Source organism: Cibotium barometz, chromosome 28, assembly GCF_041138505.1.
Source record: "Cibotium barometz isolate CiBa-2024 chromosome 28, ASM4113850v1, whole genome shotgun sequence".
Taxonomy (NCBI): Eukaryota; Viridiplantae; Streptophyta; class Polypodiopsida; order Cyatheales; family Cibotiaceae; genus Cibotium; species Cibotium barometz.
Window position 1 is genome coordinate 30,748,625 of NC_141073.1, and position 144,179 is coordinate 30,892,803.

At 42.8% G+C, this 144,179-nt stretch overlaps 1 protein-coding gene across 6 annotated transcripts; it reads left to right on the forward strand.

Annotated features, from left to right (window-relative positions):
• The first annotated feature begins 34,063 nt into the window (after positions 1-34,063).
• Positions 34,064-96,669, forward strand: LOC147622741 (octanoyltransferase LIP2p2, chloroplastic-like). 6 transcript variants are annotated; one of them, XM_086822365.1, is made up of 5 exons: positions 42,765-42,899; positions 43,025-43,147; positions 94,484-94,748; positions 94,904-95,054; positions 95,171-96,669. In XM_086822365.1, the coding sequence occupies exons 1-5, from the start codon at positions 42,775-42,777 to the stop codon at positions 95,512-95,514; spliced, it is 1,008 nt and encodes a 335-aa protein (XP_086678491.1). In that variant the 5' UTR covers positions 42,765-42,774; the 3' UTR covers positions 95,515-96,669. The 6 variants fall into 6 exon arrangements, with proteins under 6 accessions (XP_086678495.1, XP_086678493.1, XP_086678497.1 ...); XM_086822369.1 differs by lacking the exons at positions 42,765-42,899; positions 43,025-43,147 and adding an exon at positions 34,064-34,131; XM_086822367.1 differs by lacking the exons at positions 42,765-42,899; positions 43,025-43,147 and adding an exon at positions 41,983-42,235.
• The last annotated feature ends 47,510 nt before the right edge of the window (positions 96,670-144,179 follow it).

A 144,179-nucleotide genomic window follows, 5' to 3' on the forward strand; every position in this document is an offset into this window, starting at 1 on the left:
TTTGAGAAAGTACGTGGAAATAAAAAATGGGAAGATGAGGAAATGACAACATTGTATGCAAACGTAACATGGGATTTAATGCCTTGCCTAAGGAAAAGAAAGCAGTATGTAAGTGGGTGTATAAGGTCAAGCATAACTCAGATGGATTGAGTAAGTATAAGGCAAGATTAGTTGCTAGGTCATGTGCAGACTTGTGGCATTGATAATGAGAAGATATCCAGCCCAATTGCAAGAATGGCAGCCGTGAGAGCTATCAATTGCTATAGTTTGTAGCACATTAGATGGATGTTTACATGGGGATTTGTAAGAAAAAGTATACATGATGCAACCACAAGGTTGTGATGCATACCTTGATGTTGTTACACAAATCCTTTTATGGCTTAAAGCATGGTCAAATAAGATGGAGAGGAATCATATTGCTAGTCTTTTTTACTTTATGTGAAGAGGGATCATACTGTTAGTCTTTTTCACTTTATGTGGATGACTTGATTATCATTGGTGGTAGTAATGTTGACATACAGGATGTTGTTACCATATTATAGTAGTGATGTGTGTGAACACACTTAGGACCGCCGGGGCACTTTTTCCCTCACTAGGAGGTTTTTTCCCCCGTGCATTGTATATACGCCCATTATCTTCTAGGGCTTGTTATCTTTCATTTTTTGGCACTCATAATACACTACTGTGTTGTGCTCAAGCTTACTCATCTTCTTGAAGTTGTGTGTGCATTCCTGCAACCCTAATTCCAACAATTGGTATCAGAGCAAGCTTCCTCCTCCCGGGCAGCATCACCGGCACCTGCCGCTTCATCTCCTCCGATTGCGACGAGGTTTCACGAGCGTCTGCAGGTTAGTATATGCCGTGGGTAAGCCCGTAGGGCTTGGTCGTTTCAGAATTTTGATCTGAAGTCATTTCGCCCTCCGTTTTTGCATTCCAAGTACTGCGCAGGCAAAATCGTCCTACTGTGCAGATTTTCTGTCAAGATTAAAATCTGCAGGACAGGTGCCCATTCGTCTGTTTTGGGCTGTGCTACATAGCACAGGTCGATTTTATACAGGTTTACCTCTTACAGACAGCATTTACATCTAGTAGTACAGTCATTGGCCATGGCTGACAACAATGATGTATTCCGCATGTTGGCTGCTGAGGATAAGTTGGATGGCACCAACTATCCATTGTGGGCATATATGATGCGACATGTATTGGTAGCAAAGGGGTTATGGAACATTGTGCAGGGTATTGATGCACGTCCTATTGTGGCTGGGAATGCTGCAAATACATCAGAAACAGGTACTGTTGATGATGGTGCAGGCACAAGTGCTGTAGCAGCTGTTCGAGAACCACCACTTTCAGCAGAGCAGATTCGTTGGGATGGTAGAGATGCGCAGGCTCATGCCTTGATTGCGCTGTCTGTCAAACGTACCATTATCCCACATATTCGCTCCTGCAGGACTTCTAAGGATGCTTGGGATGTACTTGCCACATTGTATCAGGCAAGAAATGAGGCTCGTGTTGCTTATCTCCGAAAACAGTTGGAGAGTGAGCATATGAACGAAGGTGATTCTATGGATAGCTTTTTGACAAAGATCAAGGATTTCAAAGAGCAGCTCATTTCTGCAGATGAAATCCTGTCAGACAGTTCACTTGTGCAGACTGTTTTGAATGGTCTACCAGATTCTTATCAGGGTTTTGCTTCCACTCTTCGCTTGATGATGAAAGGCAATCCCAATGCCTTATCATTTGAGGAGTTAGTTTCTGTTTTGCTGCAAGAAGACCAGTCAAGGCAAAACAGGAATATTATGCGTGTCGCAGATCAAGCTTTCGTTGCTAGTCAGAGAAGCGGGAAAGGTAAAGCTGGCTTTTCTTCTAGTAAGCAGAAATCTGCAAATGCTGCGCAACCAAAGAAGGAAGACAAAGATGAGAAGAAGGGTGACAAACAGAAGACATTTTGCAAGTACTGTAAGGGAAATGATCATGTCATCAAAGCGTGTCCTAAGCTGGCTGCGAAAGAGGCTAAGAAGAAAGAGGCTGGTATGGCTGTTGCAGATGCCTCTCCTTCTAACAATGAATCTGCTAATGTTGTGCTAGATACAAAATGGGCATTCAATGCGCAGTGCAGTTATGACCCATCTTTGCATGACACATGTATGTCTGCAGTAGATTCAGATGTATGGTACTTTGACAGTGGTGCCACTAAGCATATCACCTCGCAGCGCAGTTTATTCACTTTCCTTGAGTCTGCTCCCACAGGGAATACTGTCACTTGTGCCAATAACTCCTCTTATCCCGTTGAAGGAGTTGGACAGATTGTGCTGAATGTTGCAAATGGCAACACCTTTACACTTTTTGATGCATTGTATGTGCCAGGGATCAAAAAGAATCTGCTGTCAGTCTCTGCATTTGCCAAAACAGGTTTGGTTGTAAAATTTGTGGATGACAGATGTACTGTTCATGATCTCTCTTGTGGTGACATCATTGTAGCATCTGGTTCACTATGTCGAGGGCTGTATAAGCTCAATATGGATGGCAAATGTGTAGAGGATTCAGCATGTGCTATTATGGATACGCAGGCTATTTCAGATGCAAAACTGTGGCATGCACGTTTTGGTCATCTGAATTTTGCAAGTTTGCTGCGCCTGCAGAAATCTGAAATGGTGTCTTCTTTGCCTAAGCTTGAGGCACCTGTCAAGCATGTTTGTGAGGGCTGCATATTGGGTAAAATGCAGCGTGCTTCCTTTCCCAAAGATGGATCAGTGAGAGCTGAACGCAGATTGCAGCTTGTTCACAGTGATGTTTGTGGTCCCATGCAAACTCCATCATTTGGAAACTACCTTTACTTCGTGACTTTCATTGATGATTTTACCAGGCATGCATGGGTATATCCTTTGAAGGCAAAGTCCGAAGTGTTTTTGTGCTTCAAACAGTTTTTGGTTATGGCTGAAAATGTGTCAGAAAGTAAGATGGGCACCCTCCGTTCAGATCGAGGGGGGGAGTATATGTCTTCAGAATTTAATGCATTTCTGGCTGAGCGTGGGATAAAACACCAATGTACAGTGCCGTATACACCACAGCAAAATGGTGTGGCTGAGAGAAAAAACAGGTCTCTCATGGAAATGGCAAGATGTATGGTTAAGAGTCAAAGTCTACCACATGGTTTTTGGCTTGAGGCTGTCATGTGTGCCACTTATGTACTAAACAGGTGTCCCACCAAAGCATTACAGGTTGTCACTCCATATGAGGCTTGGCATAGCCGCAAGCCATCTGTTGGCCATTTACGTGTTTTTGGTTGCCTGGCATATGCATTAGTGCCTGTGCAACATCGCAGAAAATTGGATGACAAAGCTGTCAAATGTATTTTTGTTGGATATAGTGCTGAGAGCAAAGGCTATCGTTTGTATCATCCACAGACAAAGCGCATTTTGGTTAGCCGTGATGTTGTATTTGTGGAAGATGCAGTTCAGCCCTTGGTTTCATGTACTAAGGAGACAGATATCAGCTCACGTGATGTCTATGATACATTGTTGCCTCTTTTCAGTGGTGCACAGTCAAGTGCAATACCTCATGAGGCAGTTTTTCAGCCTATGCAGGTTTTAAATGATAGCACAGATCAGCCTATATCTGATGCAGATGTGCATGATGCACTTGAGGATGAGAGACAAGAGATTGAGGGCTCTAGGAACATGCCTAGATGGCTGGTGCAGACTTTGCGTGACAGCAAGTTGGATGCCCCTTTGTCTAGTCGCACTCGTTCTGGCTCTCATGGTGCCTCTTATGCGTCAGATTGTTATGCATTGGCTGTTTCTAGTATGTGCGATGAAAGTGAGCCTGTTTCATTTGATGAGGCACAAAGTTCAGAAAATTGGATGGCTGCTATGCAAGCAGAATACGATGCTATTATGAAGAATGGTACATGGTCTTTATGTGACTTGCCCCCTGGCAAGAAGGCCATTGGCACTAAGTGGGTATACAAATTGAAGCGTAAGCCTGATGGCACAGTGGATCGCCATAAGGCTAGGCTTGTTGCAAAAGGTTATGCTCAAGAGAAGGGCATTGATTTTGATGAGACTTTTGCTCCCACATGTCGTATGACCACTGTTCGTAGCATCTGTGCATTAGCAGCTCATAATGGTTGGAATGTACATCAGCTGGACATAAAGACTGCGTTCTTAAATGGAGATTTGCATGAGGAGGTGTATGTATCGCAGCCTCGTGGTTTTGTTCAAAGAGGGCAGGAAAACAAAGTGTGCAGGTTAAAAAAGGCTTTATATGGTTTAAAGCAAGCTCCACGAGCTTGGTATGAAAAAATACATGCATATTTGACTGCACATGGGTTTCAGAATAGTCCAACAGAAAGCACTTTGTATGCTAAACGTGTGGATGGTGTACATCTAATCATTGCTCTCTATGTCGATGACATGCTGCTCACAGGACCAAATGAGAGTCATATTGCTGATTTTAAGGCTGATTTAAATGCCTCTTTTGAGATGTCAGATTTGGGGCATTTGCATCATTATTTGGGGATACAATTTAAGCAGTGTGATGGAGGTATTGCTTTGTGTCAGACAAAGTATATTGAAACATTGTTGCGGAGATTTGGCCTTGAAGACTGCAAGCCTATTGCTACTCCAATGGAGACAGGTTTGAAGTTGAGTCTTCATGATGCTGGAGATCACTTTGATGTCACACTCTATCAGACAGCTGTTGGTTGCCTCATTTATGTATGCATTACGAGGCCAGACATTCAGTTTGCAGTCTCACAGGTGAGCAGATTTATGCATAGCCCAGGCATTAAGCATTGGCAGGCAGTGAAGCGTATCTTTCGCTATTTGAGTGGTACTCGGCATCTTGGGTTGTTTTATCCCAAGGGGGGATCATTGCCGCCAGATTTACATGCTTTTTCAGATTCTGACTGGGCTGGTTGTTATGACACACGCGTGTCCACGAGTGGTTTTTGCTTCATGCTTGGAAGCTCATGCATATCATGGTTGAGCAAGAAGCAGCCTACTGTGGCCACTTCTAGTTGTGAAGCTGAGTACAGGGCAGCTTTCACAGCTACGGTTGAGTGTGTGTGGCTCAGACGCCTCATGGCTGATTTGGGTGTTGGGCAGCCATCTGCCACCACCATCTTCACTGACAGTCAGAGCGCATTGGCAGTTGCGCGGAACCCAGTGTTCCATGCTCGTACGAAGCACATTGAGGTGCACTACCATTATGTCAGGGAGAGACTCTCTGCAGGAGAGATCAGTTTGGCTTATGTGCCAACACAGGATAACCTTGCAGACCTTTTCACAAAGGCTCTGCCTCGTGAGAAGTTCGAAGCTTTTCGCAAAGCTTTGGGCTTACTCCCTTTTGTGGATTCGTCCACATAGCTAGACACTTCCCTATACATGAGTGCTAGCTCTTGTTCACCGCATCACTCCAGGGGGGATTTGTTACCATATTATAGTAGTGATGTGTGTGAACACACTTAGGACCGCCGGGGCACTTTTTCCCTCACTAGGAGGTTTTTTCCCCCGTGCATTGTATATACGCCCATTATCTTCTAGGGCTTGTTATCTTTCATTTTTTGGCACTCATAATACACTACTGTGTTGTGCTCAAGCTTACTCATCTTCTTGAAGTTGTGTGTGCATTCCTGCAACCCTAATTCCAACAGATGTCAGGATGCTTTTGAAGCAAAAGTTTAAGATAAAGGATCTGGGTGAGCTATAATATTTCTTGGGTATAGAGGTGGTGAGATCACCTCATGGAATTTTATTGTTTTACAAAGGCAGTATGTGTTGTCCAAGAATGGTATGATGAGCCTATATCCGTGCCATTGGAGCAGAATACAAAGCTTTTTGTGTTATAAATACTTATTAGATTTTGGAGAATACAAAGCTTTTTGTAGATAGAGGTTAGCTTTTGGAGGATCCTCCTGTGTATAGGCACATAGTGGTGGGTAGCTTGATACATGTTAGCTTTTGGAGAATCCCCCTATGCATAGTCACATAGTGGGTTAAAAGATGCAGGGGAGAAGAGAGCTTGAGCTCTTGCATGCACACACACACTCACAAAAACCCAAGAAGAAAACAAACAAGGTGAGAGGCTAAAAATTCTTCTTCTTTTTCACACAACAAAAGAGGTCTACAAAGAAGATAAAGTGACTAACACACATAATAGAGTATATACAAGTGGTCCATAATGTGAACATGCTAAGAGGAGTGGGTAGATGTGGACTAGTTGGTGTAGTCTAGCTGTAGAATCTCCAGCGAAGATATATCTGTGCCAGCTACCAAATCCGCCAGTGATATAAATGTCAAACAGTCATGCAGGCACCTTGTGCATGTCAGCTCATGTTGAGCTTGACATCTCAAGACTCCTCCTTAAGCTCAACTCCAGCTCATGAACTCCAAGCATATCTCAAAATTTGCAGAGCTTCTCAGCTCCCATGGCCTTCATGATGATGTCAGCAACCTGATCCTATGTGCTGATGTAGGCCAAGTTGATGTCGATTGCCAAGACTCTCTCCCTGATGAAGTGGTAATGCACCTCAATGTGTTTCGTCCGTGCATGAAAAACTGGATTCCTGGCCAACTGTATACTGCTAAGATTGCCACAATATATGACAACCTTTCTCTCCACTTGCAACCCCAAATTAGCAAAGTAGCTTACGTAACCAAGCTACCTCACATGCTGCCATTGCAACTCCTCTATACTCTACCTCTGTACTCGATAAGGCAACTGTGGGTTGCTTCTTGCTGCTCCATGTCACAACAGCACTCCCCAATGAAAACATAAATCCACTAGTAGATCTCCTATCTGAGATGCTACCTGCCCAATCTGCATCTGTGTACCCATATAGCTCCAATGGTACACCCGCTAACATAAAACAATGTATAATCAACAGTGGCCCTCAAATACCAAAGCATGCGTCACACACTGTCAAGATGTGGTTTGCGTGAAATATGCATAAACTGGCTCTCTAAGCCAACAGTGTAACTCAAATCTGGCCTGTTGATCGTGACATAGATCAAACTCCCCACAATCTTCCTATACATAGTGGGATCCTCTAACACATAACCTACATCCGCACTAAGCTTGCCATTTTGATCTAATGGCACCGCGATTGGCTTACAATCAGCCATCTCATACTTGGATAACATGTCCAATGCATACGTCTTTGTGTGACAGCCAAATACTCTCAGGTGTGCGAATGACCTTAATTCCCAAAAAGTAACGCAGATCTCCCAAATCCTTCATCTCAAACTTCAATTTGAGAAGACTTTTCACATGCTCAATCTCATCCAAGTTGTCACCCCCAACAATAAGATCATCTACATATATGGTGATGATCACAATACCCTTATCACTCTTGTGGACATATAAAGAGTGATCTGCATCTGCCATATGAAAACCAATAGTGAGACAAGATACTCAGCAATCTTGTCATGCCATGCTCGTGGAGCTTGCTTCACACAAGGCCTTATAAAGCTTACACACATACTCTGGGTGACCTGTATCCTCAAAACCTGGTGGCTGATCCATATACACCTCTTCTTGCAAGTCACCATGCAAGAATGCATTTTTTTAAATCCATCTGATGTAAAAACCAACCTTTAGTTGTAGCCACCGTAATCATAACTCTCACAGTTGCCATCTTTGCAACTCGGGCAAATGTCTCCTCATAATCAATCCCATGTGTGCACATATCCCTTGGCTACTAATCATAACTCTCACAGTTGCCATCTTTGCAACTCGGGCAAATGTCTCCTCATAATCAATCCCATGTGTGCACATATCCCTTGGCTACCAATCTAGCCTTGTACTTGCTTATGCTACCATCACTGTTATGTTTTACCTTATACACCCACTTACAGCCAATAGCTTTCTTGCCTTCAGGCAATGGTACCAAATCCCAAGTCTCATTTCCATACAATGCATCCATCTCCTCATCCATAGCTTTCTCCCAACACACATTTCCAATAGCCTCATCAAAACATGTGGGTTCTACAACCTGCACAACTTTTGCCATATAAGCATAGTGATGTGACACATAACCATTATAAGTCAACCTCTACACAGGGTTTTTGACTCTTCCAAATCTTCGTAACTTTGCATTCATAGGCTTCCATAGCCTTCTTACACCAGGTGTCCTCATTGCTGGAATCCCAAGCTCCTCTCATCAAGGCTCCAAGCTACTAAAATCTCCATCAACAAGAGAATGCCCTACAGAAATATCAGGCGTACCAAGGGGCTCAACCACTTTCTCTTTGCCTTTATGTGATGTACCAACTACATTTTTAGGACTGATATTATGACGCAGCCTGCCACTCCATGGTCTATCAACAGAACCAATGGATGAGGACTCTCCTAGTCCACTCAATAACTGTGATTGCTGACTTGCATTATGTGCAACCACATTTTCACTTACATCAGTTCCTAGAAGCATCTTTTTTAGCAGTATACCTACTACTCATCTCATCAAACAACTTCCATGCTTACCCTCAATTCACGTGTAGCAGGATTATAACATCTATATCCCTTTTGCTCAAGGGAATACCCAATAAACACACATTTTTCTGCCTTTGGGTCCAGCTTGGTGCCCAACTCATCTGGCACATGCACATATGTAATACATTCAAAAACTTTCAAGTGAGATAAATCAGGTTTCTTGCCAATAAACTTTCAAGTGAGATAAATCAGGTTTCTTGCCAATAAACTTCTCCTCTGGCATTACATCATGTATGGCTGCAGTAGGAGTCCTATTCATGATATAAACTTCTGTAGACACAGCCTCAACCCAATAGCTATGTGGCATATTCTTCTCTACCATCAATACTCGTGCTATCTCTGCAATGTGCCTATTTTTTTGCTTAGCTACTCCATTTTGCTGTGGAGTGTATCTGCATGTAAATTGTCACTGAATGCTATTCTTTTGCAAGAATTCAGAGAACTCATTGGAGAAGTATTATCCCCCTCCATCTGACCTTAGGCACTTCACATGATTTCCTATCTGTTTTTCATCCATAACTTTGAAATTCTGAAAATGAGTGAACACTTCATTCTTCTCCTTCATGAAGTACACCCACACTTTCCTCGTGTGGTCACATCAATGAATGTTACGTAGTACCTGCAGCCGCCCATAGACATAGTCTTCGCAGGATCCCATACATCTAAATGCACAACATCTAGCACATTCCTTCTCACATTTCTGTTATGTGGAAACACATGTTTTGTTTGCTTTCCAAATTGACATGCTTCACAAACTTTTTGCATACCTTTAACTTTAAACTTAGGCATCCCTGTCGTCACAATTTGTTTAGTCTACGTAGACTTCATTCTTTGCACATTTACATGCCAAATGTCTATATCTGCAATAACTCCTAAACCATTTGCAAACATTGCAGCACTCACTTCATTCATATTCACATTCAATATAAACATTCTGCCCACTCTGTTGCCTTTTGCAACCAACCTGCACTTATCTTTGAAGTCTTCTACATAACAGCCAATCAGGGTTAAACCGAACCTGCAAACCCTGCTCAATCATCTGGCCAACAGAAACCAAATTCTTTATAATGTTCAGAACATGAAGTACATCTACAAGGTACTTCACTTTACCACCCTGCATAGACAATGGCACATCTGCAACATAGGCAATCGGATGAGCAGTGTCATCCCCTGTTTCGACAAAACCTGGTCTTTCAAGACTCTTCATTTCTTGAACTACTCACCATGACTTGTCATGTGGTTTGAAGCACCTGAATCAACATACCATACATCATCCTTACATTCTACTACATCATTTCCACACACCATTAACCACACGTTGCATAACAAACCTCTCATTATCCTCATTTATCTCTACTAGAGGATGCATAGTTGTTTTGCTCCACTTTTCCATTTCGCATGTCACTCTGTTTCTTATAAAAATCTGCCTGCACATGTCTAGGCTTAGGGAAGAGGGTAGTAATGTGTCTTGGTAGCTGCATTCAATGGTTCTTCCACTGGTATGTTGTTGTTGTGAATCCTGGGACTATTGCCACTGTTGACCATAATTCTGATTACCTGTTCGGCCACCACCACCTTGGCCACGTCCACGACCTCTACCTGAACTTGTGTAGAAGGCCTGCTACTCTGAAGAACGGTTTTAATTTTGTGAAGATTGTTGATCTTCACCCAAGTTCTTCTCTTTAATGATCAACATTGACACCAAATCTATGAAGTTGGGAATGTTCTCTCGAGTCTAAATCGACATCTTGAACGCCTTGTATTGTGGCACGAGACCACGTAGACACACTTCCACCTTATCATCATCATCCATAGAAACACTAATTGATGCAAGAAGGGACTCCATGATGTTCTTGATCTTCAAAGCATAATCATATCACGAACATATTCTTCTTCTCCACAGTATGACGCTCATTCTTCAACTGAATCTTTCGTACCTTGGTGTTGGTTTCATACAGCTTCACCAAGGTGTCCCATGCCTCCTTAGGTGACTTGGCATCCTGTATATACCCAATCAAAGTGTCTTGTATGCTAATAGAAAGCCAATACATAACTTTCCTTGCTCCTTGATTCCAATCCTTGAACTTTTTTATATCTACAGAGCAGTTGGATTAATCTCCAGTATCTCCGGTGCCTCCTCATGTTCACCTTTGTAGTCCCAGTAACCTTTTCCCATCAGGAAATTTGTCAATCTAAACCTCCAAGCATGGAAGTTGTTCTTGTCAAGCTTCTTTACAACAATCTAGTTTATTCCATCATTCGACATCTTTTCTGCAACACAAATTTACCCAAAATAGCACTCTTGTTTAACCTACACAAACTGTTGTATTCTCTGCAACGGTACTATATTGCACCCAAACTGTCACAAACAGTGACCTTACTTTGCATACATACACCCAATGGCAACTTTGAGACCTCTTTGCAGTACACATAGTGTCTGCACAACCAATTGTCCTTCTTGCAGTACCAAAAACAGAGTTCTGCAGAGAATCAAGACTTACTCGTTAGTGTTTGTGAACACTTACGAACTGAAAAAAACGGAGGTCCAGATGCGCCTAAAATGTGTTTTTGGCTCAAAAATGTAGTCCAACAGACAGTATAGTTTCCCTGTAGCTCTCCTCCCATGAAGAAAGCTCCTCAATCAGAGTTCGTTTGTTGGTGCCTCCCAAAGAGCTCCCGACAAGGGTGTAGTAGTCAACACAAAGGGGGAAGAGTAGATGAAACTCTTATCCTTGTATGGCTTCTTGTGTTTTTCTTGCTTGTCGCTCATTCCTTAATATGAACCAGACTCTGATACCATGAAAAGATGCAGGGGAGAAGAGAGCTTGAGCTCTTGCAAAACAAGCACACACACACTCACACAAGCCCAAGAAGAGAACACACAAGGTGAAAGGCTGAAAATTCTTCTTCTTCTTCACATAACAAAAGAGGTCTACAAAGAAGATAAAGTGACTAACACACATAATAGAGTATATACAAGTGGTCCATAATGTGAACATGCTAAGAGGAGTGGGTAGATGTGGACTAGTCGATGGAGTCCACCTGTAGAATCTTTGGTGAAGATATGTTGATGCCAGCTACCAAACTCGCCAGTGATATAAATGTTGAATGGTCATGCAAGCGCCTCATGAGTGTCAGCTCATATTGAGCTTTACATCTCAATAGTGGGTACCTTGATACAAGTTAGCTTTTGGAGAATCCCATCCCCCTGTGTATAGACACATAGTGGGTAGCTTGATCTATATGACTATTACTAGGGCAGACTTGAGCCATTCTATTGGACTTGTGATTTTATGTACACCCTGGGAAGCCATACTTAGATGTGGCTAGATGGATTCTTAGGTATATAAAGTCCACAGTTGATTATGTACTTTTCTATGAGGCTGGCATAGAGATACAACTACATGGGTACACAAATGCTAATTGGGCTAGTAGTATCCCTCACAGACAAGAGATCTACCAATGGCTTTATGTTTTCTTTTAGGAATGTTGTTGTTGTGAGTTAGAGTAGTAAGAAACAGCCTTGTTGAGTATAGAAGCAGAGTATAGGGGTGAGTTGGAGCAGTAAGAAACAGCCTTGTTGAGTATAGAAGCAGAGTATAGGGGTGAGTTGGAGCAGTAAGAAACACCCTTGTTGAGTACAGAGGTAGAGTATAGGGGTGAGTCAGAGCAGAAGAAACTCCCTTGTCGAGTACAGAGGCAGAGTACAGGGGTGCCGCTATGGCATTTTGTGAGGTAGCTTGGTTTTACATGCTACTTGATGATATGGGTGAAATCATATAAATAGGGCCATTGTCATTTATGATGACAACATGAGTAGCATATAGCTAGCCAATAACCTAGTAAACCATGTTAGGACAAAGCAACTTAAGGTGCATTATCACTTTATGAGGAAGAGCAAGTGATATAGATCTGGTATATGTCAACACAGAGGATTAAACGATTGACATCTTCATGAAGGCATTAGGTATAGAGTAGAGAAATAAGGGATCCTATGAGATCTAGAAGACTTATAAGAAAGTCAAACCCTAATAACATATTTTTGTAATGAATTGAAGGTTCTCTTTTTGGAATATATACATATATTTGACATAAGCTACTTTAAGTGATAATTTTCAATAGTTCCTTTTCTCTAAGAATGTGTGTTCATTTTCAAACCATGGCCCAAAAGCAAGCCCTTATTTTGGAGTAGCAAGACACACAGATGTGGCATTCTAGCATTTGGTTGATCCTCATGTAGCCATCCTAGTACATCATAGCATGTAGAGATCTCTACTTCTCGAACATCCACCTACATACCCTTGTATTGTTTCACTAGTGGGATTTCGATGAGAGAAAGTATATTATACATGTCAACTTAGGTTTTTGATGCTATGCCATCAACCTAAAGATTTCCATGATTATGGAAAATTTTGACTTAGTAAAAGAATACATGATCTCCATCCATCGCAAATTAATCACTTAGCAGACTATATTACAAGGTTGAACCATGCCAGTTTATTTCTCCCGGTGGTAACTATTTTCTCCTTGTTGGCAGATCATACATATCATGGCTCAGTAAAAGCCTATTGTGGCCACCTTTATGAGGTTGAATACATGGCAACATTTACAGCGATAGTTGAATGTATATATCTCAAACGCTTATTTAGTAGGTTTACGTGTGGGATAACACCACTCCTATCTACACTCACAGTCAGATCTTAATGTAGTTTTTATTATGAGGAATCCAAATTTTCTTGCTCGCACAAAGCATATTGAGGTGTATTATCATTATGTCAGGGAAAGGTTCCATGTTGGAGAGATCGATATGGTGCATGTGTCTACATAGGACAATGTGGTAGATCTATTTTACAAAGGCTCTTCCCGAGAGAGAAGTTTGAAGGCTTCTCTATCTACAAGGATATAGGATTACCTCCATTTGGGTATTGATTTGATATTCCCTACATACGTTCACACCATTCACTCCAGGGGTTCCGTTACACATGTTTTGTATACCTCATGATCATTCTAGTGTGAAGAAACTCTTATACACACAGGTCCTTTTTACCTTCTTGTTGGGAAGGGTTTTTTCCCATATGACCACTCTCTTAGGTGGTGGTGCTTGATTACCCCAGAGCATTGTAATAAGATATTAATCTATTTTTTCTTAAATTAACTCCATATAATCATGAGCCGATAGAGACACCTTTACAAACCTATTGAGGAACCCCTCGATAATTATGTTAAGGAAGCCCTTCACAAGGTGTAATTTGGTCCCTTCAAAGGTGAAGGAAGAAACACTAGAGAATTGGCCAGTCGAGTCATGGATTGAATCCATAGAAGAATATTTTGAAAGGTTTCTTCCTTCAAAGGTGAAGGAAGAAACATGGGAGAATCGGTGGAGTCATGGATTAAATCCATGGAAGAATATTTTAATGTTGCCAACTACAATGACATAAGTAGGATGGAACTTGCTTGCTTAAAGATTATCGGTGTAGCGCCCACACTAGGTGTGGAAGAGTTATTAGGAATCCAGTCGGCTTGATCCTAACCAATTAAAGTGGGATATTATCAAGCTATATCTTTACCAAATGTTCTATCCTTTGGGATTTCATATGAAGATAAGATGAATGAGTCCTTGGAGTTGACTCTATAGGGCAGGACTGTTGGGTTGAGGGGGGCTGGGCTTACATGCACACACACACACACACACACATTGAGACACATGGGAGTAAGAGAGCTGGAATAGTTCTTCTGGACAAGAGATATGAGAAGTGAAAAGAAACTCTTAAACTTAAGTCAAATGTCACTTTGCTTTAATTTAAGATAATAAAAAAAACATCATATCTATCCATAAAATTCCTTTAGTCAAAGGTTTAGTTGAGAACCAAATAGCTTAATAAAGTGGGATAAGTAGGGATAATCAAGCTTTGATCGTGCAGTGGGCACTCTTGTGACAATCAACAGTCTATAAAAGCATGTAAGGAAGATGATAAGCCTTTTCCATAGAAGAGACCCAATGTTTCTTTTTATTAAGGCTGTGCATAAATTTTCTCAAGTGGAAAACCCCAAACTGAATATCCAGCCAAGTATTACCCAAGCAAATTAAGCATCCCATAGACTGCTGATATAAAGAGGCATCAAATGGTTCCAACATTCTCTAGAGAAAATATGAATCTCGTTTTTATAGGTGTAGAAATAACCTTGAAAGATTCAATAACTGAAACATCTAAAGTAGTTATCCAATGTACTTGGAGTGATGCATGGTAAGACCCCCCCCACTGATACAACTATATGCTATGATGAGATAATAGTGTTAAAAAAGCCTAGAGATTGGTCACATTAAATGAGCATTGCAAGTCAACCTTGAGCGTTGCAATTTTCTCCTTATTAGGACCTGTCAAATGCATGCCATCCATATAAAGTATGAGAATAATCAAATCCTCGCCAACTTTGCGAACATAAAGCATACTCTCTATCAAACCATTGCTGAAATCAAGAGCAATTAAGTGAGCATGAATGAATTTTATGGTACCATGTCCGTGGTGGTACCTATTTCATACCATACAAAGCCTAACTCAAACAGCATACCTTTCGCTCTGAACCCTTTTGAACAAAACTCAAAGGTTGGGTGATATAAAGTTCTTTCTATAGATCCCCATTTAGAAAAGCTATATTGACATCTAACTGATGCACTTTTGCTAATCAAAGTGTGCTGCTTATACAATGACACATTGTATGCTAGTCATACATGAAGTGTGCACAAAGGCTTCTTCATAGTCAATCCCTTGCTTTTGTGCATACCCCTTTGCGCGACTAGCCTGACCTTGTATGATCATGCTACCGTTTGATTTATGTTTAAGCTTGTAAACCCACTTAGTGCCTATGGCACACAAGCAAGTCACATAACTCTCAAGTGCCATTTTTATGAATGGAATTGATGTTATATGGCAGCCATCCAATGCTCACTTTTTGAAGCATCTTTTCAAAAGAAATAGGCTCCTCATTACATGTTGCAGCTACTTATGAGTGTCTGATAAAAAAAATCTATGCGTGGAAAAGCGAGTAGCTAATCTTGTTCTACGGGTAGAGGATCAAACAATTTTTCATGTCACAAAGTATCTAACAAACATTTTGGGGTTGCTTTTGGCTCATCAACATCTTCTCGATCAATGGGCTAAAACTCAAGCTAATGATTTTGGGGGCGCTTGAGCCTCAACTGATTCACATGGCCAGAATTCGGTGCACCACTTTGGAACAAAGGTAACAAAGACTCAAACACATACTATGGACTATGATTTGCATTCCAACAAGGGCTATGCTAATTATTCAACGAATACCACATCTTGAATGATGATTATCTTACCCATTCATAGGTTGATACAAATGGTGCCCTTTTCTTTCGAGACTATATCCCACAAATATACATTTCATGGCCTTGTCCTAAAGCTTGTGTTGGTGTTATGATGGCACAAGATCATATGCTAAATAACCAAACATATGCATATGATCCACCACCACTAGCTTCCTTCCATTACAAGCCTCATAGGAATTACGGGGTGTTCAAAGCTTTGGTAGTGTATCTTTTCAAAACATAAGCTACACACATGATTGCCTCCATCCAAAGTTTTAAGGTAGACTCTTGCCTTTAACCATACAATGTGATCTGTTCTTGTCTTTGACCACACCATTTTGTTGAGGTGTGTATGGCATAGTACATAAGTGTATAATACACCTCTCTTTCAAGAATGCATTGAACTCATCCCTCAATCTGTGCGAAGCATTGGAAGCCCTCAATCTGTGCGAAGCGTTGGAATCTTATGACCACACTAAAATTTTCAGCTATGGCCAAGAAAACTTTAAAGCATGAAAAGAACTCTAATTTGTTCTTCAATGGATACAATCAAGTGTGGCATGTAACATCATCAATGAAGGTACAAAATAAAGATACACACACATGTTTGATAGGCACTTTGAGTCACGCACCATGTCATGACTTTTGAGGTAAAGTAAATTGTTGAAGTTTAGATGACTAAAACACACATGCCACAACTCTATGTTGGTCATAACTACAATGTCAACTACTAAAGCATCTTTTGATACACTCCTCTCATAGATATCAAGCTTATATAATCCATGGAATAATGCACCAGTAATGACAATGATATCCCCGATGATCATCCATTGGGTATCTATCACCCATAAATTGGACAACAAAACTTACTTGTGTAATCATCAAAACGAAAATGAGGTAACGACATCTCCATTCATTGTAGCACAAGCAAAATTTGACCAATATTTTTTGGTGGCATCATATGAAGCACTATTGGCACACATGACATTGCCCCCTTAGGTGCATCCCATAAAGAGATAAACAACCCTTGATTGATGCACTCCTCTCATAGACATCTAGCTTATATAAGCCATGGCATAATGTACCAATAATTACAATGATATCTACTACGATCATGCAATATGTATTTGTCATCCACCCATAAATTGAACAACAAAACTTGCTCATGCAATCTTCAAAACCAAAATGAGGTAACATCCTCGAGAGAAGCAACATCTTCATTCATTGTAATAAGCAAAATTTCACCAATGTCTTTGCTGGCATATGAGGCATTATTAGCACATTTTAAACTACTACTGCCACAAAGACATCCACAACATTGATGTTGGCCACCTTACCATCTTCAACAATTTTGGTTGAAGTCGCTGGAAATGCCAGATTTCATTGGAATTTGCTTATATTGTATTATTTTACATGTGTGATTACCACTTATCTATTAAAAGCACACCATGGGATCTTAGGTGGAGAGTCCTAGTTATGGAATAGGTGTTTGCACAAGCTAGAGTGGCCGATTGAGCCCTAGGACCTAATTTTTAACTTTGGCTACCCAAGAGTGTATACCCTAGAAGCCGCACATAAAATGTGAAATGTAACTCTCACCACTCATTCTCATATGCATAATCTAAGTGAGTGTTGTTTTCCTCTCCTCCCTTGTTTATCTCTTGTGTGCTCCATTGTGTGAGTGAATGAGAGAGAGAGAGTGAGGGTTCGACTTCTATTAGAGTGCGGTGATAGTGGTGACGGAGTGAAGCTCTCAGGTGTTCGTGCACCAATGACATTACCTACCTACCTACGAGAATCCCAGGCGACTTACATACACAAGGTGAGTGACACACACCAACCGCGCATTTGTGTGCTAGGCTAGAACTTGCTGGTTTTTCAGTTGAGCTATTATGCTCCTGAGTGCGGAAGGGCAAAGCCCCATGATATGTAGTTGCACCCTTACACCCTTCCCATGGTGCTAGGGCCACCCATACGTGACACCACTGCTGCCAGGGAATAGTCCCACTGCATAGTCATAGAGCATTTCAAATGCATGTAAATGGTTTTATTTTATGAGATTTCTATTTTCGGTTCAAGAATGAAGTAAGAAAGAAATCCCCAACAAATGGTATATTTTGTTGCATTATGGTCACTTTCTCTTACAATTTCTTGTTACTTTTTATTGCAATTTCTTATTAGCTTAAGGGATTATTGTTTAGCTTTTGCTTCTTCTAAATTGGGACGTATTTTAGTTTTTGCAATTTCTACGATTTTTGTTACAATTTCTATTTAGCTTAGGGAATGAATGTTTTTTATTTGGGGTCTTTTAATTTTTGGAGGGAAAAAACAAATTAGGGTAGATTTACAAATCAGATTAATTTCTATATTTTACCCCCCTTTTTGTGTTTTTGCATTAGTACTAATAATATATATTAATTAAGCTTAATCCCTATGTAATTTGGGCCACTAGTTGTTGTTAGCCCTTAAATGGCTAGCCACATTTAATGTGGGCAAGCTGGGTAGTTGTGGTGAAAGTGAAAACCAAAAATGTAAAAAGTAAAAAGTAAGATTTTGTAAGAAATGTTGAAAAGGAAAAGAAGTTGCCCCGATAGCCTGATGAGAGAAAAATTAAGGTCATCTTAGAATTACTCCCACCAATAACAAACTACAAGGGAGTCCCAAGATTCATGGGCCATGTTAGCTACTACTATTGGTTTATTCTTTTATATGCAAAGATATCTCATCCTTTGTATAAGTTATTGATTGTTTTTGTATGGACTAATGAGTGGTGGCAACAACAAGCTTACGACATGCTAAAGTAAGCTTTGGCAAGTGCTCCAATCTTGCAAGCTAGGAAATCATCTTTCATGTGCACATTGATGCCTCAAACTTATTAATTAGATACATCCTAGCCCAACTAGGAGAACACAAGATGGACAATCGGGAAAGGTTGAAAATGAGCGTGAAGAGGTAGAAATGGTTTATGTTATAAAGAAATTTTGGCATTACTTTCTTGCTAACAAATTTGTATTTTATGCCAATCTTGTATCTTGTGAACAAACCATGTTCCACAGGAAGAATCACCAGGTGGTTGTTGATTCTTCTTGAATTTGACTTTGCAGTGGTTGTAAGGTCAAGCAAGAAATGTGTTATGGTGGCTAATCATTTATCTCGCAACCCTAATGGTGAAGCACCAACAAGAGTTGATGATGATCTACTAGATGCTACACTATTCAAGGTAGAGGCTATTCCACGGTGGAGCGAGAAAATCGTTAACCTTTTAGCTAATGGTTTTTTAGAAGGAAAAGAGTTACGAAAGGATCTAACAAGGAAGTTGCTAAAAGAGAGCAAACCTTACCAACTTATTGCCAGAACTCTTAATAGAAGAGCTAAGGATGACATTGTTAGATGCTACCCTTCAGAGGATGAATATCTCATGATCTTAGGATAGGCACATCACGGGGTAGTAGGTGGACATTTTACGACAAAAATCACAGCCAAGAAAATACTCCACTCAGGGAACTATATATAGCCAATGCTTTTCAAGTACTGTGCATTATTGTTAGCAATCACAAGAGATTAACCATGGAGCTATAGAGAATGAAATCCATGGTTGTGGAGTGTGAAGAAGAGAGAGAAGAGAAATCCTGAGCACACAAGAAAAAGCAAGTTGGGCAAATACAAGGTGAATGTATTATGAATGAGATGATAGAACCACCAAGTACAATACCCTTTTATAGGCATCAAACCCTATTTTTATAGGCATCAAACCCTATTTTTTGACTCTAACCAAAAGGTTGTTCACACCTAGAGTGTTCAAATTGGCTATAGACCTAATGAACAAATGCCCATATCCCTAATGCCACATAGTATTTTGGTGTATTTCTAACACCCTTCCTCAACAAAATATCCATGGCTACTATGATGTCAATGATAGCTCTAGTTATTGCTTACAATGTTATTTACGACCATCCAGGTGCTTGTAGGTCTTCTCATTGTGGTTTACAATGCTAGCTCTACCTTACTGTTTACAATGCTTTTTATGATGCCCATCCAAGTTTCTATAGGTCTTACTCATGGTGGTTTACAATTCCAATCAATGATGATAGATGTTAAACATCTAGTTATAATTACATTTCACTTAGGATAGAGGGGTGACCACAGGTGAGTTGGCCCTTGGTAGGTCTAGGAAGCCACCTATGCCTTTTATAACATCAAAGCTTTTTAATAATCCCAAAAAGTCTAAAAGATTCAAATTTTGGGGGATGACCTAGGCAGACAAGCCTTGACTCAACATAAAAGAGAATTTAGAAATAAAAGGAGAACCCCCCCTGTATGCGATGAAGATCTTCTTGATGTAGCTCATAATGTCGATGTTGCTCTGATCTTCTTTATATCAATTTAGATCTTAATATTTAGATCTTAATGTAGATGTAGCCCTTGGTATTCTTCATTCTTGATTTCATTGTGTAATGAAATCCATGTAGGCAAAGATGGATCATATTCTTAATGTGTTCATAAAGCCTAACATGAGGATGATGCATATCCCTTTTAGATGATAATGTGTTAAATATGCTTAAGGGGGTCTTAGCCTTATCAATGGCCAGTGTCTTGACTTTTTACAATTGATTTATGAGCATGATAGATGAGTTACATGAAGTATTCAAGCTAAAAAATCTCATTATCCCAAACAATGCCAATACATATTTATACCCAGTTTTGGATTAACAAACTGACCACTTAAATCAAGGGGAAATTTTGTTTTGATGCTTTACAAAGTTTTAGCAACACTTGAATGTGAGATATAAACCATTAATGGTCTTAAAAACCTCAGAACAAAGAATCCTTACGTGCTTCTCATGACAAACAAGTCGCCAAGGAAAGGGCCGCTCAAAAGAAGATACAAGCCCAAGAGGAGGCAAGAGAAATATGGGCAAAACTTCAACATCGAGAATTAAACCTTAGACCTCCTACAAAAGCTTATGTTGGAGAGGTAATCGTTGACAACATGGATGATCACATTCCACCTCTCAAAACACCCATTAAATTACCTAGCTCCTATGGTACAGTGTTCTATAATGCTATGCTACTTGACATGGGTGATAGTCACAATCTACACTCCTTTGCTACATGGAATCAGTTGGGTAAAACTCAACTTGAAAAGTCTAACATGAGGATATAGGGTATAAGTGCCAAAAATACCAAAGGACTTGGTTTTCTTAAGACTATCATCTATGTTGATAGCAGGCAATAGGTTAGTAACTTTTTGGTCATGCTACGAACATGTCATTCTTGGACAAACCTAGATGATAGCGGCTCAATGCAAAGCACTCCATGAATAGTGCCTCCACATCAAATGTGTTAGACCACTAGAAAGCATTTGAATGTTGCAAGGAAAAAGCCTCAACATCGACACAATCCAATGTCATTCCCTCCACATCAACATCCAAACCACTTTACCACCATAAGGTTTTTCATCTTCAAGCTCCACATCCGCATCTACGTCTATAAAGAACCAACTATCAGCAAGGCATCAAAAAGAAAAGCATGAACCTACCCTCAAGTGGGTCTTGATGAGTGGGTCCCTAAAGCTTCTTCACCAGCTCTCACTCACCAACCCACTGTCAAAAAACATAGGAGGCAGTGCAAAAAAATATCAATCCAAACCACATGTTACCTCTCAATGGATTCCAACCCATGTTCTTTAAACTGAAGGCTACTATGAGGATAACACCTGGATTTGGGTGCTAAAGGAAGCAAACAACCATAACTTCATAAAAAAAAGTAACATCTACAGGCTAGCCCTCAATCTTGTCCACTCACAATGCCAAAATTGACAAAGGGAAGAGCCAAATAAAAAACAAAATCAAACCTTCCTCACCAATACATCTTAGGAAGGGGAAGCTAGGCCAAACCTTGAGCTTCAACAAAACATCTACAAGTGCCTCAATATCAAGCTAGGATCCATCTACACAAATACCTGTAGAAAGGACTACTAACCAACAAGTTCTTACACCAACGTTACCAACTTTCCAAGAACTTGAGAGTCTAATCCGTGCCTATGAAAGTCCCTTGCCACCATCGTTAATCCTCGACTGCCAACTACCATCAAAAGTGGGCTAGGACTCCCACATGGAAAAAAGCTGGAAAGGATGGCTACACAAAAGGTGTACACAAGTCTCTGTGAAGTTTGGGGAGACACAAAGGGAGACATTTCTATTAACTTTTATATATGTGTCCCCTAGAATCTTTACTCCTTGACAATTCTTCATGCTCATATGTGAAGGAAGCTTGTTGAAAAATGCTCAGACCATAAAATATAGAGTTGTACATCTATGCATACTTATAGGAAATATACACACAAACTAACCCACAAAGCAAACATTAAAAAAAAAAAGAGATGAGAAAGGAGCCTAAAAACGAACAATTACAAAGAGAATGTTTAACCCTTGGAGAATCAACTTTTTCGAGGATATTTGAATGTTGCCTTTTTAGGTCTTGAGAAATGAATTTCTCTTGGTGTGCGACACCAATGTACCCATTTTGGATGCTAGTAGTATAGAATGATACTTTCAAGGGGAGTTAAGTATTCCTTACTTCCAAACCCACTCACGATATTTTTATGCATCCTTGGGTGAGGTTTATTGTGAGAGTGCATTTGTTGACCTATTTTGTTTACAATTCCACCCCCTTGAACCATGTCACTGCTGTGAGCATCACATGCTCCGACTGTGTCCTACCTTTGTTGGGTAGTGTAGAACCTACTTTAGAAGGTATGGGACTGGACTTCTTCAATTCCTTGTAGGAGTGACCCCACAACAGCATCATGATCAGAATGTTCTCTATTTAGTTGTGGACCCCATCAAGTGAGGATTGTCCAAGAGCAAGAGGTAGAACAATGGATGATGGAATGTTACAATGCCTTAGCCCCATCACTCTATGAGATTTTATTGCCATGTACTTGTTTGTTTTGGGCCATTTAGGTTGATAGTTTCCAAGGGGATAGACGTTCAGCTCACTTGTCTATCATCCAAATGCCATTCTATAGTGAGGATACCTTAAAACCTCTACCAAGTTGTAAACCACACTTGTTAACATCATTTTTAAACGTGGTTATGCTTCTTGTAATTCATTATTATGTAACCTTGCTAAGCGCTTCATGTAAAAGATATATGGGATGACCGAGCTTATGACTTGTGTAATGCCGGTCTCACAGGAAGAAGCCTAGGTATACATAGAGCTAAGAAATCAAATTTGGGCCCCTAATTGTTAAATGGGTGGCCGACCATTGTAAAAAGAGATCTCATGTATATAAGTGACTTATGAAATATGAAAAGGGAAAATCCCATTATCACAATTGAGTTTTTTCTTCTCTCTCACTCTCTTGTGGCTATGGTGGTGTGCTTGTGTTTGTTGATGCATGCTCGCTTGATTGTGGTTGTGTGCATGTAGGTGATGGTTCTTGTCTTGCTTTCTCTTCTCCCTCTTCTTGTCTTCTTCTTGAGATGACTCTTGCACACACAAAGGCATGGAGTAGAGGTTGAGCTCTCCATAGCTCCCTTTGTCCTTGCTCCTTCCCTAGATTGTGAAAGCTTCATTTGAGTGACACATGTGGAGGTGGAGTGAGCCCCTAGCGGCCTTGCATCAGAGAGTGAACCCTCATTAGGGTTGGCTGTTTGCTAGTCTTGCATAGTTTTCCTTCTCTTCTTCTCTCCCTCTCTTGTGCAAGGTAGCATGTTGATTTGTGTTAACATCTTTGGCGCCGCTGCTGGGAATGGGCATCTAGCTTAGGGTCATCTATACTCTATCACTTGCTAGAGTCATTACATAGCCCAATTGGAATGCAAATCCACCGGTAGTTGTATGTTTGGTTGTTTGTTTGATTTTTTTCCCTCAATAATGGAGTTCAATGGAGAATGAGGAGCTTGGTCGTCTTCAAGCAAAAGCGAGAGACACAAGTAAGTGCCTAATTGTGCTCTTGAAGTTCATGAATTTTTGTTTCCTTTAACATTTATTAAAACTTGCATAAGTAGCTTAATCTCTTAATTAGTCTTAGGTAAATAGGTTTTGTTAAGAATTCTAGGTACCATTGGGTATCTTGAGGTTAGCTCAAGCCACTCACAAAAAGACAACACAAAAAAATCATCAAGAAAAAACCCAAAATCTCAGGAGGAGGTTTGGCGTATTTTTTGGCTCTGATTGTCTTTTGAGAAGCATACGGTTGTTCACTTCTCAGAGACATGGCTATTCCTTAATTGGCCACGTTCGTTCCTTCCTTCTGGGTAAATATTTTCAAAAAGGCTTCATAAACATGAGCAATGTGCATTCAAAGAGTATAATTTGAATTTATAAAAGGGCATAAAGAGCATTGAGAAGAGGGGTACAGCTGTACACTCACGAGAATCTTAGGGGGTGCCTATCAAAAGACACATCATCCCTGCACATTTAGGAGATCTACCTGACCTAGCAAGCATACGCCTATTCCTTCATAAGAGAACACACATACCATTTTCCCAACCACGTCTGTGCCTTCCTCAAAGCATACGTCCGTGCCTTCCATAAGTGAACGCCCATTCCTTGCTTAGAGTACACCCACTCCTTTGCTCAGTGAATGCCCGTTCATTCTAGAAGGGAACGCCCATTCTTTAACCAGTGTACGATCGTACCTTCATAAAAAATTAAAATAAAATAATAAATAATAAACCAAGGTCACCTGTTTAGAGGGGGATTCAACACTTCCACTTCCCACATTCATGCACTTATGCTCAGGGAAATTGGTGTGAAACAACCCTCTATTCAATCAATGACGTCAACCCTTTTGATGCTCCCTCACTTGTAAGATCAAACCCTTTGGTCAACACAGCATGTGGAGCTAAACGGTGTTAGTCTTTGACAGCACCAGTGAGAGTGAGGAGCATCTTAGCATGAGACGCACTGCCCTTGACCTTAAGACAGGCGGATTGGTGGCCCAGTGCATGAACAAACCACCTACCTTAGAGCAAGACCTAGAGTCCCCCACGCATTCACAAAGAAGCCTTGCTCTTCAAGACTCAGAAACTTTATCCTAGGAAATGCACAATCAGACGGTCCACATTCTAGGGACAGAGTCGTGGAATGCCAGCCTAAAAGAGAGCCCACACTGCTCACTAGACCATAAATTGGAAATAGGACAAAGTGAAAGTAACCCAACCTAGACTAATCCACCAGTCTGGGGGACCATGCCAACCCTACTAGAATGATCGACTCATACCAACACTATAGGCCTATGCCTGACCTAGTTTAGGAGCCCTCTCTCTAAGGTCTAGAAACATCCTACCAAAGAGAGAGAGCCTACCCTGCACAATCCCATCAACCCGCCACACCAATGTACCAAACAATAGTACCCGCTTTGCACGGGATATACCATGGATACCAAATGGGACCCTATGAAGCGCTCAAAGTAGGATACTCACACCAAGGAACCTGATGGAGCCCAATCGAACAACTGCACAATGTAAAGCAGAAGGATGGGGAATCCATCTGGGACTACATCAACCAGGTGAGATACCTCCACTCCCGCTGATGTGACAGAGACAAGATCTCTGATGAAGGGTTGATTGGAAGGTTCCTCACGGGCCTTGAAGATGTACCCTTGCACAACTCCTTATATGCTCTAGCCCACACCTCCTTTGAGCAATGCTGCATGAGTGATATGGACTTTGAGGATAATTTCAAGGGAACTCACTCCTCCCGAGAATTGCATGAGGGAACATCCGAGGCATCCTTCAAAACTATTAGCACAAGATTTGAAGGGAAAGGTAAAGAGTCCTCCTCAGCATAGTAGGGAAAGGTAAAGAGTCCTCCTCAGCATAGCAAGTTGAGCAATTGGCTATAGCCTTGATGTAGTAAATGACCCAACATTGGAGAACAAGCCGCATATTGCCAAAGATGGGGCAATCATGAAACCACAAATTGTTACCATCAAAGAGCTTCTCAAGCGTGAGCCCTACCCCAAGCCTTGCTAGCAAACCGTAGACAACCGCTAGCTCTGGTAGCACTAGCACTGCATAATTCACCTTAACTAGGGCTAAAGTGGCCTAGAGAGGAATTCTTAGGGTACCCGAAGTTCCCTTACCACCCCTTGTACTACCACCATAGCCCCTACTACCTCGAATCACCCCTTTTTGTCCAGCTAACCTTGACTGAAATCTTTGAAGAGGGTGATGAGGGGGGAAACTGCTGAAGGGACTACCTTTAAGCTCTTAGAATCAAATAGTCCACCCTCCTAGATCCTAAGCCACTATGTGATGATGTACCCCGTGTACCTAGCAACCTCAACTCCGCGGGGGGCCAAGACTTGAATAACATGGCCAAACGACCACCCATGCAATGATATCACTGTGTAGGACCTCACCAAGTAGCTGAGTGTCCGGTCAAAAAAGGGATGGCTAGTACTCCTGTGAGTACCTCTACCTTAACTCCCTTATGCACAAGGTGCAGAATAGACCATATTCACAAGGATTGTCCTCTAAGAACTAGCACAATGGGGAAAACATATGAAGCTAATCCTAGCACAAGTACTAATTTGCTAAGTGTATGAGATGTCTTCATCCATACGATCCCTCTTAATGCACTTACTAGAATGTAAAGTAGAAGAAGGGAGGCAACTCACGTTGCTACAGCAGCTGGAGGTGTCGACCTCACAAAATCAGGGATACCTCGGACATGAAAAAGTTCTATCCCAAAAGGAAGTCTCGAAGAACAAGCATGCATGACAAGGCGCTTGCAAAAGAAGAAGGCCACGAAGATAGGCAAGGGGGATAGCCGTGTGGTCATAAAGAGTGGGTTTAAAGACAAAACAACCACCAATGAGTTGACGTGCTTGTTTTAAGGGGAGAAAGTACTACCTTCAGGCCCTCTCATTAGAGGACAAATAGACCCCAAACAGCTGCCCTGAAAGTTAGTCAAATATCCTAACCCCATTGAAGAGAAAAGAAAAGGCTAAAGGAGAATCAAGAGTTGGTTAGGGACTGTCAAGCTCAATTGGAAGATGAGCCCCAAACAACATACCTTGAAGCATTTCCCTGGATCTCTAGCATAAGATCGATCGAGGAAGCTCAGGAACATAACAGGGTTTCCCATGACTAAGTGTCCTCTGAGAGGCCTCCTCGAGTGGCAGCAACACCAATAGCTGTCAATAGCCCCCACCAAGGAAAATTGGTTGGGGATTATCTCAAAAACCTAAGAGAAAAAAAACAAACACAGAAGTCCAAGTTTTGATACCCTACACCCGCAGCAAGAGCCTACACATGGACAAGGGTGATCCAGCTCAAAAAACAGCATCTGTTCCTAGGGACATTGTAGGTCCCTCCTTCTTCCTATCTTCTCAAATCCAAATCCCCATTGACACCTTACTCCAAGGTAGCCCAAGCTTATGGAAAGATTTGAAGGATTGGATGGAAGGACACCTAGGAGTAGGAATGTAAGAGCCCAGAGAGGTAGAAAGCTCTAATGAGGTAGATGAGGATGAATTCATAGAGCCACGTGGAATCACTGGTGTCCACTGTTCAAGTCAACAAACTAGGGAAATACTTCAAAGGAGATGAACTCAACGTAGCACTACCCACCATAACCTTCGATGGCCTGCAGGTCATCGCCATCCTAGATAAGGGAGTGGGAGTAAGCATTGTTACTAAACAATACTCGAAGAAATGGGGAGCACCTGCCATGGATGACATGGCTTTACTAGTGAAACTTGCTGATGGAGCCACCGCAAGGCCCATAGACCTCCCAAGGGATTTGAAGATCAAGATCCTTGAGACCAACTTTTGACACACCTTCGTGGTGATGAACTTTGGCCAATAACCTATTTCGTATGATTGCATCCTAGGACGTACCTTCATGAGTGAGACCAAAATGATCCATGATTGGGATACGGATCATATTTATATCCGAAAGAAAGATCAAACCATAAAGGTCAACCTGCACACTTAGAAAGTCCATCCCATGACTGGCCAACCCTTTGCAAAGGATTTGGTAACAACAACCCGATCCACCGTAGTCCACTTATGCCAAACGTGCCATAAGATGATCGAGGGATAGCGAGGAATTTGCACCTCTCCCCCAAGTACTTCAGAACCTTCAAGATAGCCGATCATTTTGTACAATATGCAGCATCGGCCCAAAGAACCCATGATGGAGAGCCAACGACCTCTTATGATGGTCCAACCAAAGTTAAAGAAGTTAACCTGACAAGCCCAGGTGAGGATGCAAGACCCATCTACATCAGGGAAGAACTCTCAACTGAAGAAGAAAAAGACCTAGTCACTCTCCTCATAGAATTTCAAGGTTTCTTTGCATCATGGAAGTACACAGACATAAAGAGTGTACCTCCGGAAGTGGTCAAACATACCATTCCCATGGTAGAGGGAGTGAGACCAATAAAGCAAAGGGCATACCCCAAATACTCCCAAATAGTCCAAGGGGGTAGAAAGACTTATAGATAACGGATTCATCTATGAAATAGAGCACACAGAATGGGTTTCACCCATAGTGATAGTTCCCAAAAAGAATGAAAAAGTGCAAGTGTGCGTCAACCTAAAAAAGTCAATGCCGGCTACAATACAAGATCACTATCCATTACCCTTCACGAAGCATGTGTGTAGACCTCAAAAAGGTCCATGTTGCTACAGTACACGATCACTATCCATTACCCTTCACGGAGCATGTACTCGAGAGGGTTGCAGGAGAGGAAGCCTACAACTTCCTTGATGGAATCTCTAGATACAAGTGTTGATTGACCCTAAGGATCAACTTAAAACAACCTTTGTGATGACTGAATGGGGCACGTTTGTATACCGTGTGATGCCATTTAGGCCAACCAACACCCCAAGAACTTTCCAATGCCTAATGTGCACGGCCTATAAGGAATATCTTCGAAAATTCCTTGAAGTCTTCATGGATGACCTCTGTGTCAACTCTACTTGGAAAGCACACTTATAGTGTTTATTGAAAGTGCTAGATAGATGCCAACTCTACCGCATCTCTCTCAATCCTCTTAGATGCCAGCATAAAGTAATCTTGGGACACATTGTCTCAGAAAAAGGAATCTCCAAAGACGACAGTAAGGTGCAACTCATTCTTGAGTTGCCACCACTGACCAATTTCAAAGGAGTCTAGCACTTCCTGGGACATGTTGGATATTATCAACATTTCATCTTCTTGTATGCCGACATTGCTTGTCCCCCTCTATGGACTTCTAATCATTTTTTAATGGACAGAGGAGTTTGGTACTGAAGCCGTCTTGCCGATGGAGTTCTTCGTACCCAACTTAAGAATTGCAGTGTATGAGAAACTCACATGCAATGTCTTAGGTTGTTGCCTTTTAAAACTTGAAAGGCTTGATGAAACACGCCTTTGAGCCGTGTACAGTATGATAGTGGAAAAGCTAAGGTGTAAATAGTGGGTTGACAATAACGACCAACTTAAAGACAAGGAAATGAGTGAGGGCGATATGGTCCTCCTTTACAACATGCAAAACCACAGAAAGAAACTCAAATTCAGAGGCTTCGAATCTTTCTTGGTAACTGAAATAACCCCGCAAGGCTTAGTGCGCATCGAAACACTCGACGACATCCAGATGGCAAGATATTTCAATGGTAGCAAGCTAAAACACTACTATGACCCACTCACTAAAACCACATTACAGGCCATTCATGCCAAAAAAATAGCAGAAGAAACAGGATGAAGAAATGAAAGAAATGGCCCAAGGCGAAGCAAAAGAGCAGGAGGCAAAACTTAGGGGAAAAAAACATCATAATAAACATGGCCCAAGTAGTGGACCTCAAAGAAGAGGATTGGGAGGTGAAACCCACATGGTTGTGGTTAGGAATGACCACCTCAATGAGTTTCACACGAAAATTGGCTCTCCTTGATATAGGAGCTAATCAAAATCTGATGTCTTATGACACATGGCACTTCCTTGGAAGGCCACCATTATGAACACCCTGGCCATGGGTCACTACTGTTGCCTCATAACAATCGGTCCAATGTTTAGGCACACTCACAACTCTATTTCACATTAGCAATAACCACTTGGAAGGGACGTTTTATGTGATACCTATAGGAACAATAAACCAAGAGATCCTTCTAGAATGTGGATGGGACACAACCGGTGTCAAATTGATTGGGATATAAGGATGGCAACAACCCTGCAATTGTTACAGTCATGATAGATAAAGAACCCTTGTCATTCAATCATCCACCCCAATCGATCATTCCCTTCCACTAACCACCATCACTCTGCTCTCCGACTAGCACATAACCATGCCACCTAAAAAGGGTCCCCTCCCAATTACCTCACCAAACCTAGGACACCAAGCTCTACAGAGCTACAGAAAGCACTACCACTACTAACCCCACTAACAAGACTAACCCACCCCAAGATAACTTTTTCCCACATCAAAGAACCCACTACCACTACTAACCCCACTAACAAGACTAACCCACCCCAAGTACAACTTTGGCCTTGGGGCACACAATGCAAGAACCCTCACACCTGGGTGCCCAAGAAACTCCTAGCAGCCCAAGGCTATTATGCGAGTGCTACAACTATGTGGATTCCCCAAAGATCCACTTCCCAAACTCATGCCCTAGAAAAGACAACTCCTTGTACCTCTCACCAGCCTCTAATTCAATAGCGCCACAAGCCCACAAGATACAGGAGAACCACAGGTGCAAACCTTGCACGAGGTCAAACCATCATTGCCAACAACCTCAGCTTCGCCCTGCAACTACCTACAAGTGGATCCCTAAGCCTCTCCTACAAGCTCAACACTTCTATGAAGGAAATCGGCAAATTTGGGTCCCATGAAAACTGAGGTATACCTTTCCTACTCCCATGATTTCGCAATCACAAAAGTTTCAATGGAAGCCCAAGATAGCCTCCATTGATACCACTACTATTACTGTGCGGGAAAAGGGGAAAGCAAAACTTCAAGAGGATGCCATGCCCATACAATGTACCTTCAAATTTGGCTACTCCACCACCCCTTATTATTCGACACCCCCGCACCCCCGCTCAACCCCTTCCTTCTCCAACTCCAACAACTTCCTCCCATGAAGCTTCCAAGCTCCCGAAAGAGCTACCAACCTCGCCAAAACCTAATTGGAGCCACCTTCTCACTCTAGCAAACTGGGCAGGGAGTCAGTACAAAACCCGGAATAGTCAGCTACTGTACTACACCAAACCTTGCTTCAGGGCAATCACTGATCCCACCATGGTGGCCCACCTAGAAGAGATAGGGCTCGGTGGCTTTCCCACTCTACAACCCTAAATTGTCTGTACTTCACCAAAACTTATGATGCAAACTTGGCTATAGGGTAGGTACTTGACAACAAGGGCCACCCCTAGACAATCCACCTTAGTCTGGACCTCATTTGAGAGGTGCTTCATCTCCAATGCATGGAGCTACCTTACGTCTACCTCACCAACGTGCTGTGCCACAATACCTACTAAGGGCCCACCACCAAGGACGGGGTGGAATGGCAAAACATTTCCTAATAAAAGCTTATTATGCTAGCCTATGCCCTCTCCTTTCTCCTCACCACCCGCTTGTTGGATTGACCGCAAAACAGGTGCCACCTATCCACCCTTGCTCGTGTACATCAAGGGGTGCATGTTAACAGGGAAGAATATATCCACTAAGAGCTCCACGTATTCTATACACCAACCCCTAGGGAAAACTCCCGGCCGCCTCTCTCCTCACTAAAGTATTATACCACGTCGTAGGCTAGCTGAAACTCCCTTGACATGTTCAACTCCAGGGTGTTGCCCCTATTCCCACACTTCTGCAAGCACCTCGACCCTCTCCAACCTCTCCACCCCCCAAACACCATCACCCCAATACCCAAGAATAGGAGCCTACCCACCACCAAGCTATTGTGCTGCTAGGCCTGAGACCAACCTCAAAGAGGACTAAAAAAACGCAAGAAGAGGAGGAGCTATGGTGCACCACTTTGTTTTTTGAGCAAAACCTTTATGAAACCCCCCTCCTCATGTCTCCTCTCTGCCCCCTCTCTTTTTCAAAGCAAGTCCTTCCTCCCTTGCCTCCTTCCAATGGAATACTGTAGACACACTACGTTGGGTGCATGCAGGCCACTTCCATTCCCAGGCGGCCTACTCTAAAGGCATTTGCTCCACCCATGATGCGGTCCTAGATTTTGCACAGGGATTTTCTAGCCTCGCCCGGGAGCTAATGACATCAATGACCAACTACATGCAGCAGCTAGAGTAGGTCACAGCCACACAACAACAGATGCTTATTGCCAAGGCCAACCAGAGCAGACCCAGGAAATGCTCCATGAGGCTACACTTGCCAACCAACACCTCCAAGCGGCTTTGGAAGACTGCGAGGCAACCCTCGCCACCCTCAATGAGCTCTAACACCAACTATAGGCTGCCCAAGAGGCTGAGTAATGTGCCCACCAAGCTCTCGCCCTTGCCCAAACAGAAGCCCACCAACTCCAGCAGTAGAAAGTTGTTCGCATGGAGGACAAAGGCAACTACATCTACCTGTCCTTTAGCCAATACAGGGAAGTAGCCGAGAACACCATGCACCAGAAGGACTTGAAGCTACAAGCCACCGAGGCCCAAGCCACTGAGGCCCGAGCATATGTTGCATCACAATCACTTTAGTCTCATCACCTTGTTTGATTGATGATGCATAGTTGCCTTGCTGTAACTTTTCAGTTTTAATATCATTTTTCTTTTTATAGTAGCAATAATTTTCCATGTGCCTTGGTTTATCATAGTAATAGCACTCTACTATTTGCATTCTGATTTCTTTATCAACCGCCTCGGTCTCTCTATCTCCCCCTGCCTCTAGAGTGGCCTCTTCGTCCACCTGTTTGTACATTTGATTTTTGTTGCTGCCGATGATTCATGTTTCCAAAGCGACTCTCTACATCTACCTGTATCTAAGTTGAAGGCGTTCTCATTTGAATGTCTATAGGCTGAATGGATTCTCTTCTCATGGATGAGAAGAGAAATCAATTCCTAAAAATTGGGAAAGTTCTCTTGAACTCCACTGGAGGGCTAAAAAACTCGTTATATTCCTTGCCAAGACCATTCAAGGTCAACGAAACCATATCATCATCTATTGGTGATCTAATAGAAGCAAGGGAATTTACAAGCCCTTTAACTTTCACCGAGTAATCATCTATACTCAGTTTTCCTTTGGTCACATTCTGCACCTCTTGCTTTAGCTGCATCTTTCAAGCTTGAGTGTTTATGTTGTGTATCTTCACTAAGGTGTCCCAAGCCTCCTTAGGCATTTGTGTATTCTGTATATACACGATCATAGAGTGTATCACACTAACAAACTCTATGAGTATAGCACTTTTTTGGATCTTCATGTCATGCTTTATTTGCCTGCTGAGGAGTGGGATTTTCTTCACCAATCTCTAGCTTCTTTTTATCACCTATGATGAACTCCCAATATCCTTTTCCAATAAAGAAATTGGTCATTCTAAACTTCTATGCTTGGAAGTTATTCTTGTCTAGATTTTAACTCACAATATGGGATAGAATATCAGACATGATTACCTACAGTAGTAACATACTGAATGGTGCTTTCTAAAAACTTTTGCATTTGCTGCAAACTTGTAATATCCAACACTCCAATACTATAAACCTATTACATATCAACTATATGTGACTAGTCACATAAGTATTTGTGACTAGTCACATAAGTATTTGTCCCACCACTAATACCTATAACACTTTATTTCTCTGTAAATACTATCTTGTAACTAAATTTCTGTTACTGCAATGTCAACCCTCATTCGAGACTTCTATAGCATCAATGCCATCCAGTGGCAAACATCAATTCATTTGGTTGTTGACATTAAAAATGCTAATATTGTATGTTTTACGTGTGTGATAGTCGCTTATCTATAAAAGACATGCCATGGCATTAATTATGGAGATTATATGCTTAGATTAAGTGTTTGAACAAGCCTAGACAGCCTTGGATAGCCATGGATCTATATGTATGGCCAGCCAAGGTGTGAATGCTTGGGGCCACCACAATGGTCAACTTGCATTCTCACCATTCATTCTCTTATGCATACTCAATAGAGTGATCTTCTTCTTCACTCTCTTGCTGTCTTGTGTCTTGCTTGCCTATTTCTATTTGAGCTCTTGTATACTCATTGCATATGTGTGTGAGAGAGTGAGGAGGGTCGAGCTACGTTTGGAGTGCGAAGGCGGCGAAAGAGTGGAGCTCTCAGGTGCTCCTGCAGTGGCACAACCTACAAGGACCCCAAGCACAAGTATTCATGAGGTGAGTGACACACCCTACCCCTGCATTTGTGAGCTAGGTCATGAAACATTGGCTTCTTGGTTGAATATTTTATGCTCCCGAGTGTGGCTGGGCAAAGCCCCACGACATTGGTTTGTTCCTACACTCTGTCTATGGTGCAAGGGCTTTCCATAAGTGGTGCCGTTGCCAGGGAATAGCCCCACCACATAGCCACAATGCATCTTGAATTCTTGTGTGTAGTTCATTTTTATGAAAATTCTATTTTTCTCAAGAAATGAACATAAGAAAAATCTAAAAATTTATCTATTTTGTTGCATTATTTATGTTTCTTGTTGCATTTTGTTGTTATAATTGCAAATCTATGTTTAGTTTTGGTCGATTTCTATAAAAACTGTGTTTTTCAACTCTGCATTTCACGTTTTTTACATTTTTAAATTTTTGAGAATGAAAAACAGTAAATTGGACATGAAATTTAATTAATCTAGGTAAACAGACCTCAAAATCAATTTTTGGGCATAGAGTTTATGCCGATTTGGACTCCTTACATGGAGAAATTGGGATTGGAACAAAAATTCAGGGAAGATTAGCAAGGCAAATTAAATTTTATGTTTTGTAGGTTTTTTACATTTTTGCATTAGTGTAATTTAACAGATTAAGTTAGCTTAATCCCCTTATAATTTAGACCACTAGGTGTTAAATTTGATTGGCTGGCTGCATTTAATGTGTGCAAGCTTTCAAGCCAGTAGTCAAAAAAGTCCAAAAGCGTGTAAATATTTATTTTCAAGTAAGTTTTAAGTGACTGGATGCATTTAATGCGTGTAGGACTAAGGCAAAGATTTCAAGAATGCTCTTGTCTGGCGGTAAATGTAAACCGTAAACCAAAAACTTAAAAAGTTAGAAAAAGTAAAAAATAATAAATAATACAAAAAGAGAAAGTATAAGGGAAAAGGTAAAAGGTCCGGGGGGGAAAAAATATAAATTTTTCAAAAAGTGCACGCATATGTTTGCCTAGTATATATTTTAGGCCGTTTTGCGATTGTGTGGTGTAACATATGTAACACCCCAAAAATTTACATTTTTCCATAGCTAAGAAGCTTTCTTAACTGTGGGAGCTAGTGCCTGTAGTGCTTGATTGACCTAAAAAAAGTAAACTATTTTTGTCTCAAACGGGTTAAGAAATACCAAAAACATGTTTTGGAAAAACTTTGGATAATCCTAAAATTTTTCCTATATACATAAACGAAAAATTAAAAAAAATCTCAAACTTGTTCAAGGTATATGTAGGACTTTTAAACACCTCATATTCACTTGCACCTACAATCTGGGTGTGCATTAGAGGCATATTTAGATGATAGCGCATCTATCAAGGTAGGTGCGTACTACCTACACTAGGCTCAAGACCTTCGGTCGGAACCCAATTTAGCATTGTACAAGGACTTTCACTAGGGGCCAGTGATACTTCGTATGATTTCCAATCAATGGAAGGATCCCCAATCCCAAGAAGTCAGAACCCTAACCAGGCCGCCTCACCACTCAGGCCAAGTACTAGTCTTTTTGATCACGTAGCTGGCTACCTCAGACGTTCAGCCTCAACCGCTACCTTTGAACCAAATTTTACTACATACAAACCACATGATGAAGGAGTTTAGGTAAACTCCAGAGTGACACCTAGTGTACTCTCATCGTTTACAAGCAGAGAGCGTTCACGTTGATATCCCTATCCATTGTACAAGGACTTTCACTAGGGGCCAGTGATACTTCGTATGATTTCCAATCAATGGAAGGATCCCCAATCCCAAGAAGTCAGAACCCTAACCAGGCCGCCTCACCACTCAGGCCAAGTACTAGTCTTTTTGATCACGTAGCTGGCTACCTCAGACGTTCAGCCTCAACCGCTACCTTTGAACCAAATTTTACTACATACAAACCACATGATGAAGGAGTTTAGGTAAACTCCAGAGTGACACCTAGTGTACTCTCATCGTTTACAAGCAGAGAGCGTTCACGTTGATATCCCTATCCATATAGCTCCTGTTACACCTATTGCAATTGTGACCATCGAACCACCCCCATGCACAAGTGTTTATGCATGCTGATGGTAGAACATTAGAAGAAGTGCAGGCAGTAGATTAGAGCCACTAATCTAGGCTGCTAGAGAAAAGGAAAAAGAGACTTTGTAGGACTACACAAGTATTGCCCGATAGCCTCAACACAAGCAATAACATTGTGTTTACCTTAAGGAAAGAGCTAGGCTTGCAAACCTTGGATCATCGTTCTCTTATAGATGATTAGGAGTATGACACATCAATAGAGACTCTTGTAGATTTCAAGAGTATGATTAGGAGTATAACGAGAGCAATGATAGGATCAGGGGGATCTAATGTTGGCATTCTCATGCAGTGCCACGTGTTGCACCTCCACCTGCTCCTATCATTGCTCTCGTTATACTAGCACACCAGCTCTATCCACATAGACCCACTTGCTTTTGCACGAAGAGGTTAGCAAAGAGCATAGTGCCTATTGTGACAGCTGGTGGTCGAGTATGGAGTATAACAAGAGCAATGATAGGATCAGGGGGAGCTAATGTTGGCATTCTCATGCGGTGCCACGTGTTGCACCTCCACCTGCTCCTATCATTGCTCTCGTTATACTAGGACACTAGCTCTATCCACATAGACCCACTATCCACGCTAGCTCTATCCACACTAGCTCTATCCACATAGACCCACTTGCTTTTGCACAGGTCCTCGGAAGAGGTTAGCAAAGAGCATAGTGCCTATTGTGACAGCTGGTGGTCGAGTATGGAAAGGCTGCCTAGATAGCCAAGGTAACTAATAAATTCACTGGAGATGGTGATCCTAGGAGACATTTGGAGGTATTTGATCAAGTGTGTGAGGCATTAGGATAACAAAATTAGATTTCCAAGACCAATGCCTTTAGTCTAACATCAGACGGTAAGGCTCGAGATCGGTATAAAACTCTCAAGGTCGAAGAATTCTTGAAATTCACTGCTCTTAGGAAATTGTTCTTGAAGCAATTTGTGCATGAAGGAGTCTTATAGGGTGTAGCTTCACAGCTACACAAAGCCGAGAGAGAGAAGAAGAGTTAATTAGAGATTTCATTAGCAGTCTCAAGCATTTGAACTCTCATTGCCTTCCATATGAATGCTATTCTAATAATCAACCACTAGTAGATTCATCCATGGGCTTAAACATGAAGTGATCTATAATGGCTTAGTCATTAGAGGGATTACTACATGGGATGAAGTCACAAAAAATTCCATCCAACTAGAAGGTAATATGATGATCAAGGGAGCCAAAGCATCGGATTCTAAATCTGTTGCATTCGGAGTCACATGACATAGCACTTCTGTAACCTAATATACCATGCTAGGACAGCACATTAAGGTGCATTATCACTTTATGAGAGAGAAGGTCCCAAGAGCAAGTGATGTAGCCTGGTATATGTCAACACAAAGCAACAAGGGCTGACATCTTCATGAAGGCATTGGGCACATAGAAGCTCCATAGATTTAGGAGTTTACTCAGAGTGTAGTGTGTGGAGTTGATCTTGAGGGGGAGTGTTAAGATATTAAGCTCAACAAGTGCTACAAACATTGATGACATGCTTGGGTGATAGCATCTGCACTTATGCCACAAGCACGGTTCGTGATGAGATTATGGTTTATATGTTGCCAATGTGCATGACAGGCTATGTACTAGCCACTCTGAAGCACTAGAGTTATGGCTCAGTCATAGCACTAACTCCTGTAGTTGGGTTCATACATCAATAGTAATATGAAAGGTGTGTGTCTAGGTCTGTTGGCCGCCCTAGCCTTGTTGAGGAGCAACATGAGTAATTGAGCTAGGGTGGGGCCACCACACTAACAAGACCCTATAAAGCCTTGGCAATAAGGAAATTTTTTACTATGAAACTTTAGAGGGAGTAATTTGACCCATCTAACTTCTCTTCTTTTAAAATAATACCAAACAAATCATTGGATGAGTTGGTGGCCATACCTTGAATCTAGGAAAGAGAGATGTTGAAAATAGCTTGAAATGAAGTCACCAAATGCTGATGAGACTAATCTATCAGTCTACTATTAAAAATCTATATTTGAATTGGACAATTAAAGTCTACAGTTGAATTGGTCAATCGGATGATTGAAGTACACAATTGAATCTAAAGATTGAAGTTCGTAGTTGAATTGGACGATTGAAGTAGTGCAGTTGAATAGGACAATTGTTGAAGTGCAGTTGAATTTGACGATTGAAGTCTAGGATCGGACGATTGAAGTAGTGCAGTTGAACAGGACGATTGTTGAAGTGCAGTTGAATTTGACGATTGAAGTCTAGGATCGGATTGTTCGATTTACAAGAGAATCGATCAATTGAAGCCCTAGATCGAATAATTGTAGCAAGAGAATCATGCGATCAAAGAAGTAGAATCACTCGATCGAAGGAGTCAAATCCCTTGATCGAAGAAGTTAAATCACCGATTGAAAAAGTTGGTTGATCAAAAGATTGCATCGAATGGTAAAAAAAGAGCAATTGAAGAAGTTGGATTGCTGATTGAACTAAACCTAAATTGTACAATTGAGTTGTGCCTAAATCCCACGATTTATGCAGTTGAATTGGTTGCCAATTGTAAAAGTGAGATCGCCCATCAAATTGGACTTGGTCGGCGAATGTTGCAAAGATTGGATCGTGGATCGAATTGGTGCAAGAATCGGGTGATTGTAATCTTGGTGATTGCAAAAGTTGGATCTAGTGATTGAATTGGACCTGGTTGGTGATTGTAAACGTTATCTACCCACGTGTTGAGCTCTAGTGAAGCAGTGATGTGTGATTTGACAGAGCTGATGATGGATGACAAAAAATGCTATAGTAACTGAGATTAATAGACGGCATTGGACAAAGGTGGACATTGATGAGTGACGAATGAAGACAGTTAACCTTGAACTTGTAACTATTGGAGATGAGCTGACACTGTAGCAAGTTGGACCTTTTGACACTATTTCAGATGGAGAAATGTAGGGAGGTTGCACACAAGTGAGTATGACCCTGACAGAGAAGGTAAGCAATTGTGAAACAAAAGCTGCAACAAGGCAAGATGCTTGTTGTAGCTGTCAGAGGTAGGACAATACATCAGGAGGAGAAATAAGAAAAGATGATTCACGAGTTAACTATGACCACTATTGAAAATGCCACATCCAAGAAGAAAACCTCCAAGTGTTGGAGATATGGAAACCTACTTTGATTTACCATTGTTAGCTCAGAATGGAGCTGAACTCACATACACACATAACACCCAATGAACAAAACACAAGGGTGTATAGTGTGAAAGAGAATGGCTAGCTCAAAGGGGAGAGATATAAAGCTTTGTAAAAGTACAAAGGAGAAAGTACGTAGCAACCCTAAACAATGGATGAGGTTGTTTATATTCTAGCTAACCCTAAGGTGTTCATTCACACTTGGATATCCATAGGAAAAACCTAGTGGGATGAAAGTGCCCATGGCATCAGTACATGGCCCCACTATAGTAATACCATAAATTTCTAACAGATATGAGAATCATGCACAATCCAAATTTTTTTGTAGGTTGCGCAAAGCCTGTGAAGAAACACTCAAGATCGAGTGGAGGAAAAGGAGATAAGGAGATAAAGGCTCACAACCACACAAAACACAAGGAGAGAAGCTCACAAATATACAAGAAAGAATCTTGCTTATTAGTTGCTCAAGATTACAACTATGCTCATCTCCATACAAAATGAGACATATATATGCCTTTATGTAGGCATGGTCACCTAGGGTTAGGGTTTGCACTCTCTACTTACACCCTTGTTCACATGCCAAGCTTATTTTCTAACACCCCCTCTCAATGCTATCCATGTCAATGCTCATGGCATAGACTGGGTGGCATTGGCTTACATGGCAAGATTCCCCCCCCCCCCCCCAATCTATGAGTGGAATTCCTTTATAACATAGGCTTACAAGGATGTTTTTGGTGATATGTGTTTAGAGGAGACTCTCGAATGATATGTGTTTAGAGGAGACTCTTGGATGGAGGCTCGGAGGCATAATTGGCCTCTTGGCCTGTAGAGGGAGATGAATTTGGACACTTAGAAGTGTGCCCACTTTGCTTACACTTGTTACATTTCATTTTGTTGGGCTATTTGATCCAACAATTATTTGCATGATGCCCTTTTTTGTTACAATGAGAGCACCTCAAAACTTGAGTGGCTACAAGTTCTTGATGTGTAGAGGCTGAGGAGAAATCTCTAGATTGGTTATCTCCCTTGGGTTGATTATCTTCATCAAGGCAAGTCTGGATGACTCCTTCAAAGGTGGGGTTGGGTATATCCCTGATTAAGACGAGATTAGTGATTAATCTAATAAGATAATGTAGGCATGGATACTCAAAAACTAGCAATTTCTCATTATGCCAATGCCTCAATTTATAGGTTTTACATCCTCAAGATGCCAAGCATCTAATCCCAATGATTTCTCCTTGATTTGTGTCACCTCCCCTACATCTGGGGGCACCTTTTCCTAGAATCTTTCCACACCCCTATATTCACTCATGCTACCCTTGATTCTCTCATCTGTAGATTCCTCTCACCTTTTCACTGCTACCTACTCAATTACAGACTCCCTTTTTTATAGCCTCTTGCTAAGGGCTTGTTCCCGCACACACCCATTCACTTGCATATTTCAACATAGGCCCTCTTGCAAAAATCCAGATTTTTTTACAGAGTGAAAACTTTACCTTACAGCTTGTGTTTTTCTCGACGTAGGAAGTATGCATGATCTTGGGTTTCTCACCAATCTTTTCTCCTTTTTCTCACAAAACACATAACCTTATCTTCTCCTCAACCTAGAAAACCCTGCTCATTGCTCACCACAACACTACTCATTTTCTTGCTCACCACAACATTACTTAGAAGCTAAGGCACCTCTTACTATCTGCTCTCACTCTCACACAGAATAGATAGGAACATGAGCTAAGGAGTAATCTAATCTCAATTCTCAACTCTCTCTCTCTCTCTCTCTCTCTCTCTCTCTCACACACACACACACACACACACACACACACACACACACACACACACACACACACACACACAAAAACAAAGAGTTAAAAAAAAGTAGAAAACTAGAGAACTTGTTCAGCACAAAGGGGGATTGTGTCCATTTATTATAAGATAATGTGTTATATACAACTAGCCCTTATTCATACTTGGGCACCCAAAACTCCTAAGATAACTAATTGAGTTTGGGTATGGTGTCAGATTTCTCATAAATTGAGTTTGAGTGTGGTGCCGGATTTCTTATAAACGTTTCAAGTTTTATAGTGCCTTTTCATGACATTTATTCTTCACTCTCAGTGTACGATGATGGAGAGCATCTAGTTAACTTGAAATGGGTTTAACAAGTACCCCAAACATTTTGAAAAAATATCACAAAGTTGGTCTTGTAGAATCAAATGTTCCACAAAGTTACTCTCATGGAATAAATGATGCTCATATGGTTTTATTTAAAGCTTAAGTACATAGTATATGTTTCCATTATATATGTGAACTAGTACTAGCACTAGCCGCTACTTGATGCTTTGTTCTTTTCATCCGAGTCCTTGGTCATGGCAGGGTGCATTGACAAGCTTGTTCTTCAGAATATCCTTAGATCTTTGCCACATCAATATGAGATGACTTTGTTTCTTAACTATTAATGTATGCGATTGAAAATTTTATTTACAGTACACGCTCTAGCGTTTTAGTAGTCTTGCTCTACTTTAACTAAATTTTATTTACAGTACACGCTCTAGCGTTTTAGTAGTCCTGCTCTACTTTAACTAAATTTCGTTTCATGATAGCTTAGACTACGAACATACAGACTCTCTACGGGAGGTAAAATCGCAAATATTGATGCCTTGTTGTTGGATAAGTTTTTTAAAAAAATTCTAAAGTATTATTTTTCTATGTTGTAATTTCATACTTGCGCTTGATGCGCTTTACTTGTCGGTACCCTATCATGCAAAGAGAACCTTGGATGCGTCCATTTCGCATCGTGGGGCATCTTTCTTCGGTATTCTTCTTTATATAAATGCAAAAATTATAAATGGATAGGTGTGAGATCCTTACCCCTCAACAGATGCAAAAATTCTTCTTTGTGTAAATGCAAAATTATCAATGGACAGGTGGTGTGAGATCCCCACCCCTCAACATTTGACAGTGGGGCAAGAGCGCAAGTGCTTGTGAAGTTGGCATGAGTCAATGTGAAAAATTTAGGCAAGGAGATGTGTGTAAAACCTGGTAGATGGGACAAGTCAATCCAAGAAAGGCACTTGCATAAGGGAGAAAAGGCTCTAAAAAGAGCAAAATCGCCTCCCTAACAGTGGTACCAAAAATGTTATGGCCCGTTTTAGCTCTCTCTAGACAAACAAGTAGCAATGATTGTGGGGAACTTGCCTTGCTTCCAAGCCCCAGTATCTTGAAGCCATCTAAGTTTGACCACTAGTTATAAGCTCCTCTCCTTCAAACTCTCTCTTTCTCTCTGTGTCACCTCACTTTAAACCAAACCACCTCACAAAGGAAGCTGCTTCACCTCGCTCTAAACCAAACCACCTCACAAAGGAAGCCATCTAAGTTTGACCAATTCTTAGCTAATGTGTAAACCAAACCACCTCACTCTAAAGGACCATGGTCGTGTGAACACTATTGTGAGGCCGCTCATATATGCTGGTGGGTGTCCGGACGGAGCGTGCCCATCAAAAAATGAAAATCCTGTGTGGTATATATACTTGTATGTATGGCTTTGGTGGGTTCTTGAGTGTTGAACACAGAGAGGGAGAGGGAGAGAGAGAGAGAGAGAGACATGCTTCTTTCCCTTGAAGCCGTAGCATTTCACACAGAAAGGCGCTCGCCGCTAGACTCGTGTTCATACCCGTGTTTTGGGCGGACAAAACCCACGAGTTGTTACTATTTGACGACCCCTTCAGCAGGCCACCTAGGTATCCGTGCGACAATCACCAAGCGCAGGTGCCAATAATTATTTGAAATTTTTACTTCATTGATCATTTATTTTCAATAAATCTCCATTTTTTCCTAACCTCCTTGAATCCCCATATTTTAGCACATTCTATTTATTGTTAGTATGGTTTTTTTTTTGGGTGTGACGTGGGAAAACTATCCAAGGGGACTTGGTGCCTTGAGGGTATGCTAGCTCGCCCCGCATATAATGCATCTATATGGGGAGGAGGTGCAAGGAGAGGGGTGCATATGCCCTATGAACTATCTTTTTGTTGTAATAATTCTTTCTATTTGCTATGATCCTTAGTGCTAGCCTTCATTATGGCTGAGTTTGCCTTGTATCTCTGGAGCTCTGACAGAAACTCGGTGCATAGACCTTTGTATGAATGTATGCTCTTATGTGTGTGTGTGTGCGCGTGAGGGGTGTGTGTGGGAGCATATATTGATACCAAGTTCTCCACCCACTATTGGGCATTGATGACGTTAGTGGGGATGACGTAGTATTCAGTCCATACTATGTACGATGGAGTTGATGGTTTATTGTCTTGTGGATGACTACCATGAGGTTATAAATTGCACATTCTTATAAGGTGAATTTGGGCATGTTCTTGGATTTATCTTTATGTTGTATTAGCGGACATGCGAATTTCACCTTGTGAAGTTCTCGTCCAAGTTGCAGCCAATTGATGTTGTGTTAATTATTTCTATCTTTAGTGGTGTGTATGTCCTATCAACTATCTTTTTGTTGTAATAATTCTTTAGTGCTAGCCTTCATTATGACTGAGTCTGCCTTGTATCTCCGGAGCTCTGACAGAAACTCAGTGCATAGACCTTTGTATGAATGTATGCTCTCACGTGTGTGTGTGTGTGTGTGTGTGTGCATGAGGGGTGTGTGTGTGGGAGCATATATTGATACGAAGTTCTACACCCACTATTGGACACTGATGACGCTAGTGGGGATGTCGTAGTATCCAGTCCATACTATGCATAATGGAGTTGATGGTGTATTGTCTTGTGGATGACTACCATGAGGTTATAAATTGCACATTCTTATAATCTAGGTATATATATCCAACATTTGAGCTCGAGAGTGAAATATTGAATGAATGTTAAATAATGTATGAAGGCACAATGGCCATGCTTATATATATCTCATGTAGAGCAGTCGACGAGTGGCATTGGAGGACAAATGTCCATGATTGATAAAAATGCCTAAAATAAGCTATAAAAATAGTGAAATAATAGGAAAACAATCCCTAAAAATATCATATAAATATTTGAATAAAAAGGGAATAAAATGGAGTAAAAGAGAGCTGGAGATGACATGTCCAACACCTCCTCTCAGCTCCAGCACGGGGTCTGACTCCCATACAGGTAAGGAGCTGATCAATAGTATCTCGAGGAAGAGATTTGGTGAAAAGATCAGCAATGTTGTCATGAGAAGAACAATACTCCAGTGTGATGATGCCAGTGTAATGATGCTGTCAACGACCAGCTCACGAACAAAGTGAAAGTGGATCTCAATATGTTTGGTCCTACCATGGAAGGATGAAGTTCGAGCCAACACCAAGGCACTCTGGCTGTTCGTAAGAATACGGATCGGAGAATCCGAGAGTACATCAAGATTGCACAACATGTGGAACAACCATAATAACTCACAACAGGTATCCAGATAAGCACGGTACTCAGCCTCAGTAGAAGATAATGAAACTGTATTTTGCTTCTTGGATCTCCAGGAAATAAGACCAGAACCAAGAGTGAAACAATAACCAGAAGTGGATCGTCGAGTATCCTGATCACCTGTCCAATCAGCATCAGAGTATTCAACAAGCTCCGTTTCTCCTTTGAAAGAGAGACCATAGTCCAAGGTACCAGATAAGTATCGGAGAACCCTCAAAGCGGTCTGCTAATGAACATGTCAAGGAGCGGAAGAAAATTGACACTGTAAGAAATATCGGGCCTGGTGTAAGTCAAATAAAACAAGCCTTTGGTATTGTGTACTGTCCTCGAAGAGGGGAGAGGGATCATCACGGGAGAGCTTGGAGTTAGGATCCATTGAACAAGAAATTGGACGGCATTCGGTCATCCCAAATGTCTCCAGGAGCTGTTGCAAATATCTGTTCTAGCTAAGAAATACTTGAAAGAGTGCACAAAACGGAAGCAAAATAAGCACTACAGAGTGTGCTGATTTGAGATGTAAGAGAGAGAGAGAGAGAGAGAGAGAGAGAGAGAGAGAGAGAGAGAGAGAGAGAGAGAGAGATGAAGCAACAAAGTTGAATATACTGCAATGAAAACAATCCCGAGCAAGAGACATAAAAGGTCTCATTAGTGAGGGATACAAAAGATGACCAAACTATTGAAAAGTGAGAGGCTAACCCACATATATATAGGTCATGAGGGCTGGCCGACTGGAACAAAAGAGGTGGCCGACTGGACAAATAGCAGCTGGCTGACTGGAAGTACATCACCCTACCTGGGGAAAAATACCAGGAAAAATGGGGAAAATAGGGGTGGCCAGCCCACAACCAAGGGCCATAAAAGGGATCAAATGTGGACATAATACATGGGTAGAATATGGGGATGAATATGCTAACATCCCTCTCAGCACCACATGCTGAACAACCTCCGAGAAGCCGAAGATGAGGAACCAAGGAAGCTTGAGAAACCGGCTTGGTGAACAAATCTGTTGCTTTCTTTACTGAAGGAAAATAGTCTAAACACAAATCTCCAGCAAGAACCCATTCACGAACATAGTGATATGGAAGCTCAGCATGTTTCATACGAGCATGAAACACAAGGTTCTTGGCGATGGCGATGTAACTTTGATTGTCACACCAAAGAAGAGTAGATCCGGTAGGACGAAAGCAAAGTTCTCTCGATATAAGGTTGGGTGTTCACATATTTAAACATTGGCTAGACATTTGCTTTAATGTGGGTGTTCACATACTTAAACATTGGCTAGACATTTGCTTTAATGTGGGTGTCCAACATTATTAAAGTTTAATGATAATAATGTAACAAGTATTGCATGAAGAAATTCCTTTTTCCCACACGTGGATGGTTGGTGGGAGAGTGATTGATGGAAAGTACTCGCCTGGAAGCTGTACCCGCCTCTGTCTACCAGCTTCCTTTGTCTACCAGCTTGTACCCACCTCTGTCTAGCACCATGTACCCGACTGTACTTGTTGTACCAGCCTGTACTTGATTGTATCTGATTGTATCTGTTGTACCAGCCTATACTTGATTGTATCCGATTGTGCCTACTGTACCAACATGTATTGTCATGGCCCTGTGAAAATGGAACAGCACAAGTGTGGGCATGGTGATTGCAGAGGCAGAATATTGAATGATTCACATGGGGGGTGTCCGGACAGAGTTTAAGATGTGTGGACATCCGTAGGTGTGAAGGGGGGGAACTAGAACATTAAACTTTTAATGTTTATAAAAGTTGCCCCTAGGCCTTAGTGGCCCTAGGAAACTTTTAAAGTTTGGGGCCCTAGGGATTATTTTGGGGAGGAGGGCCACTCCACTTTTGGAGTGTGTGTTTCTCTCTCCTCTCTCTCTCTCTTCCCTTCTGGGAGTCGTGGAGCAAAAGTGGGCTCTCATGCGTGGAAAAGCTGAGGAAACTCTGGTCGACTGCTGATTAGGGCTGTTGCTGCTGTTTTCTGTGAGCTGTGTGCTGGAGCAGGCCGTACAACAGTTGTACAGTGCTGTACGAACAGAAGGTACTGCTGTGGACAGAGAGGCGCAGAGCTGTGGGACAGAGACAGGCGGCTGCGACTGCTGAATCCAGGCTGTACAGGCTGTACGACTGCAAGTACAGTCCTGTACTTTCTGCAGGTACACTGTACGGCCAGTTCTGGGGCAAGTACAGGAGCTGGGCAACACTATTGCAGACAGCACAGGCGACCAACAGCAAATTCAGCAGGCGGCTACTTCTGGTTTTCTGCAGAAACAGCCCGTACCGTCAAGTACAAGCAAGTACAATCAAGTACATACAAGTACAGTGCTGTTTTTCAGATCTGTACTTTCAAAGACAGCATAGAAGTGAACACAAGGAGGAGGGTACAGACAAGTACAAACACGTGTGAAGCAGGGTTGTGGAAACAAGTGCCTGCAAGTACAGATTGGTACTGTTGCTTCCTCCAGTGCTGTTTCACGAGCTGAATTTGGTAAGCTCCGTTTCTGTTCATCTATCTCTCTTTCTACAGCTTGATGTCTGTTACAGATATGAGTTATCTGGCCCCTTGTGAGAGGAGGGGTATGGCAGATTGACAAGGGTTGAGACAGAGTTTGGACAACATATGTATGTATGAGCTGAGATGTTGTATCATGCACTTGAGTTATGCCAGATGTATGCCCATGGCTGCCCTGCTTAGTGGTCTTGGCTGATCAGAGGGAGGCACAGTGTGTTATTTGGAGACACAGATCTGTGTGCATAGATCCTCTGTGCTAAGAGGTATTGTGGGCCGTCAAATTGGACATACAGGTGTAATCTCTTGGCTGATTTTTGTTGTACTCAGCCATTCATATTATTTTAATTGAATAAAGAAATACCGCAAGGGGCGCCAAGCTTTGGGGCCAACAGGTGTCGCTTTGTTTTCAGATTTGGGCACTCTAGCTCCAATCTGTTTTGTTTTCGCATCTAGACTACAAGTGGACGGGTGAGTGCTAGTCTACCGCACTCTGGTTTCTAACAGAGGCCGGTTTCAAGGTTCCGTTGCCGGGACCAATCATCAACTTTCTGAAGGGGGTGAGCTCGTGGTTGCTTTGAAGAAAGCCATCGTTGAAAATTCAGCAAACATGTCTGATACAGAGGATGAGTACTTCTATCATGAAGAAGAAGAGCAAGAGACTTCTCCTGAGAGAGATGTATCTGAGGATATTTTTGCAGGAGAACAGGCTACAGATGTTGAGCCTTATGAGGATGTAACACAGCCAGAAGATGTGCATGGTAAAGAGGATGATGATGCTCGGTTCAAAGATCGCTTGGCTAGTGTTATGGATACTTTTATGCAGCTCACACAGAGTGAGAGATTTGCTGAATTTATGAGATCTCGCACAGAGCCCCGCACAGAGCCCGAGAAAAAGAAGAAGAAGGTTCGTTCAAAGAATCTTTCTCAGGGTCATAGTGGTGCCATCCCACAGGAACCATCTTTTGGCCAGTTTCCGAATATGCAGCATGCTTATGGTGCAAACGCTCAGAGTTCCTTCTATGGACAGCCACCTATTCCTCAGCAGAATATGCATCCAGGTTATTTTGGTGGTGGTTCGGTGTTCCAATCCATGACTGGGGGTTATCCTCAGGGAGGCATGGGTATGTATGGGCCTTTTGGAGCCAATTTTTAGCCTGGCATGCAAGGGAATATGTATGGTGGTATGAAGTCCGGTATGCAAGGAAATATGTTTGGAGGCATGCAACCTGGGATGCAAGGCAATATGTTTGGTGGTATGCAGCCAGGTATGCATAATGGAATGTTTGGAAACATGGCTGGAATGTATGGTATGCCTGGTGTGGGAATGGGAAATGTTGACCCAATAATGGGTATGAATGTTGGGGGTAGCAATCTTGCAAAACCAGTTCCATATGATAATCTAACGCCTATGGGAAAGGCGAAGGATTACAAGGAAGGGGGAGCTGCACAGTGAAGTTTGACACATTCAGTGGGGCCAAGGATAAACTTAAAGCACTTACCTTTTTACAGCGGTTTGATGCTGCTTTTTCTGGTGGGAATTACACAGAGTCCTCTAAGGTGAGGAAAGCTGCCACTTTTCTCAAGGGCAATGCTTTGCAGTGGTGGTCTACTCTTCTTTTGCAGGGCATAGCACCCACTACATGGGTCCAATTCAAACAGGTTTTCTCTTCCGTATGGCTCACATCTACATTTGAGGTGGATGTTATGACCGCATGGCACAAGCTGGATGCTTCAAAGTGTGATAGTTTCGAGGATTATAACAAGAAGTTTTGGGAAGCATTACTCCCAGTGACTTCTTACCGTGCCGTGCCATTATCTGAGCAGGTAGAGAAGTATTGTTGTGGGCTGCCCAAAGAGGTACGAGATTATTGTATAAAGACAAGAGTAACGAACATGTCACAGATGATTGAAAATGCTATGACAGCTAATGCGTTACTCACAGGTGGTTCATCTGGGTTTAAAGGCAGTAAGAAATTGGGCAAGAAAGCTGAAAAATTTGGGCATGCTTCTCGTGATGCTAAAGGGTCTTCAGAGACAAAGTATAAGAAGTTGCCAATGCCCAAGAGGACTTCTGAGGAAAGACAGGCTTCGAGAGATGCTCAAAAGTGTTTTTACTGTACTGAAGAGGGGCATATGTCATTCAATTGTCCCAAAAGAAAGTCCCAAAAGGACTCTGACAATAAAGGAGAGCCCAAGCGGAGCTAAATCTTATCGGAGCTGTTTAATCTTGGCAAGATGTGAGCCATTGATCAATAAATCATCAACATATAAGACAATCAAGCAGAGTAAAGCATCTTGAGCAAAGACGTAGAGATTGTTGTCTGCAAAGCATCTCTGGAATCCAAGGGAAAGAAAGAATGCATTGATCTTATCATACTACGCCTTGGGTGCCTGTTTTAAACCATAAAGGACATTGTGTAATGTGAACACCTTACCCTCATGTCTGGGAACCTAAAAATCTTGAGGTTGTTCAACATACACCTCCTCATGTAAGTCACCATTAAGAAAGGCAGACTTGACATCCATTTGGTAAACCAGCCAATGCTCATGAGTACAAAGAGCAAGAACCGTCCGGATGGTGGTGTATCCGGCTGTAGGAGCAAAAGTTTCCTCATAATCCACACCCTCAATCTAAGAGTATCCCTTCGCAACCAATTTGGCTTTGTGTTTGTCTAGAGATCCATCTGCATGAAACGCATGAAACTTGGTCTTAAAGACCCACTCGACCCCAATAACGTGTCGATGCAGAGGCCGGTCCACAAGCTCCCATGTACGATGCCTCTCAATGGAATCAATCTCGGCCTCCATGGCTTCTCGCCACTCACGAAGAGCAAGAGCCTCTTTAGCTATAGTAGGCTCATATGATTGTATCACTGTACTCATTAGGGTGAGGTTACAAGAATAACAAAGTTGCTGTAATCTCCATGCCCGTGTCAAAGATTGTGCTGAAGAATTAGCAAGGTGATGAAGTTCCATATTGGAGATGAGAATCATGAACAGTGGTTTCCAGCCATCGTGGAATCTTGGGGGCAATCCTCTGTTGCACAGGCGCAAGAGGAGGAGGAGAAGCCGGGGAAGGAGGGGGTGGAGAGGCAAGGGGTAAAGAAGTTGATGGTGGAGTTGGGGTGGCCGAGGAAGAAGAAGGGACCTCGATGGTAAGATTGGGATGAGAGTGAGAATTATCTGATGAGGGTTCAACAAAGTGAACATGTGAGCAATCACCAAGGATCGTGACTCCGGATCCCATAATCTGTAAGCTTTGGAATGAGAGCTATATCTAAGGAATTTGCACTTCCTAGACTTGGGATCAAATTTGGATCTGTCAGAATTAGGGATATGAACATAGGCATCACAACGAAAAACCCTAAAATAAGAGACGAAAGGTTTTTGTCCAGTAAAAGCTTCCTCTGGAGTCATATGAGAAACCGCCTTTGTAGGAGAATGGTTGATGATTGAAACAGAAGTGCTCACCGGTTCTTCCCAGAAAGAGGGAGGAAGGTCAGAAGAAGAAAGCATGGTATGGGCCATCTCTTGAACAGTCCTGTTCTTGCGTTCAACCACACCATTTTGCTGAGGAGCATGAGGTGTGGAAAATTGACGGCTTATATCTTTTTGTGAGCGAAAATTATGGAAGGCTTTAAGATGAATTCTCTCTATTGTCGGAATAGACTCGTCGGACCTTTTGTGTGGTCCTAGTCTCGACCAAAGTCACCCACGCTTGGAATTGCAGGAAAGCTTGAGATTTTTTTGCCAAGAGATAAACCCAAACTTGGTGTGAGTAATCATCAATAATGAGCATAAAGTCCCTAGCTCCTCCTTGGGTAAGAGTCTGCATGGGGCCGCATAGGTCCATATGAATGAGCTCCAAAATATGAGGAGCCCGATGAGAAGCCTCGCGAGGAAAGACATCTTGGTGTTGCTTGCCATGAAGACAAGCCACACAAGTGGAGTGGGAGGGTTTCAGTGGTGGAAGACACTTGACCATCTACTGAGAAGCTGCAGAGAAGTATAATTCAGATGCTCGTAGCGAGCATGCTACAAATCCGTATCCACATGAGCTACCAAGTTATGATAGCTGTGAAGAAGTTGAAGCAGATGAGATTGGGACTCATTCAAAGAGCCTCCTAAGTCCTTCAACCGATAAAGACCACCTTCTTGGATACCTGTGGCAACAATCTGCAAGGTGCTGGTGTCGATGATCTCAAGGATGAAACTGTCGAAGTAGACACCATATCCTTTCTTTGCAATCCGAAAAATTGAGAGGAGATTGTTGGAGAGCTTGGGAACATGAAGCACATCCCAAATGGGAGAAGGCTAGCCTGGGGAAGAGTTAAGTCGCACATTACCAACCAAAGAGGCCTCCAAGTTGGAAGCATCACCAATGGACACCGTTGAAGAGTTGGGACGAATGTCATGAAGAATGGTCTTCTCAGGAGTCATGTGAGTAGTACACCCACTATCAACCACCTGTGAGGTGGAAGGAACAGGAGAGTGAGAGGGAAGCCCCTCAATACCGGTGAAGACAGTCTCCTTGGTGGAAGTAAGCTATGTGTGAATGTATGCATATGTGTTACCTTCACCCAAGGGGCTGTAGCAAAGGCTGATGCTATGCAATGCTGAAAACTGGTTCAAGACTGAAAAACGCAAGGCTGATGGATGTGCTGAAAATGCAAGGCTGAGGGAACCCTGATGCTGGCCGGCTGGATCTGCTGCGTTTTGATGATATGCTCCTAGATGACCAAGTGTTAGTGCTCCAGAATGCTAATGGCTGAAACGCTTGGTATTGGATTATGGAATGGTGCAAATGAATGCTATTTATACTAATCATGGGTTGGTTGGTTGGCTCCCTAGGACTACACGACTTGTTCATGCTAAATAATGATATTTAAATGCTGTAAAATATGAAAAAATGCTAGATAAATGCTAATAAATATCCTAAAAATACCAGATGCTATTTCAAGGTTTCTGCAATGGTCTATGTGCAATGGATGAATGATATGCAATATGCAAAGCTTTCTAATGCAAACCCTAAGGTTTCTATTGACTCTACATGCATGAATGATTCTCTCCAAGTGGGTTAAGGAACTTGACTGACTCACTGTCTCACTATGGTTGAGGAATGACCTACGTAGCTCGTGCCTGACATATCCTAGATTGAGGATTACAATGGGGTCACGATGTACGACAAATATCATCCGAAAGGGTACTAATACTATACAATGTTGCACTGATGATGATGAGTCATCTTGTCACCAGAGTGCATGTGACATTGATATTCAAAGAAGCCGTGCAAACATTGTGGGAAAAACAACCACAATGATGTTACATGCACCAAGGTTGATTGTGATAACACGCAATAGGGCCTTCTTTTTATACCTTTACGTGGTGAGAATATGTAGCATCAACTTTAGAGAATAGGGAGAGAGTAGAGAATGTAGAATGTAGAAGACGACACCGGATTGGGTCCCCCTCCCCCCCCCTCTGCAAGCAGGAGTATTTGGTTATATTATTCTTTGGAGAAATGCTGTACAATGCTGAGTACAAATGATATGGATGCTCAACGCAAGGACGAGGAGGCCCAAACGTCAACGGAGTATCTAGTTATCCCGAGGCTCTGTTGAAGACTCTCCTTGGCCACTGATGCAAGTCCAAATGACTGAAGGACTGCACATATGCTGGCTGAGATGTAGAGTAACTTCTTTGTTACTTGGAGATAAGCACAACTGCTGAGCGCTGATTTTTACTCCTGAATATCTCAATATGCTTTGGGGAAATAAGGCCATGCTTTTTATACGCCCGCAAACAGCAGTCGGCTGCCTCTAGGAGGCTGTCAGCTGAAGCATACAGTCCCACGACTGAGAAAAGCCCAGTTGGCTGCTGAAAGTACCCTCACGACTGTGAAAAGCCAGTCGGGCAGCATTAAATGCTGGTCGGGTACTTCACCTCCAATCGGTTGGCTCATTAAATGCTCACCACTACCCATATGCACAGTCGGCTGCCCACAATACCTGGTCGGGTGTTGCTGCCCGACTGCGAGGCAAGGCCTTGGCTGCCTTTGCAAGGCTAGCCAAGCTGGGGCTGCCTTGGGGCTGGCCTTAGGGCTGGCCTTGGGGCTGGCCTTAGGGCTGGCCCCCTACTATGTGGATGCACCTACAATGCTCTACATGCATCTAAAGCTAAGGCTGACACATACATGATCCTGAATGATGCTTTCTCGAAGTGGGTTTAGAGGATTGACAAATGACTGACCTCTAAAGCCTAGAGATTGACCTACGTAGCTCGTGTCTAATTGTCCCTGGACTAAGGGCTCACAATGGGGTCACGGTGTACGCCAAATAATCCTAGAAAAGGTTCTACTTTTGTACAAATGTTGCACTGAAGATCACTGTGTAACCCGGTGCAGGGTGCACATGACAACTGAAAAGTACTGCTATCATAAAAAAGCAAATGCCAACATAATTGAGAAAGAGCTTTCCACAGAGGAAGCAAACTATTGTGATGATGAATAGGATTTTGTTTGTGTTGTTTTCAGTTGTGTTGTGTGTTGTGAATCTGTGACGTGAACCGAACTGTACTCTACCCTTTGGATCCTATAACTGGTGTGTGAAAGTAGGGCCATGTGATTTATCCTTGACTAGGAAAAGTGGCATGAGAAACCATGAGCCTAGATTTATCTTGGACACAATATGATGTAATCCCTTGAGAGGGGGATTGTTGGGAATCAAGGTCTTACGTGTGCATGTGAACCATGTCTTAAGAGGGGTCACTTATGTGTTTGTGTATGTGTGTGTGAACCACCTCTTAGAGCTGTCACAATAATATCTAGATATTGTGTGCGTGACATAAGTGATATCTAGATATTGTATTCTTAGACGCTGTATGTCTAGAATGAATCTTCCCAAATTGGGTATGAAAGAATGTATATCCAATCAAGGGATTATAATGTTTCGGTTTGCAAGAGAACGCTCACTGAAGCTCCCGCTATCCCCCCCTGCTCGCGCTACCTGCACACCCCTTTCCCCCTTCCCTCCCTCGCGCCCTCTACCTGCCGCCTGCCCTCGCCTATGCCCCCCCCCTTCGCCTGGCCATCTTGCGCTGAAGCGCCCCCTTCTCCTTGCCTTCGCGCCCACCCTCCCCTCTTCAGTGCTCCGTCCCCCCCTTCGCCAGCTCTCTCATTCCCCCTGCCCCTCCTTCGCGCTGCTTCCGCCCTCCCCCTAGGGGTTTTTTCTTCGCCGCCTTACACCTCCCTCCCCGTCTTTGTGGTTTTTTCTGCCCCCTGGGGGTTTTTTCCATTTTTTACCTTCCGCCTTCCCCCTCCGCCCTTCGTGTGCAGCTCGGTTCTTGTAGGTCTCTCCGCATTCGCTCCGCCTTCGCCATAGCTTCAGACTCTGATGGAGGCTCCTCCCGCTCCACCTCAGAGCGACTCCTCCGCAGTCCCCTCGCCCGCCCTTGAGGATACCCCCATCAGGCTTTCTCTTTCGCCAGAAGAGGAAGCGAGCCTCGCCGCAGAGGTGGAACGCCTCCAGGCACATTCCACCATCTGCCGTATAGTCGGCACTCGCAGAGGGGAGATCCGGGATCTTCTCCAGGCCCGCCTGCTTACAGATGTGGACAAGATCCTGGACGTTCAGCTACTGGGCCGTGGACACTACCAGATCGAGTTCGAGACAGCCCAGAGCGTGGCCCAGGTCCTTGCCATGAGTCCCCTTGACATCAGGGGCGCTCGGGCATTCTTCAGACCTTGGCAGCATGGCTTTGACCCAGCAGCGGCCGAGCAGGGAGAGCGCCTTTTCCATGTTACAGTTTGCTTCCCTGGACTCCGTCTCGCGAGTACCTTCCGCTCCTTTCGAGGCTAGGAGCACTGGTGGGCTCGGTGCTCGAGACTGGCCCCACAGCAGCTTCAGTGGTGGCTAGAGCAGCTGGGCTACCTTCGGTCAGAGTTTTGGTTCCTGACATCTCCTCCCTTCCGAAGGTCATTCAGTTACCTAGGATAGGGGGGGGGATGGATTGATCAGAGAGTGGAGTTCTCGGGGCTCCCGAACCAGTGCTTTATTTGCAAGCAGGTCGGCCACCTGGCCAAGGCCTGTCCTCGCAGGAGACCCCGACCTTCACCGCAGCAGCAGGCCCCTGGCTCGGCAGGCAGCCTCCGGGACACCTGCTCAGCCCACAGAGACCTTGGAGTGGCAGCTTGGACAGGGGCGCCGTCGAGGGAGACAGCCACAGCAGCACGCCCAGAGACTGATGCAGCAGCAGCCACAGTCTCAGCATCACTGGGTTCCCGTGAGGAACAGCTTTGCTCCCCTCCAGGAGGAGACCCCAGCGCCGACTGAGGACCAGGAGATGCCAGCACCCCCTCCTTCGCCCCCCCCCGCCTCGCTTCCACCTTCGCCTCCTCCCGTCCCCGCTCCGGTTTCGGCAGCGGCTCCTTCTCCACCCCCTCCTCCCCCCCCCCCGCCCGCCTCAGCTCCCCGGGAGGCCCTGGAGGCTGGCAGTCCCCTGGCGCTCACCTGCAGTCCGGAGGGCCCTGAGCACCGACCTTGCTCGAGCATCGCAGAGGAGACTTACCATGCCGATTCGGGCTTCACGGATATCATCTATCTGTAGTCGGCTGAGTCGTCTCGGCACTAGATAGCGCTCGGAGGCTTTTGATTACTCCTTCACACGGCTTTTTGGAGCAGAGGGCCCCCATGAGCCAGCACCCATCAGAGTGCATGTAGTGATACCTCCGGCCCGCGGGGAGGAGGCACTTGATTTAGCAGTGGCCTTCTCGTTCCCTCTCTATGGCCCATGCGACCGAGAGTGGACTCTGGAGCTCGCTCTTAGCACTTTGAAGACTCAGGCAGTTGAGTTTTCTCACCATGTGAGCGATCTGGAGGTGACAGATGTGATAGGCCGACTATGGGAGTTGGCTCATTTTTTCTTGGATCCCGGGAGTGTGGATGCCTCAGGGATTCGTCATTTGGTCGTTCGCATAGTGGCAAACTTAGCACGCGACCCTGGATATGTATGCATACACGAGGTTGCTCTGTCTGAGCGGGAGGCAGTCGCCATGGGACACAGCCCCACTGGCGCCTGATCCGTGATTCTTGCAGCACACCGGGTGGGCAGATTCGTAGCCGCTTGGATGGGGACTATTCTCCATCCAAGCCGCTAGCGAAGGCCCGCCGTACGGCTGAGACAGCATCCACCTCAGCAGGTCACCCATGAGGATCATCTCATGGAATGTACAGGGCCTTGGCGGAGCACATTATATATGTTATCGTGGTTGCTTGAGGCAGGAGCTTCAGAGATGCCTGGTTGGGGGCATATTGATATTTTGATGATGTAGGAGCACCACTTGGGTGAGAGCAGGATCCGGAGATATGGGTCGGTGATGCCTGGTAGATGGGACACCTTTTGGTCTGCAGGGTTTGGCCCTTTGGGTGGGCAAGGAGGAGTATGCATGGTCATTGCGGATGTATGGCAGCAGGCCATTGTGGATCGCGGGATCATTGTGCCTGGTAGAGCACAGTATGTCATTCTGAGGACGCATGATGAGCTCTTTGGCGTGCTCAATGTCTATGCGCCCAACCATGCTAGTGCCAGAGCAGAGTTCTGGACCCAGGTTACGGATGCATTGCCAGAGGCCGCACATTGGTGTGTCGGGGGAGACTTCAACATGCTTGAGGACCCGGCCGATAGGGTGGGGGGCAGTCATGTTACAGTGCACGGCACGGAGCTTGCAGCTTGGGAGCGATTTTGCATGTCACTGAGGATCACTGATGCATGGCAGCATGGAGCCTTCTCCCGCTCTCAGGACAGTCTTAGTTTCTCTCAGTCGGATCGTCGACAGGGAGGGACTAATCTATCACGGATTGATCGCTTCTATGTGGGCGACAGGTTAAGGGAGCGAGGGGGCTCCGTTGGCATTCTCACTGGCACCTCTTTTTCAGACCATGTGCCAGTTATTTTGACACTTGAGGAGAGGACACGGGAGACCAGCTTGCAGTTGAGGATCCCAGAGAGGGTTCTTACAGATCCCAGTCTCGCCGAGGACATTGAGAGGATATGGCATGATAGTCAGAGCTTCGACCAGGATGCAGCAGGCCAGTGTGCCCGGGGACTCATCGAGCTTAGCTCTTTTCTGCACGCTGCAGCCTTGACACGTCTGGGAGAGACTCGCGAACGGGAGCATCGGCTGAGACGCAGCCTTGCTTCGCTTCAGCGCCTTCAGGAGCAGCTGCGTGCATGTGAGTGGGTGGCGTCCCGCTGAGCCAGGCACGCCAGGAGGTTAGAGAGACAGAGGAGCAGAGACATGAGTTTTACTATCGTCGTCGCCAGGCCTCTCAGTGGACGCAGCTTGGTGATAGAGTGACTGGGGAGTTTTTTGAGATTACTGGACCCCGCCATGCTCGAGTAGGAGTCCGCCAGCTTGGGAGGCCGGACGGATCGGTAGCTACTGAGCCCGAGGAGATCAGAGCCATTGCCACTGGGTTCTATAGAGACCTGCTTTCAGCGGAGCCAGCCACTGAGGAGTTGCCCAGGGGAGGACGGATTGACGCCTGCTTTTTTATGTGCTATTGGGACCTTTTGGGGCCAGGCCTCCGCAGGGGCTTTCAGTATGTTTTGGACACTGGGGTGATGCCACAGAGCTTTTCAGAGGGCTTGATCTTTCTTATCCCCAAGGGGGAGGGAGTATCAGATGATATTCGGCATTGGAGACCTATTCCGATCCTCAATACTGTCTACAAGGTCTTAGCAAAGGCCTTGAGTTTGAGGATCCAGCCCTTCCTGGGGGAGTTGATTCATGCTACCCAGACAGGATTCTGCGTAGTATCCTTGATAACATTTTCACCTTCTGGGAGGCGACGGCCCGAGCTAGATTTCTTGGTGAGGACTTGGTCGTGATGCCTTCTCGGTTTTGAGAAGGCATACGATAGAGTCGATTGGGGTTTCTTAGAGAGCACTATGCTTCGCCTGGGCTTTGAGCCAGGTTGGATTCGAGGGGTGGCGGCTCTGTATTCCACAGCTTGTAGCCAGGTGCTGATTGCAGGAGGACGGGGGCCGAGTTTTGAGCTGACCAGATCAGTCCGTCTCAGGGGTGTCCTCTCGCCCCGTTTCTTTTTCTCTTCTTTGTTGAGGCTATGAGCATGTATCTGACGGCAGAGGAGGTTGGTTTGAGAGGACTCTAGCTCCCAGTCCGGGGGGAGGACCTGCTCGATGCTGAGTTTGCTGATGACACGGGCTTATTTTTGCATGGCCAGGAGGCCAATCTTCATCGAGCAGAGCAGTCGCTCCAGGTTTTTAGTGCAGCTTCGGGAGTCTTGATCAATTGGCGCAAGACAGTGGCCTTTTGGATCAATAGCGCTCCCACTTCGGCATGGAGCCCAGACCCGGGTTTTAGATGGATTCCTCCTGGCACAGCAGTGCGATATTTGGGATGCCAGATTGGACTAGATTTGTCACCTGAGCAGCAGATTGCCCCGCTTCTTCTGAGCATTCGGAAGAAGCTTTTGTATTGGAGTACAGCTCGGCTATCCTTGGCTGGGAGGGTGGTGGTGGCAAATCAGGTGCTTTTAGCGACCATGTGGTACATTACGTCTTGCTGGATCTTCTGGAGCTCTTGCATCAGCCAGGTACAGAGGTTGATTAGGAACTTTCTTTGGTCTGGGCGGGATGGTCAGCCAGCCCGGGCAAAGGTTGCTTGGGCAGTTATTACACTTCCGCTGGCCCAGGGAGGCTTGGGCATTATAGATCCAGTTGATCAGAGTAGAGCCTTATTGGGGAAGCTTATTGTTCGGGGGTTGCTTCCAGGCGCTGAGCCTTGGAAAGAGCTTCTTTTGTAGCGGCTGCGGGCTCGGGCTCCCCCAGCAGGGGGCACTTGGGCACCAGAGATACGATGGATCTTCATAGAGATGAGGAGGACAGTCCTCAGTAGAGGATGGGAGGACAGATTTGCCTTGAGTATCCTGAGAGCTTGGGAGTTGCTGAGACTGGGGCTCTCTCAGAGACCTCCTTCTTGTGTTGAGGAGCGGGCCAGACAGCCGCTCATCTGGAGCCCAGCGGTTCGCACAGAGCAGGGTCATATGCTGGGTTCTCGGCCTCGTCTAGCTTGGGGACCATTGGCGGCAGGCCCAGCACGTAGTTTTGGAGATTGGCAGGCCTTCTGCAACCTCCCAGAGGAGATCCAGGTGGAGAGGCTGAGTCACTTCAGAGGGGGGTTGATTATGAGGGATGACATTCAGGAGGCACTCACAGAGGAGTGGTTCACGCCTCTCGAGCTAGTGGCCCCACGGTGGATGGGAGCCTTTACACAGTTGGAGATCCTGATTGCTGTTAGAGCTTGCACTGAGGAGGGCAGATGCCTCTACTATGAGATCCAGGATGAGGGCAGACTTCAGAGAGTGGAGGTGGAGTCGCCTTTGGTTGCAGAGTGCATCTTTCAAAGGATACGGGTAGTGGCCGCGGAAGTGGCATATTGACCCAGACCCTGCAGATGTGCTCCCTGATTGGCGCATATGGGCATATGCAACGCACCCCTTGGCCCGGCTCCAGTGGGACCCTGGTGAGTATGAGTGGCATGATCCTTATGCATCCCTTGAGGCCACAGAGATCACCTTTTTCCAGTATACTGTTCGGTTGGGGCGACATATTTTGACGGCGAGGAGGATGGTCTCTCCAGCTGCATCGGGGCACTGGCGGCTACAGGGACTCTCACAGGAGTTCTTGGAGGATTTTTGGACCCGGCTCTGGGCTAGTTGACAGGCACGCAGGATCTCGACTTTCCAGTGGTTGGTCACCCACAGGGACTCAGCAGTTGGCACCTGGCTTGTCTACATCGGCCTGCGCCTATGGGACTGCCCTCAGGCGCAGCAGATTTGGCTGCGGATGCTGCGCATTCTGGCCCCCCTCTCTCCAGAGGGTATGTATACGTGGGGTGCCGCTGCTTGGTGGACTTCGTCAGGGCCTGCTATGGGCTATGAGACGGAGCAGGACAGCCAGGCCATCAGATTCATTAAGAGCCAGCCTCGCCTTGTTCCTTCACCGGATTTCTCGTCCGCCAGCTGGACACAGGAGAGGGATCTACGATGGGAGCTCCTCAGCAGCCTCACCATCTGGTTCACCTGGAGGGCCTGGTGTTTCAGGGCCTTTGAGGGGAGACTGGAGCCACCAGCAGAGACTGTTCGGGGGATTTGGCAGGAGTTGATCCACACCCTGCGAGGACAGTATGACCGCATCCGGATGAGGCAATCTTGCGGTGCCAGGCTTTTCACACCACTTGGTGCAGCGGCCCCTTCTATACCCTACACGCGGGGTCCCCTCGTTGGCACTAGAGGCCACCTGTTTGGCTTTTCCCCCCTCCTATTGTATGATATAGCCCCTCAGTTCTTTGTACTCATACTTGTACTTTTCAGCACCTAGGGAGAGTCTCCCTGGTTGCCTTGTTTTGTTCTCTGCTCTGTTTTCTTATGAGCAAGAGAGGATCTTTTGTAGCCCTACGGGCGTTTTTTATATAACTAATGAAAGGATCTTTTCTTGGAACAAAAAAAATAAAAAATGTTTCGGTTTGCTATACACCAGGTTGTGCCAGGTGTTAGGAGTAGGTCGATCATCACAATATTTACATTTATCTTTAGTAAACTGCAAAGGATAAGAGGCAAACTATGTAAGTTTATTTTTGGAATCACAAATGTCATAATAGATCTCTTAAGATTTCACCACATGAATAGGCAATTATTTGTGCTTATGTAGGCATGCAAAGCTCGTTTTGGAAACATGAATAGAAGTTTGGGCTTTCTATTTTGCTATTCCTAATTCCATTTGTCTTGTCATATTTTGTTTTCATAATGTTTGTCATTTAAACTTTCTACACACATGGCTATAGTGGCACAAATGCTCATTGTAAATGCTCCTATCCTATAGACTATAGTGATATGTAGAGAACACACACACACACACACACACACACACACACACATGTATATATGTGTGTGTGTGTGTGTGTGTGTGTGTGTGTGTGTGTGTATATGTGTGTATATATGTATATATATATGTATGTGTATATATATATGTATGTATGTATGTATGTATGTATGTATGTATTTGTATGTATATATATATATATGTACGTACGTACGTACGTACGTACATACATACATACATACATACATATATATATATATACACACACACACACACACACACACACAACTTTTTTTTTGGTAATATCCAGTGCAGTATATTTATATGCTCATAAATTTACAAGATGGGAAGTCTCCGAAATGGAGAGTATCCCAAATGTCAGAAACATAAAGAGAAAAGCTCTAAGCAAGAAGCATCCATATCACCCTCATGGCAGGCATCATATAAGGATTGCCGTAATGAGGCTCGGAAGGATTCATATGACTGGTGATTCTGCCGATCCAAGTATGCCAAATTATGCTCACTTCAAATTGTCCAAAGAGCCCAATATCTCACCCAAGAGAGAAATAGTGAGTATTGGGACAAGGACCGCATAAATCTACCAAAAAGCCAGAAATGTTTCCCAAATCTGTGACTCGGGAAACGGAGCCGAAGAAAATATGAAATTCTCCTGAGGAGGATCCTGGAACAAGGGCAGTGCCAAAGCAGATGAAGAACAGTCTCTGAGGGAGCCTGACATCTTAGACATGTGAAACAAGAACAAAAAGAAGGGAAAATGTCACTACTGCCATAAGCCTGGACACTACATCAGTGAATGTAGGAAAAGGATTGCAAAAGAGAAAAAGAAAGAAGCAGGCAATGCAGTAGCAGACTCTTCGGATGACAAAGCACAGCAATCAGCTAATGTAATCCAGGAAGAGTACACTTTTTTGGTCACATGCACTAGTGACATACCAAGTGCTTCAGACACTGATATGTCTTGCATTGCATCTGACAGACAGAATGCATCATGGTATTTTGATAGTGGTGCTTCGAGCCACATCACTTCATGCAAAGATGTATTTCAGCACTTGGTTTATGCTTCAAATGGCCGCACTGTATCATGTGCAGATCATACCACATATCCAGTAAAGGGAATTGGTAATGTCATACTTATTGCAGCCAATGGTGCCAATATATGTATGAAAAATGTATTGTATGTTCCAGGAATAAAGAAAAATCTGCTCTCCGTCTCAGCCATAAACGACCAAGGTTTAAAGGTTGAATTTGAAGATGGGAAGTGTTTGGTGAAAGACCCATCAAAGGGTTATGAAATAGTCACTTCTGGAACACGATACAAAGGCTTGTATAAGCTGGACAGCTATGACAAGTGCACTTATGATGCAAATACAGTGGCTGCCCACACTCCTGCTATGCATGATGCAGAGCTATGGCATGCTCGTTTTGGGCATGTAAATTTTCAGAGTTTGATGCTTTTGCAGAAGCATCATATGGTTGATAATATGCCGCCTCTTGAGTCTCCACCAAGACATGTATGTGAGGGGTGTATTTTGGGAAAGATGCAACGAAAACCATTCCCCAAAGATGGAGCTGTTAGAGCTGAAAGTAAATTACAGCTCATACATAGTGATGTATGTGGTCCAATGCGGACACCATCCATAGGGGGGCATCTTTACTTTGTCACATTCATTGATGACTACTCCAGGTTTGCTTGGGCTTACCCTTTGAAAGCAAAAGCAAATGTGTTTACATGCTTTTGACACTTTGTAGCAATGGCTGAAAATATATGTGCATGTAAAGTCCAAACACTCCGCTCAGATAGAGGTGGAGAATACATGTCAAATGCATTCAAGGATTATATGCTTCAAAAGGGCATCAAACACCAATGTACTGTGCCTTATACACCGCAGCAGAATGGTGTAGCTGAAAGGAAAAATAGATCTCTCATGGAGATGGCAAGATGCATGGTGAAAGCATAAAAGTTGCCTCACAAATTTTGGATGGAAGCTATAATGTGTGCAACTCATGTGTTGAACAGGTGTCCAACAGGTGTCCAACAAAAGCTTTGAAAACCATAACACCATTTGAGGCTTGGTATAGCCGAAAGCCAACAGTGGATTATATGCGTACATTTGGGTGTTTGGCATATGCACATGTGCCAGAACAACTCGGAACAAAGCTAGATGACAAAGCAATTAAATGCATTTTTGTGGGCTACAGCAATGAAAGCAAAGGATACCGTCTTTATAATCCAACTACACGAAGGATTTTTGTCAGTAGAGATGTGGTATTTGCTGAAAATTCAGAACAGCCCATGTACAGCTTGTATAAAAGCAATGATACAGGCTTACAGGACATGTTTGATGGACTTTTACCCATTGCAATTAGGGGGGATTCAGATCAGCCAGCCCCTACACAAGAAAACCACATGTAGAACATGTGGACCAGCCAGCCATTCAGCCCCCTTCTATGGAAGAAGTGGAAGATCTTGTCAGGGAAGAGCAAACAGCCATAGATACAGCCAAGTCAGTGCCAAGATGGTTGCTGAAAACTTTGCAAGAAAGCAAACTTGCAGCTCCACTCACAGGTAGAACAAGGGCTAGTTCCAGCCATGCTTTGTGAATGTACATCGTGGGGAGTCTGCATTCGCAATGGGTGGTCTCTTTGATTCAGAAGAGCCTTCTTCTTATGAAGAAGCACATGAGAATGAGCATTGGTTGCAAGCTATGCAAGCTGAAATTTCTTCTATCATAAAGAATAATACATGGGATCTTGTGGAATTGCCTAAAGGCAAGCATGTAATTGGCACAAAGTGGGTGTACAAAGTCAAAAGAAAGTCTGATGGTACTATTGACAGGTACAAAGCAAGACTTGTGGCTAAAGGCTACTCCCAAAAAAAAGGAATAGATTATGAAGAGACTTTTGCTCCTACTTCGAGAATGACCACAATAAGATCTGTGATTGCATTGGCTGCCCATAAAGGATGGAAAGTGCATCGATTGGATATCAAAATTGCATTCTTAAATGGGGATTTACAGGAGGAAGTATATGTGAATCAGCCCATTGGTTTTGTAGTTCCTGGTGAGGAACATAAAGTATGCAGGTTGCACAAAGCATTGTATGGGTTAAAGCAAGCTCCAAGAGCTTGGTATGATAAGATACATGCTCATCTAACCAGCCAAGGTTATGAGAATAGTCCAGCTGAAAGCACATTGTATGTGAAGAAAACCGATGCCGATATTCTCATAGTCATCTTGTATGTAGATGACATGCTTATTACAGGTACAAGCAAAGCATAAATTTCAGATTTCAAAGCTGATTTGAAAGCTGAATTTGATATGTCAGATTTGGGGCCTTTACACTACTATCTCGGCATACAGTTTATGCATACAGATGATGGCATTGTTATGCAGCAAACTAAGTACATAAAATGTTTGCTAAAAAGGTTTCACATGGATGAATGTAAGCCCATTTCTACTCCGGTAGAACCAGGTGTACGGCTTACTATGCATGATATTGGAGAGCCTTTTGAGGCCGGCATTTACAGCCAGGCAGTGGGATGCCTCATTTACTTGTGTAACACGAGGCCAGACATATCTTTTGGAGTGTCTTTGTTGAGCAAATTCATGCACAGCCCAAGCACACAGCATTGGCAAGCAGTCAAACGCATTTTTCGTTATCTTAAGGGTACCCTCGATCTTGGTTTGTTCTATCCCAGGGGGGGCAGCTTGCAGCTTTATGCATACAGTGATTCAAATTGGGCTGGTGATTATGATACCAGGCAATCCACCAGTGGGAATTGTTTTTTTCTTGGCAGCTCATGCATATCTTGGTTGAGTAAAAAGCAAACCACTGTTGCTACATCTACTTGTGAGGCTGAGTACAGGGCAGTCTTTACAGCTACAGTAGATTGTGTATGGTTGAGGAGACTATTGGCTGATCTTCGTGAGTGTCAGCAAACACCCACCACCATTCTCACTGATAGCCAGAGTGCTATGGCCGTGGCACGAAATCCAGTATTTCATACACGTACCAAGCACATAGAGATTCATTATCACTATGTCAGAGCGAGGCTACATGCAGGGGAGATCAGTTTATCTTATTGCCCTACACAGGATAATGTTGCAGATCTATTCACAAAAGCTTTACCTCGAGAAAAGTTTGAAGCTTTCCGCAAAGCTTTGGGCTTACTCTCATACAGAGAGTGATCTGCTACCTTGTACAGGTTCACACTTCCACTACAGGGGGGGATTTGTAGGCATATGCTCACTTATGGTAGTGCTATGTGTGAACAGGGCTTAACCAAGGGCACTTTTTCCCATGTGGTTTTTCCCCTTGGACATCAAGTGTGAAAGGACACTCTAACATATAATATTTTGTACTTCTATATTATATGGATGTGGCACACATGCAAGGGTTGACTTGCATTTTGTGGATACCACACTTTTGGCTCTCTCTCTCTCTCTCTCTCTCATTTCTGTGTGTGAGCTTCTCTACCTTGCACCTAACCCTAATGTGCAGGTTTGTGTGTGTGAGTGTGTGAGTCCAACACCCAACATGTCTAACTGATCGACCCAATATCCATGACCGAGACAGATGGCCCCCAAGAATGCACTGAGCAGTAGAGCGAGAATAAAGCCAGTAAACAGCATTTGCCATCTTGGGACCAAAGCCCAACTTTGTCATGATCTGAGAGATGAAATCCCATTGAACATTGTCAAATGCCTTAGCAATATCCACTTGCAATATAAGCACATCTTGATGTGAATACTTAGCATATTCAATTGCAGTCAAGGCATTGGATATATTGTCATGGATTTGTCTTCGCGGCACAAACCCATACTGATGAGGATGAAGTCCTGCATGCAGTATCCTGTGAAGCCTATGTACAATCATTTTGGCAATAAGTTTGTAAAGTACAGGCATCAAAGTAATAGGCCTCCAATCTGATATATGATCACACAGATGTTTTTTGGGGACAAGCTTGACTATGCCATGCTTCCAAGAGTGCGGCAACTGATTTTCTTGCCAGGCCACATTGATCATTCGCAAAAGGACCTCTTTCAAATCATCCCAAAAAGAAATATAAAATTCCACCGTAAGGCCATCCTAGCCAGGGGACTTGTATTTGCTGAGGTGGAACAATGCATTATCAAGTTCTGTGTCAGTAAAAGGCCTCTCCACAAGGTAAGAGCATCATCCATTTGAACTATTCCAGAAACATATTGAAGAAATTCAGTCCTGGCATCAGTCACTTGATTTGATGGGGAATCAGGAGCAGAAAACAATTTCTGGAAATAATTGTGGCATTCGTCTTGGAGATCAGAGAAAGAGTGAGTCCAAGAGCCATCCAGTTTCCTAACCCTTAGACATGAATTTTTATTTCGAGTAGCATGCAAGCCCTGGAAAAAGGATTTTGAAGAGCAGCCCTTATCCATGAGGGGCTTCATTCTTGCCCTAATCTGCCATTTGTGCAATTTCCTCTGATCATTAACAGTAAGTTTAAATTGTGCATGTGAAAGGGAATCCTTTTCTGAATGAGAGAGTGGCCTTGACTGAGAAAATTCAGTCAACTGTTGTGCTGTCCTTTTTGCCCATTTAACCTCATTTCTCCATTCTGTCATATACCATTTGCCATACTCCCTAATGACATTCTGCATACGAGAGACGAAGCTGTCCCAAGCATAATTCATGTTCTCCTGGGCATGAACTGGCAAAGGATGAATGGCAAATCTGATCATTTGCTGAAAGTTGTGATGTTGGAAATAAGCCCGATTAACATGCAATAATCTACTGGAGAGAAATGGCAAATCATCCAGAGGCATGCCAAGCTGCAAATTCATCCACAATGGAGCATGATCTGACAAGCCCAATGAGAAATCTATAAGGAGATGAGGGCTAAAATCTATAAGGAGATGAGGGCTAAAATCTGCAAATTGTTGTGGATAAAACAAATACCATCTGTCAAGTCTTGCCCAATACGTAGTAAGTGCATTATGATGAAAAGTATATCCAGGGACTGACCCTTGGAGAAGTACCCATAAATCTTCAGCCTGCACAGAAAGAAGCATGTCATCCCATTTCTGCCTTTCCAATGATAGCATATGAGATCGTGAAGTGGTATTATCTCTAGGCAGAGGGGAATTATTAAAATCCCCACAGATGAATGCATTGGATCTCCATGGATATCTGCATAAAGAATCCCACAAAGAAGCCCTCATGGCAGAGGTCTGGGAGGCATAGACTGATGCAAACTCAAAAATATCACCATTGACATTGCATTGTATGACTATCCATCTGCCACTACTGTCATTGAATACACACACACACACACACATGCACACGCACACACACAAACATACATATATGGAAATATACATACATACATACATACGTACATATATATATATATATATATATATATATATATATATATATATATATATATATATATATATATATATATATATATATATATATATATGTACGTATGTACGTATGTATGTATACACTACAACATACACGTCAAATACCGACGCAAATACCGAGGAAAATACAAAGAGGTGAAAAAATGATGAGCGTTGGTATGCACATCGGTATAAGCCTTGGTATAGACACGTCGGTACAAGCGTCGATAATAACATATAGCAACCGAGGCTTATCCCGACGGTAATACCGAGGGCATATACCGAGGGTTATACAAAGGCATATATCGACGTTTTTACAGAGAAATTTTTTCTGATACAGAATGGTTCATGTAGCCAAGAAACTGTTGCATGAACCATTCTGCATCAAAAGAGAGTACTTCAACAACTGTACTCTATAGCATACTAGAAATGGATGCTAATGTAAAGAGATAAAGAGATAAAATGTCAAAACAACAACGTTTTTCACAAATGGATGTCCATGTAGAGAGACAAAACATAAAAACAACAAGCATTTATGTTCAAAATAACATTTAAAGATACAGTTTAAGTTCGTAACCATGTCCATGTAGAGAGACAAAACATTAAAACAACAAGCATTTTTGTTCAAAGCTGAATTTAAAGATACAGTTTAAGTTTGTAACCATGAAAACAAAATTAGTCAAAAAATTGACAGGAAAGAAAAAACATGTATAAATATACGACTATATACATTGTGCCATATATCAAAGAGCCCTATATATGGCAATGCTCAAACATAGGGTCCTAGAGTCCTAAAAAAAAACCTGCAAAACAAGAAGACACACACCAAAATCTTCTCAAGACTTGTATAATCATGTCAACAAATTTATTACATTAAATGTTAAGGATAGAAAAAAAACTTACCTAGTCTCTGAGGTTCTCCGATTGAATGGGAGTCCCAACAATCTCAAGTCGCTCGAACAAAGCTTGCGTACCATATTTATATGCATCTCTCTCCTCTAAAGGTTGTATCTCTCGCCTTGTCACAGCCACCTATCAATGCCAAAAGTTAAATTAGAACATGTCAAACCCATTAAAATAGGTAAATATAGACTTTTAGTATGCCATAAAGTACTTACAAACTCCTCTTGTAGGGTATCGTAACCGCCGCTACGAAGATGCAATAACCCTACGCTCTCGTTTTTTGCCCTTGCTGCGCCTCTTTGTGGTTGAAATTTGTCAGGGTTATCCCGCCTCTCCTGCTGTATCCGCCTCCACTCCTCTGCATCGAGCCAGGCAGGTTTTGCCTTCCCTTCCTTTTTTGCATCTCTGACCTCTGACCTCTTGTGGGACATGCACATCGCCATCTAGTCCATGATCCAAACATTGCTCACCTTTTCACCTCTAGGAGTGAATTCCTTGTGGATCTTCTCGATAATGTAGTTTTTTTTGTCCTTGTCGAGCTTGTCCCAAGGACTCAGTATTTGATGACTAAACTGGACACTACACAACTGTCGAATGCGTGCTTCTATTTCATTGCCTGCAGCATCCATTTGCATTATACCATTGCGGAATGTGTACCTTTGGTATCTCTCTCTCTCACCATGGAGGACATTGAGGATATCCGCCATCGACCGATGAGAGACATCTTTGGATAGTGATGTGTATGATGCTTGCCTTTGTTGCTGGAGTTTTCCTCCTAGATGTTATCCATTAGGAGTTCGTGGTACCGTACTTTTCCTCATAGTTGTTTCAGTTTCAGTTAGTTGTTTAGTTGTTTTTAGCTTTCCTTACACAGACATTGTATCAGATCCACCAATTGTTGTAACCTTTTTGGTCTCATAGGTCATTTTGGCCTTTTGAAGATGTTAATATATCATTTCATTTCATTTTCATTTCTCTCTCTCTCTCTCTCTCTCTCTCTCTCGTGTGCTATTGCCTTCGCGGGTCCTTGCTGCCACACACGCTTTTATTTTGTGAGATGGACACCTAGTGTCCCGGGGGTACATGCAGCCCAAAGTTTCTTCTAGTAGTTGGGCGTGATTTGGAAGGTTCATGATTCTCATCGGGCAAGCTAATCTTCACACTTTTTAAAGAGTGTGGTGTCCGCATTTTGTGAACCCAACCTAAGTTCTCCCTTGTTTTTCCTAAGCAAACTAACAAGGTAAACATGCTGTTTGGATACCTTCATAAAATAAAAGAGAAGAATGTATTTTGAATTCATGATGAAATTCTAAAATTCTTAGTGTGTACATTTTTTTATTGTCTTTATCTTTTCTATTTTTCACATACAAATGACCATGCTACTTAATTTAAACAAGCATAAATTATTAATTATATTTCAATTTTTTAAAAAAGTTTGACCTTTGTCACCCATCCCCACTCCCACCATCATCAACATGACCCTTGAAGAGGAGCAAAGGAGGAAGACCCGGGCCTTACATGTACGAGTGTCCGGTCTAAAAGACCGTGATGATGCGGAAGGGGAAACCAAGGAGCTCTTCTCTATGATGGGCATTGAAGCCACGCACACAAAGGCATGGAGAGTGGGAAAGAAGAGGGAAGGTAGTGGCGAATCTTCTTCTAAGGAGAGAGCACTTATCATTCGTTTCCCCTCCATGGAAGCGAAGAAGGACTTCTTGAAGAGACGTCCTACACTCAAGCAAACGGGAATATTTCTTGGAGATGACCTCACACTCTCGCAACTTGCCCACATGAAAGAAGTTATGCCCGAGATAAGGGCAGCCCGAGAGAAAGGGAAAGTGGCCTTCTATAGAGATGGTAGAGTGGTGATTATGGAGAGGCGCTCTTCATGACGGCGCGAGACCTATGGGACTACACTCAAAGTTGCTACTTGGAATTGTAATGGATCTCTACGCCTTGATGTAGGGGCTTTTGAGGATAGTTTCACTGGGAGGGACATCATCTTCTACTGTGAGACGCATCAGGCTCCTGGACAGTCCATGCCACATGTTAGTGGATACCGATGGGAGACAGCTTGTAGACAGGAGACTCGTTCAGAGCATAGAGGACGGGGCTCAGGAGGAGTGGCAGTATTGTTTAGAGAGGAGCTACAGCCACTGATACATATAGTCCGCAGAGATGAGCAGGCTAGGTACATGTGGGTTAGACTGAGGGCAGAGACCGGCAGATATCTCTACATTGCTATATGCTATTTTGCTCCTAGTATATCAGTGTATGCATCACCTAGCGGGCAGTCTCCCTTTTCTATTTTGGATGATGACATTTGGGAGTTCTCCAGGGATGGTGACATCATTCTCTTGGGGGACTTCAATGCCAGGACTGCCCATAGCCAGACAGTATTTTATGATACCTCAGAGGAGATGTTGAGGGAGCTTGATGTTAGGGATATGGGCCTATCTAGACTCTCACAGGATGAGGAACATACAGTGTATGGGCGGTATTTGATAGACATGGGGACTGCACATGGATGGCCATCCTGAATGGCCTACAGAGATTCCCGACATCGGGCGGTTTCACTAGCTTTCCACATCGGCATGGTGCTAGTACAGTGGACTATGTTATGGCTCAGCCCAGTCTCATTTCCTCTTTTCAGGATTTTATGGTAGGCACTAGGCCGGTTGGAATAGCAGTGGATCATGCTATCTTGTCCTTCACTCTCACATTTCAGTTCAGCACCGCTCCATTGGGACAGGTCTCCACACACACTCGTTATACCTTTACGAGAGAGACTGACACCGTATACACGGATGAGATATACAGACGCCTATGTGCCGAGGAGCCGGGACGGCCATTAGATGAGCTCACTCAGATATTGATAGAGACGCTTCATGCTGCAGCATCAGAGGCATATCCCCATAGTCAGCCTATACAGAGACGATCTGGGAACATGCCCCAGAACAGTTGGTATGATGAGGAGTGCAGAGAGATGAGGATCAGATTACAGAGAGAGGTGCTCATGGGTGTTACCACTCACAGACAGTCACGGATTACCTTCCGGCACCTAGTGCGACGGAAGAAGAGGGCTTATCTTGCTCAGTTAGAGAGGGATTTGTACCAGTTGTTTATGAGTCAGGACTCAGGCGAGGCATGGAGACTATTCCATGAGCATTCACCATCACCAGCCATTACCTCCACAGAGATTTGGGGTGAGTATGCAGCATCCCTGTACACAGCACCAGGACAGCCGCCCCTGCCAAACCCATCGGAGCCATGCCCAGAGATGTGTGCTTTCTTTACTGCTGAGATGGTAAGGAAAGCTATTGACAGGATGAGGACTGGGAGAGCATATGATCATGATGGTTTGGTAGCAGAGCACTTTATTCATGCCAGAGATATGCTTGCAGAGCTTATTGCTATGATGTTTAACCGAGCCATGTGTGAGGGTTTTCCTGAGACTTGGAATATGTCCACGATTGTGCCTATCTTCAAGTCAGGGGATCCTATGCTTCCTGGGAATTATCGTACCATCATGATTGGTCACACATTGGCTAGATTATATGCATCTATTCTTGAGCAGGAGTTGAGTAGATGGGCAGAGAGAGAGGGCATACGTGCATCAGGGCAGGCAGGGTTCAGGAGAGGTTTCTCCACTCTTGACCATATCTTGACACTCAGAGCTATTATTGAGGAGGGCAGATTATATGGCAGGAGGATTTACTGTTGCTTTGTGGATTTCCGCAAAGCTTTTGACACGGTACCGAGAGCCAGACTGATGCGCAGACTACAGGAGATGGGAGTGCCCACAGAGCTGATTTGGGGAATCATGGCTTTATACAGGACAGTTGTGGGGCAGGTACGTACTACCCAGGGTGTATCTGAGATGGTTCACTCCACTATTGGGGTGAAACAGGGCTGCCCCCTTTTCCCCACCTTATTTGGGATGTATGTGGATGAGGTTTCGGACTACGTAGAGCGGGAGGGTGACAGAGGAGCACAGCTAGCAGGGACATGGATTCCGCTGTTATTGTATGCTGATGATATTGTGCTGATCTCAGATTCTCCAGAGGGGATGCAGCGTCATTTGGATGCATTGCACATGTTTGCAGAGGACAGTGGATTGTCTGTTAACCTTGGTAAAACCAAGGTGATGGTGTTTAACACCACAGCACAGTGGGTTAGGAGGTCAATGCCCACCTTTACATATGGTCAGGAGACAGTGGAGTATACAGATGCATATACTTACCTTGGTGTGGTTTTTAGTGGCCCACTATTTTCCTTGAGGAGAGCAGCGGAGACCAGATTGACCAGAGCTTATGCAGCATTGGGGAGACTAGAGAGGATGTGTTCGCAGGTTCAGTTTCAGGAACCTCGAACAAAGCTCTGGCTCTTTGACACTTTGGTCACTTCAGCCATGCTGTATGGAGTGGAGATATGGGGACCCTCAGTGGATCACCACAGCCGAGCTGGTAGCACTGATGGATGGAGACGTATGGAGAGGTCCTTGGTTTCTATGATTTCCCGGATGATTAGGGCCAAGGCCTCCGTACCACATGATATTATCCGTGCAGAGATGGCTGCCCCCCCATTGGTAGTAGAGGCACTCACTCGATCAGTCTCCTTTATACATAGCACTTGGGCTCTCCCTAGAGACAGATATGCTCGCTTAGCCCTGGAGTCTTCACGACAGTTGGCATCACAGGGAGACGGATCATGTTGGTATGCACAGATGACAGCTTGGTTCCAACTGCATGGCTTTAGTATGGACAGGCTACCTCCATTTCAGTACTCCCTGGATGCACCCTCCCTCTCTCTCACACGGGCAGAGATTACCAGACTTATCAGGCAAGACTTGACTCAGCTGGACACTAGGAGGACATGGATACAGCCGACACACGAGCTTGGTACGAAGATGGCTTTCTATAGAGATCATCTTCTCCAGCTCACGGAGGATGGGTTTGTGATTAGACCCAGCTACATGGATACTCATCTTTCTCATGGGGTACGGTGTGCTATTGGTCAGATGCGCACATCCTCACACCAGCTAGAGATTGAGACTGGCAGATTCAGAGGAGTACCAGCTGAGGCCAGGATTTGTCAGCTGTGCCAGATGGAGCCAGAGACAGAGTTACATTACATATGTCACTGTCCGGTATATTATGAGATACGAGGCCGTTTTCACTGCCTGTTCAGAGAGGGTTTTGGACCACTTTCTAGAGTCATGAGATACCAAGATCAGAGATGCCTCGGATTGTACTTGCTAGAGCTGCGTAGACATAGAGAGGGTCTCCTGAGAGGGAGGGGATCAGAGAGGGAGAGACACCTACAGAGGCAGATTACAGACTTCTTTCGACCAGAGATTGAGCAGTTAGGTCAGCAGGCATTGCAGCTAGCCCCAGAGTACAGCCGCACCAGAGGTACACTGATTGATCGGGCTATAGAGCTGGGGCGGTCCAGGCGCCCCAAGATGAGAGGTCCATCTCGACACCGGCAGAGACTACAACAGAGGATCAGGACCATACTAGCACGGCATGGGAGACGTCCAGTCAGAGTACTCACCATGGAGGACATTGAGGATATCCGCCATCGACCGATGAGAGACATCTTTGGATAGTGATGTGTATGATGCTTACCTTTGTTGCTGGAGTTTTCCTCCCACATGTTATCCATTAGGAGCTCCTGGTACCGTACTTTTCCTCATAGTTGTTTCAGTTTCAGTTAGTTGTTTAATTGTTTTTAGCTTTCCTTACACAGACATTGTATCAGATCCACCAATTGTTGTAACCTTTTTGGTCTCATAGGTCATTTTGGCCTTTTGAAGACGTTAATATATCATTTCTCTCTCTCTCTCTCTCTCACACACACACACACACACAAACATAGATTTTTTCTAATGCAGAGGCAGAGAGAGAGAGAGAGAGAGAGAGAGAGAGAGAGAGAGAGAGAGTTTATATAACAAGTGTCAGCCAATTGTCATGAGCAACAAGGTACCTCCCTCTAAAGGTCAATTTTTTTTTGTCATTTATTCAAGATTGTGATTTTTGTGTGTGTGCACGCCTCTCTCTCTCTGCACACACACACACACACACATATTTGTATATAATACACATCTATATATATATATATATATATATATATATATACATATATATACATATATGTATATATATACATATATATACATATATGTACATATATACATATATGTACATATATACATATATGTACATATATACATATATGTACATATATGTATATATATACATATATATACATATATGTATAAGAACCATTGTAGGTCACAGACTTATTGAACAGTTAGGTCTCTAATGGACATCCTTGGATATTTATATGGTGGTAAATTATCTTCTTTTCAAAATATGTAGTGCAATATGAATGGAATATCTTGCGATTATCTATACTAATTGGAAAAATTAATTAATCCATTAGTTTGTTTTCCACATGTAAGGGTGAAGAGTTAGAGAGAGTGAAAATCCACAAGTTAGGGTGAAGAGTTAGAGAGAGTGGAAAGAAAAGGATCTTCTCCTTTTTTAAAAAAACTTGGCTAAGCTCGCCTAATTTATACGGTGGGGGCCATTATCTATACCAAATTGAAATAAATAATTAAATCCATTAATTTGTTCTCCCATCCACTTGGGTAAAAAGTTAGAGGACTGGAAAAGGGAATGGTTAGGGGGTGGGAGAAGGTTTACACTTTTTTTTATCTTTTTTCATGGGCTTACCCCTACTTTATTAGGTGGGGAGCCATTATCTATACCCGTTATCTTTTTTATCTACGAAGGGAATATCTTGCGATTACGCTTTGATTTGATGTAAAGGACTATTTTGGAATTCCTTCACAGGGCAATTGATGATCGATTGGGTTCAAGATTCGAAAGGCTCACTGCATAGTGAAATGGATGATTGGGTATATAATCATTTTAAAGTAAAACTGCACATGGTTATACTCAGCATGGACATCTAAGATGTAAAAGGAACAACCATTGGAAGCAATGACATTCACATGTGCTATGATTGAACAACTTTTACCTAGACGCTTGATAGTTGAGAAAGCCATATCTATAAATTTTGGTAAAGCTTTACGTTGAATCAAATTCATGTCAATGCCGTGTAGCACCCTAGATATCTCTCCAACGACTATTGGTCAACCAAAGTTTCAGTTTTGTAGAAAAAAGGGCATGCTCATGAGAATCTATGTATATATCATCGGGACAGTAGTCTAGTGGATTTTGGCGTCTCGTTTGTACCCAAGGTTACGGGTTCGAGCGTCGTTGGCTACACCAGATAATATTTCAAAGTTCACGTCTTCTAAAAAAAAAAGAATAGATATATATATATATATATATATAGAGAGAGAGAGAGAGAGAGAGAGAGAGAGAGAGAGAGAGAGAGAGAGAGAGAGAGAGAGAGAGAGAATGAAATGAAATGAAATGTTATATTAACGTCTTCAAAAGGCCATAATGACCTATGAGACCAAAAGTTACATCATGGTGGATCTGATACAATGTCTGGATAAAAAAAACCCAGAAAATGAAAAATAAAGATGATACTACTGGCACCTAGAAAATGAAACTGGAACTGGAATATAGTGAGGGGAGGGTACGCTATGGAGGTGAGTGGAATATAGTGAGGGGATACAATATCATGTGGGACGGAGGGGTACACTATGGAGGTGCCTCCATCTCATAATATGTGCCGCATCGGACACTGGCGGATCTCCTCAATATCCTCTGTGGTCAACACCCTGACTGGGTGTCCGGCATGCCTCGCAAGAATAATCCGAATCTGCCGCTGCAACCTCCGTCTATGCTGGGATGCCCTCCTCCGTAGTCGTGGGTGTCTGAACCACCCAAGCTCAGTCGCACGATCAATCAGTGTACCCCTGGTGTGGGCGGTATCCATGTCCTGCTGCTGCTGTGGTCCATCTGGCGCAGTGATGGCTGGACTAAAGAAATCTGTAATGTGCCTCTGAGTCTGGCTCTCTGTGCGCCTAAGCAGGCTATCTCTATGTCTCCGCAGCTCCAGCAAGAACAATCCCAAACACCTCTGGTCCTGGTACCCCATGACTCTGGAAAGTGGTCCAAAACCCCCTCTGAATAAACAGTGGAAACGACCACGTATCTCATAGTATGCAGTACAATGGCATATATAATGCAGCTCTGTCTCTGGCTCCCCATGGCATACTCGGCATATCCTGGCCTCAGCTGGTATACCTCTATATCGGCCAATCTCAATCTCAAGCTGGTGTGAGGATGTGCGAATCTGACCAATAGCGCATCGACTGCATGAGACAAGTGTACATCCATGTAACTGGGTCTGATCACAAAACCATCTGCTGTGAGCTGAAGAAAATGCTCTCTATAGAAAGCCATCTTCGTGCCCAGCTCCTCAGTCGGCTGTATCCATGTCCTCCTAATGTCCAGCTGAACTAAATCCTGACGGATGAGTCTGGTAATCTCTGTCCGTGTGAGAGTGAGAGAGGGTGCCTCCAGAGAATACTGGAAGGGAGGCAATCTGTCCATGCTAAAACCATGTGCCTGGAACCAAGATGTCATCTGTCCATACCAACAAGCCGTGTCTCCCTGCAAAGCTAACTGTCAGGAGGACTCCAGGGCGAGGCGTGCATATCTGTCTCGGGGGAGATCCCACAAGCTATGTATGTAGGAGACTGATCTCGTAAGAGCCTCAATCACCAGAGGGGCAGCCGCCAGCTCTGCTCGAATAATCTCATGAGGTACCACGACCTTGGCTCTAATAATCCTAGCAATCATAGATACCAAAGGCCTCTCCATACCTCTCCACCCGCCTGCGCTGTGATGGCCCACTGAAGGTCCCCATATCTGCACTCCATAAAGCATAGCTGATGTCACTAGAGTGTCAAAAAGCCAAAGTTTCGTTCGAGGTTTCTGAAACTGAACCTGCGAACACATCCTCTCCAAACCACCCAGGGCTGCATGTGCTCTAGTCAATCTAGTCTCTGCTGCTCTCCTCATCGAAAACACTGGCCCACTGAATACTACCCCAAGATATGTATATGCATCTGTATACTCCACAATCTCTTGCCCATATGTAAATGTGGAAGCTGATCGCCTAACCCACTGTGGCGTGGTGTTAAAGACCATAACCTTGGTTTTGCCAAGGTTGACAGACAATCCACTATCATGTGCAAACTCATGTAAAGCATCCAGATGACGCTGCATACCCTCAGGGGAGTCAGAGATCAACACAATATCATCAGCATATAACAATAGTGGGATCCATGTACCTGCTAGCTGGGCTCCTCTGTCCCCCAATCTCTCAATGTAGTCAGAAGCCTCATCCACATACATACCAAATAGTGAAGGAGATAACGGGCAACCTTGCTTCACTCCTATAGTGGAGTGAACCAAAGTAGAGACCCCCTCTGGGGTGCGTACCTGTCCTGCAACTGATCTATATAAAGCCATAATCCCCCATATGAGCTCTGTGGGTACCCCCATCTCCTGTAATCGCCTCATCAATCTGGCTCTGGGTACTGTATCAAATGCTTTGCGGAAGTCCACAAAGCTACAATAAATCCGTCGCCCATGCGACCTGCCCTCCTCAATAATGGCCCGTAGAGTCAAGATGTGGTCAAGAGTAGAGAAACCTCTCCTGAACCCTGCCTGTCCCTCTGCTCGAATGCCAACTCTCTCTGCCCATCTACTCAACTGCTGCTCAAGAATGGATGCATACAATCGTGCTAGTGTGTGACCAATCATAATAGTGCGATAATTACCTGGCTCCATAGGGTCCCCTGACTTGAAGATAGGCACGATGGTGGACCTACTCCAAGTCTCGGGTAAGCCTTCGCACATAGCACGATTGAACATCACTGCTAGAAGCTCTGCCAGCATGTCTCTCGCATGAATAAAGTGCTCAGCGACCAATCCATCATGATCATATGCTCTCCCAGTCTTCATCCTATCAATGGCCTTCCTTACCATCTCTGCGGTAAAGAAAGTACATGTCTGTGGGCATGGTGCTGGCGGGTCAGGAAAAGGTGTCTGTCCAGGAACTGTATATAGAGATGCTGCATAACTACCCCAGACCTCTGTAGAAGTGATGGCCAAAGCAGGGGAGGACTCATGAAACAGACGCCAAGCCTCCCTCGAATCCTGGCTCAAGAACAGCTGGTATAATTCCTGCTCTAGCTGAGCAAGGAAGGCCCGCTTCTTCCTTCGCACAAGGCGTCGCAAGGCAATACGTGACTGTCGGTGAGTAGTGACTCCCAAAGCAACCTCCCGCTGCAGTCGGGCTCTGGTCTCTCTGCACTCCTCGTCATACCAACTGTTCTGGGGCATACATCTAGAACGCTGTCTCTGTCCAGGCTGAGTATGTGGATATGCCTCTCTCGCTGCATCATGTAAAGTCTCTGTCAGTATATGGGTCAACTCCTCCAAAGGTCTCCCTGGCTCCTCTGTGTACAGACGTCTATAAATCCCATCTGTGTAGACAGCATCAGTCTCTGAGGTAAAAGTATATCGAGTGTGATCTGCCCCACGTGTCCTCTGAGCTGTGGTAAAGTGAAAAGAGATAGTCAATGTCAACAATGCATGATCCACTACTACCCCAATGGGCCGAGATCCAACTGTGAAGTCCTCAATGCATGAAACAAAGCTGGGCATAGCCATAACATAATCCACTGTGCTAGCACCATGTCTATGTGGAAAGCAAGTAAATCCAGCTGACGGAAACCTCTGCAAGCCATTAAGTATGGCCAACCCATGTGCAGTCCCCATATCTACCAAATATCTCCCATACTCTGTGCACTCCACATCCTGTGAGCGTCTGTCTAATCCCATATCCAGAGTGTCCAGCTCTCTCAGCATCTCCTCCGAGGTATCATAAAAGGCTGTCTGGCGGTTGCCCGTCCGGGCATTAAAGTCCCCTAACAAGATGATGTCTCCATCCCTAGAGAACTCCCATATGTCATCATCTAGCACAGAGAAAGGAGATTGCCCTCTAGGTGCTGCATATGTCGATGTACTAGGAGCAAAATAGCATATGGCAATATACAGGAATCTGCCTGTGTCGGCCCTCAGTCTCACCCACATATATCTGGCCTGATCATCTCTCCGAACGATGTGTAGAAGCGGTTGCAGCTCCTCCCTGAAAAGAACTGCCACCCCTCCTGATCCTCTACTACTGTGTACCGATCTCGTCCCTACTCTGCAAGCTGTCTCCCATCTGTATCCTGTCACCTGTGGCATCATCTGACCAGGGGCCTGGTGAGTCTCGGAGTAGAAGACTATATCTCTATCTCTAAAGCTGTCCTCAAAGGCACCTACATCAAGTCTGAGGGATCCATTGCAGTTCCAGGCTGCCAGCTTTAATTTGGTCCCATAGGTCTCGCACCGTCATGTAGAGCGTCGCTCCACGATGACCACCCTCCCTTCTCTATAAAATGCTATCTTTCCCTTTTCTCTTGCCGCTCTAATCTCTGGCAGAACTTCCTTCATATGTGCAAGCTGTGAAAGAGTAAGATCATCACCAAGAAAAATGCCTGTATTCTTTAAAGTGGGTCGTCTCTTCAAGAACTCCTTCTTTGCCTCAATAGAGGGGAAGCGAAGTATGAGAGCTCTTTCCTTTGATGTTTCCCCGTTGCCTCCGCTTTTTTTGCCCACTCTCCAGGCCTTTGCGTGGGCCGGACTGTCAATCCCCATCAACACCATAAGCTCTTTTACCTCCTCTTCAACTTTATCCCCGTCTTTAAGGCCGGTAATCCTCACATGCAAAGCACGTGTACGTCTTCGTTGTTCCTCTTCCAAAGTCATGTTGATGATTGTAGGTGTAGGGGTTGTTATCTCCTTACCTTTACCCTTCTTGGCGACCTCTATCCACTTCTCCGCTTCATCCATCTTCTTTTGCGTCTTGGTGATGACTTCCACCCATGAGGAAGTCTTTGCCTCGTTTTGCTTCTCTTCTTCCTTAATTGCCCGTACTTGTTCCTTGATAACCTTGAGCTCTTCTATCATGGATGGCTGAATTTCACCTTCTTCAAGTCCACCATTTGCCTTGGCCTCTGCAAGCTCCCTCTGAAGAGCTGAAATTACGCCTTTGAGCGTGTTGACTTCCCCGTGAAGGTCTTTGACTTCCGCTATGAGGTCCTCCTTCTCCTCTTTCCACCGCTTACCCTCATTGAATACCATTTGGAGAAAGTTGGCTTTCTCCTTCCACCATCCCTCCATCTCTGCCTTCCATTCCTTCATTTCCTTTTCCACATTTGTTATCCTCTTGTTTGTGACCATAAAGGTCGCCTTCGTCGGGTTGCGCAAGGGGGAAGCCATGGAAGAACCGAGAGAGAGAGAGAGTTATGCTGCTGCCTTGGGGGCCTGAGCAAGGGTGGGTGGGAAAACGCGGAGACGGGCCACAAACAGCCTAACGGGTAGATAGACTGGCCATTGCCAGCAGAACTGTGCGGCGTACAGAACAGCAGGCGGGAGGGGGAAGCGAAGCAGGCGGCGTTGACAGGGCGGCGGAAACGAGCCGGGCGAACAGCAGGTGGCGGCGGCGAGCAGGGGGGACAGCATGCGGGAGGGAAGGCGGCGGAAGCGAGCAGGGCGAACAGCAGGCGGCGTTGACAGGAGCAGGGCGGCGGCGGCGGCGAGCAGGGCGAGAGAGAGAGAGAGAGAGAGATGGGGGGCGCAGGCAGGCAGCGGGAGAGAGGGGAGACGGGCCACAAACAGCCTAACGGATAGATAGACTGGCCATTGCCAGCAGAACTGTGCGGCGTACAGAACAGCAGGCGGGAGGGGGAAGCGAAGCAGGCGGCGTTGACAGGGCGGCGGAAACGAGCCGGGCGAACAGCAGGTGGCGGCGGCGAGCAGGGGGGACAGCATGCGGGAGGGAAGGCGGCGGAAGCGAGCAGGGCGAACAGCAGGCGGCGTTGACAGGAGCAGGGCGGCGGCGGCGGCGAGCAGGGCGAGAGAGAGAGAGAGAGAGAGAGATGGGGGGCGCAGGCAGGCAGCGGGAGAGAGAGAGAGGGAGAGAGAGACTTTTTTTTGATTCTCTTTTCCTTTGTTTCGATAAGTGACCAGCACAGCACACGTATATCCATCTCTTTGCCTTTTTTTTTCTCTTTTCATGCTTTTTTTTTCTACACACACACATTTACTTTTATTTTTCTTTTTTCATGTTTTTTTTTTTCTACACACATATATGTATATAGTCTGAAAACGAACATTCGAAACTAGTGTTAAACTCTCTTATAACTCAATCTTAGTGTTATCATAAAAATCTTAGCGTTATAACTAAATATTATATATATATATGTATATATATGTATATATATATATATATATATAAAATCCAAAAACTAATATTAGAAAGTAATGGAAAGCTATCTTAGCACTAATATATATAGTCTAAGAACTAATGGAAAGCTAGCGTTATCATAAAAATCACCTCTCTCTTTCTCTCTCGCTCTCTCGCGTTCTCTTTAGAGACCAGTTTCCTGCCTTTCCCCGCACGTTTCTATTTTCTTTGCTTCTCTTTTGTTGTTTCTTCCAAGTTTCGTCTTCCTTCTCTCGTCTGCTTTTCTACGCTCTCTGCTTTCATCTCCTTTCAATGCAGACACCTAGCAAGAGGAAAGGGGTTGGTCTAATGGAGATCATCTCCTATGGATCACCCGAGAAGTTCTTCGCAAGGGAGAATCAGTGCCATCGGGTTTCTCTTGTAGCAAGGCGACAAGGCGACCTTAAGCCCCATCAGGTTGGCATCAAAAGATCTTTGACACAGACGTTCACACAAGAGATGGATCTTCACAGCCTCCTCAAGAAAGCTGTCAAAGAAGCAGTCAGTAAAGCGCTTGAAGAAGAATGGGAGAAGAATCTGATCTATGAAGACGATGTAAAGAGAGGGTTGGTGACAGGAATCACGATAAGGAGCCTTGTATCGGATTGGAGCAAGACTTCGAAGGGGAAAGAAGACTTGCAGAAAATGGCTGAAGGAGTGAATCAAAGCTATGAAGAAGGTGTGAAGGGAAAGACTCTCCCTCACAATCGAAGGATCTTGCATGGAGATCTTTTGACAGAGCTCAAGCATTTGACAAAGACGATGGATTTTGATAGGACGGCAAAGCCGTTCATGGAGAAGGCAAGTGCCGCAATCCAAGACTCCACAGAGCTTCCTGGGGCTGAATTTCTGCTAATGGTGAGTGGATATGTTCAGGCCAACGAGTAAGTTCATGTCAAGTGGACTCGAAAGAAACTTCTTTATGTTTTGGGACTTGTGAAACAAGATGACTTGAAAGTTGATGGAAGCACTCCAGGGTGTTGGATTCGCCATATGGTTGAGAACATTGTTAAGGCTCATGGGTGGTCTATTTTTGAGGGAGATCTTTGAGAGATTCCGTACGGATGTAGAATTCTTGATACCTTGTTGTATCCATGCACATGGTCTAGAATCTCTGTAGAATTTGCTACATGACATATTCTTGTTACTGTAGATGCTGCATTTTTGCCAGTCGGCACATTCTAATGAATGTAGATGATACATTGTAGATGCTATAATGTTGGGTGTATTGTGGTTCACTGTTGATTTGTCAATGTGATTTTTTCTTTAGGTGCTCTTTGTAGGACCGAGAATTCGTTGGCTGTTTTTGATATTTGAAGGTTAGCTTTGGCTAGGGTTTGTTACTGAGAAGCGTTTGTATGGACTCTCTTTAGCTCTTGTGTAGATTTCAGGTGTAAGTGTTGTTCTCATGGTGTATAGCACCTGCAATTTGAGTATTCTGGACAAAACACAAAGAAAGGCAACTGTCGCAGACAAGCTTTTGCTCTTACTGTCCTCTCTCTGATTGCGCAATGTGGTCTGTAAGTAGTGGTTTCTGTTTATTTTGATGGAAACTTTTTTCTATGCACATAGTGATTTGCAGTTAGCGGTCTCTGGTTATGTTGATGGAATTGTCTTTTGACTGCACAAAGCGATTTAGAAGTAATGGTCTCTGGTTGTTTTGACTCTTTGGTTTTATCATGTGGGGAATCTGGTTTTGATTTATAGTCTGGCCTTTTGATTTATGCTGCACATTTGGAAGGCTGCATGGGGTACTTGTGTGATGATGCCTCTGTTATTCAATCTGGATTGATATGATCATGTTGGCTTCAACCCATTTTGGCTGAGAGTGCCAGTTTTGGGTTTGCTTTAAAGGGTTTTTGGTGCTCAACTCATAGCTTGTGGATACGCGCACAAAGGTTTTGCTGGCAAGGGGGGATGAAGCCAAAAGATTTCGTGTCTTGGGAGGTCAGGGTGCTTCGCAACTTCTATTACTTATGATAGCTTGCAGGACCAGATTTGGTTCTTATGAGTAAAATCAAAACCAAAATTTCCCACATGATAAAACCAGAGAGTCAAAACAACCAGAGACCATTACTTCTAAATCGCTTTGTGCAGTCAAAAGACAATTCCATCAACATAACCAGAGACCGCTGACTGCAAATCACTATGTGCATAGAAAAAAGTTTCCATCAAAATAAACAGAAACCACTACTTACAGACCACATTGCGCAATCAGAGAGAGGACAGTAAGAGCAAAAGCTTGTCTGCGGCAACTGCCTTTCTTTGTGTTTTGTCCAGAATACTCAAATTGCAGGTGCTATACACCATGAGAACAACACTTATACCTGAAATCTACACAAGAGCTAAAGAGAGTCCATACAAACGCTTCTCAGTAACAAACCCTAGCCAAAGCTAACCTTCAAATATCAAAAACAGCCAGCGAATTCTTGGTCCTAAAAAGAGCACCTAAAGAAAAAATCACATTGACCAGTAACAGTGAACCACAATACATCCAACATTATAGCAACTACAATGTATCATCTACATTCATTAGAATGTGTCGACTGGCAAAAATGCAACATCTATAGTAACCAGAATATGTCATGTAGCAAATTCTACAGAGATTCTAGACCATGTGCATGGATACAACAAGGTATCAAGAATTCTACATCCGTACGGAATCTCTCAAAGATCTCCCTCAAAAATAGACCACCCATGAGCCTCAGCAATGTTCTCAACCATATAGCGAATCCGACACCCTGGAGTGCTTCCATCAACTTTCAAGTCATCTTGTTTCACAAGCCCCAAAACATGAAGAAGTTTCTTTCGAGTCCACTTGACATGAACTTGCTCGTTGGCCTGAACATATCCACTCACCATTTGCAGAAATTCAGCCCCAAGAAGCTCTGTGGAGTCTTGGATTGTGGCACTTGCCTTCTCCATGAACGGCTTTGCCGTCCTATCAAACTCCATCCTCTTTGTCAAATGCTTGAGCTCTGTCAAAAGATCTCCATGCAAGATCCTTTGATTGTGAGGGAGAGTCTTTCCCTTCACACCCTCTTCATAGCCTCGATTCACTGCTTCAGCCATTTTCTGCAAGTCTTCTTCCCCCTTCGAAGTCTTACTCCAATCCGATACAAGGCTCCTTATCGTGATTCCTGTCACCAACCCTCTCTTTACATCGTCTTCATAGATCAGATTCTTCTCCAGTTCTTCTTCTCCAGTTCTTCTTCAAGTGCTTTACTGACTACTTCTTTGACAGCTTCCTTGAGGAGGCTGTGAAGATCCATCTCCTGTGTGAACGTCTGTGTCAAAGATCTTTTGATGCCAACGTGATGGGGCTTAAGGTCGCCTTGTCGCCTTGCTACAGGAGAAACCCGATGGCACTGATTCTTCCTTGCGAAGAACTTCTGGGGTGATCCATAGGAGACGATCTCCATTAGACCAACCCCTTTCCTCTTGCTAGGTGTCTTCATTGAAAGGAGATGAAAGCAGAGAGCGTAGAAAAGCAGACGAGAGAAGGAAGACGAAACTTGGAAGAAACAACAGAAGAGAAGCAAAGAAAATAGAAACGTGCGGGGAAAGGCAGGAAACAGGTCTCTAAAGAGAACGCAAGAGAGCGAGAGAGAAAGAGAGAGGTGATTTTTATGATAACGCTAGCTTTCCATTAGTTCTTAGACTATATATATTAGTGCTAAGATAGCTTTCCATTACTTTCTAATATTAGTTTTTAGATTATATATATATATATATATAATATTTAGTTATAACGCTAAGATTTTTATGATAACGCTAAGATTGAGTTATAAGAGAGTTTAACATTAGTTTCGAATGTTCGTTTTCAGACTATATACATATATGTGTGTAGGAAAAAAAAAAGATGAAAAAAGAAAAATAAAAGTAAATGTGTGTGTGTGTAGAAAAAAAAAGCATGAAAAGAGAAAAAAAAAGGCAAAGAGATGGATATACATGTGCTGTGCTGGTCACTTATCGAAACAAAGGAAAAGAGAATTAAAGAAAAGTCTCTTTCTCTCTCTCTCTCTCTCTCTCTCTCTCTCTCTCTATATATATATATATATATCTATTCTCTTTTTTTTTAGAAGACGTGAACTTTGAAATATTATCCGGTGTAGCCAACGACGCTCGAACTCGTAACCTTGGGTACAAACGAGACGCTGAAATCCACTAGACTATTGTCCCGGCGGTGATATATACTCATGAGCATGCCCTTTTTTCTACAAAACTGGAACTTTGGTTGACTAATAGTCGTTGGAGAGATATATAGGGTGCTACACGGCATCGACATGAATTTGATTCAACGTAAAGCTTTACCAAAATTTATAGATATGGCTTTCTCAACTATCAAGCGTCTAGGTAAAAATTGTTCAATCATAGCACATGTGAATGTCATTGCTTCCAATGGTTGTTCCTTTTACATCTTAGATGTCCATGCTGAGTATAACCATGTGCAGTTTTACTTTAAAATGATTATATACCCAATCATCCATTTCACTATGCAGTGAGCCTTTCGAATCTTGAACCCAATCGATCATCAATTGCCTTGTGAAGGAATTCCAGAATAGTCCTTTACATCAAATCAAAGCGTAATCGCAAGATATTCCCTTCGTAGATAAAAAAGATAATGGGTATAGATAATGGCTCCCCACCTAATAAAGTAGGGGTAAGCCCATGAAAAAAGATAAAAAAAAGTGTAAACCTTCCTCCACCCCCTAACCATTCCCTTTTCCAGCGCTCTAACTTTTTACCCAAGTGGATGGGAGAACAAATTAATGGATTTAATTATTTATTTCAATTTGGTATAGATAATTTGGTATAGATAATGGCCCCCACCGTATAAATTAGGCGAGCTTAGCCAAGTTTTTTAAAAAAAGGAGAAGATCCTTTTCTTTCCACTCTCTCTAACTCTTCACCCTAACTTGTGGATTTTCACTCTCTCTAACTCTTCACCCTTACATGTGCGAAACAAACTAATGGATTAATTAATTTTTCCGATTAGTATAGATAATCGCAAGATATTCCATTCATATTGCACTACATATTTTGAAAAGAAGATAATTTGCCGCCATATAAATATCCAAGGATGTCCATTAGAGACCTAACTGTTCAATAAGTCTGTGACCTACAATGGTTCTAGTTATCTGAAATGAATGTGTGTGTGTGTATGTACATATGCATATATATATATATATATATATGTATATATATATATATATGTATATGTATATGTATATGTATATATATATATATATGTATATATATATATATATATACATATATGTATATATATATATATATATATATATATACATATATATATATATACATATACATATACATATACATATATATATATATATATATACATATATATATGTATACATATATATATGTATGTATACATATATGTATGTATACATATATGTATGTATACATATATATATGTATGTATACATATATGTATGTATACATATATGTATGTATACATATATATATGTATGTATGTATACATATATGTATGTATACATATATGTATGTATACATGTATACATGTATACATGTATACATATATATATGTATACATATATATATATATGTATACATATATATATGTATATATATACATATATACATATATATATGTATACATATATACATATATATATATATATATATATATATATATATATATATATATATATATATATATATATATATATATATATATCAATATATCTATAAATAGATGTGTATTATATACAAATAGAGTCCATAGTCTTGAGGGCTGAACTTATTTGTATGCAGACTCTTCTCCATGCACAACAAGAAGAATTGAATCTTTACCACCGCGAGGATCCATTGGTACATGACCGTTTGAAAGCCAAGAAAGCTGAATCTTATATGGATCATGCAATGGCAACGATTGCTCAAGAGTTGCACATGCAACCGAGGGATGCAACACATGCATACTTGGCTCGTACCGAGGATGCCTATACAGAAAAGGCAGCCATCCCACATGTCTTGGAATCCCCACAGGTGCCCGAACAAGAACTTATGTCTAAGAGGATGAATCTCCATGCTATGGGAGAGGAACAATCGGCGACTTCACGCCATGCAAGAATACCTTATGTAGCCCGTGGTGAAGGATATAATGTTTATGGTAGTGGTCAAAATGTATGTCAAATGCCATTGCTCGTTGAAAATGTGCATGCACAACACATGCAACATGGGCTGCAATTTTCTGTTGGTGTAGGTATTGTGCATATCTCTCATGCCACTCATGCCTTCGAGTGTGCTCGTGAGGGAGAAGCTATGGCTGAAAATGTACCAATGCATGTTGAGGGGCCAACCATGCCTCATACTTACAGGGCACATGTATCTATGTCTTATGCATCACCTTTTGGTCCTAAAATAATGCCAGTCACTGGGACTGTTCCAATAGATAAACATGGGGGAAAACATGTTGAGATAGCACATGCATCAAAGTCTTGTGACTTCAAAGCTGGAGACAAATCTGTGAAGTTTGACGCATATCATGGGGAATATGATGCATCAAAGGTACTTGCTTTTATTGCCCAGTTTGATATTGCTTTCAGTGATGAGGATTTCACTTAGAAATCCATGATCCGGCATGTAACCATGCCCATGAAAGGCACTGCTGCCCATTGGTGTCTCACGGAGAAGCTCTCACCGAATCCTGTTAGATCATGGAAAGAGTTCAAGGAGAGGTTCTATACTCAATTCTTGCCTCCCAATGCATTGAATGAGATAACAATGAAGTGGGATTGGGTGAAGCAAAATGAGGGGGAAACAATGAATGCATATATACAAAAGTTTTGGAAAGTGCTTTTGGAGGTGTCTCCATTTATGCATGTCATCGAGGTGGAAAGAAAGAGAAGGTTTCAATCGGGATTGCAACCCGTGTACAAAGCGGGACTGCAAATGTATCCTGGTTATACCTTACACCAACTAATCGCAGTCGCCACTGCCACACCGAGCAATTGGAACTCAAATTGAGTCGATCCAATAAGGCTAAACTCTCATTTCAAGGCAAAGAGAGGGCTATCCAAAACCTGCAAAATAATGGACAGCCACCTAAAAAGGACCAAAACCAAGATAAAAATGGTCCAAAGGCTGAAAATAACACTACCAAGAAGCGTCCCTTCAAAGTGAGAGACTATGGTCTCACTCCGGAGCAGAAAAAGCAATATATGAGCGAGGAAAAATGCTTTACTTGTGGTAGCACCGAGCATATTGCAAAGGCATGCCCAAACAAGAAGAAGCGTGATAATGCAAATGCATCAAAGCCTAATGTGCATATGGTTCCGGATGTGCAGTGCAACACTTCACATGATAGCAAAGATAGGGTTGTATGTAAAGCTTGGGGACAGCTTAAGGATCAGCTTGCTTTGTTAATGTTTGATGATTGTGCATTTGAGAATTTCATATCTACACAGATGGTAGTTACTCTGGGTATTGACGTGGAGGACATGGGTCCTCAAATTGAAGCAGGGGCTGCCTTTGTTGGTAGAGAAGTGCAGGTCATGCCTATTATTGGCAAGTTGCGCATACATATTCATACATATTCAAGGCTATGTGGATCATGAGGATTTTCTTGTGGCGCCTTTGAATGGTTGTGATGTATTGCTTGGAAAGCCTTGGCATACACTTATTGATCCGTGCAAGGCTTACAAGACCAACAGGATCACCTTCATGCATAAAGACCGAGAGCATGTAATTGATGCTGGTGAAGAGGGTGATATCATTCCCCTTGTATCTCATGTACAAATTACGAAAGTAATGAAAAAGAGTGTTTTTGTGTGCTTGATTTTTGTAGAGGATCATGTTGAGGAAAATAATGTACATGTAAACACTCTTAGTAATGATAGCCTAAAATTCTTGCAAGAGTACAATGATTGTTTTGCTGATGACTCACCAAATGAGTTTCCACCCGTATGACCGGAAGATTATCGCATTGATCTTGTGCCGGGTAGCTCACCACCTAATAGGCCAGTCTATCGTGTAAGTGCATTCCAAAAAGAGGAGATCATGAAGCAGGTGAATGAGCTTCTTGAGAAGGGTTTGGTTCAGCCAAGCTCTTCCCCATATTGTTCACCCTGTCCTCTTGGTTCAAAAGAAGGATGAATCCTTTCGTATGTGTGTGGATTATAGAGCTTTGAATAAGCTTACCATCAAGAATCGGTTTCCGATTCCACGCATAGACGACATCCTTGACAAGTTGGATGGATCGGCATGCTTTAGCCGAATTGATCTCAAGAGTGGGTATCAATAAGTGCGGGTAGTGCTTGAGGATGTACACAAAATTGCTTTTAGGACAACATTTGGGCTTTATGAGTATCTTGTTATGCCTTTTGGTCTTACGAATGCCCTAGCTACATTCAATAGAATGATGGATCGCATATTCCATGGGTACAAGAAATTTATAGGTGTCTTCTTTGATGACATCCTAGTCTTCTCGAAGACCGAAGAAGAGGATAGAGCTCATTTGGGTTTTTGAAGAACTCTGTAAGCATAAACTCTTTATAAATGCAAAAAGGAGTGAGTTCTTCTTGTCCGAGATACATTATCTTGGGCATATTGTGTCCAAAGATAGAGTGCGGATGGATCCTCCAAAGATTGATGCAATTCAGAATTGGCCCGAATTGAGTTCGGTGCATGAGATCCGTAGTTTTCTTGGATTATGCTCTTATTACCGTAGGTTCATTCGGCACTTTGCATGGATTGCTTCTCCTTTGCATGATTTGACAAAGAAGGCGGCCACATTCAAATGGACTAATGTAGAGAGGGATGCACTCCTCAAATTGAAGGATGCAACTACTCATGGTCTAGTGTTGATCATTCCGGATTCGCAAAAGCCTTTTAGTGTGGAATGTGATGCATCTGGAAATTGCATAGGAGCTGTCCTAAATCAAGGACATGCCGTGGTTTATAAGAGGCGTAGATTGCATGATGTAGAGCTATCTCTTGGCATTTATGAGAAAGAGCTTTTGGCTGTAATTCATGCACTTACTATATGGAAACATTACCTTCTTGGGGCTGATTTCACTGTGAAAACAGATCACCAGAGTTTAAGGTATTTTCTTACCCAAACTAAATTGTCAGAGAAGCATATGAGGATGGCCAATTCCCTCTCTATGTTTCATTTTTAGATCTTGCACACCCCAAGAAAGAAGAATGTAGTGGTAGATGCATTGTCACGAAAGCCGTATGTAGCAGCTTCCTCGGTTGCCTCTCATTGAGACTTGTCTGCCATGCGTGATTTGTATCATACGGATGCTGATTTGCCACTATTTGGGCTGATTTGATGGTTGGTCATGCACATGCTTCATATGTGATCAAAGAGGATTATCTCATGAAAGATAATTGCCTATGTGTGGTGTCTGACATGAGGCAAAAAGTTTTGGATGAGTGCCATGCTCTTCCATATGCTGGTCATAGAGGCATAATGCCTACTACGCACATGATTGAGCGGTATTTCTTTTGGCCAGGTATGCGGAAGGACATAGAGGCACATGTATGTGAATGTATCACCTGTCAAAAGGTGAAATTTGATAGGCAAAAGGCACCAGGCTTGCTTCAGCCATTGCCTATTCTCACGCAGCCTTATGGACTTGCCACGGACCCAATAGGATAATGATGCAATTTGGACAATTGTGGACAGGTTTAGCAAGCAAGCTCACTTCTTGCCGGTCAAAAAGACCATCAAAGTTGAGCATATGGTTAAAATATATCTTGCACAAGTGTTCAAGCATCATGGAATGCCGAAGTCCATTGTGGGGGATAGAGATCCGAGGACTACAAGTCTCTTTTGGCGGGCCTTATTTGATAACATGGGCACCAAATTGGACTTCTCATTGGCTTATCACCCTCAAACGGATGGCCAAAGTGAGGCTTCAAATTCAGCCATCTCTTGAAATGTTATGTGGCGGATCAGAAGTCTTCTTGGGAGAAGTACTTACCGCTTGTAGAATTTGCATACAACAACACGATGCATGCATCTACGGGAAAGGCCCCGTTTGAGATTGTTTATGGTAAGGTGGTTTTACCACCCATCCTTCGCACAAATGATGAGATATTTGCAGCTGATGAGTATGTAAGAGACTTGGATATTGCTTTTGCTCAGGTGCGGACAGCCATTGCAAGGTCACAAGATAAGCATAAAAAGGCTGCCGACAAGCATAGAAGGCGATTGGATGTTAAAGAGCATGATTGGGTATTGCTGAAATTTGAGAAAGCAAGACTTGCAAAGAGGCCTGGCAAAGAGGGTGCATATCCTAAGCTTGCAACTAGGTACTATGGGCCTTTTCGAGTGATCGAGAAGATCAATGAAGTGGCTTTCAGACTGGCATTACCTAGTCATTGGCACATACACAATGCTTTTCATGTGAGTCTCCTTCGCAAGTATGTAGGGCCAGAGCCCTGTGAAACAATCATTGAGGATCCACTAGAAGTGGATGAGCTTGAGGAGATCTTGCAACTAGAGCAGATTGTGTATCACAAGGAACGCAAGCTTGCTGCAGGCAAAGTTGTCAGGCGTTACCTTGTGAAGTTTAAGAACTATCTTCCCATTGATGCTAAATGGGTAGATGAAGAGTTCTTCAGAGATTGCCCACATGTGCTTCAGACATATTTGGATGCTTTTCAGTTGTGGACAACTGTTTAGAAGCTGGGAGGGATGTCACCATTTGGCCACCCAATTGGTCCACCCGTGCTTTCTCGTCATGTATATACATTGGACTGGTGTCCATGGCAGTTGTATATGCCGGGGATTGATGCCACTCATGTGATATTGTGGACTTCACTTTCCGTTGGGACTTGTACCTCTGTGTACATGCCCGAATGCCTGGTGGATTTGTGTTCCATTGCGTTTGGTACCTTGTGTACTTGCCTGGAGCACGTCTATTTTGGTAGTCTCATGAACAGGGATTGTCCATACCAATGCTGCATTGCATAGCATCTTTATGTGCTTGCTTGCAATTGAAATTGCATGTTGTTTTCATGCTTGCTTGACCAATGTGTAGTTCCGGGTAAGGGGATGCCTGCCCGCGAACCGTGTGTGTGAAACTTTCTGCTAACATAGTTATGTGGCATGTGACAGGTGGTAAGTATTGGTCATAAACCTAGTCTTAGCAGTTAACACTAATTTATAAGTGAGTGTGTACACACTTCATTAAGTTTTGGGTGACCAAAACTCACTTATAAATTATGACCAGCTCGGTGTTCACACACACTTATGTCCCGAGGTGGACAAAACGCAATGTCCATCGCCAAGACCTTATCCCCTTTGTACAAAGGGAGTAACCAGCCATGTGTTCACTCTAGCTTGCTCCACAAAGCACCTGCCTGCCACCTACATTGGACAACTCACCACCTCACTCCTCCTCCTCTCTCTAGAGATTGGCGCCTCCTTCATGAGGACATTTGGGCTGTATTTTTTACACTTTTTCTTTCCCTACTCCATATCCAAGCTTGCTAAGGTGTTTCCCAAGCTTCCAAGAGTGTTTCCGGGTGCTAATCACTCTCCTACACACTCCCAATGATTGAAATTCGCAAAACAGCTCTCTTTATTGTTGTAATTTTTGGCCTTTTTGCTGAAAACCCTAATTTCAGTCCTCCTTTCTCAAGTTGAACCATAGGGGAACCTTTCCGAAGGTTCCCTTCATCCTCTTGAAAACTTTTGTCGCGAAGAAATGCGACAAATCGAAGATCTCATCACTCCAAGGACTTCCATCACGAAGATTTCCGTTGTCATCAACTCTACTTCCAATTGGTAAGCTTTTATGCTTAAATATGGAAGCAAGTAGCAGGAGGGAGAAACCGGATTACAAGATCACATACCCCGTGTAGTGTTCTCTTGTCCTACGTGCTCTCTTGCAGATTGTTGCTACCATGTGTTGGTGGAACAATAGAGAGCAGATGGTAGGGAACATGGGCACTTGAGAGGGTAGTGTGAGTGGTAAGTCTACACCGACAACCACTTGTTTGCAATACTGTATTCATATGCATTGGTATGGAAATCTGGTCAGAAATGCACATGACACTATGTACTTGATTCTCCCAAGATCAATAAACTCTATTTGAGGGAGGGGCCGGCCGTTCCGGCTCATTGTGTGTCTCTTGTCAATTCAGCAAATTACTTCTTGTATTGGGCATGTGTCCATCAAATCTTTAGTGTATTTAAGTGTATTGATTGGCATTGTGTTCAACCAGGTCACACTTCCACTAAACATAGAGGGCTGAGCACCTTGCGGCCTCCCCCTGGGGAGGGACTTGGGTGTAGTGCTGGAAGAGCAGGGGCCAAGGAAGACGAGGAGGGGTGAAAACACTAGACACCCTAATCAGGAGCTAAACCTAGTTGTCTAACTGAAAGAATGCTACTTTCTTTTTTTGGGGGGTTTTGGTGGTGGGGGGTTGTGATTATGATGTTTTAGATGAATTTGACCTTGATGAAAAGTTGCATGAGAAAAACAGTGTAATTTTGTCTTACCGAAAGCTACTTTCTGGATTAATGTTGCATGTTAGCATAGGTAAAGAATTGCATATAATCAACATAAATTGCAAGTGCTAATTCATCTCAGTGACAGATGTGACTGTTACAATCTGTACGATAAGAGCATTCCATACATGGATGCATGGAAGTGGCAGAAAGCTATGGTCGAGACCCGCACTGCAGCAATACAAAAGGAACATTATGTAGATGATGCAGTTATCATATTGCAGCATCCTCCTGTGTATACTTTGGGGACCCAGAGCTCCGAGGAGTATTTATTGTTTGATAAAGACCACCCTCCCTGTGATCTTTACCGGACAGAACGTGGAGGGGAAGTTACTTACCATGGTCCTGGCCAGGTCTGTTACTATCTCCTTTGCACCGTGACAAAATCTTATGCCTTGGATGGTAGCATGCTGGATCAAATTTTGTCCAGATAATCTTGAATTGTTCAAATCAGTAGGCTTGGTGTGGATTAATGATAGAACAAGGTCACATGTCTTTGGATTTGCAGCTGGTTATGTACCCTATATTGAACTTACGGCATCATCGAATGGACCTTCATTGGTATCTTAGCTCGCTTGAGGAAGTAGTCATCCGAGCTCTTCAAACTGCATGTGCCATTGAAGCCACACGCATTGAAGGACTTACGGGTGTCTGGGTTGGTAAGCTAGTACTGTTTTGTACACATCTTTTGTGATTATTGATTTTCTTGTAGTATTTGGTGAGTGGATTTTGTTGAGGTCATTAGTGTGATTTTACCTTCTTGCCAATACTGTAGGAGAAAAGAAGGTTGCAGCGATTGGTGTCAGGGTTTCACGCTGGATAACCTACCATGGGATGGCCCTTAATGTGACCACTGATCTGTCTCCTTTCAAAAGCATAGTCCCCTGCGGCATCAGTGGTCGGCCAGTTGGAAGTGTGTTTGAGATCCTTCAAAGTCGGGCTCATTTGCAGCCAGTTGAAGCCAAATCAGATGTGCTAATGGGGGGATGTTATGAACTTGATTGGAACAATCTGCTAGATTTGCTGCATCAGAGACTTCTCACAGAATTTTCTGAGGTTTTTGGGCTGGATTTAATCCTCACACCTGTCCCACCAACAGTGTGGGAACTTGAGTGCTGAAGGAGACATGTCACAAAGCCAAGCGAGGCAAACAACATGAGCAGCTCGAGGCCTAACATTATAAAAGGAAGGTTAAAACCATGAAACCGAGCCACGACACAGTTGAGAAAGCACATATCAGAGAAAAGAGTAGGCAGGAGGTGGCACAACAATGCAAAACCTGTCATTGCACAAGACAAATGAAAGATGGAACTACATAGCACAAGCCAAACCCACACAGGAGTAGACATTGCTTTCACCAAAACCAACCTGAAGCCTAACAGGACGAAGCCTCCATTGCAGGGCAGGTGAAAGACTTGAGGCCAGGCACCAGGCAAACAACTTGAGAGGAGGAATGGCAGCACCAACAAAGTCTCAACCTCACTTTTGAAAGACTTGAGGAAATCCTTGAGGAAATCCTTGAGGTCTTCAACCCCATCAACTTCATGTGAGAGAAAGGATTGCAAGGATTTGCCTTGAGATGAAAAGATTTAAGACCCTGTCAGGTCTCACTTTATGAATGATAGGGTTTTTGCTTGGAAGGGGGTGGCTGAAGCACTCGACAGCCAGAACAACCAACTTGCTTTTTTGTACCGGCTAAAGCAAGTACGGGCTGGATACTACGGAGCTTGGCGGAGTCAGCCTGGATGTGTCCATTTTTTGATGGCATCCTTGACAATGGTGAACTCAATTGTGGGTGGGATTGGAACTGTGCATCTCTGGAGACTTGGATTAAATTTGTGTCCCACAATGTCTGCTGCTGTCAAAGAAAAATACACAAAGCTTGCCACAAAGTTTGAAAAATGTGACGCAGAAACCCAAAGAAATCCTTATAGATAGAGGAAATTCACAGTTCAATAGCTCGTGTGTTGAGGGTTCCAATGCAGTGGATGTTGCAACATAAGGTACTGGAAATTGAGTCACCTATAATTCAGTGATTGAAGCAGAGCTGAGTGAAACTAACATAGGGAGGAAGAAAGAGAGGTAGACTTGTGGTTCCTTGTTTGAATCTTGTTCCGAACACCAGTGGAGGTAAAAAAATACTAGTCTTGGGCATACATGATGTGGATCATATTGAATCATTTGTGTGAACTATGTTTTTTCTAATCATGTGGTTACCTCATCCGTGAGGAGTGAGGGGGTTAAATGAATATAACAGCTATGGTTTTTGGCCTATCCAATCATCTCTTTCTTTGCAGTCTAGTAGTTGTTTGTATTTTATGCATTTGAAAATATTCCTGGAGTGGTTGTTATTCCTTGGCCTCACGTGCAAGCAAGGTTATAAAAAGACTTAGCAATGGTCGTCTCACGATCTCACGTGCATCTTCCACGTGATTTCTATGTAGACATGGTTAGGCAAGTGCAAGGACGTAAACATTGAGCATTTTATTAGCCCTTGTAAAGGGATAAGTATTGGCAAGGGCAGTTAGGTCCAAGTCGTACAAATCCTACACTGATCATGTAACCCACTTGCTTGATGTAATGATGTACATGTTGTCTAGATACTTATGAGAGCTATCGGGCACTAGGATGTGCATCTCTCCATGGAGGGCTCAAGCAGCAACCAAGGCATTAGGAAATTGTGTAGGGCGAGGAGGGGGTTATGGTCTCTCCTTGGGCAACCTACTTAGGTGCCTAGATGCTAGTCACACAACCCAAGGGGGATGCCCACCCTTTTAGGGGCTTATTGGGTTAGTTCACCATGACGAGTAGAACAGCCAGCTCTTGGTAGCTCTTGCATGTCGGTAACGAGAATAACTATCAAAGAGATTAAACCAATCTACTTCATCTCCTTATCTCCTTCTCCTCCACCTGACCTTGAGCATTTCTTCACATGGCATCATAGCTGCTTTATTTTGCTCTTGGTCGTTATCTTCTGTGTGGTGGTACTTTGCTCGATGTTAAGTGCGTAGCTGCTACTGTCACCTTAGCTGAGAGGCTATAAAGAGTTGGTCGTAAATGAGCATGTCTGAGCATGGGCGTAGTCGTAACCCTAACATTGGCCACTAAGTTCAGGCATTAATTGAGTCAAACTCTTGTTCCGAGAAAATCAGATTTGAGCACCGGATTGAAGTCTCTGCGTAGCTGGAGCCAAGCGGTGGCATGTTTCTTGCTTGCATCTTTTGAGCCTTCTAACTGGGACGGGTGAAGCTAAAGTGGTGGTGACAAACCCTGGTCGAGGTCGTAGACATAGATGAAGTTTTGCTCGGCTACAACCAACGAACGTTTTGCTCGGGTTTTGCTCGACTGTAAACCAACAGACCACCATGTCACACTGAGTAGCTATACCTCGTTGAGGTGGCGGACATACTCCTCTCCTTTCTGTGAGAGATCTTGATGCTATTCACAGCAAGCAAGGCTTTGTTGTGCTGAGCATAAGCAATGTAGTCCAGCGCATCAAGCCATCACGACTTGTGTAAGTGATGCTGTGCATGTTTGTTCCAAGCTATTATAGCTCACCCAAACCTCCCTTGGAACACATCCAACAAGAGATTACCTGATGAGATGCAACTGTCGTGAAGATCTTTCTAATGGCCGCTCGTAACCCTTAAGGTCTCCAAGCTCTACAGCTCCTTGAGAAGCAATTCCACCACACCTCCCACGAGCGTTGTCACACCGCTGTGTTACACTACATGTACTCATCCTTCCTCTCACCTCACCTCACTTCACTCACACACACACACACACTAGTATGGATTAGAGAGAGATTAGCAAGAGCAAGACTCTATTGCAAAATGGGAGAGTTCTTTGTATTATGAGAGATATTCACTTATATACATGGCCATAAAAGTTCACACTCACTTAAACTGTGGCTGGTCGGGCACTTTCGGCTCGTAAGAGGCCTAATGCTATTACAATGACTACTCTCATAATATATCCATGAAGTAAATCACTTGGGACTTCATCCTAACTTATTACCATACTCTCTTGAAGTGAAAATCGCCATATGTATTCCATTGGACCATTACGGGCACCTATCCAAGTTTTAGATTTGGACACTATTGTTTCATATCTTAAATGTATGACCTTTTGGTGTATCTACCTTGACTCCTTGATATAAGATAATGGTAGCAGTTCTTGTTAACCCAAGGAATGGATTATTGAGATATCAAACTTATCTAGTGAGGCGGTGGACAACACTGATGACCCGCCTAGGGGATAGTCCCACACTTACACCACTGGCATGGTCGGTGAGATCATGGGCGATATGCGGCCAGTGGGATGACAGGCTGTGCGACAGCCATTCTAGAGACTGGCATAGTTATAACGCCAGCTCATTTAGTTGGGTTCACACTATAGAGAACTCTAGTATGTATTTGGTTGAGTACCTTTTCATATGGTGTGTACTCTTATCTTTGTATATGGTGTGTTGAGTGTTGTGTGAAGAAGAAGAAGATTTTCAGCCTCTCACCTTGTGTGTTCTCTTTTAGGGTTTTGTGAGTGTGTGTGTATGCTTGCAAGAGCTCAAGCTCTCTTCTCCCCTGCATCTTTCCATGGTATCAGAGCCTAGTTCATGCTAAGGGCTGAGCTGCAAGCAAGAGAAGCACATGAAGCGGTATGAGGGTAAGAGCTTCATCTACTCTTCCCTATTTGTGTTGGCGACTACACCCTTGTCGTCGGGAGCTCTACGGGAGGCACCGAGACAAACGATCTCTGATTGAGGAGCTTTCTTCGCGGGAGTAAAGCTATAGGGCAACTATAAAGTCCTGTCGGATAAAATTTTTCGGGTCGAAAATGCGTTTCGGGCGCATTAGGACCTCCGTTTTTGAGAAAGCAGGCGATTTCGAGCACTGCGGGTAAGTCATCGATTCTCTGCAGAACTCTGTTTTAAGAACTGCAGGAAGACAGATTGGTTGTGCAAACATTATGTGTGCTGCAAGGAGGTCAACAGTTGCCATTGGGTGTATGTATGCACATTGAAATCACTAGTTGTGACATTTGAGTGTAGTACAGTACCGTTCCAGAAAATACAGCAGTTTGTGCAAGACAAACCAGAGAGCTGTTTCTGGTAAATTTGTGTGTCTGGCAAGATGTCAAATGATGGCGTAAACCAGATTGTTGCTGAGAAGCTTGATAAGAACAACTTCCATGCTTGGAGGTTTAGGTTGACAAATTTTTCTGATGGGAAAGGGTTACTGGGACTATATATAGAAGGTGAGCATGAAGAGGCACCGGAGATACCGGAGATCAATCCGACTGCTGCAGATGTGAAAGAGTTCAAGGATTGGAACCAAGGAGCCAGAAAAGTTATGTATTGGCTCTCTATCAGTATACAGAACACCATGATTAGGCACATACAGGATGCCAAGTCCCCCAAGGAGGCGTGGGACACCTTGGTAAAACTCTATGAAACGAATACCAAGGCACGAAAGATACAGTTGAAGAATGAAATTCATACTGTGGAGAAAAAGAGTATGTCTGTAAATGACTATGCATTGAAGATCAAGGGTATTGTGGAATCCCTTGCATCTATTGGTGTTTCAGTAGATGATGATGATAAGGTGGAAGTCTGCCTACGTGGTCTCGGGCCACAATACAAGGCATTCAAGACGTCTATTCAGACTCGGGAAAACATTCCCAATTTCACAGATTTGGTATCTATGTTGATTATAGAAGAGAAGAGCTTGGGTGAAGACCAACAGTCTTCACAAAACAAAAACAGTTTAGAGCAACAGGCCTTCTACACAAGTTCAGGAAGAGGACGAGGTAGAGGAGGCCGTGGACGCGGCCAAGGAGGTGGCCGAACAGGTAATCAGAATTATAGCCAGCAGCAGCAGCAACGACAATCCCAAAATTCACAACAACAACACGCAGGTGGAAGAGGCCAATTCAGAGGCAGGGGGAGTCAAAGAGGTCGTGGAAATTGGCAAAGGTAGTATAAGATACACGTGGATGCTTTTATTGTGGTAAGCCTCGACATGTGCAGGCAGATTGTTATAAGAAGCAGGCTGACATGCAAAATGGAAAATTGCAGCAAAACAACTATGCATCCTCGAGCAGAAACAATGAGGATAATGAAAGGTTGTTTGTTATGCAGCATGTCATTAATGCCATGTCTGAAAATGTTGAAGCAGCACATAAAGATGATGTATGGTACGTTGATTCAGGTGCTTCGAACCACATGACAAGTCATGGGGAGTGGTTCAAAGAGATGAAAAATCTTGAAAGACTAGGTTTTATGGAAACACGGGATGGCACTGCTCATCCAATTGCCCATGTTGGAGATGTGCCATTGTCTATGGAGGATGGCAAAGTGAAGTACCTTGCAGATGTACTTCATATTTCGAACAACATAACAAAGAATCTGGTTTCAGTTGGCCAGATGATTGAGCAGGGTTTGTAGGTTCGGTTTAATCCTGATGGTTGTTATGTTGAAGACTTTAAAGACAAGTTCAGGTTGGTTGCAAAAGATAACAGAGTGGGCATAATGTTTACATTGAATGTAAACATGCCTGAAGTGAGTGCTGCAATGTTTGCAAATGGTTCAGGAATTGTTGTAGACACAGACATTTGGCATAAAAGAATTGGACATGTGAATGTGCAGAGAATGAAGTCTATGCAGACTAAAGGAATTGTGACAGGGCTGCCAAAGTTTAAAGTTGAAGGTATGCAGAAAATATGTGAAGCATGCCAATTTGGAAAGCAAACAAAGCATGTATTTCCACGTGACAGAAATGTGAGCAGAAATGCACTAGATGTGTGCATTCAGATGTATGGGGTCCTACGAAGACCATGTCTATGGGAGGCTACAGGTATTATGTGACATTTATTGATGACCACATAAGGAAAGTGTGGGTATAATTCATGAAGGAGAAGGGTGAGGTGTTCACACATTTTCAGAATTTCAAAGTTATGGTTGAAAAGCAAAGAGGGAAATATGTAAAGTGCCTAAGGTCAGATTGAGGGGGAGAGTACTCTAATGAGTTCTCTGAATTTTTGTAGAAGAATGGTATTTGGAGGCAGTTTACATGCAGCAAAATGGAGTTGCTGAGCGGAAAAATAGGCACATTGCTGAGATTGCGTGAGCATTGATAGGAGAGAAGAATATGCCGCATAGCTATGGGCTGAGGCTATTTCTACAACAGTTTACATCATGAACACGACTCCAACTGCAGCCATACATGATGTAACTCCTGAGGAGAGGTTTATTGGCAGAAAACTTGATTTGTCTCATCTGAAAGTCTTTGGATGCATTGCATATGTGCATGTGCCAGATGAGCTGAGAACTAAGCTGGATCCAAAAGCTGAAAAATGTGTGTTTATTGGGTATTCCCTTGAGCAAAAGGGATACAGGTGTTATAACCCTGCTACACGTGAGTTGAGGATAAGCGGAGATGTTGTTTTTGATTAGATGAGCAGTTGGTATGCTGCTGAAAAAGAAGCTGTTGGGACTGATGTGAGTGGAAATGTGGTTGCACAGAATGCAAGTCAGCAATCACAGTCTTTTAGTGGACGAGGAGAGTCCTCATCTAGTGGTTCAGTTGATAGACCATGGAGTGGCATGCTGCGTCATAATACCAGTCCTGCAAATGTGATTAGTACATCACATAAAGGCAAAGAGAAAGTGGTTAAGCCCCTTAGTATGCCTGACATTTTTGCAGGGCATTCTCATGTTGATGGAGAGTCTAGTGGCTCAGAGATGAGCCTTGATGAGGATCTTGGGATACTAACTATGAGAACACCTGGTGTAAAGAAGGCTATGGAAGCCATGAATGTAAAGCTGCGAAGATCTCGAAGAGTGAAGAATCCTATGCAAAGGTTTACCTATGATGGTTATGTGGCACATCACTATGCATACATGGCAATAGTTGTACAGGTTGTAGAGCCCACATGCATTGATGAGGCTGTTGGAAATGTGTGTTGGGAGAAAGCTATGGATGAGGAGATGGATGCACTATATGGAAATGAGACTTGGGATTTAGTGCAATTGCCTGAAGGCAAGAAAGCCATTGGATGCAAGTGGGTGTACAAAGTAAAACATAACAATGATGGAAGTATAAGCAGGTACAAGGCTAGATTGGTAGCCAAAGGATATGCGCAGACATATGGCATTGATTATGAGGAAACTTTCAGTCCAGTTGCCAAGATGGCAATAGTGAGAGTTGTGATAGCAATGGCTGCGTCAAAGCAATGGTCTTTACATCAGATGGATGTAAAGAATGCATTCTTGCATGGGGATTTGCAAGAAGAGGTGTATATGTTGCAACCACATGGTTATGAGGATGTGAGTCACCCCGAGCATGTTTGCAGGTTGAAGAAAGCCTTGTATGGCTTAAAACAAGCACCAAGAGCATGGTCTGACAATATTTTTTAATATCTTGTCACTATTGGGTTTCATGTAGCCATTGCAGATTTCTCGCTTTATGTGAGACACAGTGATAGAGGGGTTGTGCTTGTTGTCATCTATGTAGATGACCTGATCATTACGTGGGACCATGATGCACAGATCTTTGATGTAAAGATCTTGCTTGGACAGAAGTTTGAGATGAAGGATCTGAGGGAGCTCAGATATTTCTTGGACATTGAGGTGATTAGGTCACCACATGGTATTGGATTACTGCAGAGACAGTATGGCTTGGACATGTTGTCCAAGTATGGTATGACAGGCTGTAAGCCTATCTCAATGCCATTGGATCAGAATGGCAAGTTGAGTGCAAAATCAGGAGAGATTTTGGAGGATCCTACTATGTTTAGGCGCATAGTAGGAAGCTTGATCTACATGACGATCACCAGGCCAGATTTGAGCTATGCTGTTGGGTTGGTGAGTCAGTTTATGTAGGTTCATCGGAAGCCGCATTTGGATGCATTGAGACACATATTGAGGTATGTGAGGTCTACTTTGCATTGTGGACTATTTTATGAAACTGGGACAGAGATATGCGTACATGGGTACACAGATGCTGATTGGTGGGCTGGTAGTATCTCATATAGAAGATCTACTAGTGGCTTCATGTTTTATTTGGGGAGTGTTGCTGTGACTTGGAGCAGCAAGAAGCAGCCTACAGTTGCTCTATCCAATACAGAGGCCGAGTACAGAGGTGCTGCTATGGCAACATGTGAGGTAGCTTGGTTGAGAAAACTACTTGCAGATTTGGGTCTATCAGTGGATAGACAAGTTGTCATTTTTTGTGACAACATTAGCAGTATACAGTTGGCCAGGAACCCAGTTTTTCATGCTCGCACGAAGCATATAGAGGTCCACTACCATTTTGTCAGAGTGAAGGTTTTGGCAGGAGACGTTGACCTTGTTTATGTCAGACACAGGATTAGGTCGCTGACATCTTCACCAAAGCACTGGGTACAGAGAAGCTCCGTAGATTCAGGGCTTCGCTTGGTGTACATGAGATGGAGTTGAGCTCAAGGGGGAGTGTTGAGATATCGAGCTTATCTAGTGAGGCGGTGGACACTAATGGGGGATAGGCCGCACACTTACACCACTGGCATGGTTCGTGAGATCATGGGTGATATGCGGCAAGTGGGATGACAAGCTGTGTGACAGCCATTCTAGCTGGCATAGTTATAGCGCCAGCTCATTTAGTTGGGTTCACACTATAGTATGTATTCGGTTGAGTACCTTTTCGTATGGTGTGTACTCTTATCTTTGTATATGTTGTGTTGAGTGTTGTGTGAAGAAGAAGAAGATTTTCAACCTCTCACCTTGTGTGTTCTCTTTTAGGGTTTTGTGAGTGTGTGTGTGCTTGCAAGAGCTCAAGCTCCCTTCTCCCCTGCATCTTTTCATGGGTTAACATTCCCCCCTTTCTAATGTCGATCATGTCCTCGTGATCGCGTTGAAGACTTATGTGTGGGGAGAATTGGCAAGGTTTTTTGATAGCTTTGGATGTTGAGTGATGTTCAATGGTCTTTGTTCCTCCGGAAGGAATAAGAAAGGTAAGTTAGTAAATGAAAAGGTTAGAGATTAGAGAAAATCTTAACAGGGTGGGGGTGGTGGGGGTTTTTTGCCAATGATTGTATTTTTTATATTTTTGTGAGCATGTATTTATGTGGGTTATATTGTTTGCTCACTTTATTTTTGGAAATCATAAGCAAAGTTATATTTGATTTGTGTTTGTTGGGAAACTAAGAGATATTAATTAGGGGAGAGAAGAGAAGAAAGGATCCAGAGGAACGTAGACAAAATCATCAAAATGAGATTGTGAATCTTAGTTCCTTATCTAATTCATTTAAGCAACATTCATCACTTGAAGAATTTGGTCTTCGATGATGTTCTATTTGTGGTAAGATTCTTGTCAAATGTTGTTGAGTAGGACCTATTCCTGCATGCTTCTTTCCATGTGCTTTTTATGATTTTATGTATATTTAAGTGTTCAATGGAGTATATATACATGAAGTACATGAACTGAGTCAAATGGACCCTTATTGAGTTGTTGCTTGTTGAAGTAGCCACTAGTTGGCGAGACATGAAAGAATTACGTCGACTTGTAAGGCTAATATAAATATCTTCACTAAGGATTATATATCAATGTGTTGTGAAGATTTGAGTGTTCATTTGGAGAGGTTTGCAATTTTAGGAAAATTCTAGGTGACGAAAAAATGGGTTATACCATTGATCAAGCTTATGCCCACCATGGCCTGCCCATCCAAATATGTACCTGGAAAGTTGTCGATGATGAGGCTTTGGTGCAAATGTTCTCCAATGCATGAGTATGGATATATACTCATGGAGCAGCTGCTACATTAACTTAGCTGAAAGAATAGTAAGCTATAAGCTTAACAAAACTGTATTGGCTATTGAAGATTGTTGGGAGTGTCTCGTGATATTCTACCATTTGTGTGACTCCCTTTTTTAATTCTTTTTTTTTTTGTTCCTCTTCTTCTCTCTCTCTCTCTCTCTCTCTCTCTATTACTCTACTAATTATAATTAAGAGTTAATCCATTTTTAAGCTCTTTTTCAACCATCCTCTGCACCCCCAGCTAGTGGAGGAGCTCCCTCTCCCTCTAGCCTTAACAATAGGCTAAAAGCTCTTAGCCTCACCTAGGCACATGCCCCACGCATCGGCTTGCATCTTCAATTCGTCAGATTGCCGCCAGGAGCAATCAGATTTCACCGATTTGTAGGCACCTAATTATGGAAGAAAAACCTAGATCTACACTTACACAAGGCGAATTGGTCTAATTCCTCTTAGCCCCAGGGGTTTTCAAGGGTGCCCTACAAGCCTATGACCTTAGAATCTTGAAATTCTTCAAGGAGAAGTGGAATCAAGCTCTGCATCAAATCTGCAAGTGACTTTGGTAAAACAGAGATTAAGCATTGAATGTTTGGTCAAATCTTTTGTTTCTTAGCTTGATCCTCTACTAGACTAACTGCTATTAATGCATTTGAAAGGATTTGAGCTCATTTGAACTCTGAGGCACCAGATCTAGCCTCCTCGTACACTCAATTTTTTGCACACAAAACACGGGATTATTTCACTAATCAATGATTAATTAGCACTAATCACTAGATTCTGGTGCAATTGATGGTTCAAATTTACCATTGGGTATCTGATACAAATCTCTATCACTTCAAATTACAATTCGGAGATGGTTTGATATCCCAACCATTCAGTATAATTCAGTTACCCTTGACTTTATATAATTTTTGGTGAATTCATGTTGATAAACTTGTTGTAATCATCATTAAACATCAGATTGGAGTTGTAAAAGGGTAGACATTGCCCTTGAATCTTGAATTGGATCAAGAGGTAAGACCCCCTTCACATCATCATGAGCACTACACAAGAAATAGCTAAATTTAACGAGGAGCAGTTCCATACACATGGCAAACAAAGACCATGTATTTGCTCATGAGGAAGAATTTGTGGGGGCTAGTTGAGGAAAGAGATGAATGTCCAAAGGAGATTGGAGAGAATGAGTGGAAGAACAGGAATGAGAAAGCATTAGGACATTGCACTTAGCTTAAATGATGAAATCATTCCCACATTGCAGGGATACAACGAGCTAAAGATGCATGGGATGAACTTAACAAATTATTTGGCACTCAAGCCAAAAATTCAAAGATAAATCTGCTAATGAAATTCTACAAACTTGACATGAAGGAAAGTGAACCTCTAACCACACACTTGAACAAATACAAAAGCATTAAGCAACAACTGGCAGCCATTGGGAAGAAAGTAGAAGATGATGAGACACTAGCATTGCTTCTAAAGAGTGTGGACAAGGGAGAGTATGAGAACATTGTGGCAACCTTAAAGAATGTACCAGATTTGAAGCTACATGAGATAGAAGAAGCTCTACTAGAGCAAGAGAACAAGGTCAAAGAAAGAAGAAAGGGTTGGACCCAACAATTGAGGAGAAAGCATTCTACACCCAAGGAGGACTCTCACAAGGACGAGGACGAGGAAGAGGTAGGGGAGGAGGGGACCTTCACTTGCCACAACTGCGAGAAGCAAGGATGAGGACGAGGAAGAGGTAGGGGAGGAGGGGACCTTCACTTGCCACAACTGCGAGAAGCAAGGACACATGGCTAGAGACTACTACAGCAAACCAAATGAAGAAGGATCGACATCGACAAACTTTATGGAGACTCTCACAAGGAAGAGGAGTCATGACATCTTTTGTGAGAGAGAAACCCCACAACCTAATGTAACCTGCCCCAATAGAGTAAAACCACCTCTGAGTCACCAATGATGTAGGCCATGTGGTAGATGTATGTGTAAGCACTTTAGTCAAGGTCACGGGCACTTGTAGTAGCCTTGGACACATAGAGAGAGAGTGTCAAGGACTATGAGTTAGGGACTTGAGGCACTGGTCGCGGGCTACCAAGTAAGAGGGAACTTGGTATAGGGTCCATGTGTGCTAGAATTATTCACTTGAGGGGAGGTGTTGAAATATGCAAGTGAAATGGGTGTGTGCGGGAACAACCCCTTAGCAAGAGGATATAAAAGGGAGTTTATAATTGAGTGGGTAGCAGTGAAAAGGTGAGAGGAATCTACTGGTGGAAAGATTCTAGGAAAAGGTGCCCCCAGGGGAGGAGGTGGCACAAATCAAGGAGAAATCAGTGGGATTAGATGCTTGGCATCTTGTGGATGTAAAACCTATAAATTGAGGCATTGGCCTAATGAGAAATTGCTAGTTTTTGAGTATCCTTGCCTACATTATCTTATTAGATTAATTGCTCACTAATCTAATCTTAATCATCATCTAATCACTTTCTAATTATGTTGATTCTTGCATTTAATCCACCATAGCTCATCACATTGCTGCAAATTTAACAGACTAGGCTAACCCTCTCTCTTTGGGCACACCGCCCATCATGCATACTTCCTACATCAAGAAAACACAAGCTGTAAGGTAAAGTTTTCACTTGTGAAAAAAATTGGATTTTTGCGAGGGTCCAACCCTCTCTCTTTGAGCACTGCCCATCATGAGGTAAGGCTACCTTCCCACTCGGGATCCGAACAGCCACTCCTTCAAAACCAAGGGGGTTAAAACATATTTTCTAATGTTTAAGCAACTTTAGATTAATAACATGTAGCAGAATATTGAACATTAAAATTATCTATCTAAGGTACAGACTCCTAGTCATCCATTTCCATCATGGGGGGAGGGGGAGGGGGGGAGGAAACTTGAGTGTGGATCCATCCTTCCTATAATCGAGCCTACCACCCTACCACTCAATCTTCGGGATGGTTTAATTTTCCCTTTGCTTATAATTCATTGTAGTATACATACACATAAGAAAGATAAATGCCAAACAATGTCAATCCTTCATTCAAGATTAATTCATCTTAGTGCAATCAATCCTCGCACGAGAGGTGGATTCATTCTGTTAAAGATTCATTGGTTTGCCCATATTAGAGAGCCACTCCAAATACCTTGGTCTCTTACACCTTAGTACATCCATGGGACAAATACCCATCTAAACCTCAGGATTTTTGAATACATCACTAGCCTCATGACCTTGGTTCACAAAGACCTTGTCCTAGTCATCCATTGGTGAGAGCCGAGGAGGGGGTTGGGTCAAATCCCCACAACTCCTCATCGATTCCCTCATTGGACCACTTCTCTACTAAATGGAATGTTTTCTTTATTCCACAAGGCCAATGGTATCTCTTATGGTCACTACCCCACCATGGTGTGTGATCAATACAATGAAAGGCCATCCCCATCATTCACAAAAAAAAAAATCTTATTGCAAACAATGGAATTCGAGGATGGGCACAGACGGGTTTCTTCAAGGGTTTTTTACAACCACTCTCTCTCTATATCCATGTCTTCTCTTTCTTCTCCCCTCCTCCCTACTCCCAGCCTAGCCCAGCCCACCTCCTCCCTCCACCTCCCCAGCCCTACCCTGCCCCTGACCCCCCTCATGCTCTCTCCCCCCCTCCAACCTAATGCAACCAGCATGCTCTCCCTATACACACTCTATCTCCATCTCTCTCCCTCTCTTTCTCTTCCTCCTTTAATAAGCACCTCATGCTGTCTCTCCCCCTCTAACCCACTGCAACCAACACACTCTCCCTCTACACACTCTATCTCTCTCCCTCTCTTTCTCTTCCTCCTTCAACACGCACCCTCATGCTCTCTCCACCTTTTTCTATCACTCTCCCTCTCTACCTCATTGCCACTATACGCTCTCTCCCCCTATCTAGCCCTCTCCCTCTCTCTCTCCATGCCCTCCCTCCCTCTCTCCCTCTTCCTCTCTCTCTTCTCCCTCACTACACACTTTATCTCTTCTCCCTCTCTTTCTCATCCTCCTTTAACACACACCCTCATGCTCTCTCTAAATATTTCTATCCCTCTCCCTCCCTCCCTCCCTCCCTCTCTCTTTCTCCCTCTACACACTCTATCTCTATCTCTATCTCTATCTCTCTCCCTCTCTTTCTCTTCCTCCTTCAACACGCACCCTCATGCTCTCTCCAACGCTGTCTATCCCTCTCCCTCTCTCTCTCATTGCCACCATATGCTCTCTCCCCATGTCTAGCCCTCTCCCTCTCTCTCTTCATGCCCTCCCTCCCCTCTATCTCTTCTCCCTCTCCCTCTCTCACTCTCACTCTCCCTCTACACACTCTCTCCTTGTCCCTTTACAAACAATCTCTCTCTACCTCCGATCTCTATTTCTCTTCATCTTTCAACACACACCCTCATGCTATCTCCACCTCTATCAATCTCTCTCCCTCTCTCCCTCCCTCTCTTCCCTGTCTATATTTATGTGCATACAGAGAGTGGGAGAGGGAAAAAGGTTTGATCCCGCCAATCTTTTTCCCACTTTCTTGTAACTAGCCCCACTCTCCCCCGCTTTCTCATGCCTCCCTCTTTCTCTCTCTCTCACTCTTCCTTGATGGCCCAGAAGACCCCTAGCATGAGATTAGAGGACACAAACTCTGGTTCATATAAAGCACAGTTTAAGGGAACATTCCAGAGTGTGCGAGTAGCCCGGATTTCAAAAGCTACAAGGGGCGGCTATCTCCAAAAGCCATACCAAGAAGGGCGACATAATAGTAAGCCTTCACAGCTTCACTAGTGCTCTCTTTATTCTTGCCATCTACAAACTCTGTTAGACCACCTCCCCAGGAGTGTAAGACCCAGAGATCAAAATTTCTAAGCCTTGTAAAAAGAGGTTGATTGGTTTGTCTGTGATGAGGGTGTATGTTGAAATATACAAGTGAATAGGGTGTGTGCGAGAACAAGCCCTTAGCAAGAGGCTATAAAAGAGAATCTGTAAATGAGAGAGAAGCTGTGAAAAGGTGAGAAGTATCTACTAGGAGAGAATAAAGGGTAGCATGAGAAGATTTAGGATGTGTGGAAATATTTTGGGAAGAGGTAGAGAGAATCAAGCAAAATCAAGGAGAGATCAGTGGGATTAGATGCTTGGATGTAAACTCTATAAATTGAGGCATTGGCCTAATGAGAATTTGCTGGTTTTTTATTATCCATGCCTACATTAAGCTATCAGTTAATTTCTTGATTATCGTCTAATCTCTTTGCTAATGATGTTGATTCTTGCATTTGATCCACCATAGCTCATCACATTGCTGCAAATTTAACATGGTATCAGAGCCTAGCTTAGAATCCATCAAATTAATGAGCCCATTATCTTGCTAATCACCTAGTTAATTAGGATTAGAAAAAAAATCAAAATTTTAGGTCTTTTTCAATTAACCTCTGCACCCCCAGCTGGTGGAGGAGCTCTCTCTCCCTTCACACAACACCAAACCCTTTTAGCCAAACATAGCTACACTCCCTATGCTGCTTCAGCCCTACTCAATTCGTCAAACTGCTGGTTGTGTTGCTGCTGCAAATTGCGATTTCTTAGGCGCCTTTTTTCTACAGCAAAATTGAGATCTTCTCTTTCACAGATACAATGGGTATACAATGAGATCCAAGCTCTCCATCAAATCTGCAGAGGTGACTTTGGTAAAACAGAGATTAAGCATTCAATGTTTGGTCAAATCTTGTGTTTCTTGGCTTAATTCTCTACTAGACTAACTGCTATTCATGGCTTTGAAAGGAGTTGAGCTCATTTGAACTCTAAGGCCCCAGCTCTGGACTCCCCACATACTCTGTTTTGTGCACACAAAACAGAGGATTATTTTGCTAAGCAGTGATTAATAAGTACTAATCACTATATTTTGGTACAATTGAGGGTTCAAATTAACCATTGGATATCTGATACAGATCCCCATAACTTCAGATTACAATTTGAAGATGGTTTGATACTCCAACCATTCAATACAGATTTGTTACCCTTGGTTTTATGTAATTTCTAGTGAATTTATGTTGATAAATTTGTTGTAATCATCACCTAAACACCAGATTGAGTTGTAAAAGGGTAGACATTGCCCTTAAATCTTGAAATTGGATCAAGAGGTAAGACCCCCTTCACATCATCATGAGCACGGCACAAGAGAGAGCCAAATTTAATGGGGAGCAGTTTTATACATGGCAAACAAAAAAACCATGTATTTGCTCATGAGGAAAAATCTGTAGGGGCTAGTTGAGGGAAGAGATGAATGCTTAGAGGTGAGTGGGAAAAATGAGTGGAAGAGCAGGAATGAGAAAGCATTAGGACTTATTGCACTCAATTTAAATGATGAAATCATTTATCACATCATCACAGGGATACAATGGGCAAAAGATGCATGGGATGAACTCAATAAATTATTTGGCACTCAAGCAAAAAATTCAAAGATAAATCTGTTAATGCAATTCTACAAAGTGGATATGAAGGAAAGTGAACCTTTAATCACACACTTGAACAAATATAAAAGCATTAAGCAAGAGCTGACAGCCATTGGCACAAGAAGGTAGAAGATGATGAGGCACTACTAGCAGTGCTTCTGAAGAGTGTGGACAAAGAATATACCTAAATTGAAGCTGCACGAGATAGAAGGAGCTCTACTAGAGCAAGAGACCAAGGTCAAAGAGAAGAAATGGTTGGACTCAACAGCTGGAGAAGAAAAAGCATTCTTCACCCGAGGAGAATTCTCTCGAGGACGAGGACGAGGAAGAGGCAGAGTAGGAGGAAGGACCTTCACTTGCCTCAACTGTGGAAAGCCAGGACACATGGCAAGAGACTGCTCTACAGCAAACCCAGTGGAGAAGGAACGACATCGAAAAACTTCATGGAGGCTCCTAAGGAAGTGGAGTCAGATCATATTTTGAGAGAGAGAGAGAGAGAGAGAGAGAGAGAGAGAGAGAGAGAGAGAGAGAGAGAGAGAGAGAGAGAGAGAGAAACCCCACAACCCAATGTAACCTTCCCCAACAGAGTAAAACCACCTCTGAGCTACCGATGATGTAGGCCATGTGGTAGATGTATGTGTGAGCACTTTAGTCAAGGTGTCGGGCACTTGTAGTAGCCTTGGACACATAGAGAGAGAGAGAGAGAGAGAGAGAGAGAGAGAGAGAGAGAGAGAGAGAGAGAGAGAGAGAGAGTGTCAAGGACTATGAGTTTAGGGACTTGAGGCACTGGTCGCGGACTACCAAGTAAGAGGGAAACTTGGTATAGGGTCCAGATGTGCTAGGAGTATTCACTTGAGGGGAGGTGTGTTGAAATATACAGGTGAATAGGGTGTGTGCGGGAACAAGCCCTTAGCAAGAGGCTGTAAAAGAGAATCTGTAAATGAGAGAAGCCGTGAAAAGGTGAGAAGTATCTACTGGGAGAGAATAAAAGCTAGCATGAGAAGATTTGGAATTTGTGGAGATATTCTGGGAAGAGGTGGAGAGAATCAAGCAAAAGAGGTGGAGTGAATCAAGGAGAGATCAGTGGGATTAGATGCTTGGATGTAAACTCTATAAATTGAGGCATTGGCCTAATGAGAATTTGCTTGTTTTTTATTATCCATGCCTACATTAAGCTATCAATTAATTGCTCACTAATCATGTCTTAATTATCATCTAATCTCTTTGTTTGCTAATGTTATTGATTCTTGCATTTGATCCACCATAGCTCATCACATTGCTGCAAATTTAACAAGTTTATGAAATCTTTGGCAATCATATCGAGGTGAGCCCTCTCCCCATGCTGAATCCAACTTTGCAAGAACGGCCCCAGCATAGAAATGGTAATGTTGATCATTGTACACTCTAAGACTAAAATCTACTCCAGTTCTGAGATCACAGCCCCACTTTTCAAATCATAAAGCAAAGTGTTTCCATGAAAACTCTCCTCCATCCATGTGTCATCAAATTCCCTAAAAAATCTTTGGCTATTTTCAGGACATTAAGGCAGCCTACCTCCTCTGCTAACATTACCATTCTAGCCACACAGGCCAAAGCCTTACCATGAAAATATGTCGAGTCAGTAGTGATTGGGTTCAATGCAATGTCATGCCCTAGCACATTGGCAATCTCTGATTACTTGGACGTGATATGCCTCTCTTCGATTTCCTGGATCTAATATGCCTCTCAAACAAAACCATCCTACAAGTAAGGGGATCTCATTAAAAAACCAAAAATTGCTATCTACTACTTGCATTTTCCATGCTTCTACTGGAGTTGCAAAAAAAAAGGAAATTGGGGCTGGGCAAGCCCTTGCATGAGGGACACAAAGAGAGAGGAAATGATTACAGGTTGAAAAAAAAACAATTTGGGGGAGTAATGAAAGTGAATTGCAAAATGGAAGGAAGAAAGGGTGAATTGCATAATGAAGGGAAGAAATTGGCTAATTCCAAAATTGGAGGGAGAGGGGCTGATAATGCAAATTTGGGGGAAAAAGGAGGTGAATCAAAAATTTCAGGCGCTTAGGTGTGATTTGGTTGTTGGCAGAAATTAGTGGGGAGGTGGAGTGATTATCAAAAATTAGAGGGGGCAAGCAAGCAAAACAATAAGCCTACAAGGGTGCGAGCAACAACCCAACAATTGGGAAGGCCAGCCAAAGCTGGGGGGCTAGCAAGAAATGGCCAAAAGGGGAAAAAAGAAATGAGTTGACTATAGAAGAGGCAAGGAGAAGAAGGGCGATTAGGAGTCCAGTGGAGGTAGTCGAGTAGGGTTGAAGCTTGCAACACCCACAAACACACACCATGATGATGGCCCACTTGTGAGAGTTTGTTAGGAATAAGCCCAACTTGTAGTCCCTAGCCTTTTCAATTATTTTGCATAGGATATCTTTTAGTCTAAGATCAAGATAAAATCCACCACCAAATTTCATACGCAGTGATGTCATCCAAAAACGTATCAAGTCACATTGAGTGTACCTCTCATGCCTATATAAGCACTATGTACAAGATCATTTGAATCAATGCAATCAAGTCTAGTTTCATTATGAATGGCTCACTATTTTTTCCCCCTTAACTTTATCATGGTATTAGAGCAAAAATCGAGAAACAGAAGAAGAGCTTGGTAGTATTTGCAAAGATAAAAAAGAAGGTACAAATCAATTTGGGGCTTTTTTTTAAAATCTAGCTTAACTGAAGCATTAATCTCAACTTTTACATGATTTTTCAAAATTGAAGCATATACAAAGCTTGAGTGCCATATCTTGTAAAGGGCTTATAGACAATGCCATGAGCCTCTTATCTCAGTGGTAAGATCACCCTTAAATGGCATCTACCCTAATCATGGCTACCAATGCAAAGTCCCCCGAAAAATTCAATGGCCAAGGTTTTCACACTTGCCAGACCAAAGACAAGGGGCATCTCATGAAGAAAAATATTTGGGCATTAGTTAAACCAACATAAGGGGAAGATAGTGTGTCCACTAGAGCTGTCACATAGCCACAAATCAAGCATGGGATGAACAAGCCCTAGGCATCATTATCATCGCACTAGATGATAATTATATTCATTACATTGATGATTGTGACACTGCATCTAAAGCTTGGGACACTAGAGAAAACCTTTGGAGCACGGGAAAAGCACTCTAAAATAAGTCTAAAAATGCAATTATATGGGCTTTCTAAAGAGCATAATGAATCTATTTCATCTTTTGTTAACAAGTTGAAAAGCATTATCATCCAACTTATGTATGTAAAATCCCATGTGCTACCTGATGAGGATGCTATAGCCATCTTGCTTAAAGCAATGCCTATCGAATACAACAACATTGTCATTGTGCTCAAAGAGAAGGAACCAATTCCTTCCTTGGAGAGTACAATCAATTGAATACAAGAGGAGGAGAAGAAGCTAAACTTCAACAATAATCTCACTTCGGGAGGAGCATATGCTGTCACTAGCAACAATAAGAAGTGTGCTACTTGTGGAAGACCAATCATCTCACAAAGAATTGCTTTATTAATAACCCTTGTGTGCATTGTGGTAAAACCAACCATTCACCACACAAATGTTATTTTAAAGACAAAAACAAGAAGAATAAAGAAAAAGCCAATCTTGCCACTGTTGAAGCAAGTAATTTTGTTGGTCCTGATTTTGATGATGAATCCTATGCTTTCTAGTTCACTCTTTCTTTTTGGGTTCTAAAACCTTGTCTTTTATCCTACACGACCTTGATTTTATTATGGAGAAGAGTACACACACCCAATGTTATTAAGGGGGAATCTATCTCGTTCTTGTATCAAGGGGGATTACTAGGTATAAGCCCATGTATTGAGTGACTTTCACAAGTTTGGCTTAAGAGAGGGTTTGTTTTGGGAATAAGCCCAACTTGTAGTCCCTAGCCTTTTCAATTATTTTGCATAGGATATCTTTTAGTCTAAGATCAAGATGAAATCCACCACCAAATGCCATAAGCAGTGATGTCATCCAGAAATGTATCAAGCCACATTGAGTGTACCTCTCATGGCTATATAAGCACTATGTACAAGATCATTTTGCAATCGAGTCTAATTTCATTATGATGGCTCACTTTTCTTTCCCCCTTAATTTTATCAAGAGCACCAAGCAACAACCCATTCAAAATAAGGCAGCAGCAATCTCCCTTCTTCTGTTGTTGCCTTTGGGAAGAGGGAGGAGGGGTTTGGGCGCCGATGCCCAAACCCCGCCTCTTCCCAAAGGAAACAACAGGTATTTGATTTTCTCCCTCTCCATCGCTTCCCACCGCAGCTTTCTTCCCATTCTCAAGCTTACTCTCCCACTTTATCACTCACTCCATTCTCTCACTCTCTCTCTCTTCTATATGTTTAAAACCAAAAAATTCATCATCAACAGACTTTCAACATGGTTCACGTCATCATCAAAAGCACCCTAAAATGCCACGTTCATCTTAGCCAACAATAGTAGGATTAGCATGTGACTACATGCTTAATACAACCTTATCTACATTGTAAATTTTTGCGTTGTCATGGTAGTCAATATTTATGTTGATCAACAAATACACATGTTAGTCCACGATATCAACATGCGTGTCCATCTGACGAACACCTTGATGCTCAGATTTTGTTTCAAAATTTTGTATGTGTTTGTTGCATTATGGATATATGTGTGTGTGTGTGTGTGTGTGTGTGTGTGTGTGTATAGCATGTCCATGTGTTTAAGTGAGGAATCCTAGAATAGGGTTGTCACACGGGGAAGATCCTTGCATGTATATTATATATTATATAATACAATGGGGAAGATCCTTGCATGTATTTGCTTCATTTCCTCTTCTATTGTACAATAATAAGGGAACTCAAGTTTGGTAGCATAGCTTGGTTGAAAAGTAGTAATCCCACCTCTTGTGGCATACCACACCATTATTCTATCATATCCTACCCATCCTCTATGAAACCTCTCCCACAACATCCCCCCCCTGCGCCTCCCATGCTAAAAGACCTAACCCCAATTATATTAGGAAAAAAAACAAGAAGCCCCATCCTCTCTCTCTCTCTCTCTCTCTCTCTCTCTCTCTCTCTCTCTCTCTCTCTCTCAGTGGAGGGCCTACCAGCTGAGTGGACTATGCACGCCATCGTGCCTCTCCACAAAGCGGGAGACATGCTAGACCACCCCAACTATAGGACTATCATGATTAGTCATACATTGGCCAAACTTTATGGCACAGTGCTGCTCGAGGTAGAGTTGAGCTCATATGCAGAGAAGGAGGGACTGCAAGCACCAGGGCAAGCTAGATTCCGATGAGCTTTCTCCACTATTGACCATATATTCACTCTGAGATGTCTGATTGACCAGGCTAGGGCGCGAGAGAAGAGATTATACTACTACTTTGTGGATTTCTGCAAAGCATTTGACACACGGTGCCACGAGAGAGACTCTTCCAGTGCCTATAGTCATTGGGGATCCCATTAGAGATGGTTTGGGGCATCTATGCTTTATATGAGTAGGTCCTCGGGCGTATACGATGCCTCGGCGGGAGGCTATCTGATGTTATTGCTAGCACCATATGTGTGAAGTAAGGATGCCCACTCTCTCCTAAACTATTTGGGCTATACATCAATGAGGTGGCTAACTTCATTGGTCACGGTAGTGGGGACGGGGTAGACATCTCAGGTACCAGAGTCCACATTATGCTATATGCAGATGATATTATTCTGGTCTCTGAGTCGTGGATGGGATTACAGTACCATCTCCATGCACTCGATGACTTCTGCACACAGAGGGGACTTACAGTGAACCTTGGGAAAACCAAGGCCATGATTTTCCACACCTCAAGGCCGTTCAACAAGAGGCCATCTTCACACTAGCAGGAGGACAGGTAGAGGTGGTAGACTCATATGTGTACCTGGGGATTACATTTATGACTCCGCTAGGAAGATTTACTATGGCACAGGTAGCCAGGGGATAGATTCACACGAGGGTATGCAACTTTGACCATGCTAGAGAGATAGTGTCACCAGGCACACTTCCAGGAGCCCCGCACGAAGGGGTGGTTAATGACACACTAGACACCCCTACTTTGATATATGCTGCAGTAGTATCGGCACTTGGGCTCGCCACCTCCACATGGTCTTAGATAGAGAGGCCTCAGATTCTCATGCTCTCACACAAGTGATCCACAACAAACCCTCCGTCCCACATTGACATTGTCCGGACGGAGTTTGCTGCACCTCCTGTGCTAGTAGAGGGCCTCTTCCAGACGATCTGCTTCATACAGAGGAGGATCAGAGATATGCCATTAGATTTTCTCTCACATAGAGCTTTTGAGGCGTCTAGGCAGCTCGTAGGAGAGTGGAGATAGGAGATCATGGCATTCATAGATGATACAATGGCTCACTCAGCATGGTCTCGACATAGATCACTTGGCACCTTTCCAGTATGATATACATGCACCACACATCTAGCTCTCTCACAGTGAGAGGAACAGAGTCCTTCGGCAGGATTTATGGCAGCGATACACTCAAGAGACTTGGATTACACCCAGTCAGCCTCTACTGCCCGAAGATGCTATACCACAGAGATCAGTTTATGCATATCTCAGGGGATGGATTCATATAGAGACCTGGATACATGGATGTGTACATGCCTCATAGTGCCCGAGTGGCGATTGGCCAGCTCAGAGTGTCATCACACCAGCTTGAGATTGAGGCAAGTAGGGCGGATCCCCAAAGCAGAGAGGATATGCAGACTATGCCAAAAGGAGGTTAAGACTGAGGAACATTATGTATGCAAATGCAGAGCATATAGTGTCATTAGAGAGAGATACACTACCATCTTCAGTGGACATCCCTCACTCCACGACAGGTCATGGAGTCCGCAGAGACCAGTGCAGATTTGGCCAGTTCTTGTTAGAGGAGACATAGCACCATAGAGAGACAATGATACGGACTCATACCACACAGGGAGAGGTGGGCGATAGCTCCAGCTCACTGATTTCTTCCAGAGATCTATCCCAATGCCTACCCTGACACGGGAGAGGTTTACACTTTAGTGCGCTGCTGCGGACCTCCGAGCCAGACGGAGACTGAGAGCACCAGGCTACCAGACTCCCATACTACATCAAAGGGAGATCACAGAGATACGGGCTCGACAATAGCACCATATCTAGGAGTGGCTAGCTCACTTACACTCACACCTGGAGATCATGCTCCAAGGTATTTTTGCCTCGCCATCACCTATGTATCACACATATTACACCGCCATTATGCTACTGGTTGGTGCTAGACAGATCTGCATTGCATTCTTGTATACCCTACGCATATAGGTTGCATACTGAGCCTCTAGCAGTAGTGCTCCATCCATCACACGCCCCCACTAGCTTTATTTCATTGCTCCATCCATCACACCCCCCCACTTTCATAGTTTATTTCATGTTCATTTTGTCCTTTTTTTTTTCTGGACATCCAGAAGACATTGACAGTTATACATTGATTTGTCTCATAGGTCGAGTTCGGCCTCTAGTAGACATTAATACAACTTTCTCTCTCTCTCTCTCTCTCTCTCTCTCTCTCTCTCTCTCTCTCTCTCTCTCTCTCTCTCTCTCTCTCTCTCTCCCCCCCCCTAAATCTGCATATCGTTAGCTCAATTTTTTTTTCTACTCTCAATCTTGGGCCTTCCACGCGCGTACCATGGAGAGTTGTACACTACTTGTCATTATCCATGAGTATTTTTATCTCTAGAATTAGTGTGCAACTGCTTAAGATACTATATTGTAAGGCTAGATTTCTACACCCTTTTACAAAAGATGAAGGGGGTTCACACGATAATACATGGTGTATATGATAGTAGACATGTTCTATGTGATGATTTCGAAGTAGATCAACTCATGATAAAAGGGATTAGGCAAGGAAGATAGAATCACCTCTAATCCCCTACGCGAAACAATATTCATCTAGCTTTGGCTCAACCTCTCTAAATGCAAATGTGAAGATAGAATCACCTCTAATCCCCTACCCGAAACAATATTCATCTAGCTTTGGCTCAACCTCTCTAAAATCACCTCTAATCCCCTACCCGAAACAATATTCATCTAGCTTTGGCTCAACCTCTCTAAATGCAAATGTGAAGATAGAATCACCTCTAATCCCCTACCCGAAACAATATTCATCTAGCTTTGGCTCAACCTCTCTAAATGCAAATGTGAAGAAAGTTATCATTGATCATTAAGAAACCAAACAAGATCATAATTAGAGTTCCTTGCATCACTCAAGAGGTCCTTCGCAACATGCCGTAATAACGAGTAGACAACAAACCTAGAGGAGCAAATCTTCAAGTTGCATCTAGAGAACACATTATTCAATGTTCAGCTTTATATACTAAAAGTGCATCTAGGAACACTAGAGAGAAAAGCAACTTCATAGATTAAGATCCAAACAAAAGAAATTTACATGAAGGTTAAGGAAGATTTGAGAGAGACGATTAGGCACATCAAAACAAAATTTATAGTCAAAGACAAGGAAAGTTGATTGAGGGAGATGCTAGCTCTCAAATCCACATGGGCAGAATGGTACAAGGAGGTTGATATTTTTTAAGATGTGGGAGAATATGTTTTCAAGACTAGATTGAAAATGGAATGAAAAATTTATGTATAAGACAACTTGAGTAGTCAAAGAAAGTAGAAGGTGCCAAATTGGCCAAAGTTCACAAAGAAGACAAATGGGTAGTTATCCATGATGGAAGATCTCTCATTAAAGATTTTTGAAACAAACCTAAACCCATTAAACCTAAAAATGTTGTAATCAAAGTCTAGAAAGGTCACAAACAAGACAAATTAATAATTATCCACCATGATGGAAGAGCCCTCATCAAAGCTTTTTGGAAACAAGCCTAAACCTATTGAGTCTCAAAACGACATAATACTGATGCATGCATTGACAATGCAACTTCAGAAGGTTCCTAGTAAGGCATCTCTTTTTTTATTTCCTTTTCTTTTGTTATTCTCAATAATATCTATTTTTTAAAGACCTTCAAGATATTTATTCTTGTAAATGATCTCATAGGTCATTTTGGCTTCATAATGGTCAGTCTCTTGAATGTTTGGTGCAGGACTAAAGTAGGGCGAGTGTATGCAACTTTGGTGAGCTCAACTCTTACAATTTTTTTGGTGTGCTTTGAGCATCTTGTGACCTACTTTAAAGGTCTATACTCTCATTTGCGTGACCTTCATAAGCGTAGTGGCAAGTATTCATCCTCCACTACCCATTATAGTGTCCAAGATAACTAGGTGAGATCAAGTGATGGATGCCCTTGGCAAGGTATTGTGACACAAACTTAGGGGTTTAACTTTGGTCTCATGTCTCAAACCCAAAAGTTAAAGAAGGGGAGGTGGTCTCGGTGTCAAAGAAAGCAACAGGAACAAACTCTTACCCTCTATCTCCCTAGATCAAAACAAATATGTAGACATCGAAGAGGAAATAGAAAAGGCTGTAGGGAAGCATTAATTTGAGCCAAGTGATCAGCTCCAAAAGTGAGGGAAAGTCTTTGCTGGAAGAAAATATCTCGGCTCAATACGATGTGAATTGAAGTGAAAGGGGTATATTGATACAGCTCATTTGGACGGATCGGATGGTTGGGCCGCATCATTTTAAAGAAAAGAAAGAAACCAATAAAACTTCCCAAAGTGAATAGTCTACTTTGATGATCAGACAACTATAACTTCTTCTATGCTACTCAAAATAGAGTCTCAAAACATCAATGGATAGAGCTTGAAAAACAAAGATTTTGATATAAGTTTCATAAAAATCGGAGAAACGAGCACAAAGTTGACTGTTTTAGTGAGAAGTGTCAAAACTGTCCCAAATACACAGTCTGCTCTAACTTGCCAGCCATAACTTTTTCTCTGCTTCTCAGAATAGAGTATTGAAAAAATCAATGGATAGAGCTTGAAAAAATAAATATTTTGATAAAGTTTCATAAAAATCGAAGAAGCGAGCACAAAGTTATGACTGTTTTTAGTGAGAATTGTCAAAACTGTCCCAAATACACAGTCTGCTCTGATCAGATAGCCATAACTTTTTCTATGCTACTCAGAACAGAGTATAAAAAAATGAATGGATAGAGCTTGAAAAAACAACGGTCTGCTCTCATCAAGTAGCCATAACTTTTTCTGTGATGTTTAGAATAGAGTATTGAAAACATCAATGGATAGATCTTGAAAAAACAAAGATTTTGATATAAGTTTCATAAAAAATAGAGAAGTGAGCACAAAGTTGACTGATTTAGTGAGTAGTACCAAAATTGTCTATACTTGCCTGTAGCTATGGGGAGAGGCAATGATTTCCCTCATTAGAGAAGTAACTTCCAAGATACATGGTGGGTTGAGGTCGCCCAAGGGAGTAGAGGATCCTCTTATAATAGATCTGGAAGCAAGCTACTCATGTGGACACACTAAGCTCTGAAAGCAAAGAGGGAAAAGATAGAGGAAGGAAGCAAAAGCTTGATTCATGAAGCAAAAGTGACATCCAATTGGAGAGAACTACAAGAGTAGGAGAGCCTAATGCTTAAGGGAGATGAAAAAGCATAGGAGGTTTTGGATACAAGGCTATGTCATAGCTATAAGGAGAAAAAAATGAGGTGCTTGAGAGGGAGGAGAGAGGCCTGGAAACTTGTGAGAGAATCTTGCAAGTCCCACAATGTGATGGAGAAGCTAGACATGAGAACTGAGAAGCGTGATGGAGAAGCTAGCGGTGGAAGACAACTTTTAGTGGCTAATCTCGTTGCGGCTTGTCAATCATTTAATGATGACTACTTTATCTCATGTAATAACAAATATGGGCTTGATACTAATTAGAATAATTAGTAGAATGATTCTGGATGTGAGTATGAGTGGAGTGAATCATTGTAAATACCATGTGTATGAATTATAAATACCTTGGTATGGGAATAGAGTGGTTTGAGAGTGAAATATTATTGGATTGTATTGGAAAGATAAAAATGAGTCATGTATTTAGGGTGGGCCAAATGTCTACATGGACTCAATAAGATACTTAAATAATATGGAGACATGCTAAGCACATGAAGGGTATGTGGAGGAGTGTGGAAAAGTGTGAGATCAAGAGGGATCCTTCTAGAAATCCTAAGTGGAATATGAAGGATGTTGACATGTGGAAAAGAGAGGGTCGCTATGGGCTCCATGTGAGAAGACTCTTGAATTTTTCAATTTTAAAAGATTCATGAGAATCTTTAGATGGGACACTTGTCAAAATGTGCCCAAAAGGACAATTGATGGTGACCCATGTCCTTATGTCACCAAGGGTGAAGGAATCTACTGGCTAGAAATGTAATAGGGTGAGAGTTTCTCTATAAAAGAGGGCACCTCATTTTTTTCTCCTTGTAGCTATGCCATAGCCTTGTATCCAGTTCCTCCTATGCTTTTTCATCCCCCTTGTATCCAGCTATGCCATAGCCTTGTATCCAGCTCCTCCTATGCTTTTTCATCCCCCTTAAGCATTAGGCTCTCCTACTCTTGTAGTCCTCTCCAATTGGAAGTCTCTTTTGCTTCATGAATCAAGCTTTTGCTTCCTTCCTCTATCTTTCCCCTCTTCGCTTCAGAGCTTAGTGTGTCCACATGAGTAGCTTGCTTCCAGATCTATTATAAGAGGATACTCTACTCACTTGGGCAACCCACCATGCATCTTGAAAGTTACTTCTCTAATGAGGGAAATCATTGCCTCTCCCCACAGCTACAGGCAGGTATAGACAATTTTGGTACTGCTCACTAAATCAACCAACTTTGTGCTCGATTCTCTGTCTTTTTATGAAACTAATATCAAAATCTTTATTTTTTCAAGCTCTATCCATTGATGCTTTCAATAATCTATTCTAAGCAACATAGAAAAAGTTATGGCTGCGTGATCAGAGCAAACCGTGTATTTGGGACAGTTTTGATACTTCTCACTAAAACAGTCATAACTTCGTGCTCGCTTCTTTGTTTTTTATGAAACTTATATGAAAATCTTTGTTTTTTCAAGCTCTATCCATTCATTTTTTCAATACTCTATTCTGAGTAGCATAGAAAAAGTTATGGCTGTCTTATCATCATCAGAGCAGCAGACTGTGTATTTGGGACAGTTTTGATACTTCTCACTAAAATAGTCATAACTTTGTGCTCACTTCTCTGATTTTTATGGAACTTATATCAAAATATTTATTTTTTCAAGCTCTATACATTGATGTTTTCAATACTTTGTTCTGAGCAGCACAAAAAAGTTATGGCTGTCTGATCAGAGCAGACTGTGTATTTGACAGTTTTGACACTTCTCACTAAAACAGTCATAACTTTATGCTCGCTTCTCTGATTTTTATGAAACTTATATCAAAATCTTTGTTTTTTCAAGCTCTATCCATTGACATTTTTGAGACTATATATTGAGTAGCACAGAAAAAATTATAGCTGTCTAATCTCAGAGTAGATTATGCACTTTGTAAAGTTTTATTGGTTTCTTTCTTTTTTTGAAAATGATGCAGCCCAACCATCTGATCCGTCCAAATGAGCTATATTAATATAACCCTTTCACTTCAATTCACATCATATTGAGCCGAAAGATTTTCTTCCAGCAAAGACTTGACCTCACTTTTGGAGCCGATCGCTTGGCTTAAATTAATGCTTCCCTAGAGCCTTTCTTATTTTCTCTTCTGGACTACAGTCTCACCTTTGATGGCTACGTATTTGTTTTGATCTAGGGAGATAGAGGGTGAGAGTTTGTTCATGTTACTTTCTTTGACACACCGAGACCACCTCCCTTTCTTCAACTTTTGGGTTTGAGACCTGACCAAAGTTAAACCCCCCACTTTGTGTCACATCTTTTGGTGGAGACGGCGGCGGGCAAGTTTTGCTTAGAATCCTTCTATCATAACCTCAGGATCCCGCTTGATTGAAAGAAGGGAAGATCATCTTTAAAAGAAAAATTTTCTGGCTTCTAGCCATCTTTTGGAATAAGATGTTTAACATTTTATTGTTCCAGGGATTGGAAGGAGAAGACCCGTGGAGTAATCTCCAAGAGTTCAACCAAGCATGTCGCTTAAACGGGTTGGTCTATGAAGGAGCGGACTGAAATTCTTCCAGACTTCTTGGAGGGCATGGCCTTAACTTACATGAGGCTTTGCTAGAAGATACCAAGAGTGATTGGGACAGCTTGATTGGGGCAATGAAGGAGAGATTTGGGATAGTGGAGTCGCCAAATGCTTTACTATTGCAGCTGGATCAAATTTCCCAAAAGGAAGGAGAGTCAGTTTCTACCTTCTTCTTAGTGAGGTATGAGACCTTGCTCATTAAGTATCAATAGGCTGCTTTACATATTGTTGCTTCTTCTTCATCATCTTCTACAGGGGACTCTAAAAATTCCATGTAGAAGGAGGTAGAGAGAGAGTGTCTGTAGAGAGAGAGAGAGAGAGAGAGAGAGAGAGAGAGAGAGAGAGAGAGAGAGAGAGAGAGAGAGAGTGTAAAGAGAGAGGGATAGGGAAGATAGAGATACGAGAGTAGGTGCGAGAGAGGCATTTTGAAGAAGAAGAGACATAAGAGCAGGACAACAAAGAAATGGGCATAAGACAAGTGGAGAGAGGTGGAGAAAGAGAGAGGAAGAAGAATAGATAGAGGTGGAGAGTAGGTGCGAGAGAGGCATTTTAGAGGAGAAGAGACATAAGAGCAGGACAACAAAGAAATGGGCATAAGACAAGTGGAGAGAGGTGGAGAAAGAGAGAGGGAGAAGAATAGATAGAGGTGGAGAGAGCATGCATGAGGGTGTGGATTGAAAGAGGTAGAGAGAGAGTGTAGAGGGAGGGGGAGAGAGAGTTAGAGGGAGAGAGAGAGAGAGAGAGAGAGAGAGAGAGAGAGAGAGAGAGAGTGTAGAGGGAGAGAGAGTGTTGAGGGAGAGGGTGAAGGAGAGAGAGGGACATAGACAGAGAGGGAGGAGGGAGGAGGGAGAGGGAGAGGGAGAGGGAGTTGGTTACAGTGGATTGTAAAAATGGGGAGAGGGATAAGGAGTTGGTTACAGTGGATTGTAAAAATGGGGAGAAGGGGGGAGGAGATCATGAGAAAGAAGGAAATGAGCATAAGACAGGTGGAGAGAGGGAGAAAGAGAGAGAGAGGGGAAGAGGGGAAGAGGGGAAGAGGGAGGGCATGGAGTGAGTGAGTGAGTGAGTGAGAGAGAGAGAGAGTAGAGGGAGAAGAGAGAGGGGAAGAGGGAGGGGAAGAGGGAGGGAGGGCATGGAGTGAGTGAGTGAGTGAGTGAGTGAGAGAGAGAGAGAGAGAGCAGAGGGAGAAGAGAGAGAGAAAGAGAGAGGGGAAGAGGGAGGGAGGGCATGGAGTGAGTGAGTGAGTGAGTGAGTGAGAGAGAGAGCAGAGGGAGAGCGTATGGTGGCGATGAGAGAAAGAGGGATCGAGATAGATAGGGAAAGAGAGAGAGGGAGACCTAGTTGGTTGCAATGGGAGGAGGTGGGCTAGGCTAGGCTGAGCTAAGATGGGAGTAGGGAGGAGGTAGGATGGGCTGAGGTGGGAGTAGGGAGGAGGGGAGAAGAGAGATAAGACAAAGGATTAGAGAGAGATTGGTTGTGGAAAAAACCCGCTTGGAGAAACCCACTTCGTGCGCTCACACTCATGGAATACATGTATCATATCACATTCCAACGTACTATTAATATCCTTATCTTCAATGTGTACATACTATCCAACATATTGAATTCCAACATACTATTAATATCCTTACCTTCAGTGTGTACATACTATCCCATGGAACAAAGTCTCCATGTAAAATTAATAAATGGGGGTTCCTTGAATATCCTTCATTCCTTTTCAAGCATGTAATACTCATGTGTATACCCTCCTAGATTCAACAAGGATGAATCCTTAAGTCTTGTATAAGGATATATGTATAAGGATATAGAGTTGTTTATATCTATGTCTAAGTCTTCATTTCACAATGGAACTACACAATTCCCATTTAAATAAAACAAAACATTATAATACAAATCCAATATGACAACACTTTGATTGCACAATTGCATCAACCAACATGTAGAAACATAAAACTTAGGCTATCATACATTCCTAAAATTTCAATTTCCAAAGCATGATTACACTAACTGACCTCATTGCTTTTAGCCTAATATGCAATTTAAGAATTATATAGTTCTCAAAAACATAAATGATCTAAGAGAAAACATTGCTATCAGACATTCCTACAATTTCAATTTTCAAAGCATGATTACACTAACTGACCTCATTGCTTTTAGCCTAATATGCAATTTAAGAAATATATAGTTCTCATAAACATAACTGATCTAAGAGAAAACATTGCTATCATACATTCCTACAATTTCAATTTTCAAAGCATGATTACACTAATTGGCCTCATTGCTTTTACCCTAATATGCAATTTAAGAAACATATAGTTCTCATAAACGTAAATGATGTAAGAGAATTTTCAGAATTTATCAAGCATAGAGGAAACTCGAGTGTGGATCATCCTTCCTATAATCGAGCCTACCACCCTACCACTCAATCTTGGGGATGAATTAATTTTCCCTTTACTTATCATTCATTGTAGTTTCTATACACACATAAGAGACAAATGCCAAACAATGTCAATCCTTCATTCAAGATTAATTTATCTTGGTGCAATCAATCCTTGCACAAGAGGTGGATTCCCTCTGTTTGAAGGTTCATTGGTTTACCCATATTAGAGCCACTCCAAATACCTTGGTCTCTTACACCTTAGTACATCCATGGGACCAATACCTATCTAAACCTCAAGATTTCGACAAACCAAACATTTCTTGATAAAAATTAGAGCATATTTCTTCATTCCTAGCCATAAGAAACTCCTTCTCAATGAAGCATAAGCCTTATATTGAGATATCGAGCTCATCTACTAGTGAGGCGGTGGACATAGTGAGGCAGTGGACACTGATGACTCGCCTGGGGGATAGGCGCCACACTTACACCACTGGCATGGTTGGTGAGATCATGGGTGATATGTGGCCAGTGGGATGACAGGCTGTGTGACAGCTGGCATAGTTATAGCGCCAGCTCATTTAGTTGGGTTCACACTATAGAGAACCCTAGTATGTATTTGGTTGAGTACCTTTTCATATAGTGTGTACTCTTATCTTTGTATATGGTGTGTTGAGTGTTGTGTGAAGAAGAAAAAGATTTTCAGCCTCTCACCTTGTGTGTTCTCTTTTAGGGTTTTGTGAGTGTGTGTGTGCTTGCAAGAGCTCAAGCTCTCTTCTCCCCTGCATCTTTTCATGGTATCAGAGCCTGGTTCATAAAAGGGCTGAGCTGCAAGTAAGAGAAGCACAAGAAACGGTATGAGGGTAAGAGCTTCATCTACTCTTCCCTATTTGTGTTGGCGACTACACCCTTGTCGGGAGCTCTATGGGAGGTACCAGCAAACGATCTCTGATTGAGGAGCTTTCTCGCAGGAGTAAAGCTAGAGGGCTACTACTTTGTCCTATATCGGACTCCATTTTTTGGGCCGAAAACGCATTTCGGGTGCGTTAGGACCTCCGTTTTTTGGAAAGCAGGCGATTTCGAGCACTACGGGTAAGACATCGATTCTATGCAGAACTCTATTTTAAGAACTGGAAGAAGAGAGATTGGTTGTGCAGATATTATGTGTGCTGCAAGGAGGTCAAATAGTTGCCATTAGGTGTATGTATGCACATTGAGGTCACTGGTTGTGACATTTGAGTGTAGTATAGTACCGCTGCAGAAAATACAGCAGTTTGTGCAGCAGGACAAACCAGAGTGCTGTTTCTGGTAAATTTGTGGCGTCTGGCAAGATGTCAAATGATGGCATAAACCAGATTGTTTCTGATGAGAAGCTTGACAAGAACAACTTCCATGCTTGGAGGTTCAGGTTGACAAATTTCCTGATGGGAAAGGGTTACTGGGACTACATAGAAGGTGAGCATGAAGAGGCACCGGAGATACCGGAGATCAATCCGACTGCTGCAGATGTGAAAGAGTTCAAGGATTGGAACCAAGGAGCCAGAAAAGTTATGTATTGGCTCTCTATCAATATACAAGACACCATGATTGGGCACATACAGGATGCCAAGTCCCCCAAGGAGGCATGGGACACCTTGTAAAACTCTATGAAACGAATACCAAGGCACGAAAGATACAGTTGAAGAATGAACTTCATACTATGGAGAAAAAGAGTATGTGTGTGAATGACTATGCATTGAAGATCAAGGGTATTGTGGAATCCCTTGCATCTATTGGTGTTTCAGATGATGATGGATAAGGTGGAAGTCTGTCTACGTGATCTCGGGCCACAATACAAGGCGTTCAAGACATCTATTCAGACTCAGGAAAATATTCCCAATTTCACAGATTTGGTGTCTATGTTGATTATAGAAGAGAAGAGGTTGGGTGAAGACCAACAGTCTTCACAAAACAAAAAATAGTTCAGAGCAATAGGCCTTCTACACAAGTTCAGGAAGAGGACAAGGTAGAGGAGGCCGTGGACACGGCCAAGGAGGTGGTCGAACAGGTAATCAAAATTATAGCCAGCACCAGCAACAACAACAGTCCGAGAATTCACAACAACAACAACACGCAGGTGGAAGAGGCCAATTCAGAGGCAGGGGGAGTCAAAGAGGTCGTGAAAATTGGCAAAGGCAGTATAATGATACACGTGGATGCTTTTATTGTGGAAGCCTGGATATGTGCAGGCATATTGTTATAAGAAGCAAGATGACATACAAAATGGGAAATTGCAGCAAAACAACTATGCATCCTCGAGCAGAAACAATGAGGATAATGAAAGGTTATTTATTATGCAGCATGTCATTAATGCCATGTCGTACAAAATGGGAAATTGCAGCAAAACAACTATGCATCCTCGAGCAGAAACAATGAGGATAATGAAAGGTTATTTATTATGCAGCATTAATGCCATGTCGTCTGAAAATGTTGAAGCAGCACATAAAGATGATGCATGGTACGTTGATTCAGGTGCTTCGAACCACATGACAAGTTATGGTGGGGAGTGGTTCAAGGAGATGAAAAGCCTTGAAAGACCAGGTTTTGTGGAAACAAGGGATGACACTGCTCATCCAATTGCCCATGTTAGAGATGTGCCATTGTCTATGTAGGATGGCAAAGTGAAGTACCTTGCAGATGTACTTCATGTTCTGAACATAACAAAGAATCTAGTTTCAGTTAGCCAGATGATTGAGCAGGGTTTGCAGGTTTGGTTTAACCCTAATGGTTGTTATGTTGAAGATTTTAAGACAAGTGCAGGTTGGTTGCAAAAGGCAACAGAGTGGGCAGGATGTTTACATTGAATGTAAACATGCCTGAAGTGAGTGCTACGATGTTTGTAAATGGTTCAGGAATTGTTGCAGACAGAGACATTTGGCATAAAAGAATTGAACATGTGAATGTGCAGAGAATGAAGTCTATGCGGACTAAAGGAATTGTGACAGGGCTGCTAAGGTTTAAAGTTGAAGGTATGCAGAAAATATGTGAAGCATGCCAATTTGGAAAGCAAACAAAGCATGTATTTCCACGTGACAAATATGTGAGCAGAAATGCACTAGATGTTGTGCATTCAGATGTATAGGATCCTACGAAGACCATGTCTATGGGAGGCTACAGGTATTATGTGGCATTTATTGATGACCACACAAGGAAAGTGTGGGTATACTTCATGAAGGAGAAGAGTGAGGTGTTCACTCATTTTCAGAATTTCAGAGTTATGGTTGAAAAGCAAATAGGGAAACATGTAAAGTGCCTAAGGTCAGATGGAGGGGGAGAGTACTTCTCCAATGAGTTCTCTGAATTTTTACAGAAGAATGGTATTCAGAGACAGTTTACATGCAGATACACTCCACAGTAAAATGGAGTTGCTGAACGAAAAAACAAGCACATTGCTGAGATTGCGCGAGCATTGATGGGAGAGAAGAATATGCCGCATAGCTATGGGCTGAGGCTGTTTCTACAGCAGTTTACATCATGAACAGGACTCCAACTGTAGCCATACATGATGTAACTCCCCAGAGGAGAGGTTTATTGGTAGAAAACTTGATTTCTCTCATCTAAAAGTCTTTGGATGCATAGCATATGTGTATGTGCCAAATGAGCTGAGAACTAAGCTGGATCCAAAAGCTGAAAAATGTGTGTTTATTGGGTATTCCCTTGAGCAAAAGGGATACAGGTGTTATAACCCTGCGATACAGGTGTTATAACCCTGCTACACGTGAGCAAGGATATTGTTTTTGATGAGATGGAGCAGCTAGTATGCTGCTGAAAAAGAAGCTGTTGGGGCTGATGTGAGTGGAAATGTGGTTGCACATAATGCAAGTTAGTAATCATAGTCTTTGAGCGTACCAGGAGAGTCCTCATCTAGTGGTTCAGTTGATAGACCATGGAGTGGCAGCCTGCATCATAATACCAGTCTTGCAAATGTGATTGGTACATCACATAAAGGCAAAGAGAAAGTGGTTGAGCCCCTTAGTATGCCTGACATTTTTGCAGGGCATTCTCATGTTGATGGAGAGTCTCTAGTGGCTGAGAGATGAGCCTTGATGAGTATCTTGGGATACCAGCTATGAGAACACCTGGTGTAAAGAAGGCTATGGAAGCCATGAATGCAAAGCTGTGAAGATCTAGGAGAGTGAAGAATCCTGTGCAGAGGTTTACCTATGATTGTAATGTGGCACATTACTATGCATACATGGCAAAAGTTGTGCAGGTTGTTGTAGAGCCCACATGCATTGATGAGGCTGATGGAAATGTGTGTTGGGAGAAAGCTATGGATGAGGCTGATGGAAATGTGGGTTGGCAAAAGTTGTGCAGGTTGTAGAGCCCACATGCATTGATGAGGCTGATGGAAATGTGTGTTGCGAGAAAGCTATGGATGAGGAGATGGATCACTATATGGAAATGAGACTTGGGATTTAGTGCAATTTCCTAAAGGCAAGAAAGCCATTGGATGCAAGTGGGTGTACAAAGTAAAACATAACAGTGATGAAAGCATAAGCAGGTACAAGGCTAGATTGGTAGCCAAAGGATATGCGCAGACATATGGCATTGATTATGAGGAAACTTTCAGCCCAGTTGCCAAGATGGCAACAGTGAGAGTTGTGATAGCAGTGGTTGCGTCAAAGCAATAGTCTTTACATCAGAGATGGATGTAAAGAATGCATTCTTGCATGGGGATTTGCAAGAAGAGGTGTATATGTTGCAGCCACCTGGTTATGAGGATGTGAGTCACCCCAAGCATGTTTGCAAGTTGAAGAAAGCCTTGTATGGCTTAAAACAAGCACCAAGAGCATGGTCTGACAAGATTTCTGAATATCTTGTCACTATTGGCTTTCATGTAGCCAATGCAGATTTCTTGCTGTATGTGAGACACAGTGTGATAGAGGGGTTATGCTTGTTGTCATCTATGTAGATGACCTAATCATTACGGGAGACCATGATATGCAGAGATCTTTGATGTAAAGATCTTGCTTAGACAGAAGTTTGAGTTGAAGGATCTGGGGGAGCTCAGATATTTCTTGGGCATTGAGGTGATTAGGTCACCACATGGTATTAGATTACTGCAGAGACAGTATGGCTTGGACATGTTGTCCAAGTATGGTATGACAGGCTGTAAGCCTATCTCAGTGCCATTGGATCAGAATGGCAAGTTGAGTGCAGATTTAAGAGAGATTTTGGAGGATCCTACTATGTATAGGCGCATAGTAGGAAGCTTGATCTACATGACGATCACCAGGCCAAATTTGAGCTATGCTCTTGGGTTGGTGAGTCAATTTATGCACGTTCCTCGGAAGCCGCATTTGGATGCATTGAGATGCATACTGAGGTATGTGAGGTCTACTCTTTGCATTGTGGACTATTTTATGAAACTGGGACAAAGATATGTGTACATGGGTACACAGATGCTGATTGGGCTGGTAGTATCTCATATAGAAGATCTACTAGTGGCTTGATGTTTTTTTTGGGGAGTGCTGCTGTGACCAAGAGCAGAGCAAGAAGCAGCCTACGGTTGCTCTATCCAGTACAGAGGCCGAGTACAGAGGTGGTGCTATGGTAGCACATGTGAGGTAGCTTGGTTGAGAAAGCTACTTGCAGATTTGAGTCTATCAGTGGATAGACAAGTTGTCATTTTCTGTGACAATATTAGCAGTATACAGTTGGCCAAGAACCCACTTTTTCATGCTCGCACGAAGCATATAGATGTCCACTACCATTTTGTCAGAGAGAAGGTTTTGGCAGGAGACGACCTTGTTATGTCAGCACACAGGATCAAGTTGCTGACATATTCACCAAAGCATTGGGTACAGAGAAGCTCCGTGGATTTAGGGCTTCGCTTGGTGTACATGAGATGGAGTTGAGCTCGAGGGGGAGTGTTGAGATATCGAGCTCATCTAGTGAGGTGGTGGACACTGATGACCCGCCTGGGGGATAGGCGCCACACTTACACCACTGGCATGGTTGGTGAGATCATGGGTGATATGCGGCCAGTGGGATGACAGGCTGTGTGACAGCCATTCTAGAGACTGGCATAGCTATAGCGCCAGCTCATTTAGTTGGGTTCACACTATAGAGAACCCTAGTATGTATTTGGTTGAGTACCTTTTCATATAGTGTGTACTCTTATCTTTGTATATGGTGTGTTGAGTGTTGTGTGAAGAAGAAGAAGATTTTCAGCCTCTCACCTTGTGTATTCTCTTTTAGGGTTTTGTGAGTGTGTGTGTGTGCTTGCAAGAGGACTGCTCCTACTGCATTGTTACTCGCATCCGTCTCTACCACAAAGGGTTGATTCGGATTGACAACTTGGAGAATGGGAGCTGTAGCTATAGCTACCTTAAGTTCTTTGCTGGGAATTCCCCCAAACAAAGGTCTTTCCCTTTCCTTTAAGCTGATCCGTCATGGCAACAGCTGTCTTAGCATAATCTCAAGCATACTTTCTATAAAATGTAGACAAACCAAGAAAAATTTGTAATTCTTCTAGGTTTGTGGAATGTGGCCATTTCAATATGGCTTCAACTTTTGTTGGATCCATATGAATGCCATCTTCCAAGATTATGTGGCCTAAGTATTGAATTTCTTTTATGAATAATTCACATTTACTCTCTTTGGCATAAAGTGAATGCTTCCTAAGTAACTCAAATACTTGCCCTAAGTGTTCGAGATGCTCTTTCTTTGTACGACTCTAGATTAGGATATCGTTTAGAAAAACCATGATAAATTTTCCAAAATAGGGTTTCAAAACACTATCCATGAGTGTCATGAATGTGGCCGGAGCATTAGTCAAACCAAAGGGCATGACTAAAAACTCATAGTGACCAAACTTAGTTCGAAAAGTTGTCTTTTGGACATCCGCTTCCTGAATTCTCACTTAATGATATCCGGATTGTAAATCAATTTTCGTAAAGTACTTTGCCCCTTGGAGTTGATCAAACAACTCATCTATTCGTGGCAAAGGGTACTTATTCTTAATCATGATTTGATTCAAACCATGGTAGTCTACACAGAACCGCATAGACCCATATTTTTTCTTCACCACAATAGAATTGGTGAAGCCTAAGGTGAAGCGCTTGGTCTAATGAATCCACTTTTAAGGAAGTCCTTTAACTGTTGTTCGACTTCTCTTGCTTCACCAATAGAATTGGTGAAGCCTAAGGTGAAGCGCTTGGTCTAATGAATCCACTTTTAAGGTAGTCCTTTAACTGTTGTTCGACTCCTCTTGCTTCCTTAAAACGAAGCCTATAAGGAGGCTTACTTATTGGCTTTGAGCCAGGCATCACTCCGATTGGGTTCTCAACATCATGAACAGGAGGTAATCCTTTTGATAATTCATTTAGAAACACATCTTTAAATTATTGTAATAACGATTGCTTTGAGGATTCATTAACTTTTTTATTGTTAACATGCTTTGATTGAAAAGAAGACATGTAAACACTATGCTCACGTAAACCACTTATGTTAACATGCTCTGATTGAAAAGAAGTCATGTAAACACTATGATCACTTAAACCACTTATGTTTTCACATGTGGAAAAAGAAACAACATCATCAAGACTCATGTAGCACAAAAAGATGTTTTCTACTTCATTATCTTGTACAAGGCGATTGAGTTCCATAAAGCATATAAGAGGTGAGGAGGGTACATCATGTTCACCTTGCAAGCGCACTTTCTTACCATCTAGATCAAACTCAAAAGATCGAAGCGGAATCATCGGTGTGCGGTATGATCGAAGTTGAGAGTGGGCCGCCGAAACACCTCCCGAGCTTCGTAAAAACAACCAGAAACTGTTTGTAAGAAAAGCTGAAGGTTGTCGTGGTAAAACACCTCCAAATTGTGTGAAAACAGCCTCCCGATCTCCGTGGGAGCAAGCTGTTGGACACACGGTGGGAACAAGCCCTAATTTTCAAAGGTTTTAAAACCGTTGCAATTTTCACCTTTGAAAATTTTCGCCCGATCGCTCTTGTGTTGGCCTCAATAGCCAAAAAGGCTGGCTGGCTAGGCTATAAATGTCAGCCAATTGTATGTAGCTGCACTTGGCGACGTTGGCATAGTAGTCGGCCTTCTAAGGGAGTTGCCTTGCTCAACGCGATACAAGACTGCATCAAATACCATATCCACGTTGCTCTCGCAGCCAGTTTATATTGTGCAACTTACCTTCTTCACTAAATTACAGTGGTTAACCATGAGTATTATTATGCTCTGATGGCGCAACCTACCAACTTCACTTCTTCTTCTTCACCACAAGGGGTACTTAGAGCTCTCTACTCCACCCCCAACCATAGCCCAAAAAGACACACTCTCTAAGATTGGACCCCAACCCTTTTAAATAGCTTATTGCTCTTCACATGTGCCTCCCCACTCTAACTAGTGTATTGTCACTCTTGGGCCTGCACACCTGGTCTTTTTGGCACCCCGCTCGTCCCTTGCCTGGGGACGGTCGAGCTCTCTAGGCTCCCACTAATTCCGTTGTCCTCATGACATTCTCTAAGAATCTGCCTCTGCAGTTCCTCCTTGTCAAGGACACATGACCTTTTATTGAAATATAGATCTTCATTTTCTACAATACAACCATCCAATTTGGATTGACAAATTTCCTTAGTTATCCATATAATGATAGGGCCAAAATACTGATCCTCAATCATACTTCTTCTCATCAAGTTAGGGAGAGTGTTAGGCGGGCATATAAATTGTAGATACTAAGGCTCTCCTACTCAAAGCATCCATCATTGCTACATTTTTCTTGCCTCATTTGAATGTAATTTCAAAATCATGCTCCTATAATATTTGCACCCACCTTTTGTGCATCATGTTCAACTAGTGAAAATCCATTTGAGACTCTTATCATCATGAGTTAAAATTTATTTCTCAATAAAAAATGTCTCCACATCTTGAGAGCATGGATCACTGCTAATAACTCCAAGTCGTGAATAGGATAATTCTTCTCATGAGGTCATAGTTTTTTGGATTCATACGCATTGGTTGCTGTGCTTGAACCAAAATTCCACCGATGGCTTGCCCATTAATATCTACCACTACTTCAAATGGTTGAGAGAAATCCAAATATTTCATTTAAGCTGGATAAGTTGCAAGGATAACCTTCAATTTTTTAGAATTGTGGAGTCCATGTTAAAGGTAAGTCTTTCTTGGTCATTTCAATCAAAAGGAGAAGCCACCTCCTTTTCATAGTCTTTCATAAAAATTCAACACCAACCTATAAGACCTAAGAAACTACAGACATCCTTGACTAATTTAGGATTTGGCCACAATAAACCGCAACTTTAACTTTTTTCAGATCGGGAGTTAGACCTTCTCTAGTTACTACAAATTTTCGATAAGCTTGCTTATTGGAAAAGTATACACATTTGCCCTTCTTATCATATAATTAATTCTCTCGAACGATCTTTGAAAACTTTTCTAACATGTTGCTCATGTTCCTTCTCATCTTTGGAATATACTAAAATGTCATCAAAGAAATAATCATCCAATTGATCATGAAACATCAATCATAAGAGTATTGAAGGTATCTGGGGAATTGGTTAATCAAAATGACATTACTCTAAACTCATAGAGACCATACCAAAAATTAAATGCATTCTTTAGGATATCCTCTTCTTTAATCCTGATTTAATAATACCTTGATTTCAAATCTATCTTGGAAAAGTACTTAGCTCCATGAAGATGATATAGAATCTCATATATGTAGTAAGTTATGGGGTACTTGTTCTTGACAGTACATTGATTTAAACCCCTATAATCTACATAAAGCATGAGACTTCCTTTAGAAACAAGATAGGAGCACCCCTGGGAATTACACTAGGCTGACTAGCATGAGACTTCCTTTAGAAACAAGATAGGAGCACCCCTAGGAATTACACTAGGCTGACTAAAACCATGCTCTAATTAATTGTTCCTTTTATTTCACTAATTTAGGGACATACATCTTATAAGCTCTCTTAGTCACAGGTCTAGACCCTGGTTCCAATGCTATCTCATGATCAACTTCATGCTGAGGAGAGGTAACTGAGTAAGCTCTTTAGGAAAGACATTAGCATAATCACTTAACCATCCGAGTTCATAGCCTCCTTTCTGATCCTCGGTGTATTGTTGAGTTTGATTGCATAAATACTCAACCCTTTTCTAAGTCCCTTAAGAAGCTTGGAAATCTTAACCACATATAGGGGAGGGTGTCCACTTCTACCTTGAATCTAGACCATGGTCACATTGAGTCATCCATAAAGGACACAGTCCTATCTCAGCACTTGATATCACCTTGGTTTTTGCTCAACCAATCCATGCCTAAAATTCCTAAGGGCATGATTCTAAAATCCTAAGAAGTCTCATTTCCCACAGACAGAAAATCTAAATTCCTCAACTTTTCTATTGGTGATCTCTTTTTTTCTACTAGCTAGTCTCATCCTCAGATTTTAAGATGTCCTTACTAAACTAAAAAGACAAGCTTATTCACACACATATAGCTAATATCCATTCTTTGAGGGTTTTTCTTGCATTGTGCTTGTCCCCCAAAAATGGTCCGGGTTGAGATCTCCAAAGAAGATCTTGGAGGTCTTCACCCATAGCCGCACTACATCCTCTCACAGAACGAGGGTGTCGATATTTTCCAGAAAGACAACATAATACCTTAAGTCTTTCCTTTACATGTAAGGACTTAAGAATTTCCTTTCTACTTAATAACACAAATAACTTCATTTTTAATCATAGTCTAAAAGTTACACTTTAGACTAGTAAGATTCCAATTTATTTAAAGTTCCAACTAAACAAGGAACATCTCTTCATATGGTTATACAATCCTTTCCTTATTACATATATCCAGACTTCTATATGTTACTTCCCTATGACCTTGCTTAATTTGTGAAGCCACCATGTCTCTATCTACCCAAAAGCTAGAGATAGTTGAGTTTCCACCAGTGGAACTCATCATTGGATAAACTTACATATAGTAGTTCATGATAGTTCCCGCAGACTCTAACTTTTGGCATAGATGAATGTTTGAGGTCCACCTAGGAAAAGGTCCAAAGGGAACTTGTACGATGCACACATTATAGTCCCTAAACCACACTTTCTTCCACATTGTAGATCTATGGCCAATAAAGTATAATTGTTATAGTAGGCAAACAACTTCACATCAACCTTCTTTTCCCATAACTTCCCTCATCATTTTGAAGAACATCAACTCCCAAGTATCAATGGGATCGTGCTCGTTAGGATCGAGATGGAGCATCTAGTGTGTCTTAACACCAAGAACCAGTTTCAATCATCCATGAAACTTTCTATTAACATTATTTAATTTATATTTAAAGTCTTACAACTCCAAGTTCATATGTACATATAAGAGAAACATAAATATATCTCTATGTTTCATAGGGAGGTTCATGCCTCTCTCTATCCCAATCAAAACATTGTCTAGTCTCTTCTTAGTTATTTTCTTGCTAGCTCGGGCATATCCTCTTAGAAAGAGACTTGAATTACTCATTGAGATCCTCTATTTGATTCCAACATACCTAGAGAATTGCCTCTTCCATGGATTGCATACACCACAATAGGTCTAATCGCGGACCAAAAAAGAGTGATTGGTATAAAGTTTACACCACTTATTATAGTTTTATTTGTGCCATATAAAGGGTTTTTTGCTATTGAGTTCATTTATTGCACGGATGATGTGACTTTATCATATCATCCAACCCATCCGTCCCTCTTTGGGCACTGCCCATTGTGAGGTGAAAAAAAGAAAAAAGAACCACTGCCTCTATAGCCCTTCACCTCCCAAACTTGGAAACAACAACACGAACGGAGGCACCACCAGCCACCGGCTGGAACACTTCTCACACTTCACCACACCCACCCACGCCAAAAAGATAGCTTAAAACCCCAATAAACATATGATTATCCAGCAAAAAAACATACAAAGCACCAACCATGTACAAACCAACTCAGCAATTACACCAAAAACCAGGACTCTGGCCAGGATTTACTGCCAAGGGAATTCACCCTTGCGTCTGACAACCAAGCCTCTGTCTCCCGGTCTTTGCACTCTCTAGAGAGGGCGCCCCACCAGCAACCCTCCTTCACTTCCTCTATAGCCCGGCTACTCTCTCTGTCCAGCTGCTACCTGCCAAGTGTCGTAGTAGGCGAGCCCCACTATCTCCAGCCCACACATCAGCACCTCTACTGCAGCCAACACACACAAAAAACCAAGGCTCTCTCTCTGGTCAGCATCCACTCTCTGCCTGCAATCGTCGACCGCACAAAACCAGCTCTCTCTCTTCCCAAAGGGCGCCCACACCAGCTAACCCTCAACTCAGCAGCTCTCACACTCTGTGTGTCGTGACCAGCAGCTTCGCCAACCCAGAGCCTCTGCACAATCTCTTCAACACCAACCCAACTGCTCAACCCAGCAGCCTCCTCTTGCATCCACCAGCCCAAGCCACATCACCCAAGGCCCACACCAACCCGTGTACTCGCTGAATTGGCGTCTCCCAGCCGCCAGCTTCCCTCTTGCTCTCCTCGATCACTCCAGAGCCCCCATGGTCGTGCCTGCAGAACCAGCCCTCTACAAGGCGGCTTCCCAGCTTTCTCTTGAGCGCCAATCCACCTCTTTGCCAACTCGTCAGCCTAGTCGACCCTTATCTTCACCCTCTTGCCTGCTTGCGCGGCTGCAGCTCATCACCTGCACAAAGCTGCGCTCCCTTCACACCTCCGGTCCCTTCACGATTCCCAGCAGCAACTCCAGCTCGCTTTCCCGCCCATCTTTCGTATCTGCAGCGCCTCAGCACTCCAGAGTGCCCTTCGTCGCCTCTCTCTTTTTCGGTATCGCCAACCTGAGCCAGCTCCAAGGCGGCTTTCTGTCCTATGCACCTGCACGATCACCCGCGAGCCTTGCTCCAGCGGTGACCTCTTTCACATGTCCCCCTGTCTGCAGAATCCCCCCAAGCCGTCTCTCCAGGCGGCCACTCCTCTTCACACGTTGCTTCAGCTCCTCTACAGAATCACCCAGGGCGACCCTCAATAAGGCGGCAACTTCAGTCACTCTACGCAGTTCACCAGCCAGCGACCTCCAGCACCTGCTTGGACTGCCGAATCCCCAGCCTTTTTACATCACACGACGGCCACCCTGACGTGAGCTCTCTCTCCATGGCATCTGCGCTGCGTTACCATTTCAAAGGCGGCCTCCTTCTTTGCGTGTGGCTGCGCCCGAGAGCCCCAACCTTCTACAAGGCGGCCTTCCTTTTCTTCCTCTCCTCGCCAGCTTCTGGATTGCGCACGTTGGCAGCTACGCTGGCTGCAAGACAAACAGCCATGTGGCCTTTCACATTGGCGGCCACGTGGATCATTATTTATCATTTTTTGTAAGGCCTAGAAAATGGCCATATCACTCTTTCAATTTCCATTTCACACCAAATGCCCAAGGCAACACTAATCCTTTCTTTCCTAATTGCCCATGCCTCCACACACACTTCACATACAACTTCGAGTGCCCATTCATACTTGGACGCGCACACAACCAAACAAAGTCTTAGCTGATACCACATCCAATGGACCTCCAGTAGACCACTTCCGGACAGGCCTGCAACAAGCTCAACACAAAACCATCTACCCTGTTCACCTGGCAATGCCCTCAAAAGCAAAACTCTTCACACATGCCATGCACACGTATGTACACAAGCCCAAAATATCTTCCAGAAAAACACCTGACATACTTTGCCAACCCCCCATCTGCTAGAGCATTCATGCTCAGCAGCAAAACACAAGTCCAATAGCTATCCACCAGGATCAAAAGGAAACAGCAACTCACCATCCCATTCCCCAACATCTGTTAAAACCAATGGCTACATCACTGCATACCAAACATCAACCGTATCCAAAAAAGCATTCACGTTCACTTCACCCACGAAAAACCTCCTCGTCTTCAAAACCTGTGGCATTACAGCATTTAGCATCCCATTCATCAACACCAGTGAAGGCCAGGTTCCAGCATCTTGACCTTTCTGCATACCAAAATCCACATCCTTTCCAATAGCAGTGTCCACAAACACTTCCAGCTCTTGCAATTCAGGCATCTCTTCACAACCATACGACTCAGCTGGTTCAGAATCCTTATCATCCATGCACTTTGCCTTTAGCATTTCAGCAACACGCAAAGAAGCCTTAGTTACACTCTCGACCATATCTGCATCCATCTCCATCTCTGGCTCCTGCTCATCAAGGCTAGCAACTTCCCATATATCATCCTCAAGCACAATACTCACCTCACAATGCTCTTCATCAGCCAAATCTTCATGCATACCTTCTTGAGTGTTGCCAACCCCCCTGGTATCATTGTCCAAAGACTCCCCATCACATAATGCCTCAAATGGAAAAACATCCATACCATTCATCGCAGGTACCATATCACCATCAAGCTGCCCAAGAAAATCCATAATAATGGAGTCTTCCTCCACACTCTCCACATCCGCATCACAAACCATCTTCACTTCACCACACGTCTCTACCCCATCCTCCATCAAAATTACCACAACAATCTACCGTAATTAGACTACTTAGCCTAGCAAATATTAAAGTTCAGCTCATACCTAGCACTTGGACGAATCCACTTAATCTTCTAAAATTATACATGAATAATTAACAATAATTTAGAGAAAATAATGGGGTGATTAACTCTCCATTCCCTTTGTATAATTCTTGCCAATTGATACAAATTAAACTCCATCACCATAAGCAATCACCACAACCAAATGGATAATTTCATAAAATTTACAGGTAAAATTATCATCACCCATAACATAGTCAATTTAGGATGATTAATTCCTAATTATCACATCTCAATTTACATTATGTAATTAACATAATCAATAGAAAAATATGATAAAGGACCTAGTCTAATTAATCAACTACAATAGATAAATTTCATATGAGCAATCACAAATTGGAATAGAGAACCAAAAAAAAAAAGACAAACAAAAATTGCAACTAGGAAGCAATAGTGATATAGATTAATAATACCAATGATTTGAGAGATAATCCCTTGATTTGCAGCAATTTGGTTTCCTTGCTCTAATCAATTCCTCACTCTAATTAATGAAGCCAATAGCACTCTCCAAGCTCTAAGAGATGAGTATGCAAAAATTTTAGGTCATAAAAATTGTAGCATACCCACTTCTTAAAGGGTGAATAAACCACACTAATATTTACTAATGGAAACACTAATTGTGCCTAATCATAATCCTATATAGTATAGATGAAGTTTAGTATGATAAATAAGTCAAGTATATCCATTAATGATGGTTATTAAGGCCACTAATCACACTAGAAGTAGGCACATTTTTTAGCCAAGGGACACAGAGAGAGAATAAACCACATAAATGCATGAGAATGAGTCCCCAAATTCACCAAAAGTAGAGGGGATATGAGGTCAAATTAGAAAATAGCCCACAAAAAGTAGAGGGGGTAGATGGGAGCTTAGTTCAAATTGGCAACAAATGGCCCACCATGAGCTCAAGTCGGCAAGAGTCTACCCAAGGTGCTAAGTTTGGGCTTCTAAATCTAATTACCTTATAAATAAAAAAATACACAACTTTAGCTCCATAAAAGGTTCATTATCTCAATTCTCACCCTATTAATTTATCTAAGAGAGATTAATCATTTGCTAGAGTAGATTATATTTCAAATTATTTATTCCATATTTGAGCTTTATTACATAATTGATTTTATGACCTATTAACCTCTCCCCCCCTAACCTCACCAGGTTGCTATTATGGTCCATATTAGCTATCGACATGCACAAGCATATGTAAATGGGGTAGCAAGCACCCTTGAGACCCGTGTCATTGTTTAGGAGTTTTATCACTCACATGATGCACATTTTGTGCAACACTATTTCCATCTCCATGATGATTTTTTATAAGATCCAAGGTCACATGATGGCAAAAGTGATGGGTTTGGTCAGATGATTGTGGGGCATTATGCATAGTTCAAGCTAGCACAACATTTTTAATTTCTCTACATGTGGTACTTATAATTCTATCAGCTTTGCAAGTGGTACTTATAGTTCTATCAGCTTTGCAAGTGGTACTTATAGTTCTATTGGATCTACAAGTGGTACTTATAGTTCTTAAGGATCCATAACCTAAATTCACTAGGGCATCTTATAGAAAACAATAACCAAGACTTGTGTTTATGGGGTTTTAAAGGCATATGTTGTCCAATATTTCAGTGATTTGGAGCTTCTTTGAGATTGGTCATGGGAAGGGTGAGCATGATGGTGTGGGCATGTCTGTGAAACATGCCTTGAGACATCATCAATTGTTTTACGGCAAGATGTTGAGAAATTCAAAGATGCATGCCGCATGATCGAGTGCTGCTCCCAACATTTGCGTGGAAGCACAGCCTCATCCTATCCCTCCTATGATGCTAGGAATGTCAAGAGATTTTTTTGGTGTGTGGATGGTGGCCTTATTGACCATAGAGGCCCATATGATTGTGACACAATATCGGACACCTTGGTCTAAGTACATTCCATTAAGAGCACGTGCATGGTGTCCCCCATGATACACACATGACACTTTATATACTTTTGTGAAGCATGTATGGATGATGATTAGTTAGATTGTGCCTCAGGAGGATGGGCAACAAATACATGGATACATATAATATTCTCTCATGAGAATCCTTCACGTCCAGTATTTTTCGACGATGAGCACATTGGTCTTGTGTTCATGGGCAAGCTAATAGCTTTACTATAGGAGGGTGATGTATTTACCGTTATTACCAATGAGGGTAAGCAGCAAGGGGGTAGACTACTATCTCATGAGTTTTAGTAGGCCAAAGTGCATCCTTGGCCAGGATACGATGGATGATCATGGGTTTTGTTTTGATGCACCTAGCATGATTATGGTAGGCTAGTTCTACCAATAGATCAAGTAGACCCGCATGACTCGCTTGCATTCCTGACGAAATGAGA

Coding starts and splice junctions, on each gene's coding strand:
- LOC147622741 (XM_086822365.1), top strand. CDS start 42,775: ATGTGTAAACCAAACCACCTCACTCTAAAGGACCATGGTCGTGTGAAC. Junction 42,900..43,024: donor AAAAATGAAAATCCTGTGTG/GTATATATACTT, acceptor TCACACAGAAAG/GCGCTCGCCGCTAGACTCGT. Junction 95,055..95,170: donor ACTTACGGGTGTCTGGGTTG/GTAAGCTAGTAC, acceptor CCAATACTGTAG/GAGAAAAGAAGGTTGCAGCG.